This window comes from Eschrichtius robustus, chromosome 4, assembly GCF_028021215.1.
Source record: "Eschrichtius robustus isolate mEscRob2 chromosome 4, mEscRob2.pri, whole genome shotgun sequence".
NCBI classification, from domain to species: Eukaryota; Metazoa; Chordata; class Mammalia; order Artiodactyla; family Eschrichtiidae; genus Eschrichtius; species Eschrichtius robustus.
The window spans coordinates 100,165,076-100,302,934 of record NC_090827.1 but is presented as its reverse complement, the minus strand read 5'-3'; the positions used below and the strand labels follow the sequence as shown (position 1 = coordinate 100,302,934).

General features: G+C 43.6%; 1 protein-coding gene across 1 annotated transcript; it reads right to left on the bottom strand.

The window, feature by feature from the left end:
- Positions 1-28,244: 28,244 nt before the first annotated feature.
- Positions 28,245-127,239, bottom strand: SEL1L3 (SEL1L family member 3). Its single transcript, XM_068543137.1, has 24 exons — positions 126,970-127,239; positions 114,561-115,131; positions 104,211-104,337; positions 102,452-102,573; positions 101,983-102,098; positions 98,924-98,982; positions 91,629-91,761; positions 89,633-89,765; positions 87,987-88,127; positions 74,580-74,791; positions 73,161-73,340; positions 64,796-64,915; positions 62,363-62,503; positions 58,716-58,778; positions 55,533-55,709; positions 53,032-53,159; positions 51,416-51,499; positions 44,414-44,504; positions 44,197-44,281; positions 42,965-43,074; positions 38,363-38,490; positions 37,652-37,754; positions 37,497-37,569; positions 28,245-29,404 (listed from the first exon to the last, which is right to left on the bottom strand). Exons 1-24 carry the CDS (start codon positions 127,135-127,137, stop codon positions 29,265-29,267), a joined length of 3,405 nt encoding a protein of 1,134 aa, XP_068399238.1. The 5' UTR covers positions 127,138-127,239; the 3' UTR covers positions 28,245-29,264.
- Positions 127,240-137,859: the final 10,620 nt, after the last annotated feature.

Below are 137,859 nucleotides of genomic sequence, written 5' to 3'. Positions count from 1 at the left end.
AATATCCCAAGTGATTCTGATGCTGGTAATTCTCAAATCATACTTGGAGGCACTCTGCCCTCAGCAAAGGGCAAAAATTAAGACGCTTTTTCGTTTTTGGGTACGCGGCATGCGTGATCTTAGTTCCCAGACCAGGGATCAAACCCATGCCCCCTGCAGTGGAAGCATGGATTCTTAACCACTGGGCCGCCAGGGAAGTCCCAAGATGCTTTTTCATATAGTTTGTCAAGCTTTCTCTTTTTCTCTCCCTGTCTCCCTCCCTCCCTTCTTCCTCCCTTCCTTCTTTCCTTCCTTCCTTCCTTCCTTCTTTCCTTCCTTCCTTTCTCCTTCTCCTTTTTCCTACACTCACAGAAATGCTAACAGTCATTTCTGGGTTGTAAGAAACATTTATAAAGAAAATTATATATATTATATATTTATTTATAGTTATATATATTTGTTATATATGAATATATAAGAAAACAGAAATGCTTGTATTTATATTTTTTCCCCTTTTCCCAATTTTTTGAACTTATTTTGTCCCTAGGAAAAATATATAATAAAGAAAAGAAAAACCTGAATGACTTAGGAAGTGTGTCAACTGGGAAACTGGATTTGACCCTGGAGTCTCTCCTTGCTCAAGAACAAGTCTTCATCTCCTAATATCTAAGTAACCAGGGGGTTGTTCCTGGGACTCCAAAGAAACCGCCCAAGTGACTGTGTGTACTGCCAGGGCAGGAAGTTCCTGTGGCTTGGGCCTGCTGACCTCCGAGCCTGGAAAGGAACAATGTGCTGGGGGTTAAGTGTCACCTGCCTCAGGTCTGCAGGGTACCACCCCTCTCCACCTCCCACCCTCCCGCCACACGAGACTGTCCCCTGCGGCTCTGCGGCAGCTTGGTGAGTTTGATCCCAATCTGCCCCTCTCTTAGCTTGAAGGCAAGACTCTGATCATCAGCACTCTCACCTGTGAAGCCAGCAAAGGGAGCAATCACCTTTTCTCTGCGAGAGGGTTGGGAGAATTAAATGCAAATGCTTGTGAAAATGCTTGGCGCCTGGTGCCCAGCAGTCACTCCTGCAGCCCTCGGTGCTTTCCACAGAACCTTAGTAACTTCTGCTGTGCATCGGGATGCCCTGGGCATGGGCCGTATACACAGTGAAGGCACATTCCTGCTTTCAAGGCACTTCAGCTGTCCAGGGAGAGAAACTGACACTTAGACAAAGCCAGCGTGTGAGTTTTGCTAGGACAGGAGGAATCAAGCCAATCTCAGAGCAAATTCTAACCTTCCTTAAGACCTGTGACCTGAGGCAAGTTATTTGGCTTCTGTGGGCTGCTATCGCAGAAATTTGAAGACATCTGTTTCACAGGGTGGTTGTAAGGATTAAAATGAGATTGCTCCAAACCTCAGGAATTAGCATCGCTCCTTTAGAATGTTTGCTCCATCTCCCTGCAACTTCTACATTTATTTCATTAACGTTGGACCCACTTTTTCTTCCTAAGCATCAATATTTGTGAAATCATGGTTTTGATGTGTGAGTCCTATTTTTTCTTCTAATGAACATTAAAACAAATGCATAGCTGTAAAAATTCAAGTCCACCTAGCAAATTTTCATGTGCCTGCTGGGGCATAAATACCACACTTAGGTAGGGAAATACAGATATTCTTGGCTATTCTTAATTATATTGCTTCTCGAGAGGCTTAAATACACACAATTTTGTTGATTCGGAGAAGCATAGAGTAGGTGAGAGGACCCGATGACTTAGGGCTGGGGCGGGGGGGAGGCGGAAGGCTCCCCAGAGGGGTGACATCTGAACACTGCAAGGAAGCTGGAGCTATCTGTCATCAGAAAGGTGAAAGGGCTTGAGGAAGGGAGGAGGAGCTAAAGGAGGTGCTTTCTAAGAAAAGGGAGACAAAGGCTAGGAGCAGAACAGGACATTAGAGCATTTTTGAGGAATTGCCTGCAGGGTAGCAGGTTGGGCTATAAGTGGAAGCGTGTGAGAGATGAGCTTGGAAGTATAGATAAGCTTGCTCAGATACAGATAAAGAAGGGCATGCATGCTCTCTGAGGAATTTGGACTTGATCCTGGTGGATAGGGTGAAACCCTGAGGAGTCACATGTTTCCATTTACAGCCTAAGAAGATCTCAGAATTATTTAGAGTAGCTCAAGATGGAAGGTCCACAAGGCTGCCTGATAAATCTGTAGAAACACCTCTCACACCTCCCGGTTCTCATCCCTTCATTCGCTAACTGGGGCTTCCACATAAATCATATGGAACTATTTATTTCAGCAGAAATGAGCACTTTGTTTCTGATGTCAGCTTCTACTGTCCCCAAAAGCCGTGGCTGTTAGAACTGTCATGCACCCACCTAGTACTGAAAGCCACAAACCTGGGAGCTGTCTTCAGTTCCCTCCTCTGCTTCGCCTTCCACAACCAGGCTCAGCAGCCTGTCAATTTCCCCTTTGCGATACTGATCAAATTCTGTGCCCGCTCTGCCTCCCACTGCCCCTGAAGTTCATACCTTCTTTTTTTTTTTTTTTAAAATTCTATTTATTTATTTATTTATTTATTTATTTATTTATTTATTTTTTACTGTGTTGGGTCTTCGTTTCTGTACGAGGGCTTTCTCTGGTTGCGGCAAGCGGGGGCCACTCTTCATCGTGGTGCGCAGGCCTCTCACTATCGCGGCCTCTCTTGTTGCGGAGCACAGGCTCCAGACACGCAGGCTCAGTAGTTGTGGCTCACGGGCCCAGTTTCTCCGTGGCATGTGGGATCTTCCCAGACCAGGGCTTGAACCCGTGTCCCCTGCATTGGCAGGCAGATTCTCAACCACTGCGCCACCAGGGAAGCCCCATACCTTCCTCATCTCTCCCTTCAGTGTTTTGTAATGATCTCCAAAACATCTCACTGCTGGTTACATCTGGATTCCTCAACGTGGGTAGCGACAAGATCCTAAGCAAATTCCTTAATCTTATAGGTCTCTGTTTCTTCATCTGTCACATGGGGATGATGTATTCATATACCTATCTGTCTCACAGGGTTGCTGTGAGGACTATGTAAGCTACTGAGTGTCAAGCATTTCCTATACTGCATGGTACACAGAAGTTCAGTAAGGATTTGGCATTATTCTTATATCCCTCTCCCATTCTGTAATCTATAGCTGCCTTAAAAACCCAAACTCTATACGTGAATAAATTGGCCTTCTGGTGTTAGTCACCAGCCTCCTGGACAGGGTCCATGGAGTCCCTGAGACTCATAGCTGCTCTCTGTGTGCAGATGACCAAGCCCTGCAAGGATCAACTGGGACGAGGCTGGGGTGAGGCGAGAGAAGCACCTGGGGTGCAAAATGGAAGGAGGCGCTAACTCTCAGGGTCGTGCAAGTGCTCCCTTAAATTCTGTGCCCTAGTTCCAAAGATGGGTTTACAACTTGCTTTGTTTTCCTCTAGTTGAGAGATCCTCTACACAGAGAACCACACTCTCCAGCCGCGGGTAAAACGCAAGCAAGCTCCAGTGCAGCCTTCCAGGTACTCTGAGACCCGAGGGGGTAGAAGGAAGAGGGAGAGCCCAGGGGAGGCTTAGGGTTACAGTGACATCGGTGAGGGCAGTGCCAGGAGGAGATGAGTGTCTGTGTCCCAGGCACCCAGACTGCCCAGGGATGGGGATTTGCCGTCAACCCTGAGCAGCCACAGGCTGCCTAGCAGGCTGGTACGTTTCATTATTAAAGTGTGGATCTGTAGTTTCTCCCACCCCCAGCTCAGCGAGGGAGCAATGCCTGCCTCCCTCTTGGTTGGTCCTGGTCCTAAGCAACTAAAGCGAGTGCTGATTCGCTGAGGTCAGCTTTATATTGCTGATTATCCAGGCAATTCTGGATCCATTGGGGTGTTGGTGCGGAGGGGGGCGGGGGAGGCGGGGCTGAGGGCAGGGACCAGACATCATCCTATGAAGAGGTGATCCGGGCAGACACGTCTGTCTTGACTCTGCACACCCAGCGCGAGCAGAAGCCACCAGGTGATGCGGTGGGCGTGGGGCAGGGGCGAGGTGGAAGTAGAGGACAGGGAGAGGTCTCAGATTTCCCATGCATCTGTCCTGCCCAATATTTTAGAACTCCTTTCAAATCAGCAAGTGAACGTAGCGAGGTGAGACCACATCACGCTGGTCCCAGTCTGGTGCTTGCAATTAATGCATCGTGAAAGGAATCGAGGATGTTGCCAAGGCCAATTAGAAAGTCAGCGGTGCTGGGAATACCAGTCGGCAGGGTGTGCACCCCACTGCCCCTCCCCCCCACACACCCCAAGAGGGTTTTCCCTTTGCCCCGTAGTTCTTTCTTCCTCTTCCTCCTTCACCTCTCACCCGGGTACCCCTCCAACCGGCTTGGCCCAGAAGGAAGCTTATACGTTTGGATAAATGCCAGAGTGGGTTTGAATTCTGGATCTACCACTGACCATCGGTGAGGTATTGGTCAAGTTATTTAATCTCTTTGAGCCTCAGTTTCCCCAGCTGCTGTATACCCACCCAGAAGATGGAAGGATGAACGTGGTAGTGTTTGCAAAGTACCTGACAGTAGTTTCCACTGATGCTAGTTACACTCAGGTTAGTTCTGTCCCACCTTTTTTTCAAATGCAGAGCTGTTGATTTTTTATAATCTTAACAGGAATGAAGGAAGAAATTTTTGTGTTAGGACTTTTGAGGAAGCTTTCTAGTGGGTTCCTTAAGCAAGAATTATTAATAATGATGATAGACAACATGTATGGAGTATTCCCCATGCTCACGGCTCTGTTCTCAGTACTTTACAAGGACTAACTCATTAATTCCCCCACCAGCTCTGTGAAGCAGGAACTACTGTCATCCTTATTTTATAGACCAAGAGAAATACCCTCGTCCCCTAGAGAGTGGGCTCACCTATCTACTCCTGCTGGATTGTTTGTTGAAGAATGGCTTTGGACCTCTCATGATTTAAAAAAATAATAATTTATTGAGGCCAAATTCCTATAACACAAAATTAACCATTTTAAAATGAACAGATCAGTGGCATTTAGTACATTCAGGATGTTATGCAGCCATCACCTCTGTCTGGTTCCAAAACATTCCCATCACTCCAAAGTAAAACGCCTTATCCCTCCCCCAGGCCCTGGCTACCTGTGTCCTGTGTTCTGTCTCTGTAGATTTATCTATTCTGGATTATTTCATATAAATGGATCATATAATACGGGACTTTGTTGTTTCTGACTTTTTTTCACAAAGCATAATGCTTTCATAGTTCATCCTCACTGCAGCATGTATCAGTACCTTTTTATGGCTGAATAATTCTCCATTTTATATACCACAATTTATATGCCACATTTTATATACCACAATTTGCTTATCTACTCATTTCTTGATGGACATTTGGACTGGTTCCACCTACTGATTATTGTTAAGTCCTGCTGCTACGAACATGCTTGTACATTCACTCATTTGAGTCCCTGCTTTCAATTTTTCAGGATATATACTAATGGGTGGAATTGTGGGATCATACACTGATTCTATGTTTAAATTTTGAGGAACTATCAAACTGTTCTCTACAGCAGCTGAACTATTTTACATTCCCGCCAACAACGTGTGAGGGTTCCAGTTCTTCCACATCCTCATCTACATGTGTTATTTTCCATTTTTTAAAAATTCTAGTGGGTGTAAAGTGGTAACTCATTGTGGCTTCAGTTTGCATTTCCCTAACGACTAAGCACATCTTTTCATGTGCTTTGTGGGCTCTTTGTATATCTTCTTTGGAAAAATGTCTGTTCAAGTCCTTTGCCCATTTTTTAAATTGAGCTGTTTGTCTTTTTGTTGAGTTGTGAGGGTTCTTTATATAATCTGGATACAAAACCTTATCAGATGTATGATTTGCAAATATTTTCTCCCATTCATAGGCTGTCTTTTCACTTTCCTGATGATGGCCTTGGATGCACAAAAGTTTTTAATTTTGATAAAGTCCAATTTATCTATTTTCATTGTTGTTTTTGCTCTTGGCTTGGCATCACATCTAAAAATCTATTGCCAAATCTAAATTTATGAAGATTTACTCCAGATTTCTACTCAGAGTTTTACACTTTTAGCTGTTACATTTAGGTCATGTACCCATTTTGAGTTAGATTTTCCATATAATGTGAGGTAGGAGTTGAGCTTAATTCCTTTGCGTGTGGAAATTCAGTTGCTCCAGTACCAATTGTTGAAGAGACTATTCTTTCCCCATTGAATGGTTTTCCCCTTGTGATTTTAATCTCTGTGGAACAGGCATGAAGACAGTTAAAGAAGAGCAGGCATCTCAAGCCCTGGTCTGGGAACAAGGGGAGCTATTGGGACAGGTTGCTTGGCATGTCAAACAAAGGATTGGGAAGAACATTTCTAGAACTATAGCCCTGCATGTAAGTGGGGGGATTTCTCGCTGTTTATGATTTCATCAAACATGAGTTGACTGACTTTTCAAATTGATATGATTTATCCAATGCAATGGAAAGAAAAAATGATGCAAACCATTGAGGTTACATCCAAATCCCCAGTTCAGAACTCAGTGCAGCTGACATACCAACACGCCAGGCTAACCTTTGTACGGGGAGGCCATGTGATTTCCATCACTTGAGTAATTTACTCCCTCCACTTGCTTTTCTAATACTCCTGAATGTGAAGAGCATTATCCAAGCTGGTAATTACAGTACAGTATTTTACAGTTTTCAAAATGTATTCATATTCTATTGCAGTGAATTATTAACTAAAATAAGATCTCACCCTAATCTGAGAGAGTCAGTGAACTTGAAATTGTAAATAAAACACTTAGGAAGGACTCCACATTTATAATACAGAAACCACAACAGACTTGCTGTTGAACTAAGAGAACAGGAAAAGAGGATTAATGTCTTCTAAGTTTTTACTATATGTTAGACACTCAGACAGATGCACAGTTTTTGTTTTCTCATTTAATCCTTGCCACAGCCTGAGAAGCAGATATTCTGATTCTCATTTTACAGATGTGAAAACTGCGGCACAAAGAAGTTAAGTCTCTTGCCCCAGGCAGATCTCTAAGAAGCGTAAAAGCCAGGATTTTAGCTCAGATCACATGGTCCCAACGTCCACCCACTCTCTCTCTCTTTTTTTTTTTTAAATTAATTAATTAATTTATTTACTTATTTTTGGCTGTGTTGGGTCTTCGCTGCTGCGCGCAGGCTTTCTCTAGTTGTGGTGAGCGGGGGTTATGTTTTGTTGTAGTGCGCGGGCTTCTCATTGCAGTGGTTTCTCTTTGCTGCGGAGCACGGGCCCTGAAGCGGGCGGGCTTCCGTAGTTGTGGCACATGGGCTCAGTAGTTGTGGCTCGTGGGTTCTAGAGCACAGGCTCAGTAGTTGTGGTGCACTGGCTTAGTTGTTCCGCGGCATGTGGGATCTTCCCGGACCAGGGCTCAAACCCGTGTCCCCTGCATTGGCAGGCGGATTCTTAACCACTGCGCCACCAGGGAAGTCCACACCCACTCTCTTTTAAAGACTGAAAAATCATTGGGAGCAAAGTTTAGTCCAATTGTAATAAAAAAAATAAAAAATAAAAAGCCAAAAAAACACCCAAGTAATCCAACTGAAGCTTCTCTTGTTTATGTACATTTAAGATGATCGAACTGGGATATCACGTTGGCCTCCCATACACTTGACCAGAAGTTTCTAGGAAGCCAGCACCTGTTTGAGAATCATTTGACTCCTTTATTTAAAATCGACAATTTCAAGAGGCAGTTTCATCTTTCTCTTTCCCTCAAACAGTTCCCCAAGAGATCTTCTGAGCTGGTTCTAACCTGGACTTGCCAGTTCTTCCTGAAGGTTTTAGCAGTTCTAGATTTTAGTTAGTTCTGGGTTCTGAACATCTAGAGGTCACAGGGCAGGAGAAACATGTACAGGAGTGTCTGGTTACCTAGAGTTACAGAACCGCAGGCCAGCAGGGCAAGCCAGCTGCTGAGCCCTCAAATGCAGCTTCGCTCCTGGAGGCCACAGTTGCTGAGAATCCTGCTGGAAACCCAAGCACCTTAAGCTGAATGGTCAAGCCAGCCCCAACCTGAGGTGCCGAAAACAGCCAGCCACATACAACACGTCTTAAACTGTAATTCTTTTTGATCCATCAACTCCACTTCTGTTGATTTATCCCAAGGGAATTAATATGAAAACTACAGATCTGGCTACAAGGTTTTTATTTCTCCCCTCAGCATTTATTATAATAAATCAAATATAATATAAATATCTTGCATGTGGGGATTGGATAAACCAAACAAATATATCCATTTAATGAAATACAGTTCAGCTATTTAAAGTATGGCAAAGAAAGACTAATTTTTTGACATAGAACGTTGTTAAGTGAAAACAAGAGCTAAGTCAAAAAAATTACAAAGCAGTATTGTCTGTCAATCTATTATCTCTAGCTCCAAAACCTGATAATGTAAACCCTACTAGCAACAGGAGAACTCAGCTATAGGAATTATGGACATTTTTGTGCTTTTCCATATTCTCCAGATTTTTCTGTAATTTACTTGTTACTTTTGTAATTGGTAAAAAATATTATTTAGGCAAAAATTAAAACAGAGCCAGAATCCTGTAGCTCTGTTTAGAGAAGAACATTAAATTTCAGCACTTCAATAGAATTTGCTTTCCAGAGGATGAGATTTGCAATTTTAAACACGTATTTAGTCCATCTCACTGACCAACCTGGATAGCTGAGAGCAGACTATGTCATGGTTGTGATAGTCTGGGGATTCTCTTTCCCTTTTACCTAGGACCACTGACTCCTATGGGATCAGGCCCCTGTGATTGGCACGTCCCTGAGTAGCTACAGAGCAGGTACTAACCAGCCTAAGAAGTGTGGGAAGGACCTAGTGCCTTGCACACTATTCCTATTTGTTAGTTGATTGACAGAGCTCCTTGACTCCCTTCAGAGGTCCCTCCAAGAGCCAGAAGGGAGTTCTAACTATAATCTCTCCACTCTTTATTAACTTCCTCAATTAATGCATTGCAATAGATGCAGGAAAAGCATTTGACAAAATTTGGCATCCATTTATGATAAAAGAAAATCTCAACAAAGTTGGTATGGTGGGAACATACCTCAACATAATAAAGGCAGTATATGACAAGCCCAGAGCTAGCATTCATACTGAATGGTGAAAAGCTAAAAGCTTTTCCTCTAAGGTCAGAAACAAGACAAGGATGCCCACTCTTGCCATTTTTATTCAACATAGTATTGGAAAGCCTAGCCACAGCAGTCAGACAAGAAAAAAGAAATAAAAGGCATGCAAATTGGAAAGGAAGAAGTAAAACTGTCACTATTTGCAAGTGACATGATATTATATATAGAAAACCCTAATGACTTCATCAAAAAACTCTTAGAACTAATAAACATTCAGTAAAGTTTTAGAATACAAAGTCAATATACAAAAATCTGTTTTGTTTCTATACACTAATAATAAACTATTAGAAAGAACAATTAAGAAAATACCATTTACAATTGCATCAAAAAGAATAAAATACCTAGGAGTACATTTAAACGAGGAGGTGAAAGATCTGTACTCTGAAAACTATAAAACATTGGTAAAAGAAATTGAAGACAACACAAATAAATGGAAAGATATTCCATACTCATGTTAAAATGTTTATACTACCCAAAGCAATCTACAGATTCAGTGCAATCCCTATCAAAATACCCATGGCATTTCCACAGAAATAAAGTCTCTTCAATAAATGGTGCTGGAAAAACTGGACAGCCATATGTAAAAGAATGAAACCAGGCCACTTTCTTATACCATATACAAAAATAAACTCAAAATAGACTAAAGACTTAAATGTAAGACCTGAAACCAAGAAATGTTTAGTAGGAAACATAGGCAGTAAGCTCTTTGACATTGGTCTCAGCAATATGTTTTTGGATCTGTCTCCTCAGGCAAATACTTTTTCTTGTGAAAACTATAACACATTGATAAAAGAAATTGAAGATGACACAAAAATAAATGGAAAGATATTCCATGCTCAGCGATTGGAAGAATTAATATTGTTAAAATGTCTATACTACCCAAAGCAATCTACAGAGTCAAGGCAATTCCTATCAAAATTCCAATGGCATTTTTCACAGAAATAGAACAAATAGTCCTAAAATGCATATGGAACTACAGTAGACCCTGAATAGCCAAAGCAATCTTGAGAACAAAGAACAAAGAACAAAGCTGGAGACATCAAACTCCCTGATTTCAATTGATGAAGAGAAGAAATTGTGGTATATATTGATATATACAATGGAACGCTATTCATCCATAAAAAGGAATGAAATCTGGTCATTTACAACAACATGGCTCGATCTTGAGGGCATTGTGCTGAAATAAGTGAAATAAGTCAGGCAGAGAAAGACAAATACCATGTGATCTCACTTATTTGTGGACCCTAAGAAACAAACAAAAACCAAGCTCATAGATAAAGAGAACAGATTGATGGTTTCCAGAATCAGGAAATGGGAGTTATGTGAAATGGGTTAAGGAGGTCAAAAAGTACAAAATTACAATTGTAAAATAAATAAGTCAAAGGGATGTAACGTGCAGCGTGGTGACGATAGTTAATAAGACCGTACTGTATTTTTGAAAGTTGCTAAGAGAGTAGATCTTAAAAGTTCTTGTCACAAGAAAAAACATTTTGTTTAATTTAGTTTTAATTATGCATGGGGATGATTGTTAATTAGACTCATTGCGGTGATCCTTTTGCAATATACACCAATATCAAATCATGAAAAAAATTTAGAAGAGAATTAAGTACAACAGCAGTTAAAAAAAAATAAAGATGAGGCATTTTCTTTTTTATGCTATTTGTATTCATACTTGGCATTCTAGGGCTGGTGGTGTTGGTTTGGGGTTACTAAGCCTCATACTCCTGAAAAGTCATGCAAGAGAGTGACTCTACTAGCTCTGGAGTATGTGAGAGCAACGACACAACACGGGGTCTGGAGGTGGGCAGGCACACACTCACATCGCACTCCGCATCCAGCCTGCAAAGTAATCTTGGGCAAATTACTCATCTATCCGAGTCTTGGTTTTCTGCATTTTAAAAACAGGAATAATAATCCTCACTTGGCAGGATTGCTGTGAGCCCTAAGTGAGATTGAAAATACGTGACCCAATCTGTGTCACAAAGCATGTGTTCTGTAAGTGTCTCCTCCCCTCCTGGTCTTTATTAGAGTTTTCAGCATAAATAAGTGTGTGGTATTTTAGGATTTTAAAAATTCATTCTCCAAAGCTAGACTGATGGGGTGTGAATCCCAGCTCTGCCGTCTACCAACTGGATGACATTGGGCAAGTTAATTTCTCAGTGCCTCTGTTTCTTTACCTATAAAATGGGAATAGGGACTTCCCTGGCGGTCCAGTGGTTAAGACTTTGCCTTCCAATGCAGGGGCTGCAGGTTTGATCCCCGGTCAGGGAACTAAGATCCCACATGCCTCGCAGCCAAAAAACTAAAATACGAAACAGAAACAATATTGTAACAAATTCAATAAAGACTTTAAAAATAGTCCACATCAAAAAAAAAAAAAACTTTAGGAAAAAAATGGGAATAAACCAACCTAATAGGGTTTTTCTGACAATCAAATGAGTTAAAATATGTAACATCCTTAGAATAGAGCTTGGCTATATAAATGGTAACTATAAGGTTGGCCAAAAAGTTCGTTCGGGTTTTTCCTGTAAGATGGTACAGAAAAACTGGAACGAACTTTTTGGCCAACCCAATATTATTGCATTATCATTACTGTTATTATTATTATTATCATTTATGTTCTCCTCACTCTTTATGCAAGAGAAAAAAGGCACAGTTTACACACAATATCCACAAAACAATAATATGTCAACGAACAGATGTAACAAAAGATTTGTTAAACCTTTAGGATAAAAATGATAAAACTTCATTGAGAGCCTTAAAAGAAGATGATGATGAATAAATGATGTATACCACGTTCATGGATTGGAAGACTCAATATCATAAATACCTCAAGTCTCCAATAATTTATCTGTAAGTAAACCTGACTTTAAAATTCTTTTGGAAGAGCAAAGGGACAAAAAGGAGTTAAGGCAATTTTGAAGAAAAACAAAGAGGAGTGACTTGCCTTACCAGACAAACACCAAGATTTATTATTGAGTATAGAAATAAAGCAGTTTGGTATTAAGACAAATAGACGTGACTCTCTTCCACTGTGTTAAAAAAAAATGCACTGAGATATTTATCCTGTCAGTTCTTGGGGTGGTTAGGTGAGGCCTGGGGCAGCCTTTTCCAACTACTCCAATGTGCTGTATGAAGATGATCATTTTCTTTGTGTTCATAATGTGAAAAGGTTACAAAGCACTGGAATAGACCAGTGGACTAGAAAAGAGAACTCAAAGAGATTCTCATACACATGGAAATTTTATCATGTCCAAAAGTAGTGCCATTACTAATCTCTTAGGACTGAAAGGATTATTCAAGAAATGGTACAGCTAGTTTTATATATATATTTCATATATATGTATATATATGAAAAAATTTTTAATTGTTTTTCTACCTCACACCATAAGCAATAACCAATTTCACATGAACTGAAGATTAAAATATAAAAAAGAAAAATACTACAAAGTTTTAAAAGAAAATTTAGGAGAATATTTTGATACCATGAGATCAGAGAAGAACTTAGCAAAAGCAGAGAAAGCTCAAACTATAAAATAAAGTACTAATAAATTTGACTATAGACATGACCAAAACCACCAGGAGTATAGTCAGATGACCAATGAACCAACTGGAAAAAAATTTACAACTTACATCACAAAGAGCTAACATCACTAATAAATAAAAAACCCTCTTGCAAATTAATAAAGTAACAATAATTTCATATGAACAGACAGATCACAGAAAAGTATACGTAAGTGGTCTTTTAAAAACCTAAAAATATTTTATTTCTGTGCCAGAAGTTCAACTTCACTAACAGTAGCAGAAATGCAAATTAAATCCACATTGAGATACTACTTTTTACCTGTTAGGATGGTAAAAGTCCAGAAGTCTGATTTATGGTAACATCCATGGTGTAGGAAACACACCCTCTTACAACACTGTGGGGTATAAATTTTTACAACCCCTAAGGAGGGAATTTGGCAATATCTATTAATTACAGTCTCATATATCCTTTGATCATTCATTTCCATATCTAGGAATTTGTCCCTTAGACATTTGCACGTATGTGTGTAATGATAAAAGAAAAAGGTTACTCAGGGCAACATTGTTTGGAAGAGCAAAAGATGGGAAACAACCCAATATTAATCAGTAACTGGTTAAATGTTAATTACAGTACATTCATACTACTGAATATTATGGAGCTGTAGAATGAGAATAATCTTTAGTATAGTACTGATATGGAATAATCTCCAAGATATACAGTAAAGGAGAAAAACCCCTCAAGATGTGTAATAGTATATACAGTATGTTAATATTTGGGTTGGGGACTTCCCTGGTGGTCCAGTGGTTAAGACTCCAGGCTTCCACTGCAGGGGGCGTGGGTTCGATCCCCGGTTGGAGAACCAAGATCCCCACATGCCACATGGTGCAGCCGAAAAAACCCCAGAAAAACCATATCTGGGTTAAAAGGTAAAAGAGACAATTTATCTTTGCTTTTTTATGTGCATAAAATAATTTTGTAAGGATATTGAAGGAAATTGGGTGACTAAGGTAGGGCCAGAGAAGAGAGACATCACTATATGCTCTTCTGTACCTCTTGAATTTTGAGCAATGTGCATGAAATGAAAGGTTTATTTATTTATTTGTTTGTTTGCTTGTTTATTTACATACTTATTTAGGCCATACTGAACAACTTGCAGGATCTTAGTTCCCTGACCAGGGCTTGAACCCGGGCTATCTCAGTGAAAGCACTGAGTCCTAACCACTGGACCACCAGGGAATTCCCATATTTAAATTTAGCAAATTCACTATTAATACATTGAAATTAAAAAAAATTTATACAATTAAAGACATCATAAATATATGTAAAGATAAATCACATACTAGGAGACTGTATTTTCAACAGATGTTACTAACAAAAGATTAGTACCCAGAGTTCCAGTTCAATAAGAAAAAGACAAACCAGTCAATATTAAAATGGACAGAAAATAAGATGAAAACATTCACAGAAAAAGAAACATGACTGGTCAATTAACATCTTTAAAAGGCATGTATTCTAACAATTAGAAAATTGTAAATTAAAATAAATTGCCATTTACTGCCATGAGATTGGAAAATATTAAAAATTCCGACCATCCCAAATGTTGGTGAGGATACAGGATATGTAGAACTCTCAGGCCTGCTGGTGGGAGTGTAAATGGGTGTTAACACATTAGACAGCTACACAGCTATAAAGTAGAAAATATGCATACCGTTTGACACAGTAATTGCACTTTTTGGTACGTATCATAGAAAACTTCTAGCACTTGTGCATGAAGAGACACGTACAGAAAATAGTCATTGACATACTGTTGGTACTAAAAAAACAACAGGACAATGGATAACTAATGGTATAGTTACAAAATGAAATATTACATACCAATATTCCAGTTCTAATATTCCTATACATATGTATATATATACATATTTAGATATACATACATATATATCAACATGGATAAATCTCAAACACATGAGGTGGAATGAAAAGCAAATTTTAGAAGCATACTATTTAAATAAAATTTTAAAACATTCCAAATGATTCTATGTAATGTTTGTCCTTATTTACATATACAGCAAGTCTTAAAAATACACTGGAATTAGAAATTCTAAATTCAAATAGTGGTCCCCCCTGGGCATAGGGCGAGGGAGGGGTACCTGTGGGACGGTTTCCATGTCTGCCATATTTTGGTTTTTGTCTAAAGTCTATCATTGAAAGAAAAAAAAGAAAAAGGTAACATTTTATAAAACTGGTTGGTTGTACCTATTATTTTCTGTACTTTTTAATGTCTGAAATAGTTCATTAAAATAAAAAAAGAACACAGAGATTTAGCATAGAGCACTAAAGAGCACAGATTTTTCTGGTTAGGGTTGATCTCCCATCTCTATCATTTGTAAGCACTGTGACCCTGGAAAGTCTCATAATCTCTTTAAATCTCATTTTCTCCAGCTGCAAAACGGGGATAATGATAACAGTTATAAGGTGGGGTAAGATAAAGATTGAACAAGGTTATGAATGAATAATCCTGGTACATAGTAGGTGCTTAGTAAATATTAACCAGTATTACCATTGTCTCTGTTTGACTAGGGGAAGGGCATTCTTGAATCACTCTGACTCTTCATTTCTTAACTCTAGAAAGTGAGATTTTGTGCATTAGATCCCCAGAACTTATTCCTCTTCTAACTGCCAGTTTGTACCCTTTGACCCACATCTCCCCAATTCCCATACCTGCAGCCCCCGGTAACCACACCTCTACTCTCTGTTTCTATGAGTTTGGCTTTTTTAGATTCCACATGTAAGTGAGATCATACAGTATTTGTTTCTCTCTGTCCGACTTATTTAGCATAATGCCCTCAAGTTCCATCCAATAAAAATGGCCAGATTTCCTTCTTTCTCATGGCTGAATAATATTCCATTATATATTTATACCATGTCTTCTTTAATTCATCCGTTGATGGACACTTAGGTTGTTCCCATATCTTGGCTATTGTAAATAAAGTGACAATAAACATGAGAGTGCAGACATCTTTTTGAGATCTTGCTTTCATTTCCTTTGGATGAATACCCAGAAATGGGATTGCTGGATCACGTGGTAGTTCTATTTTAAATTTTTAACAATACTGTATTATACACTTGAAAGTGACTTAAATGTTTGCACACAAAAAGGAAATGGTAATTATGTGATGTGATGGAAGTGTTAGCTAAATCTATGGTAGTAATCATATAGCAACATATAACTGTATCAAATCAACATGCTGTACACCTTAAACTTCACAATGTTATATATGTCAATTATAGCTCAACTTAAAAGAAAAAAGGAAATGAGATTTTGGTCTCTTGTCTGGATGAAACGTAACTGAAAATAAGGAGATAAGCTTGGAACAAATTTTTTTTTAAGTCTGCTTTTAACAGAAAGCTTAAGTTTTGACAAAAGCTGCTAATTAGGTCTGCAAGGAGGATACAGTACTGATTAAATCAGCTGTACCTGCTAGTGGAAGATCCTCCAAAATAAATGAAGAGCTATCAAATTCTTCCAGCACTGTGGGGCTGCAGTTACATGCTCAGCTCTTTTGGGCTCGTTCTCATGTAATCTGCCAGGATACCCACAGTGGCACTTACTGCAGACTTCTTGGTAGGAAAATACGGAAAACATACCTGAGCAGTCCTTCCATGATTATTCACTGTGCTCCTTCTCAGTACCATCATTGTACAGGGGCTAGGAGTGACCCTGAAGTGCCCCTGCTTTAATAACTGAATCATCCCACTGCAGAAACAAAGGAAATACCAAAGCACAAATGCCTGAACAATGTGACAAAAGTATGTGATTAATTGCTTCACTGAGTGGTAAACACAACAAGCCTGGGGAATTCACAGAAGGGGGCAGTTGATGAAGGCTGCAAGAAACAGCTCCAGCTTTTCTGTCAGACAAATGGAAGTTGAAAGCAAGCCCCCTCCCACCTCCACAGGAGGTGTACTCTTCCTTACCTACATGGTTACCCATATGACTTGCATTAGCTAATGGGATGTTAGCGGAGGTGATGTGAATGAAGGCTTCAAAATGCTTGCCCAGTTGGGTTTTGAGCCTCTTGTCATGAGATTGTTGGGGAGGATAAGCTTCTCCTCTATCCTCTTCAGTTCAGTACATGGGGGCCTGCAGATTAAAGCAATAAAAGACAACAAGAGAAAAGGCACACACTTTTTTATTAATATTTTACACACTTGAGAGTTTACAGAAAAAGAGAAACACAAAGAAGTGGTTAGACTCAGAAGCTCATATACCATTTTAACAAAGGAAAGGGGGTTTGAGATTTGAGGGATGATGTTTTGTGGAAAGTAACTAAGAAATATATGGGGAAACTAATGGAGCATAAGGGTTATTTTAGAAAGATTTTTTAATGCAGACTCATCTCAGTGCTGACTCTCCATCTCCAGTGAAAAGAGTTGCTCTCCTCTTCCTGGTATGAGAGAGGAGAGGACACCTTCACAAAGGGAAATTTATGCCCTAATTTTGGGCAGAAAACAGAAGGGCAGAGAACTCTTCCTGCATCTTCTGATTCTCAATAACACTTATGCCAAAGTGGTATATTTTGGGGTTGCATATCCTGAGCTCATTCAACATGCCCAGTTACCTGCAGACCTCAGATGAATTCCCTTCCTGGAAGTGGGTCCATAAGTAGATCTGATGTTTCTCAATGTTGGGGTGTGCCCCTTCACTTACCAGCCCCTGGTCCCCAAAATTCCACCAGGGTACCACTCTAAGCTCGGGTTCTTCATTATTTATTGGTTCGGGCTGGTCATTTGGTGGAACTGCCGTGGAGACTCACCAACAGAGGATTTGAACTTCATGATGCAGGATGGCTTGGTTCATTTACTTACTTAACAAACGTCTCTAGAGTACTGAGCGACATATTTCAGCAGCACACTAGGCCAGATTCATGACTTAGGGTAGTGGTTCTGATGAGAAGAATGAGGATAGAAAATACTCTCTCCCTCATACTGGGATCGACATATATACACTATTGATACTATGCATAAAATAGATAACTCATGAGAACCTACGGTATAGCTCAGGGAAGTCTACCCAATGCTCTATGGTGACCTAAATGGGAAGGAAATCCAAAAAAGAGGGGATATATGTATATGTATAGCTGATTCCTCTTGCTGTACAGTAGAAACTAACACAACATTGTAAATCAACTATATTCCAAAAAAAAATTAATTAAACAAAAAAAAAAGAAAAGAAAATACTCTCTCCCTCACTTAGTATAAGTCCATTAGTGGACTCCACAGCCTGCTAGGGCCCCAGAGAGTCAGAACTGAAACAGCTCTTTCAAATGTGAAATGTTTCCAGAATGGCAGAGTTGAGAAGAGATTATTTGTAAACCCAATCTAGTTCCCCCCCAGTAGCCCTGAGGGCCTGTTGCCCAGTCTGGGTCCCTAGGGTCAATTTCCTCCCTGGCTTCTATAAGGACTTCCCAAGCCATGGCCCTCAAGTCTGTTAGGCATGTCTGAGCCCCAGGCATGAACCGCAAATCAAGACATGTTCCCAGAAGACATTCCAGGCTCCATGCAAATCTGAGTTTGCAAATGGTTTCTTGAGAGAGTGGGTATCCTTTGACTACTCCCAGTAGATAGATGGGATCCTCCTTGGACCTCTGCTTATAGAAATAATGTATGGAAAGTACTAGGTGAATGGTTGGTAGACAAGAAGTGTTGGTTCTCTTCTACTTCTTGGAAGAGAGGAAATTCGAGCTGGATTATGGAGCAGCTGGAATGAAAAAGAGAGGGGCCGGAAGTCTCCAGGCCCACTGTGAGGAAAAAAGCCCAATCATTGTACATCAGACCCTGAAGACAGCTCAGAGATGACAGCTAGACCAGTAAAGTGGGCCCAAATGGCCTGCTGTTTGCTCAGGGCTACATAGCAAGTAGTTCAGGCCAGGTGTCCCTGCTCTGGGAGATTGCAGACCTGTGGACCCAGAAGACATCCTTTTGGGGATGAAACTTTTTTTTTTTTGAACAATTTCTCTTGGCCATTGCTCTTTTTTTTTGTTTATAATTCTTTATTTTATTTATTTATTTTTGGCTGTGTTGGGTCTTCGTTTCTGTGTGAGGGCTTTCTCCAGTTGCAGCAAGCGGGGGCCACTCTTCATCGCGGTGCGCGGGCCTCTCACTATCGTGCCCTCTCTTGTTGCGGAGCACAGGCTCCAGACGCGCAGGCTCAGTAGTTGTGGCTCACGGGCCTAGTTGGTCCGCGGCACGTGGGATCTTCCCAGACCAGGGCTCGAACCTGTGTCCCCTGCATTGGCAGGCAGATTCTCAACCACTGCGCCACCAGGGAAGCCCTGGGGATGAAACTATTTTAAGGTCTCCCAGAATCCCCAAATTTCCTAAAGTCCTAATGAGTACTATTTTTCTTACATTTGTGACTCTTCTTCAAATGTTAACATTATTCATTTAAAACTGTTACTGATCTCTGTTAGCTTTAAGAAAATTATTGAGACTATTTTTTTAGATCAGTTTCAGGTTCACAGCAAAATTGTAAGGAAGATACAGAGATTTCCCATAACTCCCAGCACCCCACACATGCGTAGCTTTTCCTATCATCAACATCCCACACCAGAGTGGTACATTTGTTATAATTGACACACCTACATTGACACGTCATAATCACCCAAAGTCCAGAGTTTACATTACAGTTTAATCCTAGTGTTGTACATTTGATGAGTTTGGGCAAATGTATAATGACATGTGTCCATCATTATGGTATCATACAGAGGATTTTCACTGCCCTAAAAGCCTCTGTGCTCCCCTATTCATCCCTCCCCACCCCTCTCTGATCTTTTTTACTGTCTCCATAGTTTTGCCTTCTCCAGAATGCCATATAGTTGGAATCATACAATACGTAGCCTTTTCAGATTGGCTTCTTTCACTTAGTAATATGCATTTAAGTTTCTTCCACATATATTTATGGCTTTCTAGCTTGTTTATTTTTAGCTCTGAATAATATTCCATTATCTGGATGGACCACAGTTTATTTATACATTCACCTGCTGAAGGGCATCTTGGTTGTTTCCCAGTTTGGGCAGTTATGAAAAAAGTTGCTATAAATATCTGTACGCAAGTTTTTGTATGGACCGAAGTTTTCAGTTCATTTGGGTGAATACCATGGAGTGCCATTGCTGGATTATAGGTTAGGAGTATGTTCAGTTGTGTAAGAAACCGCCACACTGTCTTCCGAAGTGGTGAACCCTTTTGCATTCCCGCCAGCAATGAATGAGAGTGGCTTCTGCTCCCATGGAACCAGCACCCTTTCCTGTTCCGTGACCTCCCGGCAAGGAGCTCTGCCTGGCTGAGTGGCTCGGCCACAGGAGGTGGCACGTAAGGTGAGCCAGGCCAGTTCACACAGGTTGACCCAGGACATTTTCTTCCTGGAGTGAATAGAAACTAGAAAATAAGAGATCTCCTTACCGTGTACCAGCTAGCCTTTGTTCCGAGTCCCCGGTTTCTTTAAGATGACCTACTAGGAGAACGACCCTTGGTGTTTCTAGTGCCTTAGACATACCCTCTAAAGAATCATCTCAATCTGTCTCAGTGACATGTCGAAGATGTTTGCTACCCTGCAGCTTCTTGGCCTATTGAGGGGCCAACTAACATCCTCTGGCTTTCTTTTTGAAAAGTCTCCAGAAGGCATGTCCAGGTCTGTTCAGAGCCTGCCTTTTCTGAGCTTACTCATTGCTGAATTCCCAGGTTGCGCTAACCAACAGGGGCACCACAGCCCAGCAGGAGCTTTCTGTTCCATGTGCCCGCCCTCACTTCCAGGCCATTGCTCACGAGGTTCTTCTCATCTGACATGTCCCCTTCTATCTGCTTGGCCCCAATTCTGCCCATCCTGCAAGAGTCAACCCCACCTCTGAGACTATCTGGCATTTACTGGCCACCACTATTGCCCTTGAGCATCGAATGCCTTGAAACATCCCTTGTCTTATCTTGGTAATGATTTACAAATTTATTACGCTCATGTGTGTTGGAAATATATTTTTTAATTTTGTCTATAATCTAGCCTTCCTTCTGAGTGTGTGTCCTCTTTGTATTGGTGGGTGGCGGGGTAGAGGAGTAGAATCAGGAAACTATTTATTCCAATGTAATAAACTAATGTTGTGCCATTGGGTAGTTTAGTTTCTTTAGGTAAAATGCCTGCTCTCTCAGAATCCCCCTCCCCCTACACATAGACACACTATTCCTCTGTAAGATGGTATCAATGTTGGAATTTGTGGTGTCAAAAAAATAACTCAGGAGACTGCAAATAACAAGAGTTTATTTAGGGTCTTAAGAATTACAATTCAGGAGGCACAGATTTGGGTAACCTGAAACAGTGTTTTGAGGAAGAGAAAGAAGCACTTACAAAAACAAAAAGCCGCGAAGTTTTTAAAAGTTGCCTGGTAAGAATTGTGACTGACTCTGACCCTGAGTCAGAAAATATTTGTCCTTAAGGAATCACAAATTGTTTTAGGGTAGGGGTATGAAACATATATAGACTGTCACGAGTTATTTTAGGGTAAAGATTCAATAAGCATCTTGAGTTTCTGGCAGTTTTTCTGGGTCACTTCATCAGGTCAAAAGTTCAGATTCCATCCAGGCTGATGTGCATAAGTCACACTTCCTTAGTGACCTCCCAGCTCCATTTTCGAGAGCTCCTTAGCAATACCGACTCCGTTTTGATTTTCCTTTCACAGTGGGATGCTTGTGGTGATGTGTACAATGTCTTCATGCTGTCTAGTCATTGGGCTAGCCTCTGAAGCTAATACCTGCTTCAGGAAACTTGTGGTCGCTTCCCTCATCTTGAGCATTGCTTCCAGACATCGTCTCCAGCTTCCTCTTACTGATGGGCTCCACTTCTGGCTCTCACTGGTATTTAAAGATTCCCATAGCTGCAGTCCCTGCTAGAGTCCTGACAGCCAGCACCCTCAGCGACTTTCCACATCTTCCCCCTGGGGCACATAAAACTTTCTGGACACCTTTTTTTTTTTTTTTTTAATGTTACCTTTTATTTGACAATGCTTCCTGTGTAATATAATATACCAAATACGCATCATTAAGTATCTCTCTTTGAGATGCTTCAGGACAATATCACTTCATTTTCCCTTAATAAAATCCATTTCCTTTCTTCATAACTTTGTTTACTAGAAACACACATCTTAGTTTTCTTCTATACTGAAATGTTTCCCTTATTATTTCTAGTAGTTTAATTATATCCACATAATAATTTTTAACCCTTAGAAACTTTAATCTCTAGCAAAAACCAAGAAGGAAGTAACGGTGAACTGTTTGTCATATTAGCATTTCCTGATTGGTAAGCTTATAAACATATTCCACAACCTCTACAAATACACATTTTCTCATTGCATAATTTCTTTTCTCAATGTGATATAAGGTGTTTGTCTGGACACCTTCTAACCACACAGAAAACTGGCAAGCCAAACTCAGGCTCTTCCCCTTGGCTACAGCAAACAGAGGCACTGGTTGAGCCCCAGGTATGGTCAGGGGTCATGGCGCCTTCCAATGGAAGCAGGACAGATCTCTCTATGCCCCAGGATGCCCCTGTGTTTAAGTTTGGGGGTCAGTCCTCCTGGGGACTTGAGAGGATATAAAAAAGGAGAACTATGGCATCTGTCTTCTTCCTCTAGACTCTGTTTTTCTCTTCTTTCTTTTCCCCACCACCCTTCAGGCTGGAAGGAGTGGATCTTTCCCTTACTGCCTTTATTATATTCTTTTAACCATAGTATCTAGTTGTCACAAATGGAAGGGATACTGTCTCTACACTACTGATAGAAAAATCTATGAACTAGTCCTCCAAACCTATCCCTTGATATACTAAAGATTGTAGGAAACTCACCTCTAGCAGGCTTAGTTTGCTAGTCCGTTATCCTGTTAATCTGAAATCAAACATCTGCTTTCTTCTACCCTCTGGTTGTAAGCTTCAGGGCTCTCTCTGAGGGAGAAGGCTGCAAAGGAACACGAGTTGTAGGGGAAATTAAAATATACTGGTTCAATATTTGCAATTATTAACTCAAATTTCATCTTAACACTTGTGCTTTTATTTAACTTTTTATATTTGTTGGTCTTGTCTCTGTAAGTAAGTAAAATGCTTGTTTTATCCACCAGAGTTTCACACACTGTTATATACAGAGTAAAAAAATTAGAAATAAAATTTTACAGCTTCGGGGCTTCCCTGTTGGTGCAGTGGTTGAGAATCTGCCTGCTAATGCAGGGGACACGGGTTCGAGCCCTGGTCTGGGAAGATCCCACCTGCCGCGGAGCAACTAGGTCCGTGAGCCACAACTACTGAGCCTGCGCGTCTGGAGCCTGTGCTCCGCAACAAGAGAGGGCACGATAGTGAGAGGCCCGCGCACCGCGATGAAGAGTGGCCCCCGCTTGCCGCAACTAGAGAAAGCCCTAGCAAAGAAACGAAGACCCAACATAGCAATCAATCAATAAATAAATCTTTAAAAAAAAAAAAAAAAAGTTTACAGCTCCATTGAGATATACTTGACATATAATATACTGCACATATTTAAAGAATACAACTTGATGAGTTTTGAAATATATATACACAAGTGAAACCATCATCACAATCAAGATAAGGAATATATCTAACACTCTGAGAAGTTCAAAAAGCATCCTTCCCCCTACTTTCATTCCGATCCTTACATGCCCTAGGCAGTCAATGATCAGCTTTCCATCACTATAGATTAGTTGGCATTGTCTAGAATTTTATTTAAATGGATAATTTTTAAATAATTTGATATGTACTCTTTTTTTTTTTTTTTTTTGGTCTGGCTTCTTTCACTAAGCATAATTACTTTGGTATTCATCCATGTTTTTTATGTACCAATAGTTCATTCCTTTCTATTACTGGGTAGTAATCCATTTTATGGACATACCATAATTTGTTTATCTATTCTTTTGCTCATAGACATTTGGGTTGTTTCCAGTTTAGGGCTATTACAAAGAAAGCTATTATGAATATTGGTGTACAAGTGGACATGTATTTTCATTTTATCTTGGGTAAATACCTAGGAATGGAATGGTTGGGTTGTATGGGAAGTGGAGTTGCCATATTTAGTAAACAAAAATACACGACACTCAATTAAAATTGAATTTTAGATAAACAACAAGTGGGCTTCCCTGATGCAGTGATTAAGAATCCACCTGCCAATTCAGGGGACATGGGTTCGAGCCCTGGCCCAGGAAGATCCCACATGCCACGGAGCAACTAAGCCCATGTGTCACAACTACTGAGCTTGCGCACCACAACTACTGAAGCCCGCACACTTAGAGCCCATGCTCCACAACCAGAGAAGCCACCACAATGACAGGCCCACGCACTGCAATGAAGACTAGCCCCCACCCGCCGCAACTAGAGAAAGCCTGTGCGCAGCAACAAAGACATAATACTGTCAAAAATAAAATAAATAAAAAATTTTTTAAAAAACCATATAAGTATATAACTTAAAAAAAAGATAAACAACAAGTAATTTTTTTAGTATACATATGTCCCATGTGATATTTAGGACATACCTATATTAAAATTTTTTCACCGTTTATGTGAAATTCAAATTTAACTTGGTGTCTTTTATTTTATCTGGCAACACTAAATTAGGAAGTGTACTACTAACTTTTTAAGGAACTCCCAAATGGATATGAAGTTATACCTTTTGATTTTAATTCATATTTCTTTGACTTCAAGCCAGGTTGAGCAGCTCTTTATCTACTTGTAAGTCATTAAATTTTCTCCATTCATGGATTACCTGATCATAGGTTTCGAATATTTTTTCCACTGGGTTTTCTGTTTGTTGTCATGGTTGATTAGCATGCATTCCTAGTACATTCCGGATATTGAGCCTTTGTGGTGTTGGATGTTGCAAATGCCTTCTTCCAGTCTGTCACCAATCCACCAAAGTTGACTGTGGTAGCCTTTCTTTGAATGGAAATCCTTCGTTTTTGAAGAGGGGAAATCTATATATTGTTTTAAAAAATCTTTTCTCATTCAAAATGTGTAAAATATTCTCCTACTATTTCCTCTACTAGCCTTGCAGTTCTACTTTTCACAGTTAAATCTTTAATTTCTTTGGGATTTTAAAAATAAAGGACACGAGGTACAGTTTCAGTCTTATTTTTCTACATATGATTGGCTAATTTCCTAACTCTACTTATTTTTTTTTTAAATTTACTTATTTATTTTTGGCTGTGTTGGGTCTTTGTTGCTGCGTGCAGGCTTTCTCTAGTTGCGGCGAGTGGGGGCTAGTCTTCGTTGCAGTGCATGGGCTTCTCATTGTGGTGGCTTCTCTGGTTGTGGAGCATGGGCTCTAAGTGTGCGGGCTTCAGTAGTTGTGGCACGCAGGCTCAGTAGTTGTGGCTCACGGGCTCTAGAGTGCAGGCTCAGTAGTTGTGGTGCACGGGCTTAGTTGCTCCATGGCATGTGGAATCTTCCCAGACCAGGGCTCGAACCCATGTCCCCTGCATTGGCAGGCAGATTCTTAACCATTGCGCCACCAGGGAAGTCCTCTACATCCTTCAAATTAAAAAATTTTCTTGGTAAAGATCAAGTGAATTCATTGTTAGGTTAATTACCAGACTTTTTATAACTGTATTACTATTGTGAATGAAATAATTTAATTTACAATACTTACTATTTTATTAAATATTTGTTTTTAATAAATATAATTCTTTAATATTTTATCTTTTAGTTACTTGTTGGTGTAGGAAAATACTATTTTTTTCCCCCTTTTTTTTTTGGCTGTGCCACGTGGCTTGCAGGATCCTAGTTCCCTGAACAAGGATCAAACCTGCGCCCTTGGCAGTGAAAGCACGGAGTCCTAACCGCTGAACCACCAGGGAATTCCCGAAAATACTATTTTTTAATTAACATTTTATCCTGCAACATTTTTGGGCACTTTATTGGGACTTCAAATGACTAACAACTTGGCATTTCCCTCTATCAGAGAGTGGAAAGAAAGACTACCATTTCCCCAGTTCCCGGGGGCTTTACAGTGATTAAGCAGTAGATGAATTTGGGGGTCTCTCTCAAACTTGCCAAAATAAAGTCATTATGAATGAAGAGAAGCAAGTCCAAAGCATGGGTAATAAATTCAAATACCTACGTGGGCTAAGTTTAAACAGCAGGGAATAGTGGAGACTGGGGCAAAGCAGAAAGCACAAGCTCTGTCTAAAAGGAGCAGACCTACTCAGCTTCAGCTAATTCTTACCATGCAGCAATGAAAGCCCAGTTTTTTCACATCTGTAGATTTTTCTAGGAAAAGCCTCTAATCATTGATTTTAAGATAACAACTTAATCAAATTTTTAAAAATATTGGCTGGACCAAAGAGATCACATCTGTGTGCTAGCTCTGTTTCACATCTACAGGGCTGCACCCTCTGGTCTAAGAATGTCCCAAGGGGAGGGGACAATAGGGAAGTAACTGAATATCATCTCCGGACCCCACCCTCCCATTCATTTTTTCCTCCCCCACCCCTACCCCATTGTCTTCACTGTGCGGGGTTCTATTCCAGCTAGCTTGGACATCAGCCTTGTGGGAACTGAGTTTAGAACTTGAGGAGAGAAGATGGAGGTTGAGGCTGGACTCACATCATACTGCCTGAGAACTCCCAAGAGAACAGGAGCCTAAGCTGGGACAGGACTCGACAGGTGAGCTACCGGCTTCACCTGAAGTGGTTTGGCACTGGAACCACACAGATCTTTCCAGCGTCAGCTGGGGTGAGCATGTGTGGGCAATTGTCTTAGATCAAGATGGTTCCCACAAGTCCACATTCTGGACCTGAACCAACCTTCCACGGTGTTTTAGGTTGGTATTATGGGCTGAATTGTGTCCTCCCAAAATGCATAGATTTAAGTCCTAACCCCCAGGACCACAGAATGTAGAATGTGACTGTATTTGGAGACAGGGCCTTTAAAGAGATCATTAAGGTAAAATGAGGTCACTAGGATGGGCCCTGATCCAATAGGACTGGTGTCATAAGAGGAGGAGATTAGGACACAGACACACACACAAGGAAAGACTGTATAAAGATACTGGAAGAAGACAGCCATCTACAAGCCGAGGGAGAGGCCTCAGAAGAAACCAGCCCTGCTGACCCCTTGACCTTGGACTTCCATTCTCCGTACTGCGGGGAAATGAATTCTGTTGTTTAAGCCACCCAGTCTGTGCTATTTTGATATGGCAGCTCTAGCAGACTAATACAGTTGTGTTCTTGTAAACAGATTCTGAGTGCAGGGCTGTGTGTGAAGGTTTACAGGAGCAATGTCAGGAAATCCCACGTGAAAACAAGGAAGGCGGAATTGGGCAGAGGGAGAAATTGAGCTATAATGAGTGTGCCACCAAGGTGGTGTTCTGGAGCTGGGATGGCCCTTCAAGGACTGTTCCAAATCGAGGAAAGGGGCCTTTGTTTTCCTACATCAGTCATTGTCAAGGTGAAGGAGGGGTGGTTATTTTGCCCCCCAAAGAACATTGGGTAATGTCTGGAGACACTTTTGGCTATCACACCAGGGGACTGGGTGTGTGCACGTACACTGGGGCAGCGGGTGCATGCACTACTGGCATCTAGTGGGCAGAGACCAGAGATGCTGCTGCCATACATCCTAATGCCCAAGACAGTGCCCGCCCCCCGCCCCCCGCCCCCCCCCCCCCCCCCCCGCAACGAAGAGCCACCTGGCCCTGAATGTCAATAGCGCTGAGATTGAAAAAGCCTCCTGACGTCAACAATCGCTGAGCTGCTCTGGCCAGGATTTAACCTGGGGCAGACCCCTGCTGCTGATGGCAGCTCCCAGTGAGGGGTGCAGCTGTGAACTTTCAGCAGCCTCTGCTCCCAGCAGCTGGGGAATGGGTGTGTTTGCCATGAAGAGGATCTAGGCAGACCAAAGAGCACTTGATCTGGCCCCTCAGACTTCTCTTTCTAATAACGATAACAACCAACCACGTTCAGGGCACTGTGCTGTGAGTTTTACGTTATGTTATCCTCTTAAGGCTCACGAAAAGCCCAAGAGGTGGATTTTATGGCCCCTATTTTGTAAAGCAGTAATCCAAGACTCAGAGAGGTTAATCACTCACCCAAGATTACTGAGCTAGTAAGCTACCGAACCAGAATTTGAATCCGGGGCTGTCCGACTCCAAAGTCTGGCTCTTTCGCAAGCAGGAAGGACAACCTTTCCTAAAACAAGAGCAGTACACATAGCACACATAGGAGAAAGAGGATGGGGCGCAGACTTCACCCAGAACTGATAGAAATCCAGCCTTACAACAGTCAGAACCCTGAAACGATGGCTGACACTGTGCAAACATTTCAGGGGCCAGACCCTGAGCTCGGGCTTACTGGGGAGAGGCCTCCTGCCACCTCTCTATCCGGAAACGTTAATGGTTACCAGAATTAATCCCTCTGATGAGGGGACATTTTTTGCCTCCTTGAGGAGAATGCATGGACCTTAGGACTTTGTGTGATGACAACAGTAACTCTGAAAAAGGAAATAAAGACACTTCCCAGGAGACAATGGTATAAAAATAATTTTTATTTGCTACTGTAAATAAAGTAGTGCAAAGAGTAGTTTGGATCCACAGTATTGCAATTTATTTACTACCTTAGCAGCATACAGCATAGACAGTCTGCTCTTCCTCTTCCTCTCTACCCGTCCCCCTCGACACACACGCACACACACACACACACACACACACACACCACACACACACACACACACCCCTATGCAGACGCAGGCAGGCATAAAGGGTGGGGAATGAGTCTGTGAGCTAAAGGCTTGTTTCCTGCGCATTCCACTGCTGCCAGTCTATTCTAATGGGTAATTCATGGAAAAGACTAGACTTAAATACTAAGAATTTTCTAAATGTTACTTTATGGATTGCAATTGAAAGGTAAACGATATCCAACAGTGTCATTAAATGATTCGGAAGCACTACAGCCCTAGAAAATTCAAGGAGAAAAATGTAAACCCAATTTACAAAGCCATTGCCTTCCCTGTATTTCCAGACTTAACCCATTTATTTCAAGGTGCCTTAGACTTGCTGGGTCTTGGATGTCAAATGGAAATCTGTCCATGGGACTGCGAGGAGGAGGGCAGTGGCAAACACACATACCAAATATTATCTAACTGGTAGAGAAGTCACAATTTTCTGTTTTTTAATAAAAGGGAATGAACAAGGGGCTAAGATTCTTAAAATACAGCTCAGTGTATAAGGATTCGGATACGCCACAAGGCACACTCTGCCTCCCCCATACACACAGTCATTAGAAATAGACATCCTCAATGACCCACTTAACCTCCGCGACATGTCCCTGTGATCAGGATACTCCTTGTATTTGTTTGATAACCTTTGGTATAACCACTGTCTGCTCTGGGTATTTCTTTGATTTAAAAAAAAAAAAAAAGACACCAAGTGCAAAATTCACATCCAGTTGACAAGACATTTAAGGTGTATAATGCCCCAGCCCCAGCTATCCAATACCAGCTATTGAAAAGGATTCCCTCTCATCTGGAGAGACATGGAGTGCACAGTTCACCCACGTGGCTCCGGGTTGTTGGTGACGGTGGGCTGGTCCTGAGCAGAGGTGTCTGCAGCTGGAGTCACAGATGGACTTGCAGTGGGGGCAGTAGGGTCTCGGGGGGCCCGGGCTGGTGTCGCATGGGAACCGCTGGCTGCAGAGACACATGCACAACAAGTGCTGAATATTCAAAGAGTACGTGCAGGACACACAACCACACCTAGACCCTTGCAAGCCAGGAGAGATGTTTCTAGACTAGTGGTCCTGGCACTAACTGGATGAGCAACTTTGGACCCATTATCTAGGTTCTTTGGACTTTGGTGTCCCCTCCTATAAAATGGCAGGTTGAAATAGATGTGCAAAGATCTCTGGGACTCTAAGTCCTGCATTTATTCTGTGACTTTACAGGGGTGTGTAAAAGAAAGAAAGAAAGGAAAGAAAGAAAGAAAGAAAGAAAGAAAGAAAGAAAGAAAGAAAGAAAGAAAGAAAGAAAGAAAGAAAGAGAGAAAGAGAGAAAGGGAGAAAGAGAGAAAGAGAGAAAGAGAGAAAGAGAGAAAGAAAGAAAGAAAGAAAGAAAGAAAGAAAGAAAGAAAGAAAGAAAGAAAGAAAGGAAGGAAAGAAAGCGGGGAGAGGAAGGGAGGGAGGGAGGGAGGAAGGAAGGAACTCCTTGGTCTATGTTTCCTATGGTCCTATCTCTTGTTTTTCACCTAGTATTGATGCAATGCAAGCTATGGATTACACCAATCAATCAGAAAGAGTGTTGGTTTTATTCACATTCTGATTCCATTTGGATGATATGCCAAATTTGATTTAAATTGAATTATTTAAGTAAATGTGTATACATTATGGAAAACATAATTACTAGGTTTAATTGTTTATCAGTCTACCTTTAGTAAGGAGGTTGAACCACCATAAAGGTTAAGGAAGCTTATAAAGTTTTATACTTTATGTCAATAGTTTTCAAGTGCAGGTAATTTTGACTCCCAGGGGACAGTTGGCAATGTCGGTAGACATTTTTGGTTGTCACAACTGGAGGATGGGGTGCTGCTGGCATTTGGTGGGTAGAAGCCAGGGATGCTAAGCATCCTAAAATGCCTCGGCCAGCCCCGCTCCCGAACAAAGAATGATCCAGCTCCAAATATCACTAGTGCTGAGGCCCACACGCCTACTTTACGTACTAAGGCTGAGAAGTATCCTGTCTGTAAGACTGTGGGCTCTGGGACCCGGCTGCTCTGCCCCTTATCAGTTATGTGACCTTGGACAAGTTACCTACTCTCCTTCTGCCTCTAAAAAATGGAGAAAATAAGAATATCTGTACCTTATTTTGCTCTTATAAGGATTAGATAAGTTAACGTATATATGGTTCTTAGAACAGTGTCTGGCTCGCCTAGGTACTCAACAGATGTTAGCTCTTACTACTAGTGACCTGGTTTACCATGGAAATGTGCTGATTTATCAATTTCTGGGGCCTCACTTGCAGGTCTGATGAAAGAGTTGGGGCGTTTGTTTCTGGGATGTTTATAGTCCACTTTTAGACCCCAGTAGCCTAGGAAAATAGCCAAAACTTTGAAGCCAGAAAGCCCAGAGTCACATGGTCCTTACGGTTACCAGCTGAGTGATCTTGAGCAAGTTACTTAACCTCTCTGAGCTTCAGTTTCTCTATCTGTAAAATGGCGGTACCAGTTTGCAGAGGTGTGGGACATACAGCTAGCACAGTGGCCATGGTTTGTGCGAACAATTGCTAGTTTGCCTTTAAGCAGTGCTCTTAAGCTCAGCAGTCCTTGAGTCTTATACAATTTTCAGTAGGTGGGACCATTTTTAAAGGTTCCCAAATGTCCCTCCTGAAATGTATCGACTTATAGAAGATGCCATCACTTGTTGACCATCTGACTTCTAGATAAGCCCGTCAAGATTTCCACCTGCAAGAGGCTATACTAGGAAATTCTGGAATGGGCTCCAAAGCCTCTGACCTTTTTGAATACGTAAAGGAATTCTCCAAGGAACCCCTTCCAATAGCTACAGAAAACCTTGTGAATCCAGAGACTGTTCTGAAAGAACAGGATAGTGGTAGCGGTGGGGAGGGGACCCAGGTGTTGCATAATGATGTGACGCTTCTAGGTCAAAGCCATCACTCTGGCAGGTGATCTAACCACGGCAGGGACCATGAGACCCAGTGATGCGGTACAAAGACCATTTGCCGGAGTCAGGAGAGCTGTTCTGGGCAAGTCTCATTTATCTACCACTAATAGGTGACTTTGGGGTAGATACAGAATGGCAGACATTTCAGTCCTAAAATGCTTGACTCTCATAGGCTTTGGCTTCCTCATCTGTGAATTGAGGGGCTTGTATTAAATGGTGTCCAAGACTTCTTGGGCCCTAAGAGTTATCTTTCTGATGATTCTCTGAGGAAGTTAATGAAGTACTAAGGCATGTATTTTTCCTTTTCAAGCTCAGGGGAATGTTTAAATCACCATGGTAACAAGATAAATCAGCAATCAGTTTTCTGATTAAAACAAAAAAAGTGCCACTGTGTAAATGTAGAAGGAATGCATAATTAGCATCTCCACCACTGAAATCTTCTTGTCAGAGCATAACAAAAATGCTCCATGTTTCGGCAGTAAGTTTGTTATTATCCACATGATAACGCTCCCATTTCCAACAGCGGTTTGCAATCACTGGACAAACCCCCCAAACAGCCCGTCATAATTTTAAAGTGGCCTCTTCGTCTGCGATCACCTGGAATCTGTCCTAATTTGATTACCGGATTAGAATCAAGGTAATGAGGAAAATCAGTGTGCTGCTTAAAAAATTACATAGTCTATTCCTGAGTCAAATAAAAGTGATTTTTGGATTATTTGCTGCTTGGGGGACCATTTTCTGTATATTAGTGAGAATAATAAAGAGCTGGCCCTGAGCTGGCAGACTGCAGCCCATGGGCCTCATGTGGCTCGCTGCCTGTTTCTGTATGGCTTGCAATCTAAGCATGGTTTTTGCATTTTGAAATGGTTGATTAAAAATCAAGAGAAGAGTACTATTTCGTGACATGTGAGAAACATATGAGATTCAAATCTTTATGTCCACGGTAACGTTTTATTGGAGACCAGCCATATCATTTGTTTTCCTGTATTGTCAATGGCTGCTTTTGCACTATAATGAAAGTTGAGTAGTTGTGACAGAGATGGCCCTCAAAGCCCCAAATGTTTATTATCTGGCCCTTTACGGAAAAAATTCGTCAGCCTCTGTTGTGGACCATTGCAGGAGAAATATCTGCTTGCCAGTTGACCAGATGGGAGCATAAAGGTAAGACGAGTAGGAGAGAATATATTGGGTGAATCCAGAGATAATAGAATATTTACAAAGGTGAAGGGGGGGCGGTAAGGAGGTGAGGGAGGGAAGCTCTGGAAATCATATACTATGAATAAGATCTAATCTACTTCATTTGGGCCTCTGGATCCAGCAGGGACCCGTCCACGTGTAAGATCCATGTCATTTAAACATTTCTCATGAGTAAAGATACCGGGAGGGCACCAAGGGTAATGAGATAGGAGAAAAGTAAAATCTCACCATTAAATCACTCTGACTTTAAGGCTGCTGCTTTTTGCATGAATACCACTTTGTGACATTTCACTGTAATTTTAGTACCTCATTAACTGGAAATGTAGAGGACAGGAAAAGAGTAGGAAAAGGTTGAATTAATCTTGTTCATATCATCTTACTCTTTTTAAAAGACCACTTGGCTAACCACTTAGGCAAAAAGGATGAGTTGGCTTAAATTATGAATGTTTTGAATAGGCTGACATTGGTTTAAAAGGTGACCACGTCATGCCCAGAGCTGGTAGTTCTGCAGGTCTTGCTCTATACTGTGTATTCTGTTTAGACATAAAGTTTACACTAACAAGAGGAAGGCAGGACTCTCTCTCTGAAGCGGTCTTTTACATTTTCTCCCTCTATTCTTCCCTTTACCTTCCGCCAGGCAGCCAGCCAGCCTCCATGCCTTTTCAGTCTCAGGGGAGATTTGTGGCGGGGACAGAAATGGAGATGGTTCTAGACATACTTTACTTTGGGATTTTTTTGTTTTTCCAAAAGCCTGGGTCCATTAAAGCAATTATGCTTGGCATCCTTGACAGGGAGGGGGAGAGGGAAAGTGCTTTAGAGATGCAGTGAGGCAGGGAAAGGAGGTTTCTGGAGTGTGGGAAAGTGGCTGAGACTGGCTGTGGGTGTACCCCAGCGGAGCCCTCACCTTGCCCTTCAGCAATCTGAGAAAGGAAGACCTGGCAGAAAAAAAAGGCTAAGGTGCTCAGCTTTGGCAAAGACAATGGGACTTGTAGGTGACCCAGAAACCGCAAAGCCTACGGGCCTGTAAGGATGGCGTAGGCCCGGGGCAATGTGTACTCTGCTATCAGACTAGTGACCATCCGAGTGGTTAGCGCTACCAAAAACCCAGGGACCTTTGCACGTCCCTGGGAGGCATCAGCTTCAAGAAAGACTGAGCTGCCTGGTAGTGTGCAAGCTAGGAATCAAAAACAAGTTCCCTCAAAGGAAATAAAAGAGATTTTTTTGCATACGCAATATTTTTTGTGGACTTGTTTTGGTATGCTAGCTAGACTAGTCAGTATCTTTGTTTAGCTGTTTTTTAAAAAAGAGTTTTATGTTTTAGAAAGAGTCTAATAGCATAGAAAAGCATGCTAGGCTCTGGTAGTGGTGTCTGCTACTTACTGAGGTAAACCAAGCTCTTTAAGTGTAGGCGCTACCTGGTGTCAGCGTGCCTTAATTGCAAGTAAAATGCCCTAGAGGGCATTACTCCTTAGGAGCTACCGGGCTAACATTTCTTGAGTTCTAAATACTTTACTCAGTGTTATCTCATTGGGTTCTCTCAACTGCAATAGGACGTAGGTGTACTACTAATTCTGCTGTTTTAGAGAACAGGAAACTAAGGCACAGAGAAGGTCCCTCCCTTGCCCAAGGTCACACAGCTAGTGACAGGCCAGCAGCATCTTAGCGGTCTGTGCTGTTAGCTACTGTCCCACACCGCTAGCCTTCTGAACGCAGGACAGTTTCCTGTGGCAAGTGTGGTGAAGTGTTGACTATATATCACAAAGCGTATAAACTCAGGAGGAAAATGAAGGTAGTTGGAGCTGAACGCAAAATGGATGGACAGCTCAATTTAAAGGTTTGGCCGTAAATCATTAGTTTTTAAAAACACCTGACTGGAAAAAATGCAAATCACAAAATGACAAGAGATCCCTAACTTAGAGCACAATCCTCCTACCCAGCAGCTTAAGGGAGGCTCTTAACTCTCAAATCCTGTCCCTCCCTACTCTGGCAGTCAGCATCTAGGCTGCGTTCCTGTGCCGGCTTAACCATGGCCAGGGTTACCACCAGCATCTACTGCATCCGTCACCTTCCCACGGGGTGGCTCATGGACCTCAGGCACCAGCTCCTCGGAGAGATGCCCGCGGTAGAAACTCTGCCCGCCGAGGGGCCCCTGCAGTGCTTCTCTCCTGCTTTTCTATGCTTCCATCCCCCTTGCCCCATTGTCCAATCACTGATGGAGTGCCCTCTTATTTCAAAGTCATTGACAAATTTGCGCTTATATGGAGGACTTTAAAAATACGAAAATAATTTACTACATATTTTAATTCAACACTAGTCCTAACAGGGCTGGTATGTACCCCTGCAGGGGCACGTTTTGGAAATATGTGGAGACCCCTTTTTTTTTTTTTTAACTTCTATGTCTTTACGACTCTAAGTGTGTGGAACAGCATCGTGAATGTAACCCGAAACCTTGTGAGAAATGCAGGATCTCAGAGGCCACCCACAGCCCGACTGACTTAGAATCTGCCTTTAATCAGATCCCTGTGCACACTGAAATTAAGAAGCACGGGGCTAGAATTTACATATTGAAATACATATTATTTTATTATAATTACTTTCTTTTTATTTCTCCTTTATATTGCTGTTTAGGGCATTATTTTTAAAACTAAGTGTATAGGCAGATTACTTGTCATTCATTTCAAGGTACCAAAAAAATGTGTTAAAAAATACATCTTATGTAAGGGGACAGTGGGTCAGACGCAGACGGTAGCCACTGTTTTAGAGTATCATGAGTGTGAAAAAGTTCAGAAGTGTGATGCCCTACATCCTTTCACGGACTCTATTTTGTGATTTGGGGCAGACCACGGCATTCCTTTAGCCCCATTTCTTCATCTGTAAAATGAAGGGCATAGAATTAAATTATTTTTTAAGATCCTATCCGGACTTCTCCAATGCTCACTGAAGGGAAGAGGTATGTACAGGAAGAAGCAAGTGAAAGAGTTTGAAAAAAATGAAAAACAAATGAGTGAAAGAGCAAAGGATACATAGAACGGGGAAAGTATATCAAAAGGCAGGAGGGACAGGGAGATGGGAATGTGGAGGGACTGATAATGAAGCTATGGAAAAAGGAAAAAAAGACGACTTCTGATAAAAGCCATTCCGCCAGCCCATGAATTTTCATGGCTACCAGCTGGCATAAAATCATAAAGACAATTTTCAGCTCCTCTAACGGAATTGCATTTGTAATAATCATAACAATACTTCTACAGAGTAAAAAAGACAAAGATAATTTGAAATGGAAAACACCGACAAGATGCAAAATAAATGCGCTATACCTGGTAACAAATTTAGGGATGGGACAGAATTTGCGTGAGGAAAACTTATCAGCCGGCGTGTTCCAGGGCATCAAACCTGGAAGGGCTTTTGATGGTTCCTTGTTAACCTCCTCAGGTAAATGGGGGGAAATGACTCCGTATTAGCCTCTCGGAACAGTGGCTTCTGTCTCACCATCAAATCTGTGCTGAAATGCACTTCTTTTGCTTTTCATTATCTGCTACACAAATAACAGCTGTGCCGATGCTCAAATGCCATGTCCAGCCCTAATGTATCCATGTGTGAATGTCCCTGTTCGTCTTCGTGAGTGATTCTGTCCTTCTGTAGCTTCCAAGATGGTGGGGAATTGGAATTCTCCCCTGAGAGATGTTTGCAAATTTGAGTACCTACTAAGTGTGAGATCATAAATGATGGGACCAAGGCCTTCCTCTGACTCAGCTTATGGTCTCATAGGGAAGATAAACATGACAGTTAACATTATTGAAAGGGTTTTATAGGCCAAATAAATACAACAGCTAACATTGAACTACAGTAGTCATTTTGGTGTCATGTGTATTTTTTTCACTGAACCCTCCTAACATCCCTGAGAAGTAGCTACTATTATAACTTTATTTTATTGATGAGAAACTGGGGGATCAGGAAAGTGAAATAACTGGCCATAAGTCACACAGCTAAAGAAGAGCTAAGCCTGGACTCTAAACCTAGCTAGAAAGGACCGGGGTGCCTATCTCCTTAACTACTGCCTTACACTAGCTCAGAAAAGAGATGGTGACTAGTGGAACCCACACTAGACTGACTGCTGGCTCTACTGTCCCCCTCGGCCCCTCCCTCTGAATCTAAGTGGCTGGGTATTTTTACTCATCACAAGTGCTTGTTTATCATCTTACACATTTGATTCCTCGACTGGGATAAATAGGAAGACTTCGTGCTGGAGGGGGCCTCAGAACTGGGTTTTAAGACACACAAGGTATAGTTTTGATAGCAGGTGTATCTTGAATGGGAGAAGACATTTTTGTTCAATTTCTTAAGCATCTTATTTAAAAAAATCTTTGCTTACTTTGAAAAACGTAACGATAATTGGAGCCTTCCATCAGCCAGAGATTACGAGACAGCCCTAGGGGTAACCACCATGTGAATGATCCTCCTAACGAAAGGAAGTAGAATGGCTAAGGAGGGAGAGTGTCATTTTTCTAGTAAGGAAAAAGAATCCCTATTTTTTTTTTTTAAGATTTTTTAAAAATTAATTAATTAATTAATTAATTAATTTTTGGCTGCATTGGGTGTTCGTTGCTGCGTGAGGGCTTTCTCTAGTTATGAAGGGCAGGGGCTACTCTTTGTTGCGGTGTGTGGGCTTCTCATTGCGGTGGCTTCTCTTGCTGCAGAGCACGGGCTCTAGGCGCATGGGCTTCGGCAATTGCAGCACGCGGGCTCAGTAGTTGTGGTGCACGGGCTTAGTTGCTCCGCAGCATGCGGGATCTTCCCGGACCAGGGCTCGAACCCGTATCCCCTGCATTGGCAGGCGGATTCTTAACCACTGCACCACCAGGGAAGTCCCTCCTACATTTTTTATATTGCCCTGGCTTTTTATAAATCTTTACCTGAGACAGACTGGCAATACTGCACGGTCCAGGCGATCAATGCAGACAGCAGGAAGGTTCCCAGAAAGTAGATCTGCAAACATCCAAAGCACATGTCAGATGACTGACAAAGGGTAGGGACCATGAGGACAGGGCTGAGGGGAGACAGTTCCTACCAGGGCAGAGTGCAGGGTGGCACCCCAGATAAGCCGGAGGTTAAGGTAAAGCCAGGCCAGGGAACAGGGGCTGAAGGACTCCTCGCTGCTGTGGCTCCAGCACCTGCAGACAAAAAGCACAGTGTTGCCAAACTTTGGTAGCATTACTTTCGACCGATATTCGCAGATCCTCAAACCCACATCCTTCTGCTTTGGGTCAAATGAGCACATGTAAAATGAGAGAAAAAAGAAATAAAACCAGTTTTGAGGGGTGTGAGACTGCGCTGAAATTCTAGGATCCTGGCAAAAATCTCAGAAAAAGGTCAGTCTTGTCCTTCATAAAAAGACAGGTCAAGGAGGACCTTGCAGCATAGGAGCTGCCAAGTAGCACTTTTATCTGAGTGTCTGTGTCCAAAGTCCAGACACTGGGATGCCTCCCTATCTTGCAGAAAAGCATCATCTTATTGGACACTTTATTTTTTCCACTCTCATGGAAAAACTTAGTCAGCATTTTAACTTCAAATCAAGCACATTCTATATCTTAATCCTCAGATACTAGAAAAGGGAATTAAGTTTGGGTCCAGCTGAGTGTTCTCTAATCAGAACAAATCCTGAGCCCTTTATAACCACTGACATTAGAAAATAAGACCAAGGCTAACTTTAACCAAGAAGCAAACACTACCCACTTGGGTTCCTCCAGCTGCTACAGTATTAAAGAGGCTCTGAACTCACCTTTCGTACAGTTCTTGGACGATGGAGATGTTATTAGAATGGATAGTCGGGTCAATTTCCAAGAAATCCAAAATATGATGTGGGATTATAGCACCTTCCTCAATTAGCAGGGCCAGGTTAAAAAATCCCTGAAAACAAGCCACAAACCAAACTCATTCACTCCCTATAATAAAACCTAGACGGACACCCTTCATCAGAACGTAAACTTTTACAACCTCTAGATTTTTTTTTTTTCAGTCCCTAGAGCCAGATGGTTTTGTCATCTTCACTGATGAATTGTTTCCCTAAATATATGCATCTGAGAAACTTATTTGCAGGAGAACCAGGAGGCTTTCAGAGGATGCTGTGTCCCATCTGCTCAGAAGCCAGTCAACCGGGGGAATCTGTCCTTTCCTGCTCATTCTCTCAAAACAGAACTCGCTGGAAAACGTGCCCTTGTATCATCAACAAACCCAGAATATCGACTCAAAGGCAGTGTCCGTCACTTACAGACTATACCCTGGGTCACCATCGGTATGTCAGAATTCTCACAAATGTGGCTGTGGGTGTGCTCGGGGCTGACATTCTAAGCAGAGAGGGTCTCCGATGTGCACAGTAACATGCAGGTGTTCGTCCGATCTTTCCTAGGGCAGCGAGGAAAACCTCCTCACCTGATTCCTCTTGGTACAGACCCTCCACTCTGGTACGCTTCCCCACCTCCCGCTCATTATATATCTTGTTCTTGACCCACAGAGGTAGGACCTGCCTTACTGGGCTGCGCAGGTCCAGTAAAATAACACAGTTAAGAGCCTGATGGTTGAAGTGCTTCATAGAGGATGGAAACTATTACAGGACCTGGAGGAGATGCACTGTCCATCATCATGAGCTGAGCATGTGGCCAGACCAAGAAATAAACAAAAAAATGATGCGTCACTTACTATTACGGCTTTACAAATTCCACTGAATTGTTGCCCTTCAAAGAATTCATAGTCATGCTTTAATGACTTATATCCTCCCTTTCCTTTCATTTAGTTGATTCTAAATAAAAATCACCATCCCCCAGGTTGTAAAATTGCAGGAGTCTCACGAGCAGGCTATGTGATGATCATGATAAAAATAACAGCAGCTGGCATTTCCTGAGTGATGTTATATATGAGGGCTTGTTCTGTTTTATATATATATCCACTTAATCCTCACAACAACAAATTGAGATAGGTTCTGTTATCCTCTATACTATTATTACTAGGAAGCTGAGGCACAGAGAAGTTAAGGAATTTGCCCTAGGTCACACAGTTGGAAAGGGGATTCAAACGCAAGCAGACAGGATTCAGAGCCTCAAATCTTAAGTTCCACCTTGCTGCTAAGTAACCTCTAAATAGATACAAGTATTAGGTGTCTTAAAATTTCACACACACACAAGCAGAAAATAGACTGTTTCTCCACTTTTTGAAAGAAAGGTTCTCTTAAAACTCGAGGTATTAGAAGAAAAGAAGAAAATGACTTTATAAAATTTTAAAGTCTCTGAACAATGGAAAAATAACAAGATTAAAATAAATGGGAAAATGGACTAGGGGAATATTTGTATGCAATGTAATAGCTTAAGGTATACTATCTACTGGACAAATATATAAAGAACTAATTATAATTTAAATGAAAAAATATCAAAACTCCAATAGATAAGCAGACAAAGAGTAAGAATAGAGAATTCACGTAAGAAAATATAAAGGGTAAATTATCATAGACGAGTATATGTAAAAGTGTCCATCCCCAGTAGTTGTCAAATACATACAATTTGAAGCAATAAGGAAGGATCAACTTATAATCATTCAATTAGCAGAATTAAGTCACGAAAACATCCAGTGCTGACAAGATTTCAGTGATCCTTTTATACTAAGCACTGCTTGGTGATATATTAATTGGGAAACAGTTTCAGAAAGCAAATCAGCAATACACTATTATTATGTAACCATGAAACCGTTTTGACTGTTTGACTTAGCAATGCCATCCCTCAGATTATAAAGAAATTATTCAAATGGAGGTAAAAGATGGAAATATGAGAATGTTCATTGTAGCACTTGCTATAATTGCAACACAATAGGAAATGACCTTCACGTCTTCCTTAACGGACTATAAATCCCATGAAGGCAAAAATATTGTCTATCTTTTCATCTTGTGTCCCTACCACTAAGCAGTGTCTAAGACATGGCAGGACTACATAAACATGTGTCAAATCAATCAATAAATTAGCAAACAAGACAATAAATGTCCATCAAAAGATAAAACAATAAATTACAGTCTATCAGCTCAGCAGGATATGGGGCAGCAGTTAAGAGTAATAATTACAGAGACCATGCAATAGAATGCATCCATTCCTACAATATGTGAGAAGAAGCAGATTTTTCAAGTGGCCCGTGTGCTCTAGTTACCATTAAAGAGACCCACTGGCCTGTGGCTGGGACTAGAAAGGGACATGAAGACTGAAGGAATTAAAAAAAAAAAAAAGAAAACCCAAAGGAATAAAGCCCCTGACATGGAATTGTGGGTGCATTCTTTGATTTGTTTTCTCTTTAAAAATTATTCTTGGGCTTTCCTGGTGGCGCAGTGGTTAAGAATCCGCCTGCCAATGCAGGGGACATGGGTTCGAGCCCTGGTCCCGGAAGATCCCACATGCCGCGGAGCAACTAAGCCCGTGCGCCACAGCTACTGAGCCTGCGCTCTAGAGCCCACGAGCCACAATTACTGAGCCCGCGTACTGCAACTATTGAAGCCCGCGTGCCTAGAGTCCGTGCTCCGCAACGAGAGAAGCCACAACAGTGAGAAGCCCACACACCACAACGAAGAGTAGCCCCCGCTGGCCGCAATTAGAGAAAGCCTGTGCGCAGCAACAAAGACCCAACGCAGACAAAAATAAATAAATTAAATAAATAAATTTATTTTAAAAAAATTATTCTTTAACGTTTTTATAACATCGTCTTGCGAAAAAATAAAAAATCAGAACTGAAAAAAAAAAAATTAGGTCCAGGCCTAATTTTGAGTAACAACATGTATCATCTAGGAGAGTTTGGCTCACCAGCAAATCCTTTTAGTACCAACTCCTATTCCATTCCAGAAGAAATAATAATAAAAGGATAGATCATATCCACTAAGCATACTCAGTGCTGGGCTTGGTGCTTTACGTCCAACATCTCATTTAATCCTTGTAACCTATGAGGTGGATGTTATTATCATCCCCAGTTCACAAATGAGAAAACAAAGAGTCAGTGATTGAGTGACTTGCCATATACAAATAGCTGTGAAGGCACAAAGATGTGGGGTAAAAGTAGTACCTCCTTTAAAAAAACAGACTAAGATGGGGATGAGTTTCCAACTTTTGCTTTGTGATCAGATCACAAATCACACAAGAAACCTGTGGCATAAGAGGGTAACAACTATTCCAGCTTCCATCATGAAACAGCCCTGAGATCCTCACAAGAGAAGTCCAATTAGCAAATGTAGAAGGAAGGAGAGAAACAGAAAATCATCATTGGCACACTACAGTTAGTTGTTGCAGGCAAGATTTACTGAAGGATACTGAAATCAGTAGGCAGAAGTTGGAGGAGAAATCAAATATTTGCATCGTTGCAAATTATCTCCCCAAGATATCTATGAATTAGGAAGAGAAAAATATTAACTTTACATGGAAGAAACCTAGTAGAAACCACCTTCACCGAGTGATTGAGATCAGCCTCACCAATAATAAGACATACTGACACTATGTATGCCACATATGATACACTGAGGAGGACATATAACATCTGGGCTATCCTTGCTCCAAATGCATAACCTCAGTCTATTCACGAGAAAACAGAAGACAGACCCAAATCGAGGGACATTCTACAAAATATCTGACCAGTATTCTTCAAAGGCATCAACGTCATGAAAGACAAGCAAAGACAGAAACTGTCCCAGATTGAAGAGGACTAAAGAAATATGACAACTAAATGCAATGTGGGATCCTGGAACAGAAAAATAATGTTAGTGGAAAAACTAGTGAAATCCAAATAAAGTCTGAAATGTAGTTAATGGTACTGAACCAACACTGATTCTTAGTTTGATAATGGTATTGTGACTATGCAACTTTTCTATAACTCTACAAATATTCCAAAATAAGAAGTCTCCCCCACCCAAAAAAAAAAGGTCACTGAGAGCGAAGTCCTATCACTAAAGTATTGGCTCAGCTGTGCAAGCAAACTACTTCCCATTTTGACCACTTCCAATTTCTTGAGTTCCTACCTGGTGAGCTAGTTTGATGGAATCTGGTAGAAAGACTCCTGGGTTTGGAGCCAGGAGACCTGGGTTTAGGCTCTGGCTGCTTCACCTACTACCTGCTTGTTTGGCCTTGAGCAACTTATCACCTTGTCACAATCTTGATATTCTTTACTATAAAATAGGTCTAATTATCCCCACTCCCACGAGATTGCTGTGAGAATGGCAGGGGAAACATAGTAAGTGCTCAGTAAACGTTCGCCATTCAGGTTAGTGTCCTCAGAGAGGTTTTGTGAGGGGCTCATGAACACGGATGAGAAGTGACTTTGCAACCTCACAAAGAAGCATCACCAGGGGCTCATTTCTGTTGCCGTTTACCTGTGAGTCTCCATCCAGCGCTGCTTGGGCATACATCTGCACAGACAACTCAAGGTCTTGTGATTGGTTTTGGTGGCCATAGTAGTAAAGGTCTCCCATTTTCAAATACGCTGCAGGACAAAAAGGACAAGTAGTTTTATTTCAGACCGACCTTTTAAATGATTGGCCCATTTGCATGACTGCGAGTTTTTCCCACCAGAATCTGGATACGGATACATCTTTAGGCTTCCTTGACGTGGGGAGGGAAAAAAAGATTTTTGCACTGAGCACTCCCATTTCTAGACACATTTTCTTGCTTCGCTGGGTAGCTCTCCTAAATGGGTCTGTTTGTGAGAATCATAGTCTGCAACAACACAGCCCCAACAGCCAAGGTTGTTTGGGGCACCGAGATTTTGCTGCCCGGGTTTGATGACTGATGTGTATTTCTTTACTCTGTTTAAGCCATATATGTTATCTTTCCTCTGAGGAAAAAGTTTTGTTTGAGTGTATGTATCACTCAATGTCCAATCAGAAAAATAGAATCCTCTTCAGGTAGTTCAAAAAAGGGATTTTAACACTGGGAACTGGTTACCAGGGTGTTGGAAGAGTTGAAAGGGCAAATGGGGAACAGAAGGCAACCCAGAGATTAGCAATGCAGGAAGCCACTACCTTCCTAGGCCTGGGGGGCCAGCTGAGACCACAGAGGATGGACTGCCAGGCAGGAGCTGGAACCATGGAAATGCAGCCATTGCCAGAGACACAGCCCAAAGCAGAGAGACAAGGGGAGAAATACTTGTGCTTCTCACCTCCTCCCACCCTGCAATTTCCTGCCAGTGCCTTCCATTGGCTGAAAATAATCAGATGCCACTGGGCAAAGGAGTCTGGGAACTGTAGTTACTGAGGGTCAGCCCTCTAGCCCACAGGGCAGAGCCAGGAAGACAGGGAATCCATCTGAGGGCAAAAAGGCAAAAGGCTGGCCCAGAGAATGTCTCCTGAATAGCTTTTTCTTTTGAATTCTCGCTGATTCCTTAGAAATGGTGGGTCCAAGCATTCGATAGACAATGGATGAAGAGAAATGTATTGCTTGAGATTGAGGGCAGAGTTTAGGGAAGGTCTTAATAGCCGAGATTTTTCACTCTGTTTCTTAATTGTTTAGAAATATTACACTTCACACAAAGCTGTTAGATGTTCCCTGTTACTAAAGATTAAAAGCCTCCAATGCTTCAAGTTAGCACCCATTTCTCTATACATACCAAACGAAGGAGCATCGATTTGAAAAACAGAGAAATTATAGTATCTCCAAACACAATTAACATCCAAGTACCTCTTGGCCAGGTCCTAAGGGGATGAAGGGGGAGAAAAAGTTAACTCATTAATATTTCCACCAAGTGATTAATTTTGCCTCCATAAAACCCAATTCATTATCCTTAACCTTAGAGCTTCTAGTCTGAGGAGAATACATTTACTTACTGGCCTCTCCTCACAGATGTGTGCTAAATTTGTCTGTGACACTTCAATTCCAGTTTCTGCTGCTAAAACATAATACAGCAAAGCTTCGTGCCTAAAAATAGATGATTAATCATAAATTTCATAGAGTGGCTCTTACTAATACTCACAGAGAGCTTTATATTCACACGTAAGAGGGCACAAAATAAGCAGTTTTTTTAAAACCACAAAATCATGAGTTTTTTTTTTTTTTTTTAAATAAATACTGTTGTTAAAAATACTGCATGCACTGATTTATTTTCTCTCTTAAAAGGCTGAACTCACAGATAAGGTTGGGGAGCTAGTTGATACAACAGCTACCTCTACTGGCCGAATGGTACGTCGAGTGCTGGCTGGGGAGCTGTCTATTAGCTTTGGGTCCTTGAAATCCTTCCATCCTCCATCCTCGCTTAGAGGAGATAAATGGTATTAAGCAAAAGCTCTGCACTTTTGGGTCCTGTTTTGTGAAGGGCTTTATGGGGCTTACGACTCTGAACAAGCTTAATTAAAGCTGAGCTTCTGTGGTACATTAGAAGTTTGGCAAAGGAGAGGCAGTTTACAAGGGGCTTCATACCAATGGCCAAAAACACTCTGAAAAAAGTAAATATTCAACACCACTGGTAATTGAATAATTGCGAAACAATGAGACCACTTTTCATTTGTTGAGACTGGCACCTGATTCATAATACAGATAATGGCAAGAGCTTGGGGAAAAATGGACCTATTCCTACAACCACTGTTAGTGGGAAGCCAATTAATGCGATAGTTAAATGTGAGGACTCTTACGAAGGTACATACCACCTGGCCCAACAGTTCTGCCTCATGAGGGTTTATTCTAAGAAATAATCAGAAACATGTGCAAAGATTCTGTGGCAACAGAGGTCATGGCAGAGCTGTTTCTATGAGTGGGGGAAAAAAAAGAAACAAATATCTGAAAATCAGTGACTAGTTCAATTAACCCATGGTACAGCCACTTTCAGACGAGGCCATTAAAAATGATGTTGAAGAAGAGTATTCAAAAATGTAGAAAAATGTCTATGCCAAAGTTTCCACTGTGTAAAAAAAAAAAAAAAAAAAAAAGATAAAAAACAGTGCAATTTCATTTTTGTAAAACAAAAATAAAACTGAATCCACACATGTACACACACACACGAATACATATATGCAGGAAAAAAAAAAAAAAAGATCTACCATAATGCTAACGGTACTTATCTCTAGGTGGTGAGAATGCAAGTGATTTTTATTTTCTTTTTACTTATCTGATTTCCTCCATTTTAACCATAAATTGTTGTTTCTAAAGCTTATTTTCATTTTCAGTAGCTGATATTAAGAGCTATTTCTTAATTTTAGCTCCATCTAGGAAATGGTTTAAGAAAGGGTGGGGGGAGGTTGGGTCGGGGGAATAAGTAAGCAGATCCAGAAGTCATCTTTTCTACATGGCTAAAGCATCTCCTGGCAGGCCATCCCGTGGGGACAGAGGGAGGTGACTGGGGGGTCAAATTAGGACAAGCAGACCTTCAATCAGACATACTGCAGGTCACGGCCACGTGGCTGCAGAGTGTGCTGCTTCCGGGCCTCCGAGACACCCAAGGCAGCCAACCAATTAGGCATGACTCATGCTAAAGAGACAAGGCTGGCTAAGCAGCTTCCCCTGCGAGGACAAGCCACATAAGAGAACCACAACTGCAAATGCAACAACGCAAAAGACCCCCAGACGTTTTCTTACATAGCTTGCAAGAATCGTGTTTGGTGACAAGAATCCTCGGAGCGGACCCCAAATGGGGGAACTAAATTCGAGGGAAGTTCAGCAGAAAGACTCCATCATTCTACAACTAGGTCCCGTTCCAAAGGTCTTATAATCTCACACACTCAGGTTTGCCCCAGTGCCTCAGTTTCCCCCACTGGATGGATGAGGGAAGGAGATGGTGTAGACTTGCCGGCCCAAGGTCAAATATCAGGTCGGCTCCCTCTGCTGCCATAACTGGATGAAATGGGGTTCATATAACTGCAATGTAATAAAATGAGGTTTTCTTAGCAGTTGGGCAGACTGTTAGAATTTGGGAGTGGAGGACACAAGGTTGATACTTCCTGTAAGAACAGTCACTATGATAAATTTTATAAAGACAATACCTTGCCTCTAAAGTTACTTGGAAGATGGGGGAGGGAAGGGAGGAACACATTTTATAGGAAGACTTCAATTGACCAATTATTGTATAAGCCGGGAGGAAATTTCACAGAATTCTCAAGTATTTCCTTTGAGGAAGCACTAAAATCATCAAAGAGATGTCTAAAAATATTGATGTCAATAGAAGCACTGAACAGAAATCCACCTCTGTCTTCCATCTCGCAGAAGCCATCAGCAGAGGCCGTAGACTCCAAAACCACCACCATCTGTTTTCATATATTTAAGTGTGAACTCTAGGCCAGGGTCAGAACACTGAAGAACAGACTGTCTCACCTTAAGACTTCGGAGACATGACACTTCTGCAGAAACCCTATCCGCACTTAGCCTCCTAGCACTTTGCTCTTACTTGTGTCTCAGCTGAGTCTGCCTGAAAATATTAATTACAGATATTTCTATCCTTATATTCATGGGATAAACATTTGCTCAGTATGTGCTCTGCGCAGGAGGCCCAAAGCCACAAAACTGTACTGTCCTTCTGTGAATGTCCTCAAGGTTTAGGAAGCGACCAGAGGTCAGCTTTACTTCCGATGCATTGAAGTGAAATAGTCCCCAGGCAGTCATTCTGATGGGGGGTTGGGGGCTGGGCAGGGATGCAGAGAGGAGGGGATTTAGAGTAAAGGATGTGTGTAGGGGCACACTTGCTACCCTCCCACTTCAGACTCGGCACATCCATTTATAGAACTTTTATAATGACACATCTTAATGATCAATACTTTGGCTGCTTTCTGTGAATTGTGAATTTGAGTATCTCTGAGCAGTTTCTCAAACAATCTATTGTTTTCTCTGGGTTCTTTTCTGCCAATGTCTAAAGCAGCCCAAACTGGAAGGATAAAAAAAGAATCCTGGGGTCTCAGTGGAATTTAGGACCCTGCTCTAAGGCAAAAAGATGAATCTCTTTCAAGTGGAATCTTGCATGCCTGCCTGTCTTGTCTCAAGCTTACTAGAATCTGGCTAACCTCCTGGGTTAATTAAGTATTTGGGGTATATTTAAGACAAAGGACAGTAAAACACTTAGCTCACAGATGAAACACACAGAGGGGTAAGACAGAGAGAAATGAAACACGACAGGCGACCTCTCCTTAGCAGACTGCTCCTGGTGTCCGAGGATAGCCTCGGGCATGACAACATTATCTTCAGTATTTTGCCTAAACAGCAAAATGCCCTTTTTTTCCATCACGCTCCTCTTTCAAACTATCCCATATAAATCTTGGAACAACACAGAAAAGCACAAGCTCATCAAACTGACACATGTAATTTGAAAATAACGTCCAGAATAAATTCACTCACAGAAAATGAAACAAGGGGATGGACTTGGGACATTGATGGATGACTTAGTTCTATTACAACAAAATAGATGGGACCCAAAAAATTCCACGTTGCGGTGTGGGGAAGCCAACGCTCATGTATTTCCAGTTTAACCCCTGAGGCATTTGGAGGCACCGAGAGAAGGAAGAGAGAAAAGCACTTTGTCTCAAATATATTTTGACAAAGATAGTCCCACTATAATGGATACTAAGTGTTTCTTCCTGTTGATAGGAAATGGTCTCAAGTCCAGATTAAGACATATCTTTAACAATACTTAGCATCAGCGTCAAAATTGGCAAGGATATGAAGAAACAGATATTTATATGTGGTTGATAGGACCATAAATTGGTAAAATATTTTGGAAAACAGTTGGCATTATCTTGTAAAGTTGAACATATGGTTAGCCTGTGACCCCACTCCTAAGTTCATATTTTAGAGAAACTTTTCCTATTTGTGGCAGGATATGCATAAAAAATATTCATGGCCACATTGTTCTTAAAAAAAGATGGGAAACAACCCAAATGCAAGTTAATATGAGAATTGGTAAATAAATTGTGGTATATGACAGCAGTGAATGACCTATGAATCTCAGAAACATCAGGTGAAGTAAACAATAACAAAAAAAAGCAGTGAAGAATTATATATAATATGATTCTAATGATATGAAGCTCAGAAACAAGTCAAATCTATTGCTTAGGAATATATCCATATATAGCAAAACTATAAAGCAAGCAAGGGGCAGAGCAACAATAATATTCAGGACAATGGTTAGTTCTGGATATTGGGGCCACGGGTGGGTTTAATCTAGGAGGAACACGCAGGGGGCTTAGACAGTTCATTTTCTTAAGTAGGGTGGTAGGGTTATAGGTGTTCATTTTATTGTTCATTTATACTCTGGAACTTACCTACACATCACCTACTATTTGGTATGCATCAATTACTGTGTGATAAAAGAAGGGAAAACTACTTACCTGGCTGAGGTCACAGCTCCAGCTCAAAAGCTCAGCTCCTTTAACCTGGATTCTGAACTAGTTCCCCCTTTCAGGTTCTCCCTTCTCTTCACCATCATTCGCAGATGTTTGGTTAGGAATCTCAGAACCCAGCTCTGTCATGTCACTACCCTCTCCCGAAACCATCAAGGGCTCCCCACTGCTCCACAGGCTAAGTAAAAAGTATATGACCCGCTATTTAAATTTCCATAATGCAGCACCTCTTTGGTCTTGTCATATAACACTCCCTTTTACAAATTTTACCCTCAAGGTAAACTGGTGGCTTAAAAATTTCTAGACATACCCTGAAATTTCCTATTTCTTTGTTTTTGTTCCTGCGATTCCCTTCACTAGAAGTGTTGTTCTCTGCCTGACTAAGTGGAAATTCCACCCATCCCCCAAGGCCATATCATCTGTTACCTCCATCATAAAAGCTGACCTAAGTCCCCCAAACCAGGTAGCGTCTTTTCTTCCTCCAAATCCCTGATGCACTTTATATACTGCTCATGGCTCTTGAGTTACAGTTGTTCCATCTATTTGCCTTAATTCATTCTCTCAGTAGTTTTTGAGTACTCCCCAGTTGCCATTAAGTGCTGGGCACTGGGATACACATCACAGGGCAATCAACAAGTAAACAGCCATCATGACCCATCCAAGGACAAAAGGGAGAAAGGAGTTAAGCAGGATTTCTGGGCAGAGGGAACAGCAAGTGCAAAGGCCCAGAGGTCAGAGAGAATATGAGCCATCTGAGAAACTGCAGGTAGTTTAGCACCAGGAAGAGATGAGGCAGCAGACTTCCCCCAGCCCTACTTGTGGCATCCCCCGCAGCTATGGCAAGGCACCCTGCATTTAAGTATACCCAGTAAAATCTGCTGAACTCAACCCAAACTCACCAACAGTGTAGAACACACGTAATCCCTAGCTCCCCCTCCCCCAAAATCAATCATGTGGTGTGGCTAAATATTCTAAGAAAGACAGCAGGCCACGAAATCTTAATCCCTCTTGACCTTCATAGCAAATTTTTAAATGCACTCCCTGAAGTGATTTGTGATGTTAAATTCAAAAGTCGGCAAGAAGGATAAGCTATTAGCAGATACTCTCTTTGTGGGAAAGTGTCAGACATCTTGGGGTGTGTGTGTGTGTGTGTGTGTGTGTGTGTGTGTGTGTGTGTGTGTGTGTGTGTGTTGGGGGTTGTTTACAGATGTGCTCTCCCTTTGGGAAAACCCCACATATAAACATTTTGATATTTGAATGCCTAGTTTCCCCTAAGAAGTTGTGGGGAGTAAAGGGTGGGAAATTTGAAGGGTGAGAAGTAGAAATGGGCAAAAGTCAAATTTGGGAGTTTGGGAGTTTCATGAACTTGGGAAACAAATAAAACAGCCCACAAATTGTAAGGTGTATCAATTGGAAAATGATCATTTCATTAAAAAATTTCTTTCTGATTATGCAAAGTAAGGCCACAGATGATAAACTTTTAAAGGATGATAATAATAAACATTGTTATTCAGTGCTGTTTTCCCTGGGCTCATTTTCCCTGAATTCCCTAATTTGAGATTCTCATTCACTGAGGTGCTATCTGTTGATTACGTGGGCACCCATGGACCAAAGAAGAAAATGGCGCTCTCTGGGACTTATATTTTAATTTTTAATTAAGCTTTGGATCCGAATATGATCAGTGATAGGTCTGCTCTAATGTCTTTGAGGCAGTGGACGGACGGGATATGTGCTGATTTGCATATCCTTTTTAGTTATTATGGAAATACCCAGATCATTTAGGCAATAAACGAGCCAAGAAAATATGGCCCAAGGAAAAGTAAGACAGAATTCGAGGGCTGACAGAAGAAAACAGAAAGACGGACTCAGGTAGAGCTTGGAGAAGTGTGCCCTTATTTGTAAAATCAAGTAACTGCAAATGGGGGGCATTTACAAGTGCTCATGTGCGGGGTCTCATCCCATTCAGCACAGGATGAAATTTGCTAACTCCGTCAGAAGAAGCTTAGAAAGAGTCTGTTTGGCTGTGACACTGGAGGTCTGGTGAGTGACTTGCAGCAATCCTAGGGAAGATGCGATAAAATATCTACCAGAAGATGTAGCCTGAGCCCTAAACACACTGCTTTCGCTCCTTCCCACAAACAAGGTGGAAATCCTGGACTTTGTGTGGCCTGCCAGTGAGAGGCAGAGGGTCAGCTAGGATCCCCTGTGCTGTCTCCAGGCTCTGAAACCAAGAAGAGCAAGCTTGAAGGGAAGAGAAGTCAACGTATTCATGTGTCTCTCAATTTGATGAATGCGGACGCTCCCTCTAGAGAACTAATTTTTGTGTATAATTAAACATGGAAATGCTGTGTTTTCTAATCAACAGCCAATCAGTCGGTGATACTCTGAATATCATTACCGGGAGGCTGTGATTTCCCTGCAAATTGCTTTTTCGGCTTCATTTTAAGACTCCATCTCATAAGACTACACTGACAGATTGAAAGGTAAGGACTGAGAAAGTTCAATCTAACTTACCACGAGCCCTCCAGGTAGGCATTGAGGCCTTTGCGAATGACGTGGCCCAAGTAGCCATTTTTCTCGGCTACATGCTTTGTCCATCTGAAAAGGAAACAGAAGAGAAAATATCCAAACTATGGCAAATTAAATAATTGCTTTTTACTTCGTTTGATTTCAATAAATCCCACTTGGGGAATATTTTGCTTCTTAGAATTTTTATGGAGCAACAAACCAGAACTGAATGTTAAGAAGATAAAGAAAGATACATTTTGAGAGCCTTGCATTCAGTGCCCTTTCTAATGAATGCTTAGGAGTTGTCATTTTGGGGAAAAAAAGATGTGAAAAGTACCTAATGAAAAAAGTCTACTAACATGGAAAAAGATAATCTTTATTAAGAGTTCTAGCAAGTTGATTTCAGAAGGACAGCTCTTCCTAAACAAAGACTCCAAGAGAGACATTGCCAAGAAGATTAAATCAATAGAGTACCTGATGGGTGTAGACATACTGAGAAGAGATTTAGACGATGGAAGGAGAATGTGGAGATCGAGTACATAGAAATGATAAATACACAGACAGAGCTAAGCAGATAAATAACAATAAAAAATAATTATTATTCCATAGAAAACAAAAAGTTATGCAAGGAAGAAAGAGTAGTCACAGTACACTACATGGCTCAGCTGTGGATAGCGTTAAATTGTCATAATAATGTAAACCCTGTCATAATAATGTAAACTCATTATTACTCATAATAATGTAAACCCAATCCAACCAAACCACTGATATATTTATGGGGAAGATGGGAGAGGGCAGGAAGCATGAGCATGCAGGGTAGCAAGAGGTGGCAGAGTGAAAAAACTATATCTCTTTATCTTTCCCAGTGAGACATCATTAGACAATGCCTATAATGAGTATAACAAGAAATAGTGGTTTAAGCATGTTATTTAGACATAGAGGCAAATAAAAAAGAAATAATTAAAAGATGAAAAGTGATTTATTCCAGGGAGCAGGAAATGGAGTGTGTGGGAGGGAGGCAGAGATTTCCTGTTTTTTCTTGTCAAATTATTACTTTTTTTAATTAAATTTTTGTTTTTAATTTTTGTCTTTTCAAATGACTTGGCTTTTTATGTGCATGTGTAACTGATAAAAATAAAGATGAATTTTTAAAAATGCAAGAAAGGGCTTCCTTGGTGGCGCAGTGGTTTAGAATCCGCCTGCCAATGCAGGGGACACGGGTTCGAGCCCTGGTCAAGGAAGATCCCACATGCCGCGGAGCAACTAAGCCCGTGGGCCACAACTGCTGAGCCCACGTGCCACAACTACTGAAGCCCACCCGCTCTAGGGCCTGCGTGCTGCAACTACTGAGCCCACATGCCGCAACTACTGAGCCCGCGCACCTAGAGCCCGTGCTCCGCAACAAGAGAAGCCCGCGCACCGCAAGGAAGAGTAGCCCCTGCCTGCCGCAAATAGAGAAAGCCCACGCGCAGCAATGAAAACACAGCGCAGCCTAAAATAAAAAAAATTTTTTTTTAAATGCGGAAAAAAAAGAATAAAAGAAAACTATTTTCTCAGGCATGGTGAATATGGTATTGAATATATGGCTTTCCCTTCATATGCAATATCTGGCAGGTTCTTACACAACAGCCTTCTCGGGATCTCGAGGGAATGTCTCCAGGTTGCCTGTGATATAGTAGAGAGAACACCACAAGGTTCCTTCTATGTGTCCGCCTTGTGCAGCCTTATGGAAATATTCACCAGCTAACGTCTGTAAAGAGATGAGCAAACATCAGTCTCATTAGTGAGAAGTCCTCCTGGGCTGGTTTCATCAGAACTAAGGTCCTGAGGCACTTAACGCCTGATATCATCACAGGTATATCTTCTAACATCTTTAAGAAAACCAAGTCAAGTTCCAGGAAGACAGCCAATCACAGAAGCTGGCCTCGCTACATGATAACCTTGACCGCAGCTATTCTGTTAAGTTTACCCAGTAAATAAGATAACAAGACCCTACGAATATCATTATCACCTTATCAGATCCTCATGTAACCCCTGTCAGCCAGACAGAAGACAGCATCAAAAGTCACACCAGGTGAAACTTCAGGCATTTACTTCCCTAACCTTGCTTAATACCTTTTTTCAAACTCAGACACAAAAACTGCATTTCCAGTAGGAAGGTGAGAATTAGAATATGACAATAAAAAATCCATTCTGGCAGATGTGTGGGAGGGGTAAAAGACATTTGCAATGCATAAAAATATACAGCTTCCTAGTAGTCAGAGAGAGGTGGAGGGAAAAAAGAAAACAAACACTTAGACTGGTATACATTCCACTGATTACTATTATTTTTCCCAGGCAGTTAACTGCCATTTTTAAGTATGGGCTTTGGAGTCAGACAGGCCTGGGTTCAAATCCAAGCTCTGCTCCTTAGTAGCTGTGTGACCTTGGGCATGTTAGTTAATCTCTCCAACTAAGAGAATAACTCAATTTCTGCAACCGAAAAATGTGGCTTCCGATAGTAGCTAGCACGAAAGTATGGTGTGAGGATTAAATGAGATAACGTGTATTCGAGGCTTGGTATGGCGCTTTACAAAAAATAATTTTTTTCTGATTCTCGAACCCCAACTCTGCTGCTAGAGCTTGCCCATCCCATTATATGCTACCTTTTCTTCCAATCTCAATAAATGCCAAACACTCAGGAGTCATCCTGACTCCTCTCCTGGCCTCACACCTCACATCCAATCATCATCAAATCCTGATGCCTTGACCTTCAAAATATACCCAGAATCTAGTCACATCTCAGCGCCTCTTCTGATACTGCCCATCCTTTCTCACTTGGACTCAATGCATTAACCCCCTGGCTCTTGCTCTTGTCTCCTTCAAGCCCAGTCTCCACCAGGATCCAGGAGGAACCTGTTGAAACACAGCGTCTCCCGCCCTGTTCAGAGCTGTCCCATCTCGCTCAGCGTAGCTGCCTCCTTGACCTGATTTGCCACCTCCTCGCACCTTCCTTGCTCTCTGCTCCTGCCAGCTCAGCCTCCCTGCTATTCCTCAAGCACACCAAACCTGCTTTCTTCTCTGGGCTTTTGCCTTGGCTGTTCCCTCTTTCTGGAGTGTTCTCCCAGACATTCACAAGACTCCTTTAGGAGTTTGTACAATGTCACATTATCAGAGAGACCTTCTCTGAGCTCCCTTATAAAATAGCATCCCCCAATCTCTACCCTCTCGGTCCTCCCTATCCTGCTTTATTTCTCCCCATAACACTTATCCCACCTGCCCTCATACTATATATTTGTTTGTTTATTATCTTTCTGCTCCACTGGAATGTAAACTTCCCCAAAGCAGGGACTGTTTTGTCTGCTGCTGTATCCCCACTGCCTGGAAGAGTGCCTGGCATAGGGTGGGCATTCAATTAATTTGTTGAATGTAATGGTGCTCAGATTATTATTACCATCATCAATATTATTATTAATAACAAGGGGTTTCCATTTCACATGGGGACCAGGTCTTGACTCCACTTAAGTGTATGACTCTAAGTTATGAAAACTTTCAGAGCCTTGGTTGCTTACTCTGCTAAATGGATATAATAACAGTAACTATCCCAGAGGGTAGTTAGGATGACATGGAAAGTCGGAACAGAAAGTGTCTGTGAGTGTCTGGCCTAGAGGAAGTGTTCGGCAAACACTGAAGATTGTTATTGTTATTTACATTATTATTAAATCTGGTCTCATACCAGGCAACCCTATTTGGACCCAGCTTTCTTTGCTTCCAGTAAGATCAGTCATCAATCTCCGCACCATCTCTCTCTCATTGTCACCTTGCATCATCTCCCTCTCCTCTCCCCAGCTTAGGCTTCCTCCTCCACGAAGCCTTCCTGACTGCTTTGGCCTTCACTATTTCCCCTTTCCATAACTGTTTGGGTCACAGCAATTAGCATACACTTGGCATTTGGCTAATGCCAGCCTTTGCTCTTCACCATCTTGTCTTCCTAACTGGGCACTTGAGTTCCTCAAGATCACGGTCTGTGTCTTGGGTGGTGTCTGCACCACCCATGGGGCCTTGTCTGGGTTGGGCATACAGTACACCTGCTTCATGACTAAGTGACTGACCAGCTGCACAGCTGGTCTCAAGTCTTACTCACTTGATTCCTTCCAGGAACTCCTGGGAAAATGCCATCCAAGTACAGGACTCCAAGATTGTATGATGCATCTGGGTTCCCCATTTCTTCTGCTTTTAACCAGTACTTAGCCGCTTTGGCATAATTTTTCTTGAATTTGTGGTAATACCATCCCAGGCCATTGACTGCCTGATGCAATCCCTGGATTTTAGAACAACAAGAAAGGAATTCCTTTATTTAAAAAAAAACAAAAAATAAAAAAAAACCCAAACCCAGAGAGAATCAACTGTTGTGAAAGCATTCTGCCTGAGTCTGAGAAAAACCTTTCCTGTCTCTTTTTTGGGGGCAGATGGCATTAAAGAAAAGCTAAGTGCTGGAAAACATGAGGCTGCCTCAGCGTCTTCCCAGGAGGATTTCACCCGGCTGCTGCTGGGATTTCTGCCTTCCAGCTCAGCAGTGATGCTGGCCCCCAAATCATCTCTCAGCCCCTATGGGCTCTTACGCAATGCCCTCATCTACAGAAGACCTCTTACTGCCCTGCAGTATCAACAATGCCCTTGAAATTCATGACCGCTCAAGTGTGACAGGAGGCCGGAAACCTGCCTTGGCTGGGATGATTTCTAGGTGACCTGCCTGCCCATCTTTTGATTACTCTGCCCTGAACACCAACAAACCCTCTGTGGGAAGCAGCCGCAATGGCCTACTTGTAAAGCACAGGTGCTGTGGGACCGCTTGGGGCTGAGGCAGAGGGGAGGGGGGTGGTTTCAGAACTGTGTCTAAATTGGGACCGTACCACAGAAGGCCTGGTTCATGTGCATCTAGTCTTAAGCCTCCTTGTTCTTGCTGATTCGTGCTCTCAGGGGCCTGCCTGGGCTCTCCCCAGATGCCCCCACCTGCTCCAGCCTGGTTGTTGAAGGCTCAGGAGCCCTGCAGGGGTGTAAGTGCGCAAACCCGGGCATTCGGTGCTCTGATTCCTCCTTTCCTGCCAGATCCACAAGACCATGGACAAGCAGGGGAGAAAAGGGCTGGAGAAGCAAACAGTGAGTGCCCTCGCATCTGTGAGACAGGTTAAGTTAGGGTCCAAGTGTGGAACCAAACCTCTTTTGCCTCCCCTTTCAGAAGTGAAGGACAGGTATCCCTCAATAATGGATGCCAAGATACCAGCCTGCAGCCTTTTCAGTCTGCAACGACTCCTAAAATGCTCTACCTCCTACTTTTCACGTTGGACTCCAGGTGCCAGGAAGACCAGGAGAAAGAAACAGACAAGGCCCATTAGAACAGATGCTCCATGAGGGCAGGGATCTTTGCTTTGTATTCCAAGCACCTATGTTAGTACTTGGCGTAGAGTAGGTGCTCAATAAATACTCGACAAACGAACGAAAGCCATCCTTTGAACGCTGATGACACACAAAACAGAATCCAAATCCTACACCCTGAGGATCAAGAGTAGGGTTCAGATTCGTAGGCCCTCAAGATAGTCAACACTTGGGATGGTGTCAGTGCCGAGGATCAGTCATAGAGGCATTCGTCTTGAGCCTTGCACGGTACCAGATGCAAGGCAGCCTCCTGAGAATTTGCAGGATGAATGCATTTCCGTGAAGTAATAGACCACGTGATATATAGTGGCAAGAACCAGCTTTGGAATAAGCTTACGGAATACATATCAAAATGGCTTGCGCAATGCTCACCTCCAGACACACAGGTTTATTCAAAGGTACCGGTCATCACTCAAAACATTCCCAGAATGTCCTTTAGAAATTGTATTTGGACCCAGATCAGGAGCCCCACAAGAAATCTTGTTTTATTTCTTAACGCTCACACCTTATTCCGGACATTTCCAGCTGTATCCAAGTGACTTTTAGCTAATTCCAAAAATCAACCTCTGTGCTTCACCACAGTGCCTGACAAAGAGGAAGGGCTTAATAACTCCCTGCAGAATGAATGGGTGAGAATCATGTAACACTTTTAAGAATGCGAGTACTCCAGGCCATAAAACTGCATTTCCTCCAATATTCCTCTCAGCTCTGCCAAAACTACATTCAGAATAAAGCACCTTAGACAACAATTCACCACTAGCATGCTAAAGAGATGCAAATTTCACACCTGCCAGGAAGCCCCATTACTTCCCCATTTTAGGATGCTCTGCAACCATGCCCTCAGTGACCACCATTAAGCTGCTTTTCTGTTTCTGCCCTATAGTCTGTGTCAGGGTCAGGAGCTGGCGTGCGCTTCAGCGGTTCCCTTCTCCTGGGTCACGTGTCCTCTAGAAACCACACAGGTGGAGAAAAAGCCTCTTGGCATTCTTACTCCATGCTCCAACTTCCTGTTCTACAGAAAAAAAGACACTCTGAGCTCCCTAAAGAAAGGGAATTGAGGAAGAAAAATGGGCATGGTTACTTTAGGAGCCTTTGTTGATAGGGCAAATATTATCCGCCTTGGGGAGGGAGGCACATTCAAGAGCCTGAAGGGCTATAAAGGGCCCTGTCAAGGTTGTAAAATTACGGTTTCTACCAATCCATTTACTTGCAAATCTGCATGCATGCACATGTGAGTGTGCACGTGTGGATGTTCATGCATTGGGGGTTTGCACGCAGGGATACGTATGCATGCATGCCTGTGTGCATGCGCGTGCGTGTGTGTGTGTGTGTGTCCCCTCACAGGTGATATCATAACCTCCATTCTGTAGTGCAATATTTAAACTAGTTGGCTTGAAGGTAACTTTGAAGAGTAAATAGTGACAAAAGGAAAATAATTCCTAAACTCGGCAATAAACTTGATAAACAGCCCCTTTGTTAAAGCACGGAGAAGCAAATGAGCATTGGACACAACAGGGTTAACCTTAGAGGATTCAGGCTTTTGGTTTTCCTAATTCAATGGCATTTATACCCATTCAATTTCAAAGAGCCCCCCTGCTGCTGCTTGTTACTAGGGCAGCCCTTGGTTATAATTTTAGCCTTCAAACAAAATCGGTCTGAATTCTATCGACTGGAAAGTGAGTTTGGCTTTCGAATTTTGCCGTCCTCATTGTGCAGGTTTCTGTATATGCTGTAGCTCAAAAATGACTAATCACTTCAATGCCAGCGACCCCTCCCTCCCCACTGCATTTCTACCTTCTTCAGAAGGCTGGCCATTCACTCTCCTCGACTTGTAAGAGCGTGGGTGTGTGTGGTGGAAATGTTTCCCTCTGACAATATGCACAAGTGTTACCTTGGAAGCTGCTTTCTTCATCAGCTCTAAGGCAAGCCGTCTGTTCTTTTTTACTCCTTGACCCTAAACAATGATAAACAGCAATGATCACGAAGAAAATAAACGCAGAGTTGCATGCAAAACCATCCCACCAATCTGTCAGTGTTCAATAGAAGATACTAAAGCCCAAGCCTTCTCAATTAAAAATCTAATCTTGAAAATTTCTATATACAGAGCTGTTACATCATCATCATCATCATCATCATCAGTATTTTGCATATATTTGTAGAAGAGAGGCAATAAACCTCACCCTCCCAGTTTAGCATCCATAAAAATTCCCCATTGATGGTCCAGTGAAATCATATTCCCGTCAATCCGCAGGTGCTGTTGGGAGAAGCCATGAATAAGGTTAAATGCGTCTGGTCATCCTGGCTGTGTTTCTCTGGGGATTGCCTAATATGTGAGCAGACAAAGCACTTTATCTGTGTCGGACAGTCAAGAGTTATCAGGCTGTCATTTGCAACCTTCCAGCGTCCTCGTGGGAGTCCCCAAGGTGGAGCACTGTGGCTTCAGAACCAGCTCGAGAGCCAGTGGTGAAGGAGACAGGACCCCTTAGAATCTGTTCCCTCAGACGCTGCCAAACTGACAAGCTTCCTCCAGCAAAATCAAGTTTTTTCCAGCAGAGGTGGTTTGTGCATCACAGAGAGAGATGTGGCTTTCAAGTTCTTGTTAAAAGAGCAGGACTCCGTGGGACCACGCGGGGGTGTCTGCAGGACCACGTGGGAAAATGGGGGAGCAGGAGGGGTCCCTGAGGGCTCTCTCAACAGAGCTCTGACCATGCAGATGGCAAGTAAGAGGAGCCGGATGAAAACCCCGATGCTTCCAAGCTCACTTAGAGTCTGTTATTGACCTACACAGCCCATGGAGTCCTCCTGGTCTCAGACTCAGCGCTTGACAGGGTCACGTGTGATACAATGTTAGAGGGCTTTGCAATGAATACAGCTATTAACTCTATTTAAATTCTTAGCTCTACAGTAAATGAAGAGAGCACTAGCAAACATTCCTGTGTTAATTAACGTGGGCCAAGAACTCTCCTGCCATATCTAATCCTCCCAACCCCAGCCGGGGTGCTGCTATCATTCTCATCAGAGAAACTTGCCCAGAATCACACAGTGAGCAAGGAGTAGAGGCAGGATTTGAACGCAGTCTCCAGAGTCCAAGTTTATAACTGCCATGCTGTATTTTCTCCTATATATTTTAATTCCCATGCTGAGAAAGTATAATGATCCGTAACCTCCTTACAGGATACAGAAAACATGCTGCAGAATCTGTCTTTGTAGTTTTCCAGGACCCAAAATAAAACTGAATCCAAATAAAGGTTAAATTACATACAATGAGTTTCTACTCGATTTTAACTTACCTATTTCATAAAACCGATGAGCTGAAGCAAAGTGGAAGATGAAAATATTTTTCAGAAGTGCACCATTACTTTGTTTAATTAGAGAGGGAGAGGAAAGACAAAAGGACATGAAGGCTATTTGTAGTAAGTGGATGGAGCAATGAGACAACCTTTTTGGATTTCGGGGAAAGCAACAGAACGACCAGGATGACAAAATGTCAGAACCTGGTTGCGCTCAAAGCTTTTCTCCAACTTCTTTGTTTTCAAGGAATAAAACTGGGGCCCAGAGGGGTTGACTTACCCAAAACCACGCAGTTAGATCTGCAACCAGAACTCAGATACTCTGAGTTCTAGGCCAGGGATTTTCCAGTGTAATTATATAATCAGAAGTGGGGTGAGTTCTTGCACAAAGACTACACACTATGCACAAGTCTGAGTAGTACTGGAAGTTGTAAAGTGAGAGAAGTGTAAAGTCCTGATGCATAGCAAGTGCTCAATAACTTCATCCACTGAATGAATCCATGGAGGACAGTTCCTGCAGTAAAAGCCCAAGCTCCGTCCTCATGTGGATGTGAAATGGGATGTATCTGACCGTCTTGGACAAACTATAGCCGTCATCATGGCGCCATCTTTGAATACAATAAGCCGAATATCCACACAAGACAACAAGCCGAGAGCACATTGCCATTCTCCATGTTTGGAAAGTTCATTTTTTGTATGGGTTTTTTTTACATTGAAAATACTTAAAGACACCTTTGGCCAGAGGTAAAAATCTACCTTGAGATGTAGATAAAGGGCTTCCATCCTCCCACTCAGAGATAACTTAGAATGCAGGAAAACCAAAAAAGCTTTAAGGTTTGGGAAATCAGACCCTGAAGAAACATCCTGTCACCTCCTGTATCATTTATGTCTTTCGCTTTCCCTCTAGATTTCAAGCTCCTGGTGGGCAGAAGTAATGTCTGAGTCATGCCTTTATCTTCTCTGCACTTTGGGCAGTGGCCAGCCCCAACTCTGGTGGACTGGTGCCTCTCCTCTGTGCCTGTCTCAGTCCTCTGTCTTCCCCACGAGTATCTGAGACCCCTGAGGTCAGGGAAGAGGCTCATGCATCCATATGTCCCTCCATCTAGCACAGAGTCTGGCATTTTGTCAGCCTAGAATGGGTGTTTATTATATAAATATACAAATGCATTGGCATATGGCTAAGAGTCAAACCATTTCTATGTTGATTTAACGACTACAAAGAAAATGTCTGGGCTCTTGGTTGTTAATCAGTGAGCGGCCACAGCTGTGGTTCTGGAGATAAGCTCAGCCACGTGCATCCACGTCCTTGTTTGAAGACACTCGCTCTCTGTGGGCAGCTGCCTCCTTTGGGTCTGGACATAGGGACCAAGGGTTTCCTTACTAGAGCCAACAGCTTTTCCAAGATTGGTGAATTGATGTCTCTGCATTCAGGGGTGAAGAGCACTCCAGTCCCAGGTCTGAAACACACCAGCTGTTCAACCTTGGGCAAGTTACAAACCCTTTCTGAGCCTCTGTCACCACACATATAAACAGCTATCATAATACACCATGATACCTACCTCGCAAAGTTGTCTCAAGGATTGAATGTGTTAATACATGTACATCAGGTAATGTGCATCAATCAATGTGAAATATTATTATTCTGTAAAGCATTTTACAGTTCTTGGAGCCCCTTCCTTAGGTTATTTCACTCCATCTGTGGTCATTACCAGTGTCTCATGAGATCGGATAAGTCCAAGGATGCAGCTAATCGTTTCAGAGGAGAGATTTGAACTCCATCCTCTATCTCCTGGGCTAATGGTCTTCCCATCCGTCCCACTGCTCTCCTGTTGGCTTAAAACCAAGATCTTTGTATCGATCCACGGGACTGTTGGGATCCAGGCCAAACATGCACTTGGTCTTAGCTGTAATTCAATGATAACTCTGCCTGATAGAGAACTTGCCGCACCTTTGGGGCTGCTGGCCGTGTACCAATCTGTAAAATATGGGTGTCTTCTCCAGAATGCCAGTCCTTGCAAAAGCAGAGAGAATCCAGGTGTCAAACCTAAGACAAATGATTAAAAACGAGAGCAGGGAACTGCTTCTGACTCTGCCTTTTCAGCAAATACCCCTTTCCATCCAGACTGACAGAAGCATGTCCTAAGGTTCTTCAGTTACAGGCTCCCTGATTGCCTGCATGCCTACAGGAAACCACTTGGGAAGTCTGATAGAAATTGTGCAATTTCAGCACAAATTGAGTGATTCTTACCTTAAATAACACGATGGCGTAGTCGTATATTAACGCGGGGTCCTCAGTCTCCAGGGCACCCTTGGCGTACCACTCGATAGCTGCTTCCGGGTTCTTGGCTACGCCTTGCTGGCCCCAGAACAGCATCTGGGCCAGCCGTTGCTTCAAGACAATAGCAATTTAGAATAATGACTTTCCTGTGTTAGGCTTAATAAACAAGACTTTAAAAAGGGGGGAAGGCAAACCTAGTTTAAAATGTTTTTATATTGAGAACCAAGATTTAAGTAGACACATGTTATCTTCCTCCTGGGGACAAGAGCCCTGAAGATGAACTGGTGTCAATACAAGTCATTAACACAAGTTGGAAATTGTGTGTGTGCATGTGGACGGGGTGTGTGTGTGTGTGTGTATGTGTGTGGGGTGTGTGTGTGTGAGTGAGTGGGTGTGTGTGTGTGTGTATGTGAGTGGGGTGTGTGTGTGTATGTGGGGTGTGTGTATGTGGGGTGTGGTGTGTGTGTGTATGTGTGTGTGTGGGTGGGTGGGTGGTGTGTGTATGTGTGTGTAGGTGGTGTGTGTATGTGTGTGTGGTGTGTGTGTATGTGTGTGTGGTGTGTGTGTATGTGTGTGTGTGGTGTGTGTATGTGTGTGTTGGTGGTGTGTGTGTGGTGTGTGTGTGTGGGTGGTGTGTGCATGTGTGTGTGTGTATGTGTGTGGGGTGTGTGGGGGGTGTGTGTGTGGGGGGGTGTGTGTATGTATGTGTGTGGGGTGTGTGGGGGGGTGGTGTGTGTGTGTATGTGTGTGGGGTGTGTGTGTGTGTGTGTTGGTGGTGTGTGTGGGGGGGGGGGTGTGTGTGTATGTGTGTGTGTGTGTGTGTGTGTATGTGAAGTAATCTATTGCGCCCAGGCCAGAGCTGATGGATCAACAACCACACTGTCTGCTCTCGTGAAGTGCCCTCTCCTTGGGCGGTACTGTCCGTCCTCTTGGCCCAGTGAACAGCATGGAGGCCTGTGCACATCCACATCAGGGTATCTCCCTACAGCACTTTCCCAGCATCTGTCTACATGGCTGGCTCCACCATGAGACTCGATCGAGGCTGGGGGTCTTTGGTGGTAGGGATCTCAAGACGTTATTTGTCTGCCCTTGTGCCCCCAGGTCCCACCCAGCAGAACTCAACAGAAACTCATAGAAGCAACGCAACAAAGATTTGCTGAATGAAGGAGGGAAGAAGTGTCTTTGTTAGGAATGTTCACGCAAGCTCTGGAGCACCCATGAAATCTGGCAGCAACATTTCCCGAACTATGCACTGGAATTCCTTCCTGAACTAGAAAGACTGCAGGCTGGGACAGAGCCCAAGACAGAAGCACAGGCAACATTTGTTATCATTCTGGCCCCTTGTGGGCCTTGATTTTCTTTCCTTCTTTCTACTTCTCCTCTCATCTCCTTCTCTTCTCTTCCATCCTCCACCCCCCAAAAGAAAACCTTGTAACTTCCAGGAAAGCATCTTCTGAGACGCTAGGAAGACCTCTAAGGAGGGGTGGGAGACCCGTTACTACCGGGTCTCTGAAGTGTTTGTTTGCCAATGCGTTCTTTGGTTTTCTTTCTCTTTCCCACCTCTGGTCTTCTGCCTGCTTAGCAGACCCAGAGCAGAGGCTCTTCCTGACACTGTGCTCACTGGGAACTCAAAGCAAAAGCTAAATCCATCCTTAGGGAAGGAGTTTTCCTTCCTCCAGTGCAATCAGCCTTAGCTGGCTCCCATAAGGACTTTTCTTCATAGTGAAATCAGGGCAAGAAGTCAGATGGGGTGGGGGGGGTCCTCCCATCCCTCTGCCCTTTCTTGTACCTCTTACAGGTCTATCCAAAAGACAAAACATGTTCAAGAGACAAGGTCGATCCTTTTGGTCTTACATGCAACACAGATTTTCTATTATTCTCCTAGCTGATTTTGTGGCCTTCTTCTCGATGACCGCCTAATCTCTCCTGCACCCCAGGATGCTTCTTTATATTTCTATCTGATGCACTAAAATGTCTGATGGTAGTCTTAGGACTGATCATAAATATCGTGGCTCTCTCTCCTCTGGGCCCTGTTGGACTACATTTCCGGCTCACTCAGGTCAAGAGTGACCAGCTGACTTCCTTTGGCCAATGAAATGTGAGAAATGACTCGTGCCCCTTCTGAGCAGAAGCGTTAAGACTCAGCCTGTGATGTGTCGCGGCGTCGTCCTGCGGCAATGGCTTTGGAAGCATGTTTTGGTGAAGCCTCTGTTAGCTTGGGCTCCTAGGGGACTATGAGAGCACAGCCCATGCCACCCCCATTGGACGTGTAGTGACAACAACAGAGAACAACAATACACTGGTGTTGTGTTAAGCCACTAGGTTTGGGATACTTTATTATCACGGCGTAACCTGGTCTATCGTGGCTGAGAGACTTTCCAAAACTGTGGAACGCATTTTTACCTGAGCTGCTGCATTGCCTCGAGTAGCTTCATGCTTCAGCCACATGAAGACGTCTCCATCTTCTTTGGTTTGTACCTTGAGAATTTCATCATCTTTTAGTCTAATTGTCTCAACGTATGCCTAAAAGGGAAGGAAGGAAGAAAAGAAGGAGGGAAGGAAGGGAGGGAGGGAGGAAAGGAGGGGAGAAGAAGGGAGAATGAAAATATCCAAATGATGTGGGCATGCAAAAGACATGACATTATTCTTAAAGCAGCAACTGCTCAAGTAAAAACTATATGAATAATTGAAATATGAGGTGTGTCCACAGAGCCATGAGATCAAATTCTTTTTTAAATGAATGGATCACATGTCCTATATCTAAATGGGTATTTTTGTTCCTATCAAAGTGTTTTCCTTGGGAGGACAAAATTTATTCCACTTCCTCTTCCATCGCTCAGGCTAATTCAGAAGTCCACCTCTGTGCTGCTGATCGCAGAGCCAGATTACACGGCATCAAAAAAGGTAAATCAAGATTTTCTAAGTATAACCTTATTTTTTTTATTCCAAAGTGTCATTATCCTGCATGACTAAACCCTTTTTATTTAGCAGGCTCAGCCTCCGATATCTTTCGGCTATTTCAAAATGAAATCTACACTGAAAAGAAGAGGGCATTTTAACTCTGAGGATGTGAGCAAGAATGTGCCAGAGGTTCTAAAGAGGAACCCAAGGGAAAGTTCACAAAATGTTTTGAATTTGCACACAGCCTCCCAGGTATCTGCCTCCTTTGAAGAAAATAAGACTCATTTTTATGTATAAATTTTGGCTGCTTATCCAAAAAATGGTCTTGTTGTTTGACAGTCTCCTCTTATACATGATGAACGCTATCTAACAGTACCAGGAGCGCCTGGGAAGGGCTTCAGGGCCACAAACAGATGGTGAAAAAATTGGATCTGGATGCGTTTGGGAACAAGCCTTAGAGAACAAGGAGCCAGGCCTGATTTTCCTTCTGACCCTTTCTGTTTGTCAGTGAAGAAAATGACTTAGAATCACAAGCACTAGCCTGTAGCCCATTCCTGAGAGGGTCACTCAGCTGTGGCCATGTGGAGCCAAAGGTCCCTCTCAGGGGCAATAGGGGGCAAACTTGGGGACAGAGCTAGGAACCCAGTGGTATCAATTCCTGCTGGATGTCTAACCTTGACACGCCTCCCAGCAAACAGCAACAATTGGAATAATGATGCCCACCACCTTTGACTGAAACCAAGTATGTGTGGGGTGTTTAACAAATGTTTTTCTCATTTAATCCTCACAGCAGGGCTGTGGCCCAAATATCAGTGTCCTCAATTTATATGTAAAGAAACTGAAGCTCAGAAGGTGAAACCATGAACTCAAGGTCACACTGTAGAGCTAGCCCTGGAAGCCAGGTTGGTCTGACTCCAAAGACAGGCTCTGATGGGCTCCCCCATGATGTCGCCCTCTAGCGGGAAGGCCCTGAAATCCTGGGCTGAAGCTCAGGCTGCTAGAACAATAGAATTCTCAGCTAGAAGGTTTTCATTCAACTGGAGAGCTTGGGTGTTTTGATTTGGGGTTAATTTTCTTCTTTTCCTTATTTTGTTTCTTCCTCCTTAACTTTGTCATGGGACTTGAATGAAACACAGAACACATGAAGCCAGAGTTTCTACCCTGCAAGGATCTATACTCTTAGGTGTTTCTGCTACTCTCTGGCAGTGGTAACATATCATAATCACCAGCAAGAACTGTGTGCGGCGACCAATTGCTTGGCCCAGAATGACTCACTGAATCTTTGCAACCTTACAAGACAGTCACCATCAATATCCCCATTTCACAGATGTGGAAACTGAGGCCCAGAAAGGTTAAGTAACTTACCTACGTTCTTCAAACTTTGGAATCAAACCCAGGCTGGCTGGCTGTGGGGCCCATAGTCCTCACCTAGCCGCACCATCCTGTGAATGACTCATGCATCTGGGAGAAGCAGATGGGGGCTGTTTCATCGTCTCCCCTTATACACAGTGAACTCCATCTAACAGTGTCGTGAGAGGGGTCTTGGCAAAGGCCACGTTTGCAGGGGACCTGGGCAACCATGCATCACTCTGAAGAAGGAATTCTTTCGTCTTTTATATCACTGTCTCCTGACCTAGCCCCTTCCTGCTTCCCTGGGTAGTACCGTTGAGCTTTGCAGTAGGGCAGGGCCATTAAGAGCACAACTTTTCGCATCAGACCCAGTGGACATGAATTCTAACTCACCACTAACTACCTGTGGGCCTTGGGCCACTGACTTTATTTATTTGAGCCTTAGTTTCTATATCCATAAAAATGAAGCTTAGAGTGGTATCTGCTACATCAAAAGCACTCCACCTATTAGCCATTATTTTTTATAGTGTAAAGAGTTAGTAACATCCAGGTTCAAATCTAGGCTCCACTACTCATTTGCTGTGTGACTTTGGGCAAGTTCTTTGGCTTGCCTGAGTCTCAGTTGCCCCATCTGTATAATGGGAACAATACTTGTACTGACCTCATAGAGTTGCATGAGGATTAAATGAGATTGTTTGTAAAGATCTTAGTAGAGCATCTGGCACATGGGAAGCTCTCAGGAATGGTAACTCGTCATTTTTTAGGTCCTTTGTTCATTCTATCATGTAAAGGGCTGATAGCAGTTTAGAACGTTAGCCTTCCTGTTGGTATTTGCAGTTTTGTACAGCTCAAAGCCTTACGTTGGGGGGATGAAGATCTATCTAAGAGAATTCAGTGCTTTTGAAGATAGGGACAAATTTGAGGAGGGAGTGCTGGAGCTGGAAACATTTGAGAGAATCCACATTGTGTGCTGAGGTCCACTCAACACACATCATATGATTAATTTATACATGCTATAAACTCTGTGAGGTACAGACAGTCATGGCAGTGTTTACAGGTGAAAAAGCTGTGCAGAGACAGAAAAGTGAGTGGGATTATCCAAGATTTTACACCCGGTGAATGCAGACCTGGGTCCTGAACCAGGCAAACTGGCTCTGGAACCACACCACAGTTGCCTGCCACACCTGGGCCAGTGGTTGTGTCTTCACAGCTCTGGGGTCCCCAGAGTGGCAACTAGCACCAGTCAGAGCCACACGTCCAAGGCCTTCTGTGAAAGCCAACCATCTACAAAGACATCTGATGAAGGAACAACCCCTAAAAGGGAGCAGTGTTGGGTTGTTCATCATCAAACATTTTGAGACCAGGGAATGATGCCTCAGATGGGAAAGTGACCAATCCCAGAAGAAGCTTTGGTGTGGAGAAGGAACGGTGGAGGCCACAGTGGGGGGCAGAGCTGGGGAGAAGCTGACAGGGACTCAGAGTCCCAGACTGACCAGTTCTGGAACCTTCTGTGCCTTCCCGGGGAGGTGGATTGCTTTTGTTGCTGTGTTATAAAATCAACGTTTCTAGAATGAGCAGTTCATAGACTATACTGTAGGGTTAAAACCAGCTGACCAGGTTAGGGGAGGTCCAATGTCCAGAGACTCTACAGTCCTCAGATGCCCCTGGACCCAGTGTCAGAGAAGGCATCACACTGTCCTACAGACACTGACTCTTCATACGCTTTACCTCCTTTCTCTCCGCTCAGCCTATAGGCTGCAAGGGCAGTGTTCACATCATATCAGCTGTCTGCAATCAATCACAGGAAAGGCAGGACAGAGCGCAGAGCCGGGAGGGAGTAGGGAGGGCGAAGGATGTGGTGGAATTTGGACCTGGAGAGAAAAGGCTCTCGGCAGCCCCCCATTTTCTGGAGCGTCTGCATTCTCTGAAGTCGTGAAATATAACACTCCGGCCAGTGCTCCTGGGAACTCAGGAGCAGGGCAATTTCAGAGGCTACACTTAAACCACTACTTCCGTCAGGGCCTGTAGACACCACCATGAGGAACCTGCCTCTTAGCGTGTTTAAAATCAGCTATAATGTTTGGCTCCCAATGGGGGGGTGTAAGTTTTCTTTGTTGAAATTTAACATTTTAGGGATTTTAAAGTAAGAATGGAGGAATATCAGGTGTAATGATGGAGAGAGACAGGGAAGCAAGTACCCAAGTTTCCCCAAACGGGGGGTTCCTCATACAAAGGCGGTGCTGAATGCAAGAGGGGCAGAGTTGAAAGCCAAGTGGCTGGGTGCTTGCCATCAACAACGAACACTGGTTGCATCAAAAAGCACCAGAGAATCAACGAGACGTGATCGCTTTGTGTCCATCACCGGATACTCGGCACTCTCATGCTGCCCACCATCCCATCAGTAAACAGTCAGTGCCAACTACATGTCAAGCACAGGGCTGGGCACTGGGGTCACCGACGTGAACAGACAAGGTGCCTGTCTCGGGGAGCTCACAGTCTACTGGGAGAGCCGGCTCCGAGACCCGCACACAGCACCCATCATAGAGCAATGGCGGCGGTGTGCCCGGGTGCCATGGCGGCACAGCAAAGGGAAGATCCAAGGAGGTGGTGGTGTCTGAGCCCAGCATCCTAGCAGGAGGGGGTGGTCAGGAGGCAGGAAAAGGGGGGTGGGAGTGGAGAAAGCAAACCAGGCAGAGGAGATTGAGCAGGGCCAGGAATTGTGGACAGCATGGTGTGACCAAAAGCTTGGCATTGCCAGGGTGGGCAGGCCAAACATGGAATCGCTGAGAGCTGAGGTTGGGGAAGCAGAGAGAAACCAGATCAAGGAACGTCTCCTATGCCAGGTGATGAGCTGGACTTAGTGCTTCCGGGTCAGTACTTCTCGACGCTGACTGCACGTTACGCCCATCTGAGGAGCTATTTAAAGCTACACATGCACATAGACATATACACACCTATTATATGCCTGGACCCTCCCTCTGTCACTTCAATAAGACTGTGGGGCGGAGCCTGCACAGAGGTATTCTCTGAGTCCCCACGTGATTCTGATGTGCAGTCAGGTTGAGAACCTCCACTGTCAACAGCCCGCTGTGGCCTCCGTGGGAAGAAAATGGGGAGGGACAAGACTGGCAACAGAAAGGCCAGTTAGGAGGTGAATTCATTTGCCAGGACTGCCGTAACAAAACGCCACAGACTGCGTGGCTTAAGCCACAGAAATTAATTTTCTCCCACTTCTGGAGGCTGGAAGTCCAAGATCAAGATGCTGGCAGGTTTAGTTTCTTCTGAGGCCCCTCTCCTTAGCTTGTGTCCTCACATGGCTGTCCCCCTGTTTCATCTACGTCCCAATCTCCTCTCCTTGTAAGAACACCAGTCATACTGGAGTAGGGCCACTAATGACTCCATTTAACTTAATCCTCTCTTCAAAGGTCTTAGCTCCAAATGCAGTGTCCCATTCTGAGGTACTGGGGGTGAGGGCTTCAACATATGAATTTAGGGGTCAATTCATTCCATAACTCAGAGTAGAACAGGAGGCTGTCAGAGTCACTCAGGGGAGAGATGATGAAGGAGAGCTGCATGTAACGCTGTTGGGGATTAGAACTGGTAGGGTGATGCGGGGATCAAAGGTGACTCCCCCGTTGCTGGCACGGACAGTGGGGCCATTGGTTGAGGTGTCTGTGAGGAATGGAGAGGAGGAGGTGGTGTGTTCCCTTTGTGGTATGTTACGATGGCAGGTGGGGGTTTTAAGAAAGACCTCAGCCTGAGAATAAGATGTGCATGTCATCGGTATGTGGAGGGCAGTTGAAAGCAGGGATGTTGATGAGACCCCCTGCCCTCTAGAAGGTGTAGACAGAGAAGGCTGAGGACCAAATCTTTCAGAAGAGCAAATTCTGAGGTGTGAAGAGAATGAAAGGAATCCATTTGGGATTAAGCCACAGAAACAAACCAAAAATCAAAAAAAACCCCTACCATCTTCTTTCTCTTTAACCTGAAGCAGAGTCCCCCTAAATCATAAAGAAGTGACATGAAGCAAGATTATGAATAAAGAAGATGAAGTTGATGGGAACCACGAGTTACATAAAAGAGAAAATGAAACAAGAATCAAGAAAGAAGTTACTGACGGATCCTTGGTTTGTTAATGAGGGGTCTGGCTTTCCATATCTCCTCATTTGTCATGTGCTGCTGGTGAATTAATAGATCTCTCAACAGAAGGACATTTAAATCAATGTGTGACACCTGCTTAAATTCTCAAGAAACCATTAATTACACATTCTTAAAATGAGCTATGATACAACTCTTCTAACTGTATAATTCCTATCCATGATTCTTAATCACACAACTTTCCAGCTGCAAGATGGATCTTCTCTATTCATCTTCTCTGGTTCTGACCAATTAAACATTTTCTTTCCTAATCATAACACTTCATGGGCCAAATCTTCAAAAGAAAAGGAGCTTGTTAGCAACATACCATCTCCCCTTGCTGAATTATGCTGAATTAGAATTCCTAAAAGTATAACATATACATACAGGGCTTTATTAACACGTTCAGGCTTAGCAGAACAATGGCAATATTATTTTGTGGCTTGATTTTGTATGAATGTGTTTTCAGAAGAATTCTTTAAAAAAAAAACTTTATCAATTAATAAATAAATTCCTGTCAAACTGAGGTCAGATTTTGCACATAGCCTATATACGCCGAGAGAATACAGATGACGATGATAAGAGTGTGTAAGTTTACTCAGAAGAAATCATTATTTTCTAAAAGAATTAGAATGGCTATACAGACAGCCTTTGGGCATTTTATAGCTTGATTCATGGTTCATGTTCACTGACAACATGTACCTTTGAGTCATTTATTTCATAACTGTACAGTGGTCACTGTAGATTTCTTTTCCAGAAACGATTCGTTCCCAATGATCAAAGCACAAGTTTCCTCCACTGGCGGTTTCTGAGTGCGACACAGGAGCAGCACGGGGAAGAGTGAACGGTCTGGTTCCCAGTTAGCTGCTCTGCCTCAGATTCCACAATCCTGCTATCAGTCCAGACTCACCAAGCATAAGGGGGAAAATTAAGGGTTTATGGCCTAAACCAGGGCCAAATCTGACCATGCAGTAACCTCCTGTCTATGGCTGCACAAACCCAGGCACCCCATTGGTTTATATATTGTCTTCGGCAGAGTTGAGTAGTTGCAATAGTGACTGTAAAAGCAGAGCCTGAAATATTTACTATCTGGTCTTTTGCAGAAAAAAATTGCCATCTCCTGGTACAGACTACTTGCACTTAACTACCTCAAGTGCTGTGACCATGAAAACATCTTAAAACCATTCTGGAGAAAGAGATACAGAAAAATACATGCCAAGAAGCCAACCACGTCATAATCTACTCCTGCTGGATGCAAATCTACATCCTCTAAAGGCAGCTTTCTTTTTATTCTTACACTATCACCTTTATGCACCCTTTTATTCATGGTCCCCCAAACAAACCATCAGTTGGTCCAACGTAACATGTTGTTTTTTGGGCAGATGTGAACCGCTGATTTCTTTGCCTAATGAGTCAATATGACGTGGGAACCTGCAAAATTAGGGGCTGGGGTTAGTGCCCTTCAGCCAGTCCTTAACCCAGGACGGGGCAGGGTCTTCAAACATCGCCTGCTGTCCATCACTTGTGAGCACTGAGGCTCATGTGATGGGCAGACGCTTCTGCCCAAGGCGTCCGGCAGCGGGAACACAGCTAGGGGTGGAGCTTCTTCGTTATGTAGACCTCACTTGCTTGTGACGTATTGAGGAGCCCTTGGCTTACTGCCCTCACTTAATTTGACTAACATCTCCAGACCCCACCACTTTCACATGGTTTTGGAACAAAGACAAAATGCCTATGTTTCTGGTACACATTTTTTTCAAAATCAAAATCTGTCCAGGGCCGTTATCTACCCTCCCCATACCGGCCCTCTCACTCATGAAAAGCTTTCCACACTTTTCACGCATAGATGTAGGATGGTCCTTGCATTCAGCCTGAGAACACACTGAGGAAATATGAATTGGAGAATGCAAGAAAGCTCTTCTCTTCATTGGATTATGCCTGTACTCTAAAGGCCAGCGAATAAACCAGCCACAGGTGCAGACGCTTAATAAAACTGTTCAGGGCTTCCCTGGTGGCACAGTGGTTGAGAGAATCTGCCTGCCAGTGCAGGGGACACGGGTTCGAGCCCTGGTCTGGGAAGATCCCACATGCCGCGGAGCGACTAGGCCCGTGAGCCACAGCTACTGAGCCTGCGCGTCTGGAGCCTGTGCTCGCAAAGGGAGAGGCCACGACAGTGAGAGGCCCGCGCACCGCGATGAAGAGTGGCCCCCACTCGCCGCAACTAGAGAAAGCCCTCGCACAGAAACGAAGACCCAACACAGCCATAAATAAATAAATAAAGCAAATAATTTTTAAAAATAAAATAAAATAAAATAAAAAACTGTTCAGGAAGCTCTAGTCAGCAGGGCCATAACCGTTTCCACCCACTTCTGTCTCGTACCTGATCTCCTTGGAGCGTGTGCTGGTCAAGGGGTGTCTTGGTGGCAATGTTGCTGTAGTAGGCGTAGGACAACTCCCAGTCCAGGGCGTAGTGATCAATACCCTGGTAGTGTTTGTACCCAAGGTTCATCGAAGACAGCCTCTCACTGCCCTGGCCTCCAACCAAACTATACAACATGCCCTGTTAAGAAGAAATGGACAGTGTTCACAAGATCATAGAAAAGGGTCACAAAATCCTAAACATAGAAAGGTCATCTGGCCTCACCTCTACATATGAGCTTAGACATTCCAGAAACAAGTTAACATGCCTTTTTAAAAAACGTTAGAAAAGAAGCCACGAGAGCTTTCTAATGGTTATCTGTCCTTCTCAATGTCTAACAGCTGTAAAGTCCTTTGTCCTTTTCTCAGTGAAGATTGGGAGTCCTCCCCTGACTTATCTCACAGCATCTCTTTGTGTATCTGACAACTGTTCTAAGGATCTTGGTCCACTTCAGCTACATCACCTAGGGTCAGATGATCTGAATGGTGGGCCATATCCCAACTTCACACTCTCAGAACGTTAGTGTTGGGAAGGGTCTTTAGAGATCGACTGGTCCAACCATCTCATTTCAGAGTTGAGGAAATAGAGGCTCAGAAAGTTGAAGTCATATGTCCTTGGGCAACCAGCCATTTTGTGACAGAGACGGGGCTAGAATCTTCTACCCTATTCCACCTTGGTGGGGACTGCCTCAGGGACTTGGGAAAGCATGCCATCAATCATGAGCTTCTACAGCCAGAGACACACACAAAGAAGTCAAGTGAAAGGAACACAGAGCCACCTGGGAAGGTCTAAACAGTCTGAGTCTCTTCAAATCCAGGATGCACGATCCCATGTGCACAAACAAAAACTAAAAGTGATCAGGGACCATTTAGCAGCACTTATAAAAATGCGATTCCAAATGTTAGGCAAGTTGCATAATAAATTTGGATTCAATACCACAAAACCGTCTAGTATGACATTTATTTTAATGACAGGAGGCTGGATGTGACAATACTTTGCTTAGAGGTCCAGATGATTTCACTTAGCTAAAAAGTCATATGGGATGCTGGACCCACAGCCAGAATAGTTACAAGAATTGGGTAAGAGGCAACTGTGCTTGAATGACTGGGTTTCTGGTAAGCCTTGCTCAAACTATTCCTCAGTCAGTATACCAATCATATCCCCATGCTGTGCCTAGAAATGGATAAAGTGCCCTTTTTCACTCACTGACAGCGGGAGATCCTGTATTTAACACAGCCTTAGGCTGTTTTTCTTGAGTGTAAAGTTTTTAAAGGACTCCAGGGAAAATGAACATGTCCAGTTCCACCCGGGGCATGAGAGCCTTACTCTGCAAATATAAGGCAGGTAACTGATGTTCCTGGAGCCCGCGAAATACTCTACCTGCAGCTGATCCCGAGGTACATTTAATCCAGTTTCATAAAAGACTGCGAGGTAGTAGGATGCTTTATGGTATCCACAGCAGCTGGCATCCATCAGAAAGGGGACGACAGAGCTAATTTGGTGAAGACCATCAACAGTGGAAAGTCTCTTTACAGCCTTCTCGAACATCCGCCCACCAATTTCTAATACGGATTCACTTTGGTTCCTCGGCACTGTAAATAACACAATTCACAGAACACACAATTAACTACCATGGGGTCGACAAAATAAGTGGGACAGCCAACTAAATCACCTGAGTTATTAATACGGTTGGTCCTGCAGTGACTTGATATATACCAGCTTCTGGGGAGGTAAATCAAACCCGTTGGGGATGCCAGGGTGTCATTCTATAAACAGCTTTTCCTTTGGCACTAAATGACAGCCTAGTATCCTGGAGAAAAGGATGTGCCTTCTATAGCTGAGAGAGCGCCTCAAGAGAGTAATTTACTCAGTGTAACCCACCACCAAGTCAGGACCACCGAAACTGCCAGAGAGATTTTTTTTTTCCCTCTAAGACTCAGAAGGGGGGTGTGTTTTATCTCAGAAATAGTTCCTAGGTGCTGCTGTAAAAAGTTGAGCACAAGAACCTTATTTTGAGATGCTTTCTTATCATCTTTTGCTTCCGGTTTTCCTTGTGGGTTTCTAAATACAATAAAAAGAATGAGTCAACTTTTATTGAGGGCCTATAAAATGCCAAATACTGGGTTGAGTGTCTTATGCAAATTATGTCATGTAATCCAAACAAATTTTAAGAGGTAAGTATTATTATTAACGTCCTCATTTTTCAGATGAGGAGACTGAAGCCTGGAGAAGTTGACTAACTTGTCCAAAGTCACCAAAGCTGGCAAATGGCTGAGCCAAGCTTAGAATCCAGCTTGGCAGGTCACAGAAGCAAGACTCCTACTCACCCTGCTCCCCCTACCTCCTGATTAATGGGCAACCAGTTGTCTTTATAGGTACCTTGCCACCATGGTAGAGACCTCTTTACGCGACTGCTTTAAGCTATGATATTTCCTTTTACCTAATCCCCCCATGAATTGTTAAACTCTTAAGTCCAGATGGGCAAGTTATATGGCCCTATAATCTGTTACAGTCTTTCAAAGTCCGTCTACATTATTCATCTCTCGTTTTATTAATTCAGCCAATGAACGTTTACAATTCTATTCTGTGCATCTACTAGATGCTATGTTACAAACGGCTATATAGGATTGCATAGGTACAATTTCCATTTAAAGAGATGTGGTCAATTTATTTAAAATGAAAATTTTCTCCCCCTAAGAATTATACCCAACATTTTTCTTTGATTTTCTTCATTCCATCCCAAATTAAAATGTCACTAACAACTTCCAGGAGGCAACAAGAGACTCACTCTATCAGCGCTCCATCAAGGAATGAACAGAGATGAGTTTCCAATGTGGGAAAACTCTCAATGAGAGGATTTGAGATTGGATTTAAGGGCAATTCCTTAGCAGAGGTTGATGCCTCTTCCAAGACATCAACACAGAAGCCAGTGGGATCCACGGATGAAACTGTGAAACCCAAACCATTGATTATGAGCTAATGCCTATCCCTTTGGGCACACAGGCTGGCTGGCTGCCCCTGGTAGGGGGGCACATGCCTTCACTTGCTGAGCTGTGGAAAAGGAGCCCACCTACCCCCTCACCCAGCGCTAAGGCAGTCCCATCTCCTGGCTCCTGGAACCCCTCACCTCCGCCCTCTCCAGGTTTCTGACAGGCAGCAGCTTGGATTTGCTTTTACTTACTCTCCATCCCAAGAGGTAGGTGCTAAAAACAACACCTTAACTAAACACATGGAGTTTGCTCCTCTTTCTGTTTTGTTTTTAATCCCTAAAGAAATCGCTGCTTGTTGTAAAAAAAAAAAAATCAAATAATATAGATTTGTATAAAACAAAAACAGAAGTCCTCTCTCTCCCAAACCTTCTTTAATAGTGGAGATAAACTGTTGAAAGCTTGGTGTATATACTTCCAGACTTTTCCTTGGTATAGACAATAATTCATTACACCTCTATCTGCCTATATACATATACATTTTCTTTCCAAAAAGCTCCTATAGGTTTGGACTCTCAACTTTTTTTCCCTTATGAGTGTAATTTTTTATCAAACTATATTTGATTTACAATATTGTGTTAGTTTCAGGTGTAGAGCAAAATGACTCATATATACATATTCTTTTTCAGATTCTTTTCCTTTATAGGTTTTTGCAAGATATTGAGTATAGTTCCCTATGCTAGACAGTAAATCATTGTTGTTTATCTGTCAACTTTCTTTTTTAAATTAACCACATACCACGAATACCTGTCCACGGCAGTCAGAGGCAGTCAGAAGCTCATTCTTCCTAAAGTTTCAATAGTATTGCATTCTATAGCAGTGCCGTTTTTCCAACCGGTTCTCTATTTTTAGACTCTTGGGTTGCTTCCATTGGTTTTGCTATAACCAGCAACACAGCAATGAACATCCTTGAGCATTTCCCTCTGCTCATCTGTTGGGATGTATCTGATTAATAACCCTCTTTTCCACCAGGAGTCCGGGGATCTCCTTTTGGATTCTCCCTTTGCATAGTTGAGGGAAAAATTCCATCCTACCCAACCATTAGACAGGATAAGAACCTTCTCTGCTAGATTTGGTGTGTACTGCAGTACTCAGATGGAGTTGCAGAGTAAATCCTACTCCTACTTATTCATATATTTACTTTTAAATACTTATTCATCTCCGATGCCCCTCTGTGCACACTCTGAGCAAAGCAACATTAACAATTTGTTAACGATTCATTCCAGCCTTACCTGCTCTGCCAGATTCATCTTGCTATCAGTAGAAGCTAACACAACATTGCATAGCAACTATACTCCAATAAAAATTAATTTTAAAAAAGCCATTTCACACAAAAAATAAAATAAAATAGGCATTTAAAAAAATAACTAATATGATGAGTTTTGCCTGAGTACCCACAGACATGGGCTTTGGGGGCTCAGAGGAGAAAAGAGACTCCAAGCCAAATGGAGGTCCAAATGAAACACTTGCCCTGCTGACCTCTGGCACAGAATCCCAGAAATCATTACTGGGATTGCCCAGGTAACTGGGATTGCAGGAGAATAAGGATCAGGAGGGGGATCCTTCACAAAGTTCAAATCCTTAGCAAACACACAAAAAACTTTGCAGACTGAAACGGAGGCAGGTTGAAAAACCTTCATTATTTCTTTTACCTATTAAAATTCTTAACTCCCCCCCCCAGACATTACCAATCAGTATTTTCTCTGCAAAAGAATCTAGACAATTTTCTGCACTAGCGAGTATAATAATAAAATCATAATACTTCTAAAGGAAAACCACTCGTTTTGCACATTCTTTAAAGTTTGTATTCCAAATGTGGCACAAAATCAAAGCTCTGATGTCACTGGTGATATAAAACTGGCAATTTAAAAATCCATTTAATGAAACTGTTAATTTCACCCAACTGGTTTAGCATATGCATTTTTTCTAGTAGATCTATAACTAAAAAACATGCCTTATTTATGGAGATTAATGGAGTAATGAAAAACAAACAAACAAAATAGAAGTAGGAGCCATTTTCCCATTCTTCTTTCTTCCTACACCAGAAGCTAAGGAAACAAAGGCACCACCAGCATTAATTAACTCTTAATCTCCCCGAGTAGCACAGCGTTGTTTATTTTGCTCTTTTTTCCTTTTTCCAGCAATACCACAAGGTCACCATTTGTGCGCTCATCATTGGGTTTGTTTTTTGTTTTTTGGTTTTTTAAATTTTTGGCTGCATTGGGCTTTCGTTGCTGAGCGTGGGCTTTCTCTAGTCGCAGCGAGCGGTGGCTACTCTTTGTTGTGGTGTGCGAGCTTCTCATTGCGGTGGCTTCTTTTGTTGCGGAGGACAGGCTCTAGGCGCACAGGCTTCAGTAGTTGTGGCACGCAGGCTCAGTAATTGTGGCGCACAGGCTTAGTTGCTCCGCCGCATGTGGAATCTTCCCGGAACAGGGCTCGAACCTGTGTCCCCTGCATTGGCAGGCGGATTCTTAACCACTGCGCCACCAGGGAAGCCCACACTCAACATTAAAAGAGGCAAAAAGCAGAAAATGAGAAGGTAGTCACCTACTGAAGGAACCAGAGCTGCCTCTGATGGAGAATTTGGGAGAAGAAAGGCAGACTTATTCCTTATGAGGGGAACGAGACAACAACAGGAAAGTCATTTTTAGTTTCAAGCTTCCAAAAGGTGTAATGCCTCCAGGGAAGAAGTTTGAAAAGGGAAAAAAATGTGAAAGGAGAAGATACCATATACCCAGAAAAGGAAAGATCTTCACCAAGTTTACTGATGTAGAAAAACATAGCACATCCTTCATTTGCATTCTCATTTGATGAGCTCCACTGGGTTCCCGAGACTCAAAGAAGTGGCTTATTTCTCTCTCAAAAGTAAACTACTTGTACTTTTCTGTCCTGTGCGGATTGCCTGGTTTCATCCATGTAACTTATCTCCCTCCCTCCTCCTCGCCCCCTCCATCCTTCCCTTTCCCTCTTTCTCTCTCTCTGTGGATTTTTTTTTTAAAACTATAAAGATGCTTTCTAAATTAAAAAAAAATAAGATAAAGGTCCTTTAATGAACAACAGTGAACATAGCTCTTAAAGGACACAGGATCCTGGCATTACTAAATAACCCCATTGTGTTTCTACCATTTCCATGCTCTGCGTTTTAGTCTCCAAATAAACATTGCAATTGTTGGCAAAAATCAGAAGAGTTAGAAACAAGCTAGAGGGATGATAGTGCAGCCAGCACCTGTCTGCATATTGTGTAGAGGAACCTCGTCCCCTGCGCTCTGCTCTCTGAAGCCTGGGGCAGGAGTCAGGCTGTGGCCCTGAAGGAACAATGCAGATGGTGTCAGCCCTGGGAGGGGAGCCCAGCCTCAGACCTGGCTTCCTCCCGAGAACCATCTGCTGGCAGACCTTGGACTTTCTATAGCCACAGTCATCAGCTACCATGGGCTCAGAGGTGCCCAGTCCAGCATGAAAGGAAGAAAGGAAGTAAACAGTTCTGGCCTCAGGGCAAATGTCTGGAGGGCGTGCTGGTCCACTCACCTGTCACGCTTACCTGGCCTCCCTGCCTTCGAGTCCCCCCTGCACTTGGGCCATCGTGTCCTTCCTTTCTCCTTCCTACTATACCAGCTCTCTGGCCTGGAGCCCCACCTAGCTCTGCCATTCCTGCCGCCTCTTACCAGCCGGTCCTCACCACTTCTCTTCCCTGACGCCAGAGCCCCATTCAGAGGGTTTTTGAATTCAAAGGGTTCCACTTTGTCAAGAAAAGTGTGAGAGGAGAGTAAAAAGAAACAGCCAGCATACCTCTTAAAGGATGAAAAGGCGTGCATACTAAAATACTACCAGCCTAGCATTAGAAAAAGCCCCAATGCAAATAGGGCAATTTCTATGCTCTGACAAGAGCCATTTTCCTAAAGAATTGGAGTTTCCCCAGGAAACAACACAGAGGTTGACCAAGCAGAATGGTCCCCCTGAAGTCTTGAACATGGGGTCTTGCGTCGGATGCCCCCCAGAGCCTGGACAGCAGTGAACTTCAGGACAGAGCACCACAGGAGCATTCCTGGGCCACTCGAGGAAATCAGGAGGCAGAGCCATGGCTCCGGAATGCCAGAAGCAGGAAGGGTTGGCTGCCACATCTGTGTGCGCTGCAGCTGGGTGCCCCAAGAGCACTGCTGTCTTTACTTATTTACTTATTTATTTTTATAAATTTATTTATCTTATTTATTTATTTTTGGCTGCGTTTGGGTCTTCGTTGTTGTGCGTGGGCTTTCTCTAGTTGCGGCGAGCAGGGGCTACTCTTCGTTGAGGTGCGTAGGCTTCTCACTGCAGTGGCTTCTCTTGTTGTGGAGCAGGGACTCTAGGTGCATGGGCTTCTGTAGTTGTGGCATGTGGGCTCAGTAGTTGTGGCGCACGGGCTTAGTTGCTCCGTGGCATGTGGGATCTTCCCAGACCGGGGCTCGAACCCGTGTCCCCTGCATTGGCAGGTGGATTCTTAACCACTGCACCACCAGGGAAGCCCAGCACTGCTCTCTTTAATTCAAAGGCATGCTGACTCTGGAAATTGAAGAACAAGTCCTGTGATGCTTCAGAGTGAGAACCACCAGTGGGGACAGCTGCATTTTATACCAGGTTAGCACATCAGCTGTCACCGTGTAAGAAGCCTCCTTCCTCCACACCCCCTGGCACATGGCAAAGACTCGTGTGTGGGCCAGTCTACGCTTTCCATTACGGTCGTCCCAGAGCCCAGCACCATGCTTGGAGATTCTCAATACAGGGGTGCCAAGTTGGGTTTGCATGCACCTTAGGGCTGTTTTATATCTGGGCACCTGAATACCTCAGCAACGAGGTTACAGATATATGAAAGCAAGAACCCTGGGGGCTGTGTTTCGGGAATTCTTTTGTAATGGGCGTGCATAGACGAAGAAGGATTCTGGCCTACTTTTGCTGTCAGGGGAGAGTTGAGAGACAGCATCCTGGCTGACCTGGCAAACAGGACTATATTTGCAAAGGTGTTTTCAGAGCCAGGACAGCAGCTTCTGAGGGAGAAGCAGGCTAAGGAAGCGTGAGAGAAGTGAGAAAAATGTGGAGAAAAGGCAAATAAGCCCACAGACTCCATCGGTCTGGATTGGTGTTATGGCTTAGCTAGCATAGACCTTGAATTTGTATCTCCTGGAAGTTAAACTCCTTGTTCCTTCACTGATTCACAGACCCAAAAAGATGTTTTTAGTATTTACAATGAGATCACTTATTCATCTGGAGTGCGTTCAGTGGCTCAACAAATACTTACTGAGGGTCTTCAAAGAAAACCTAGATTCTGTTGCTGTCTTTGAAGACGTCTGAGCTCCACTGTGGAATCAGACAGGCAAATCAATATTGTAATGTGGTAAGATAGGTACTGATAAGGGGACACCTACAAAATGGCAAGGAGGGCAGGGGAGATGGAGCTGACTGCCTGGGGGGACAGGAAAGACGATGTGAGCAGGCAGTGTTTGAGTTGGGACTTGAAGGCTGCTTGCAAGGCAGGCAAGTTGAAGAGCATGGGTGGCTGAGATGTGTTCTTTGAGGGGAGTGGGGCATAAATGCACTGTATAGGGTCATATGGAAAAAGGATTGATAACTAAGCACCTAACGTATGCCCAGCACCGTTGCAGACACTGTGAAGGAATAGGAAGCATAGTGGGATACTTAACACCTCTCGCATTACCCTCAACAAGCTTGCAATCAAGCGAGTAATGGAGACGCCCATAGGATCAAAGCGCTGTAAGTCAAGGCAGATGAGACGAGCCCTATCCGGGCGACTCTATCTCTCATATCCATAGGGTACCTTTCTGTCTGTGAAGCTCTTTCGTAGACACTGTCACTTTATGAGAGCATTACATTCTTCATTCCTATGAAACCAGACTTTCCCCAGTATATAACTTACAAACATAAATTACCCTTCATACCCATAAGGATGGCTATTATCAAAAACCCAGAAAATCACAAGTGTTGGTGAGAATGTGGAGAAATTGGAACACTTGCACGCTGTTGACGGGAATGTAAGACGGTGCAGCCCCTATGGAAAACAGGATAATGGTTCCTCAAAAGATTAAACATAGAATTACTGTATGATCCAGCAAGCCCACCTCTGAGTATACAGCCAAAAGAACTGAAAGCCGAGTCCTGAAGAGATACTTGTACACCACATTCAAAGCAGCACTATTCACAATAGCCAAGAGGGGGAAGCAACCCAAGTGTCCATCAACAGATGAATGAATAAACAAAATGTGGTATAGACACACAATGGAATATTATTCAGCCTTAAAGAGGAAGGAGATTCTGACAGATGCTGTAACATGGATGAACCTTGAGGACCTTATGCTAAACGAGATAAGCTGGTCATGCAAGACAAATACTGTATGATTGCACTCATATCAGGTATCTAGAAGGGTCAAGTTCATAGACGCAGAAAGTAGAATGGTGGTCACTAGGGACTGGGGGCGGGGGCAGGGTGGGGAGTTGTGGTTTAATGAGTACAGAGTTTCAGTTTTGCAAGATAAGAAAGTTCTAGAATCTGTTGTGCAACAATGTGAACGTACTTAACGCTACTGAAGGGTACACTTAAAAATGGTGATGATGGAGAGTCTTAAATTATGTGCATGTTACCACACAATGTTTTAAAAATTACAGTCCTTAAAGAGGGAGGGTGTAAATATTTGGGGATTCTCTTGTGCAGTAGAAAAATAGAGCTCAGTCTTTTGGGAACAGCTAGAAGGTGGTGACCGCTCCTGACCTCACTGGGCAGAACGCAGAGGACGCTCCTACTGGTTGTGAGCTCCCGACTCTGCGCTCCCTGCACCGTTCTCATGGCTCCTTTGAAGTACGTCATTGGCTCAGCGGGAGAGCAGAGATCCATCTAAAATCACACAGCGTCGGGGGAAAACGCTGCCGCCTGAAGCGTGCACGTGCGGCAGCCTGGCAGTAGAGTTGGCTGTATATGTGAGGAGAGGCTGCCAAGAAAAGGGTGAGTGTTGCAAAGAACCAGAAATGACAGGCCATCGTCTCATGCTGTCATATATGTATTTTTTAATGCCAGGAAAAAAGTGATTCCACCAACTGATTCCCTTTGTGGGAGCTATGGGAGCTGACGTTTTTCTTTGCATTTAACCTAAGTCACTCTCATTCAAAACATGGCCCCATCTTTGTCCTATCCTGGGCCACTTGGTCAATACTTGTCTAGTGAATGAATGAATGGAAGGTTGTGATACGAGTGACTTAAGTTACTCACACGGTTTCATTCCTCATCTCTGTGACTGCATCTACTCGGTCCCTACAGTAAGAATTCTAAGCAGCCAACATCTGATCCTTGAGTCTGTTCTTGTAGCTTATCTCAGATACAAGAAATGTAACATGATGACGATATTCTAGTAAAGTCTACTGGTCAACAGGACCAAACAGCTCAGGCCAGCAGCAGAAAACATGATGCAACCATAGTTCCTATTGACTAGAGTTGTCCAAAGCACTCCGAAGCCAGCTAGACACTCACAGCAGGATAAACTTGGATCAAAAGTTATGTGAGGAACCAGGAATAGATACATAGTCACACCAGTCTGACTACTCTTCTTTTTATAGGAGACCAGAGTAAAGATATGTAAGTAATGTAATTTTTTTTTTTCCCTCAATTTACAAAATCAAATCTTCTGCACTTCTCTCAGGATTGTTAGAAACTGGGCACAATGTCTGACACCAATCTCTCTCCAGGGGTTAACCACAGAGATTATCTAGTTAACTATGGTGGCCCCAAGCAAGGGCAGTGTGCCGGGTACAGATGAATTTTAATGAGTGTAAGCCCTGCCCTGCAGGAGGCTCCCAGTCCCTATGGATGGGACAACGTAAACTAGAAAAACTGGGGGTGAAGCCAGAATGGGAGCCTGAGGTTGGTTCTGGAGATTTGCCTACCCTGCCCACCCTCCCTCCCCACCTGCTTCTGGGCACCAGGAAACGGCAGGGAGAGGCGGGATGCAGGTTGCTACATGCCCAGGGAGATAGGGGCCCCTCCGGGTATGCTCCCTGGCGCTGATCTAAGCAGACTTGGCACCAGAAGGACCTGACTGGCTGCTTGGGCACCAGCAGTGGGCCCTAAAGTGGCAAATACGGCTTTGTGCCCCCTCTCCCCCCAGGCATGGGGCCCCGGAAGCCTGACCGAGGGCAGCTGGACGCGTGCCTATGCTGCAGTGTGACAACTCCCCAGCACTGCGGCCCATCAAGTCTCAAGGTTTGGGGGTTCATGATCTGGGTTAATTAGCTCCACAGAGAATAAAATCATTCTGCATTCTTTAAAAGAAACTTCTGAGCAGTAAAAATGACACAAAAACATTCTTTATTGAGAGTATTTGCTTGAAAAAGAATGTTTTGTGAAAATGATTCACTCCTGTTCCTAATCAGTAAAACTATACTTAAATATATCTGGAACCTCATAAAGCCAGTTTTGAGGTGATGTGGTCTTCTCCCGTTTAGCCTACACTTTCCAACACGCATCGCCCTCTTCCGTTCACCTGTCTCAGGGGGCAGTTCCACCACTTCCCAGAAGACCCATGAAAACCCAACAATTGTCTCTGCCTGGTAGTAATAGTGTAACACTTACACAGCAGTGATTCTCCACCGGGGGCGATGTGACCTCCCTGGGGACACTTGGCAGTATCTGGAGACATTTTTAGTTGTCACCCTTGGGTTTATGGGAGGGGATGGAGTGCTGCTGGTATCTAGTGGGTAGAGACCAGAAATGCAGCTAAACATCCTACAATACACAGGACAGACCCTTCACAACAACGAATTATCCAAAATGTCAGTAAGTGCCAAGATTGAGAAATGCTGTTTACATAGAGTTTACTAAGTGCCCATACTCTTCTAAGTGTCAATTCCTTAACCCAACACTAGAAGAGAGGGACTACTGTCATCCCCGTTTTGCAGATGAGGAAACTGAGGCTCAGCGAAATGAAGTGGCTTGCCCAAGATCACACAGCTAGTAAGTGCTAAGTTAATATCAGAATCAGGTCACTTGGCTGCAGAGGCTATGCTGACACCTGACTCCACATGGCCTCCCTTTCCCGGATCCAGGCAGTGACGAAGTCCCTCAGAGCCAACCCCTTATATCCTTTGGCTCCGTCTACATCACTCTGTCCCATTCAGGCCCCCATCCTCTCCGCCCTGGGCCATGCAGTGGCCCCCCTGCTTCCAGCTCCACAGCACTCTAGTTTACCTCCCTCAGTCTCCCACTGCTGACAAGAGTGACCTCAAAAACCCAGATCTGATCACGCCTCTAGCCCCTGCTTGAAACCCTTCAACAGGTCCCCCTCACCTACAAGGTAAAGCCCAAACTTGTCAGGATGGAGTCTGAGCTCTAGTAAGGAGCCCTCCCATGTTGTTGGTGGGAATGTAAATTGGTGCAGCCACTACGAGAACAGTATGGAGGGTCCTTAAAAACTAAAAATAGAACTACCATATGGTCCTGCAACCCCACTCCTGGGCATATATCTGGAGAAAACCATAATTCAAAAAGATACATGCACCCCAATGTTCACTGCAGCACTATTTACAATAGCCAAGACATGAAAGCAACCTAAATGTCCATCGACAGATGAATGGATAAAGAAGATGTGGTATCTATACACACTGGAATACTACTCAGCCATAAAAAAAGAACAAAATAATGCCATTTGCAGCAACATGGATGGACCTAGAGATTATCATACTAAGTGAAGTAAGCCAGACAGAGAAAGACAAATATATGGTATCACTTATATGTGGAATTTTTTTAAAAAGATACAAATGAACTTATTTACAAAACAGAAATAGACCCACAGACATAGAAAATAAACTTATGGTTACCAAAGGGGAAAGGAAGGGGGGTGGGATAAATTAGGAGTTTGGGATTAACATATACACACTACTATAAATAAAACAGATAACCAACAAGGACCTACTATATAGCACAGGGAACTATATTCAATATCTTGTAATAACCTATAACAGAAAAGAATCTGAAAAAAAAAAAATATATATATATAACTGAATCACTGTGCTGTATACCTGAAACTAACACAACATTGTAGATCAATTTTACTTCAATAAACAAATAATTTTAAAAAAAGAATAATAACTCTCCAGGCCTTCTCCTGCTTCCCAAATTCCTTGCACGTCATTAAAAATGGCATGCTGTTCCCATGTCTCTGCCTGTATTCTGCCTGCAATACCTACTCCCACCTTGCTTATCTGGCAAACATCAATTGACCCTTCAAGAATCAATCCCAGTGTCACCTCCTCCAGGAAGCCTTCCTGGAGCACTCTAGACTTCCAAGTAGAACTGACCACTCCCTTCTTTGTGCCTTTGCCAATTACTCCCATAGCTTTTATTTTTAAAAATACATTACCATTTTTCTTTGCTTTCAAGTCGGTCCCTCAAGGGCAGAGACCTTGTACTATTTTACTTACCTCTGAAGTCTAGCCAAGTAACTGAGCAGTCACTCAGCAAATATCAAATGAACCAAAGATGAAATATCTTGTATGGTTTGAATTCTTTCAAGATGGGGTGAGGGTGAATCACTATCTGCAAAGAGAGTCTATTCCACTGGACACTGCCATTTTTAGGAAGTTCTTATATGCAGCAGCAGTCAGTTTCTGCATTGCCTTGACCCAAGGGTTTGGTCATATGCCCAGGAATACCATGGGCTGCTGCTGACCGCTAAGATAGTTCTCATTACCCTCCTTCCCCAGGCTGAACACCTCCAGCTTCTCTCCTCTTCCTAACAGACATCGTTTCAAGATTCCTTGTAGTCTTACAGTATGTACTTAATTACTATGCAAACCTAAATCACAATGGACTTAAGCTGGACACATTTGCAAAACATACACAGATTCCTGAGATGCTGCTTAAAATGTACTTCAGGGCTTCCCTGGTGGCGCAGTGGTTGAGAGTCTGCCTGCCAATGCAGGGGACACGGGTTTGAGCCCTGGTCTGGGAAGATCCCACATGCCGCGGAGCAACTGGGCCCGTGAGCCACAATTGCTGAGCCTGCGCGTCTGGAGCCTGTGCTCCGCAACAAGAGAGGCCCGCGCACCGCGATGTAGAGTGGCCCCCACTTGCCGCAATTAGAGAAAGCCCTCGCACAGAAACGAAGACCCAACACAGCCAAAAATAAATAAATAAATAAACCCAAAGTTTAAAAAAAAAAAAACCTCTAAAAAAAAAAAAATGTACTTCAAATCAAAGGTCTCAAGTTCAAGGGCCCGAGGGCCCGGGCAGGTAAGATCCATGACTGAAGTCGGCAGGAGGTGCTCAACCAGAGGCAGGAAGGGCTGTGGATGGACAGAGACTGCCTGTCCCATCCACACACCTCTGGGATTGCTGCCACTCAGGAACGGAGGCCCGGCGTCGCCAGATCTTTGGATCTTCTGAGAAAAGCTAGAAATTTGCATTTTCATAGAAGTTTTTAGATCCCTGTAACTAATTTTTTTTAAATTGACAACAATGTGTATGCCAAAGCAACCACATTTGGGGGCCAGCTCTGGCTGTCAGCTGCTTGTTTGTGGCCTTGGCTTTAAATAAAGAATTGCTCAAGTGATTCCTAAATTTAAGTTTTTGTATTTAGGGTTGAAAATGTGCACAGATACATTGAGTGGTGGACACATTAAGGGCAGAATTTAAATTTGAAATTAAGCTAGAACACTAGGGTTAAAAATAACTTCAAGGCATAAATCACTAAAGAGGGGGAGGGAAAGCAGAAAAACAGGGACCTTCCTAACCAGCGTCCAAAGGCGAGCGAGGCACAGACTCAATTACCTGTCACCAAACCCATCTCCAGCAAGGCCTGGAACAAGCTTCGGTGCTTGGCTTTCAGCTCCTTCTCCCAGAGGAGGGCTCTGCACATCGAGGGCCGCCCGTACCTGAGCTTCAGGTCCAGGTAGGAATTCCGGAGGTCGCCTACAGGAAAGGGAAGCACAGGATACCATTAGAGGGAAGCCTTGCCTCTCTAACTCCCTTCCTCTACGGGGAACTAGAAATAAGAGGTCAGACTTAGCGTTACTGGATGTTGGTTTGGGTGCATCAGGGATTTGAAATTGGCTACGATGCCTCTGCCTCGAGCTCACAAATTCAAAGCCAAGTCCAAGGGAAATGTGCCAAAGTTGCTGATAGCTGTTGAATAATTCTACAGAATGAGCAGCTGGCCTCCGACTGGTCCCCAGGAGGACAATATCTAGGCCATTTTGTTGGCAGTGTGAGTCGAGGAGCAAAGCACAGGAACCCCCAGGGAGGCAAGGCAGTAGAAGATGTTAGGAGAATCTTCCCAACGCCACCAAACAGATCAGCATGCAAGACCGGCCTTCTGACTCTGGGTATCTCTCCTGAAATTACATCAGCTATCAAAATCAGTTTCTTTCCTGTTTGGGGTATTACTATTCCTATATATCTTCCCTTCTTCTGACCGCATCATATTTTCTGGATGATTCAGCGGTGAGGGCAGCAGCTGGGAGACTAGTATAGCCTATTCTTAAATTAAATTGCAGAAGTGCTGCCTTTCTACACTTACCTATCACCGTCTCTAATCACTTCCTATGACCATTTTATGTGAACCCTATCAGAATGGGGTATGTTCAACATGTATCCATTCCTCCATGGCCTGAAATGGGAAGCTCGGCTCTGGAGATGTTGAGATTATTTAGGCAGGACTGAAATATTCAATTTACTTTTGCTGATGGCAAAGGCCCCACAGGAATTTCTCTTCCAGAAAGAACATATGTGACTAACTCTAGTGCCACCGTATCATGCAAGAAGAGCTATAGCCAGAGAAATTTATAAGTGCTGGGACATTGGAAGACAAGACGGGATGAGTTTTATAACAGATACACACTCTGTATGAATGAAAGGATGTCTGCAAATACGGGCAGGCACGGAAGCAGTCTATTTGAAATTCATTCCTTCTGTTGAAAAGTTACCAATGTCTTGCAGAATGAGTCAATTTCAAAGATTTAAAAAATAAAACCCAGCCCCAAACAACAAAGCCATTGTTCAACATTTCTGAAGGCTAATATTCAGACATTAATGGTCCAAGACAAAAGTGCACCGACTGGGAAACATTTCTAATGATTAATTTATTTTCCAATTCATTTTTATTTTCTTAGACTGGCCTAAGATCCCATTATGGATGGGAATAATGCAATTTGAGGCTCAAAACACTCTCATTTATATTCTTAAACTAAATTACAGCTAGTTGAAGCCACGAGGCAGGTTTGGGTTCTTGCTGGCTGTTGGTCTTGGTGGGATCTAGGTGGAAGGCACACTATCATTTGCATCCATCTCGGGAGGTCATACTTGCCCCCATTGGTCAAGTCACATATGTTCTATTTCAACGCCCTTATGAAAGAAGCCAAACGTGTTGCTACAAATGCCTGGAGCTAAAAATCGCTCTCTTGAAGTTCAATACTTACATGCTTCTTGTTTCCTGTCCCCCTGCTGTACCGTGGATGTGTACACAGATACTATTTCTTGAACCTCTGCACACCTTTCATAATATAACTTGATATGTTCAGCAAGTTGCTTCTCAAGTAGGGGATTGAAAATCTACAAGAGGGCAAGAAAACAGAATGAACAACAATTGTCATCAAACACCCATGGGTACCCATGAGGCTACGTTCAGGTGGATTTCCTTCTCCCATTGATAGCACCAGGTGGCTTGCTTGTACACAGATCATCTGCTTTGGATTCTCAAAGGAAGGGTGTTACTAGTAATTCAAGGACACGCCAGCTCTGACTGCTTCCCTCTAGCTTCTTTTTGTGGCATCTTCTCCTCTGCAGAGCTTCTTAAGTGTCAGGATTTCCCAGAGACCAGGCCTTCATCCTCTTCCCTTCCCCGCCGCTATGTGCTATCCCCAGAAAATGACATTCATCTCCCCTGAGTTCCCAAAGGACCCCAAGTCTACCTGTGCTGAACCTGCTGCCTGGAAGCCTCCTCTCCTTTTCTTCTGTTTAGAAGGCTCCTACTCAACCTCCAAGAGCCAGATCCAAGGTCACCCCTTCAGGGCAGCCTCCCTAACAGCCTACCGCACCCTCATACGTGTACCGATGCAGAGGACCGCACCTCGGCACTGCCAGACACAGTGCTCACATCTTCATTAAAGCACGTACCCCATTCTTTCATGACTTATCTGTTTAAGACCCAGGCCAGGAGCTCCTCAAGATCAGAGACCTTATCTCAACTCAGTGGTTTTCAAAATACGGGTTATGACCCATTGGAGGGTTGTGAAACTATTTCAGTGGTTTGTAACCAGCAGTGATTTTGTTTTTTATAGAGCAGAACACAAAATATCAGAGCACACTGAACATAGCAAGAATCTGTATCGTTAGTAAAATTCTTATTTCAGTTTTGTGTTTTATATATATATATGTATATATTATGTGTGTATGTATGTATATGTGTATTATATATGCTTATGTATGTACTGCTCATGCTATTAAATAGAGTTCTTATTGTGGACCACCTTCAAAAAAAAGTTTGAAAGCCACCACCTTAATTCATCTTGGACGCCTCAGCATCTTGCACAGAGCCTGGCACATAGTAGGTGCTTAATAAGTATTGGCTGCACACATGAATAAAAGAATTTCATTTTTTTCCTCTTATAGAGGTATCTCAACAGGGGCTCTAAGATGACCTATGGGTGATAAGGTGCCCCATTTTTCCGAATTGACTTTGCCTAGTGACTCCTGCTTTTCCCAGAACAAATCCCACAAGGTCACAGGAATGAAAGAATGTTCCTTTTTTAGGTATCCGGTGATCTCCTTACCAAGGCACAAAACGCAACCAGGGTGAAGGTTCCCTCGTGGGGCAGCCCCCCCTCTAATACCCACCAGCCCTACTGGAGCTGGCCTGGAGACTCCGACAATTCCATTCCATTTGTGGGTGGGTTTTGGACTTGAGAATTCAATGCTGATTACAAAGTCCTCTATGATCTCCACCACCGCAGCCCACCCACCCAGTGTGAGCCAAAGGCCCATGTTTCTGGAGAGAGCAGTAAGCAGAACCAAGAGTCCTATATGCTGGACTGTCTCCTCTTTGATACTTTAAATAATAGCATATAAAAGAAGCTTTACCAAATAACTAAGACTATCTCCTTTCATTAGCTTAATCGCTGGATAGGCAAGAGCCTGATAAAAATCGACTCTATAATTAAGCTACTAGTTATTAAAACAGAGGAAGTAAATGGTTTCCATTTTATGAGTACTAAATGAACCAAACGTTAACAAAAATCTATTATCACGTTTGCAGGGTGGAGGGGGAAGCCTCAATCTTAATTATGTTTGGTGACAGAGCCGATGTGAGGTCCGGCTCAGATAAATCTTTTGTTTACACTGGACTGGTTCCACAGCCCTGAGCCACACGCCCATTACCCATAAGCATTCGAAAACTCCTTGGTCCCCTGGGCTCACCTGTGCAGGGTGCAGAGCATGGAGGCGATAGTACTTCAGGGGTCCAAAAAACCCTTCAATGCCAGCCACATACCTGCTCCCTCCAATAATGAAGTACCCAGCAGTGTCATTATAATGGAAATCCTCTCGGAAGCTAGAGAAGAACAAAGGATTAAGAGAGTTCTGGGTTTGAACAGATTTTTTTTTTTTTAAAGACTCTTTCTCCTTGATTTAAAACTCCAAATTTCTGCAAACCCTTCACTCTAGTTCTAGAAGATGAGACCATGGTGGGGCCAGGCAGACTTGGGCTAGGATCCCAACCCTGCTATTTACCAGCTGTGTGACTTTGGACCAGTTGCTTAACCTCTCTGAGACTGAGTCTTCTCATTAGTAAAATGATAATTCCTCTCTTACTGGATTAATAAGAGGATTAAGTAAAGACGTACAGCATCTAGCAGCACCTGGCCCACCATAAGTACCTTTTTTTCCTTTTTATTTATTTTTTATTTGACTTTTTATCTTATATTGGAGTATAGTTGATTAACAGTGTTGTGTTAGTTTCAGGTATACAACAAAGTGATTCAGTTATACATATACATGTATCTATTCTTTTTCAAATTCTTTTCCCAGTTATCACAGAATATTGAGCAGAGGTCCCTGTGCTATATAGTAGGTCCTTGTTGGTTATCCATTTTAAAGATAGCAGTGTGTACATGTCAATCCCAAACTCCCTAACTACCTCCCTACCCTTCCCCTCTGGTAATCCTAAGTTCCACCATAAGTACTTAATACATGCTGCCTATTGATATTGGTGAAATTGTTTAGCATCATTGGAATTATTTGGAATTGCTGATCTTAATTGGAAGTATTTTGCTCTAAAAGGAAAAAAAGAAAACTTGAGTAGATAGAAGGTGGATGTGGAGGAAAATAAAAACATACCCTATTAGATAAGAACTGAGGTCAAATTCAGAGTTAGGAGAAGGAGGCCACAGCAAGGTCAAAGGGCTTGGCCAAAGATAAGCGGTCAGCACAGGTGATTTGTTGGAAGTCCACTTTGTCCTGAAAGACTTAAAGGATCAGGAAGGAAAATGGAGGGAAAAAATGGGTCAGCATGAATAAAATGCACAAAGTTGTTCCTGGCAGCATTATTTACATCCACCAAAGACTGAAAAAGTTTAGGTGTCTGTCAGTGAGGACTGGTACCCACATCCATCCAATGGGCCCTGGACATCTACACAGCTTAAAAAGGGACAAAGGGATCTGTGTACTGACCTGGAATAATCTCTAAAATACATTGTTCAGTGAAAAAATAAAAATGAAAGAGCAGAATAATAAATATATTTTTATCCAAGAAAGAGGAGAATGGATTTTTTTTTTTGTATTTGCATTAAAAAAAACTCTGGAGGTATATATAAGAAACTAATAAAAGTCCTTCCACATGGCATGGGGGTTAGGGGATGGAGTGGATGGAGACAGAGCTGGAAGCAAGACATCTAACTGTAGACCTTTTCACATTGTTTTGATTTTTATACGATGTGAATTTATTACCTATTTAGAAAGTAAAATAAGAATGGGTGGACAAAGTGCCATCAGAGCATATGTGAACAGCAAGGAGGGATCAAGATCAGCATCAAGTGAGAAGCCAGGCAAAGACAAAAAGAGCCAGGGAGCACCGAGGGCAGATGGCAGCAGAAGGGAAGAACACAGCATGTCAGGCAGGCCGCCAGGAGCCCGGCAGCCTCAAGAGCGATGGGCCAGGGTGACGCGGACGGGACAGAGCAGCCCCCAGTGGTCGGGTCGGAGAAGCCAGGCAAGTGGGGGTCATCCCAGGAGAGAGGACGGGCTGATTGTTAGGCAGAAACCCAACCCTGGGCAGGTGCTCCCGGCTGGAAGGAAGACAAAAAGGTGAAGAAATGGGCACTCTGACAACATCAACCGATGGCGGCAAGAGGGAACACTTAGAAATCAGCTTTCTACAAAGGCAACTAACATGGAAAAGAAATGCTTTATTTCCTGCTATTTCTTTTTCTGGAATCTCAGGCTTGAAGGGCACTAAGAAGATGACGGTCTCTTCTCCTTTTTTTTTTACGTGGGACCGCAAAGTTATTATCTCTGAGAGCTGCGAATTGATTAAATTTTTCAAGACCTTCGAAAGATTTGAACATTCCGACTACCCTCATGAGGTATTACCCAGCACTCAGGGGACACAAAGCAACGTTTCTGCAGTAGAAGCTCTCGTAATAGAACTCTGCTTAATCAACTCACCAGCTCACCTCACGGCTCATCCCTGCAACACACTGGATGCTTGCCAGCTGGAGGTTCCTCTCTGGAGGCTTCTTCTCATTTTATTTTTTATTTGAAAAAAAATGTTTTTTTATTTTTTGGCTGCGCCGTATGGCTTGTGGGATCTTAGTTCCTCGACCAGGGATCGAACCTGGGCCCCTTGCAGTGGCAGCACGGAGTCTTAACCACTGGACCGACAGGGAATTCCCTGTCTTCTCATTTTTTAATGGAGATAAAAATAGTACCTATCTACACGGTTGTTGGGAAAATTTATTTAATATTTAAACAAAGCATTTAGAACAGTGCCTGGCACATCATAGGCACCATAGCAGGCACCATAGCTGTTAACTACAGTTATTATTATTAACCTACTCCAACTTGGACTTCTGCTGTCATTTTTTAAAATTAAGTTTATTTATTTATCTTTGGCTGCGTTGGGTATTTGTTGCAGCATGCGGGCTTCTCATCGTGGTGGCTTCTCTTGTTGCTGAGCATGGGCTCTAGGCACATGGGCTTCAGTAGTTGTGGCGCACGGGCTCAGTAGTTGTGGCGCACGGGCTCAGTAGTTGTGGCGCACGGGCTTAGTTGCTGTGCGGCATGTGGGATCTTCCTGGACCAGGGCTCGAACCCGTGTCCCCTGTATTGGCAGGCGGATTCTTAACCACTGCGCCACCAGAGAAGTCCCTGCTGCCATTTTTTGAGTTGCATGCTTACGTAAGATGTGTTTGTTCCCAAACCTGTCAATTGCCAACTGTATGGTCATTGTAACCATACAATGTAATTCAATCTTATGTGATCCAATAAAATAGGGATGGAGAAGAAAGAGATGTTCATTCTTTAAAAATTAAGTTGAATATTTTCGGTAGACTCAGTAAAGAATGGTTACTAAAAAAATTGTTGTGGAATTAGGACAGCTGGAAAAGGCTGGAAAAAGAAACTGAAGAAATCTAGATGGATTTTGGGCTCTGATAGTTTCACAAGTGTCTTTGTTTTCTTTTCATTTGGGAGAAACAGAAATTGGGTACCGTTTATGCAAGAAAGATCGCAGGGAACTCCAATCAGTAGACCCATACTCAAAGGCAAGGCTCTAGCTAGAAAGATTGGCAAATTAATGCACATTTCCATATTTTAAATTAAAATAAAATATTTACCCACTTTTTTTTATGGATCTTTGCTTTAACTGAATTCTCAACTAATCAATAAATTACTTGGTCCCTATGGTACTAGATTGCAATTTTTTATCGTCATTATAATACAACTAACAGATCTCTCCAGCTCCGTCTCCCTCCACAGTGGTGCCTCCACATTTTTCTCCTCTAAAATTCTCAGTGGCTGCACCAAGACTGCAAGAGATTCCTTGCACTGTGCATTTTTTGATGGTCATCAATTTTGCTGACATAAGAGCTGAGCTAGACAGTTCAAAAGCCCAAGCCAGTCCCTTCCGCAAGCCTCAGACAAGCTGGCAAACTATCTTTACTCTTATCTGGATGTGGGAGAGTGCCCTGGTTTATTACTGTGGAGGACCCAGCAGTGGGGAAAGATTGCCTGCCTCTGTCTTTAACTAGGCCTCACTCAGAATTAGGGAACAGTTTTGGCTCATGGGTTCTTTTTTTGGCCACACCACATGGCAGGGACATGTGGGATCTTAGTTCCCCAACCAGGGACCAAACCCGGGCCCCCTGCAGTGGAAGCGCGGAGTCTTAACCACTGGACCACCAGGGAATTCCCTGCTCATGGGTTCTTTAGCAGGGGAATTTAAAGCCTCAAAATAGCTGTCCCTCTCACCCCTTAAAGTAATTCTCATCTTAAGTGTCACTTCCTCAGGGCCTGGCCTAAATTCTGGCCCCTTTGAGATCCTCTCAAGCCAACCTATTTATTTCCTTCCCTGCATTCATCACAATCTGTAATTTTAAATTTATTTGTGAATGTATTTGTTTAAGATCTGTCTTCCCCCCACTAGATGTTTTAGTTCCATGAAGGCAGGGATGGACTGTATTCTTGATTTTCATCGTTTTATTCCCAGAGTCCAGCACTGTGTCAGGCATGTGGTAAATGTGTTGGGTGAATGAATGTATACTGGATGGATGGATGGATGGACAGATGAATGAATTCAACACTAGACAAGTCTGCAGTTGTTACTGCAGCACTGAACTTCTGAGCACTTAATTCCTGATCTTCCTACACCACTTTTGCGGGATAACAGCTATCATTATGTTTACTTTACAAGAACAAATAAAAAGGATTAAGAGGCTTTCCTTGGAACACCTATAACCATCTACAATATTTGATGTTTAGTTTACTACCTTGGCCCATTCTGAAATCTCTCTAGTGAATGAGATTCCAAATAGCTAACCACAGGAATCCCAGGTGGGCCCAACATTAATTCTTTAGTTGTTCTATTGATGGAGGGGGTCCCAGGGGAAGGGCAGCTGAGACAGTGGTAAGGGGAAGTCTTGGGCCTGGGGACTGCGCGTATTACCAGGTAAGGAATCATTTCAAAGCTTTCACCAGGATGTTGAATTGGTATGTACCTGAAAATCAGTCCTGAATTCAGGAATCTTACATGATCATACTGATTCCATCTTGACTTAAAATTCTGTAATTTTGTTCGTCATGGATTCTTTACATTAATCTTGATTTTTAAAAATACTGTATTAAATGTTATTTATCATGACTATCGTTATGAGCTGAATTGTGTTCCCCCCAAAATTCATATGTTTAAGTCTGAACCCCCAGTTCCTCAGAATGTGACCTTATTTGGATATAGGGTCATTGCAGATATAATTAGTTAAGATGAGATCATACTGGAATAGGGTGGGCCCTTAATCCAATATGACTGGTATCCTTATAAAAAGGGGAAATTTGGACAAAGACAGACACTCACACAGGGAAAATGCCACGTGAAGTTTGGCTTTATGCTGCCACAAGCCAAGGAACTATTAGAAGCTGGAGAGAAGCTTAGAACAGATCTTTCCCTAGAGCCTTCAGAGGGAGCATAGCTCTGCTGACACCTTGATCTCGGACCTCTAGCCTCTAGAGCTGCAAGGCGATACATTTCTGTGGTTTAAGTCACTCAGTTTGTGGTACTGTGTTCCAGCAGCCTTGGCAAACTAATATAATGACTAAGTTTTGTTGGTGTCTCCTTACATTTTATGCGGAAGGTGCCTCCCTTGCCTCACCCTAGTCCCAGCCCTGGATCTTACTGTGATTCACTCCGCTCGTGTCAGCAGCTACGCTTCTGGGATTTAAGAGGAAAGGAAGCCCTTACATCGAAAATGAAAAAAAGCTTTTGAAATTCATCGGTTGTCAAAAGTGTCTGAGGTTGCATGTGGGTGTCAGGGGAGAGAGGGCAGGTATTATTTTAGACCTCACATCCTGAAATGCAAACCCTTAATTTCTGGGGCAGAACAAGGCACTTGAAGAGATTTCTAAAGGGGCCACACATCAGCTATTTCTCCAAAGCAAACTCCCAGGCCTTTCCTATTCTCAAACTCTTCATAGAAGAGCCCATGGCCGCTGGTTATATAACAAAACGCGTATCTGTTGAATTCTTCCTCACTGGTCTAAATCCACCTGGTGCACTTAAGACTTCTGCTCTGTTCTAAGGCCTCAGCCTCTATGCTTCAATATAGCTATCAAGTCACCCCCCGACTTTCTCTTTGCAGGCTAAGGAATAACACTGCTTTAGCCTTTCGCTATAACTCTAATCCTTTAATCCAGTCATGAAAATAAGAATTGTTCTAAAAAAAAAAAAAAAAAAGAATTGTTCTATGTGCCCAGAGCCTAAAAGAAATTGTTTGACTTAAATGTAAACAGAAATGGTGGGGGAAAAAAGAAGAAGTAGAATGTACGTCCCCTACTCTGCTGTATTCACCCCTCTTTGCTTTCCTTTCTCTAATAATTGGTTTCCAAGAAAATTTGGATTGTGTGGAGACTCTGAGTGAATGGAGCCTGTTTGGAGAGATGGTTTTTGGCTGAGCATAGTGAAATGACTAAAGGATGAAGGAATGAACCACCCCCCATCCCCCAGCCAAAGTGCCCAACAGTCCTGATACATTTTTTTTTATACATTTTTGTTTTTGGCCGCACTGTGCAGCATGCGGGGTCTTAGTTCCCCGACCAGGAATTGATCCTGTGCCCCCTGCACTGGATGTGTGGAGTCCTAACCACTGGACGGCCAGGGAATTCCCCTGATAAATTTTTTAAAATTATACATATGAAGCTGCTAATTTTATTTTATTTTTTTAAGCTGCTAATTTTTGTTTCTGTCCTTTACTTATTCTTAAGCATTTGAATTTATATCTATATATCTATATATCCATATATATATATACACATTATATATATATATATATACACATTATATATATTGATATATATATAAAATCTAGCTATGATGAGATATCCCGAGTTCCTAAAGAAGAGCTCATGCCCCATTTTTCTGACACTGTAAGACCCACTCTTAAACAGGGATGTAGAAGCAAATTAAAAATATATGACAAATGAGGAAAAAGACCCAATTCTCAGTTTCTGTAACTCTTGTAGAGAATCGTTATATAAGATTGAAAAGTTACCCCAATATCAATAGTTGCATACGTTTCAAATTTACATTATAAACATAAATATGAAGGCTGTCTGCTTTTATGTTCTATACTAGGCCAAACTTACCAACCCTTCTCAATAAGCAACATTAATACTTTTATTTTTCCGAATCCTTTGTAGAAGATAATTTTCAAAGAAAACAAATTATAAAGTGTCATGAAAGGAATAATTTACAGTGAGATCTGGAGAGAGAACAAGTTTCTCTTGCTTGGAAAAAAAAAGGTTGTGGGGAAAACACGGAGAGTTTTTGTACATTTAAAAAAGAAAAAAAATAGTACAAAGATTAGCTACAGGGCAGATTAGCCACAGTCCATGCTTGAAAAACCTGAATCAGACAGGGTGGGAATAACTTCAGGGTTGAGGGCTAACGTATGAAGGTTCCTTAACCCTCATCCAGCAAATTTTGAATCAAAAGAAAAAATCACACTTACCTAATGGTCTGATTATGGTAGTCTTTCAAATCCTGTCCAGTGCTGGTGGTTACTACTATCTATGTTGGGAGAGATACACAAGGATCAGTTATGCCTCAAGACCCCACATCATAAATACAGTCCTGGATATCAGTTACTCGTAAAATAGGCTTCATAGTCTTTCACCTGATCAGTTTCTGCAAAAAATAAAAGGAGCAGTTTACTAGCCCTGTGTATATTTTGAGACTTAAGACACAATTTCTCCAAATGACTCTTTTTTTTTTTTTAATTAATTAATTAATTTATTTATTTTGGGCTGAATTGGGTCTTCATTGCTGAGTGGGCTTTCTCTAGTTGCGGCGAGCAGTGCTTTCTCTTGTTGTAGAGCACGGGCTCTAGGCATGTGGGCTTCAGTAGTTGTGGCACACGGGCTCAGCAGTTGTGGCTCGTGGGCTCTAGAGAGCAGGCTCAGTAGTTGTGGCGCACGGGTTTAGTTGCTGTGCGGCACGTGGGATCTTCCCGGACCAGGGCTCGAACCCGCGTCCCCAGCATTGGCAGGAGGATTCTTAACCACTGCATCACGAGGGAAGTCCTGACTTTTTTTTAAAGAAGTATTTTGGTCGTTTTATTTTTATTTATTTATTGAAAAAAATTTTTTTGGCCACACTGTGCGGCATGTGGAATCTTAGTTCCCGACCAGGGATCAAACCCATGCCCCCTGCAGTGGAAGCTCCGAGTCTTAGCCACTGGACCACCAGGAAAGTCCCTCCAAATGACTTAATGTGATAAAAGTATCTATAATGCAGTTTCCCCCAGTGGGTTGTGGACACTTCCACACCACCAGCCAAAGGTTCATTTGGTGTATTCGTGCCTGAAAGCTTGTTGCATAAAAAGACAAGGAAATGTGTAAGATACAACAAGGAGTTCTTGGAATTTGACTGTGATTCCAGGAGAGCCTTAGGGGGAAAAACAAGGCAGGGGATGAATGTTCTTCATGCACTGTGGCTTCCCAACCTCTCTCCCTCAGCGCTGAGAATTGTCACTGTCATTTCAATGGTGACAATGTTTTCATCGCGAATGTTGTTAGCTGTCATGTATTCTTCTCGTGTCTGGGACTACAACATAAGGCCCTGGGGTTAAGGGGCTTAATTTATTCCCCCCAGTGCTAGCGCAGAGCAAGTGTTCAGGAAACACATTCTGGCTTAATTAGATTGTCAAAGATATGGCTCCAACACCATGTCTATGAAAGAAAAGCTAACCCATAAAATCCAACCCAATTCAGCCATAGAGAGCATGTTGGTTCAGAGAAGAAAATGAGCCAGACCAGTTGTTTCTCTAAACCAACCATTTACTTTAAGCCAATGTGTCCATTTAGTCAAAGCAATGAATATAGTAGTCTCACCACAGAGCTGGATTTTGTGTAGAAAAACAATAAGTACTATTTTGGAACCTATGTGATCAGAGAGACCAGATGGGATGGAAAGACGAAAGGGCAAATGGCAAAAGTTTACTAAAAAAAATCTACTTCTTTTTTCTTTCCACTGCATCTGGTCTTCCTAATTCTTCTCTCCTGTTTTACCCGATCATGTACTCTGCCGTTAAATTCATCTCTTTAATTAAAGAACTACTTTGATTTACTCTTCTGCTCCGAAAGCTTCGATGACGCTGTGCTGCCTTGCAACTAGAAATTTAAATTCCATGATATTCAAGATTCTCCACATTCTACCCTAAAGACATTTTTTTCTTCTATTAGCGTTCTATAGGCAGCGAATTTCTACTCCAAACTGGATTATCTGCCAACCTCCAATGATGTGCTAAAGTACCCCCTCCTTGCTTCTCCATTTAAACTCTGCCCATCCGTAGGAACCTTCTTTATGAAACCTCCCCTGAGCACCCCAGGGTGAAGTGCTGTCTCTCTTCTGTGAATCAATACGAATCATTTGGCAATTAAGCTCGCCTTATGACACCCCTTCACCTGCTTAATGTGACTTCCATAAATAGTCTGTAAGCTCCTTGAGCAGAGTGCCTTGCATACAGCTGGTGCAAAATAATATCTGTGATTTGCTCTGATGATTTGATACCTAAGTGACACATGGTACTGAGCTGACCTTAAGAGAATGCAGCAACCAAGCTATGCCGCCATAATCCTCATGCAAATGAGAAGCTAAAACATGGACCACAGCAATGTCACCTAACAGCATTAAGGAAACAAACATACAAAAACTGCCAGCTAACATCTTACAGACTCTCCTCAGGAAAGCTACAAGGACTGACTTGATTTCTTTTCTCTTCAGAAAAAGGAAATGTGATAGACCTAAGCGCCAAGGGAAGTCTGTGTATTATCTAATACACAAGACAAACAAAATGTCTTTTCCAGTTTTGTTATCGGAAAATTACAAATGAACAAGAAAAGCTGATGAGAAAATAAAGTAACCAGAAAAAAGTAGCATACTGACATCGTATATATGAAGAAATGGAATTATCTTCAATTATAGCAAGAGGTTTGTCATAATCCATAAAATCTGTGTTATGAAAGCTTGAAACTATTATGTGCAGTGTTTTATAGTACAAAGTAGTTAAAGAACCTCCATCTCACCAGAATTATCACTTAGGTTTGTCGGTTTAATGCCAAGCATAAGCAATTGTTTTAACTGCCCAAAACAGTCATACCATTTCTTGGCTGAACTAACCAATAAATTTCCTGTAAAAAAAGTTGTAGATTTGATAACACTATATAAATATGGCCAAAGCTGTCTTAACATTTATCTCCCCAAAGCCTATCTCGCTAGGAGAAAAGGCTTCAATTGCTCAGATAATTGTGGTTATGTAGCTGGCTATATTATTTACTCATTCACAATATAGTCGAAAGTAGCACTTTAAAAGTTAATTAAATGGGATAGAATTCTTATGATTTAAATTTCCAACTATAAAAATTTGATTAAAAAAGTGTTATGGTTGTAAAAGTTTATCAGATACCACAAATTTGTTTTTGCAGATTTCCTAGCTCCCTGACTTTACAGCAATGCTTAAAGTTAAGTGACGATGTTGATATGAATCACGGTGGAGCGAGCTTTCAGTACCTGGCCGCCATTAAAAGACATATCCAGGCGTAACCACTCCTTCAAGGGTATGGTGAATTTCGTTTTTACAGCAAGGTCTTCTCCTTTGACAAGATGCATTTGAATATGCAAGTGGCCTAAAAGGAAAATGAAAGCTTGTGAAAATGACAGAAAATACTTAGGAGTGAATGAAGGGGCTATATCTTTTCGACGACTGTCCTAAAAAGCTATAAGACTAGATCACATTCCTTCTTCCTTTAAATAAAAGCAAAGCAAAGCAAAACAAACAAAACACATATGTGCATTCATCTGTATATGTTTGTTTTAAGCTTCCAGAAAAATAGTTTAACTTGAATCCCATATTTGGAAACCATCATTCTCATTGAATTGCCACGTTGACAACATTCCTTATTCTAGACAGACGTATCTGCCAGTAGACAGAGCATAAGAAAACTACACTATCGTTCTAAAGGTTCTGTTTCATACTTACCCTCTTCAGTAAGAAATACAGAAGGCGTGCCGTACATCTCATTAGAATCAACAAAATACAGAATCCCACAGAGATTGGCCTTGCAATAATGGAGTAAATAAAGCCACAGTGAAACAGTAAACCTGTAAGAGTGAGGAGAAAAAAAATTCTGCAGATTGATATCATCCAAGAGCAGGTAATTACAGTCAACAATGACGGAGCAAATTGCTTTCTTTCCAATGAAGGGATGAATTTGCCTTCGTGTTCATCATGGGAGATCAGCTTGCAAAGCTTGATTTTTGAGACAAAGGAGGTAGTTATAGTAACTGCAAAAGACAGGAGTTAAGCGTCGCTGTACAAAACTAGCAGACATGGTACCTTGCACCAAAATCTCTTCCTGTGCCTTTCTGAGCTTCGCACAGGCCCACCATTTGAATCCTTGATTAAGGCTTATAAAGCCAGACACAGAATAAAAATCTGGATTTTAATAAGAGGTGACTTGATAAGAAGCTGTTCTAATTTCAATGATTTAAAAAAAAACATAATTAGGGCTTTCTGAGCAATTTTGTTTCTTTCAAAGATAAAAGCCCTAAGGCAGAAAAATGCCATAATTTGCAAATGGCACCACTATATGCTAATCAGGACACACAGATACAATTTTAATGCCCATATTAGGTTATTCAGTATCACAGTTCTGGCTGACCAATGTGGAACAACTACTCTAATTGTTCCATTTCTGGACTAGGGCTATTTTAGTTGAAAAAATATTGTCCATCTGTGATTTGTGGAGTGAGGATAAAATAACAGTGGTCAACTTAACTAGGACACATTTAGCCAAGCTATGTGATCCACCAATCATTCAGCAAATATTTGCTGTTAGAACACTTGCTTGATGCCACACATTGTGCTAGTGACCAGCAGTTTAAAGATAAGCTGGGAGTAATGCATTCTGCATGTGAAACATGAATCAAGGTCAAAACCCGTACAGAGAATGCTCTCCATTACCCCAGTAACCAATTCACAGTTTGGGTTAAAGGGGCAGCAGCCCCAGGTTCTTTGGGGACTCATCCCAACAAGACCTTTAGAATATTCTGGGCTTTATCATCTGGCCTTCGAATCGGTGGTAAGATATGCAAACAGATGGTACCACACAGCTCCCTCCTGACCCACCCAGCTGAGCAAGCTCATGAAGATAAGTTATTACAAAGGAAGCTTAGCAAGAACATACGCTTAGTAAAGTGACTCAAGATCTTTCTACAGCCAGCAGCATGGGAAGAATTAAATCACCCTGCTAAATCCATCCAGTCTGAGGTGAACCACGAACAATTTTCAGCATCTTCAATTCAGCAGAAGGAAAAAAATATATCTGGGTTTTGCTGAAATCAGTGGAGGAGATCAGAAGTTGTGAGATTTCAAGCAGTTCATCCAATCTTCCAAGACAGAAAAGGCAAAGTGAAGGTTGCAATCTGGCAGGGCTGTGGCTGGCTGCACCTGACACCTTGCAAAGCCTCAGGATCCAACACCTGACTCACCTACTTGGGTCATTCCCAGCACCAACATACAAGGTCAAGCGAGGATTGATTGCTAAGTGCAAGAATAATTTCAGAATGCTTTGAGGTTCCCAGGTCCACAAATTCTGCCTAAGCTATGTAGATCTCATCATTTTTCCAAAGCGTATTACAAAGGTAGGTCTTCCTAACTGGCTCCACTAGCCTGCTCTGGTCCTCAGATAAAAAGAGCACTACCGCCCCACCGGCCCCCATCACCGGCCTCTTCTTACACTGGGTAATCTATCCGCTGGCGTCGGGTGGCCTCTAGCTCTCGATTCCGAAATCTCGGGAACTTCTTCACAATGCCTGTGTTTTCTCCACTGGAGGCAAAGAGAAAGCCCAGGAGGGTGACCACATCTGTAAACAGCAAGACGGCTGCCTTTTAATTATTTCCAGAAAAACACTGCTTCCAACATCACATTCTTCCTGGAACCCACTGCCTAGCTCCCATCAAACATTTAAATGAAGAGTCTGAAAATATTAGCAAACTTTTATTGCACACCGAATATATGCCAGGCACCTGAGAAGCACTTTACAGAGCTATCTCAATTTGTGTTCATAGCAACCCTATAAAGGAGATTCTTTTTTAGTCCCATTCTACAAATGAAAAGCCCAAGGTATAGAGAGGTAAAATAACTTGCCTAAGGTAACAGAGCTAATAAGTAGTAGAGCGAAATTTCAAGTTTCCAGCTCAGGGTCTATGTGCTTAACCATTTTACATCCTGCCCTTCTAATGCTAAGAATAGCATTTTGAATTTATGTAATAATAATAATAGTTAACATTTCAGTAGCACTCACTATGGTCCACACTACTGTATAAAAATATATGTATATATATTTATATATAAATTCATTTAATCCTCATTATTATCCCCAGTCTATAGATGAGGAAATAGATGCACAGCTGCCAAAATGCTAACATTTATTTAACACTTAGAATATGCCAGGCAACATGCTAAGCACATTTCAGGAATAATCTTGCTTAATTTCACAATTTATGAGATAGATTCTATTACTGTCCCCCTTTAAACTGAGCCTTAGAGAAGGCTGAATAATAAGAGGTGGAGCTGGGATTCAAACTCGAGCAGTCTGGTTTCAGAATCTATGCACTTAAAATTGCACAGTTTTTTTTTTTCATCTGTGCAGACTTTCCACATAACCTCAACATGTTACCCTATGCAAATATTACTAACCATACTCCTTAAAACTAGGGAGGCTTCCACTTTATTTTGCAAATGTGTGAGAATTCTGTGGTTCTAAAAAAGAGGAGCATCCATAACAAATCTGAAAGGGAAAACTGAGTTATTTCATCTATATTTAATACCTACAAGGCTGATATGGATTTTTTTATTTCCAATACCCCACCCCCTTCAAAGAAAAAAAATTCACCGAATATAACCTAGAAATAAAGATCACTTTTCTCTTTCTTAAAATGTTCCTTGGCTTAAATATCCATAATTAAATGGTGGAAATAATCTATTTTCCTGGGCTTCTTAGAGTTGGCTTCTGCGCAAGTTACCGAATGCCACTATTGGAAGAAATTACAGGAGCCTCAACCCGGGATATTGGACACCCCAGCTCTCATTCCTCAAGGGGGAAAAATGTTTTATTATATAAAGAGGTACCTCTGGTTCATTACAACTTGGAAATCATAAGAGCAATGTTTTCATAGTCTCAGAAATGCATTTGGAAATCCAAAAGCATGGAGTTATCAATTCCAACAAAAATACTTCAAACCTTATTTCTTTGCAATTTGAGCTCAATTTGCGCACACCGGACTTGCTGGTTAGTTACGGGAGTGGAGGGAGGGGATTAGAAGTGGAAATACTGCAAGGGTGTCTTCAGAATCCAAGGAAAAAATTCACCAAGAGGTGGATATCAGCCAACCTTGGTTGGCTTCCACCATGTTGAGTGGAACATAAGAGACCAGACGGTCATGTTTGCCCCCTGGGAAGCCTTCTGCTAGTGATTGATGTTGAGTTATCCAGTGTAGAGTAGAAACATTTATCAAAATGAACAGGATTTGATTCTGCCCAACCTGACTCCAGTAAAAGGAGGCTTCATAAAGGAGGTTTCCAAAGTGAAGGGAGTTAAAAGTGAATGTTGATGAGCCATTCCTTTATCCAGTGATCAAAGAAAAGCTGGCTGAATAGGAGAACTTGCAGCAAAAGACTGTGGAGGGAAAATCTAAGATGCAAAGATCTAAAATAATTTTTATAAACACATATCTTTTGTACCCAACCAAACCAAAGTGATGGTGGTTCTCTTGTAAAATCAGTAGCTCTAATGGTTCTTTGATTTGGAGTTCTATTACAATTTTCCCTCAATATAATATTGTCTTTCCATTTCATTAGAAATAACTAATATGAATGAAATTTGGGGGCAGGGAAGGACTTTAGAATTCATCTAGCCCAGGATAACATTTTCTAGTAACTGATTGGCTGCTTGGAGTGCTACAAATGATGAGTGATGGCTGTCATAGGCACTAGAATGGGGAGTAACAGTACCAGTGCCATGCATTAAGAATTTAAAGAATTTACAGGTAGGAACGCTTAAGTCCAGAACTTGGGCCCAAACAGGTTAAATGGCTCGCTTACATAGAATGTAAGCTCCAAGAGAGCATGCACTTTACTTCATTCATTATTCCATCCTCAGAGCCAGAAGAGTGGCCAACACTTGATAGAGGCTCCATAAATATTTAGGGAGTGAATGAATGAATGGATGAATGATCAAATGAACATAGTTGTGGCCAAGTCAGAATTTGCACCTGTCTTTCACCCAACACGTTCCATAATTTTATAACGTGCCCCATGCTGTCCAAGCCAAAAATTAAGTCTCTCTTTTTTCAGGTCCTTCCCCCAGATCCATTTCTTTGGCTAATCTTGAACGAGGAAGTTAGGTAGGGAAAAGGCATCATTATGACGTAAACACAAAATGCCAGGAAAAGAGTTCAGGTTTGGAACCTACCCCCTTGGTCATTTTGCTTGTTTTATTTCCTCAGATTCTAGAGCGAAAAGAGGCATTAGATATAACATGGTGCAAACGCCTTCATTTGGCGACAAGAAAAGGGTTAGTGTCTTGTTGAAGGTGGTATAACTAATAAGAGACCCAGGTATGACTCAAACCTGGTCTGCCACTGCAAAACAATGAGCTTTTTATTAAACCACATCACATCTCACAAGTCCTCACAGAGAGAGCTAGGACTGGTGTTCAGCTGGCATGTCCCTCAGCAGCTGTACTGGTTGTTAAAGTAGTGAAACATGTCAGTGTATTGGTTAGATGATTGGTGTTGCCTTGAACCTCCAAAGCCCCCACCCACTACCCATCCACCCCGGCTTCTCCTTCAGAGTAGAACCCGGCTCAGCAAGGATCTCCATCACCATCCTGTTTCAGCACCAGTGCCAGCGCCCGGGGGAGCCTGACTGGGGCCCCCAGCTCATACTATTTGTTAAGTATTTTGAGTATCATCCTGAGTGGAGTGGCTGGGGGGGGTTACATAGCCCATTCTCCAGTTCAGCCTAGTGATCAGAGCCCTGAGAGGACACCTGCTCTGGGGAAGGGCCCGTTTCTACATAACAAAGCCCTATTCAGGACGAGCTTCAAATACATCACAATGATGCAGCTGAGACCCCCAGTCCCTTTGTGGGGAAGTTAGAGATAGTCTTGAGGCAAGGAATAACTGTGGCCAAAAGTTTGTAAAGGGAACCTGGAGGAAAAGAAGCTAAGAGTTTCCCACCCAGAGAAGTAAAATTAGAATGTCAATAACTCAATCTGCTTTCCAAATGCAGGACACTAAACAGACAGCGGCGATCTGGAGTTTTATTTTCCTTAAAGCCAAAGCCTGAGAACAAAAACTCTACCTTCTAGCAAGTATGATTTAGGTCAGAACTTCCACCCCAAAGGATACTAGGCAGTGAAGTGAGTGACTAAGGAAGTCTGTAACATACTCAATACTAGGAGTCTTAAGAATAAATAAATTCCACTCCCAGTAATTTATCCCCCCAAAATATTTATTTGTGTGTACAAAGATACATGTACAAGGATGCTTGGAGAAACCTTGCTGTTGATGGTAAAAGACTAGAAATGACCTGCATGACCATCAGCAGGGGACAAGGTAAATAAATTATGGAGTGTCAGGCAATGCAATGCTAAGGAGCTATTGAAAAGAATGGGGTTGTGTAGCAAGTACTGACATAGAAAAATCTCTGCCATATTGTTAATGAGCGCAGGGCCGAGTCTATAGTATCCTCCAACGTGTGTATGAAGAGAAGGGGCTATCAACCTAATGCTTATATGGGCAGAGAACATTTCTGGAAGGAGACACAGAAACTAGTGTTATTAAGTTTGCTTCTAGAAATAGGACCAAAAGAGTAGGGTGGGTGGGAATTTACTCTTCCCCCAAACCCTTTTATGCTCTCTGAACTTTCCACCAGGTACATGTATTACTTTTTTGGCTACAAGGGAAGAGAACAACATCTCCGAGCATTTCCGTGCAGGCGGGGAGAAGGAGCCAGCCGCATGCAGAGGTCTCCCCGCGCTGGGCGCTGTGGTGGTTCAATCCGCTTCAAAGAGGCAAAGTCCAGTGGGTGAGGAAAACAGGGTGATCCAGGTCAGTGAAAATTCAACTTATAAAAAAGTGTATTCCTTCTAACTTAGAACCTGGGTTAGGACTGAATTAGCATATTTCAGAGAGGTGGCTTAGCAAAGTTGAAAGAATCAAGAACTGGGACTCCATTAACGAGTTCCCTGGGCCTCAGTGTTCCCCTCTGTAAGGAGAGAATGAGAATACTGTCCTTCCCTGGGGCTACTAAGGGTTAAATGAGACATTCTGCATAGGAAAAGTAGTTCAAAAATCATAAAGGGCAATGCAGATGCTAGGTACTCATTAGCAGTATTACTGAAAAATCCAGTCTACAGTGATTAACCGGGGGAAAGAAAGAACTGTGTCTTTTTTTTCCAGAAGTATCAAATGTGTAGTTCTTATAGTTACAAAAAGTATTATCATGTCATTAACCTGAATTGTCTCACTGAATAAACTGATATTTTCACAGAGACACGTAAAGTCTGTCTCCAAAATTTGACTTAGTCTTCTATGATTTTGTTGTAAAGGAATTTTGTTATAAGAGATTCCACTTCCAATCTATTGGACCTGAAAATGAGAATGAATTGTTAGTGAAAAGAGAGTGGAGAAGAAGGGAACTTCCAGGTTCCCCAGTTTCTGACTTAAGAGGGAAGGTCAGAAAAATGTTCATATAGGTAGAAGTAGGACAGAATGCTTACTGCACCTGACCCTGGCATTTAAGAACCTCCAAAGTGCGGCCCCAACCTGCCTTCCCAGTCTTATTTCCTGAACTGCCTATCTCACACTTGAGACTCTACCTGAACAAATAATAGTTCACGTGCTGCTACTCCACACTTCACCTGTGGCAGACGTCGGTAAGCAATCCACATGGCACTCTTTCTCACTAAGCACAGACTCGGCCTCAGAATCCCTCTCAGCACTGTGCTCTAGGTAGCCACCCCCATTGCTCTGGGCTGGCGTGCAAGACGAAACTCATTTGCCATCCCTCACACCAAGGGATGTAGGCTAGTCCCCACTCCCCCATCAGTCTGCATTGCCTCCTCTTTTTTTCCCCTTCTGCCTGGATGCCTTTCCTTTATTCCTTTTCTGACAGTGGAAACTCTACTCATCCTTCAAGTTTCTGTTCAAATGGCACTTCCTCTGTGAAGAGCCCTAGCAAAGTGCCTAACACGTCGACTGCTCAGTAACTTTTTTCAATGAATAAGTGACTTAAATAAGTAAATAGCTTCATGATGTCATCTGGCAGTAGAGCTTAATGGTTAGGCATGGTGTTTGGGAACCAAACGACCTGGGTTCAAGTCCTAGCTCCATTATTAGCTGTGTGACCTTAGACAAATTACTCTACCTCTCTGAGTCAGTTTCCTCCTCTGTAAATAACGACAGTAGAGCACGGGGTGGATTAAATTAGATACTCGCACAAAGCAATTAGCCCAGTTCCCGGCACATAGTGAGTGCTCAGTAAGGGAAAGTAGCTGTTATGATTGGTAGCTGTGTTTACTTCCTGTAAAACCACCTTAAAGAGAGGGACCATGTCTGCATCTTTGAGCCTCCAGACTTAGTAAAGAAATTGGTACGTGATAGGTGTTCAATCAATCTTTATTGAATTGAACATGATACACATCATAAGGGGGTGGTGGGTACCAACAGAGAACTAGGGGAGGCTGGAGGGTAGAAAGTTAATTTCTGATGTGAGAATCAAAAGAAAAGAAAAGTGCTTTGGGGGAAGGAGGGGAAATTTGAGCTGGCTACTGAAATATGAGTATGATTTTGCCAGGAAGACATGAAAGATGGCACTGGGGGTGGGGGAGTGTTGGGGGGCAGCCAGGGACAGCAGCTGCCTGTAAAAGAAGCTTCTTTAGCCGAGGCGTAGGGGTGGGAGATCACGGACTCAAACTAGAGGGCATGTGCAGGGTGCAGGTGAGCTCATGTGTGGTTGCAAAGGAGAATCACTGCAGCTTTATCCAGCTCAGCCCAAACGGGCTCCACCCGGGAAGCCTCAGAGTGTGCTGGCCCTAGGGAAGGCTCGTGGGTGCCGCCCATCCCCACATGCTCCCTACGATAGCCGTGTGAGGGTGCTGTCACAGTGTGATGGTCACACATCAGCTAAGAGAGAAAGGGTCCTTGCCCCTTGGCCCACAGCATTCATCACTCAATCAACAAACAGTCACCGCGAGCCTGCTGCGTGCAGGGCGTCGCGCTGGGCACTGGCACCAGACAAAGCGGGACTTATGGAGCCTGTGTTCTAGTATGGAGACACTCAACAGGCAAATAAGCCGTTACATATATTTAATTACAAGGTCCAGCCGTGCCAAGGCTGTGAAGGAAATAAAAGGTGGATATCGATGGGACGGGAGTAGCAGGGGTGGGGCTGCCGCCTTAGATAAGGTGGTCAAGGAAGCTGTCCCGGATGAGACGCCATTTATGCAGAGGTAGGAATGAGATAAGAGAGCAAGCCACCTAGTGATCTGGGGGAGGAGCATCTTAGGCGGAGGGGACAGTAATGCAGATGTCCGAAAATGGGAGCGAACTTGGTACATCAAGGGAGAAGCAAGCAGGTCTGCGTGGCTGGGACAGGTGGGCAAGGGTGAGCGTGGCAGGAGATGAGGCCAGCAAGGGGACAGGGACAGATTCCACAGGCCGTGCTAAGGGACATGGCTGACCCTTCCTGATGTGATGGGAGGAGCCGCCTGCAGGGGGTGCGGTGAGCTGCTTGCACCGGCTGCCGTGTGAGGAACGAGGGCAAGTGGGGAGGCCATTTGCAGCTTATGGCCAGAGTCCAGACAGGACTTAGACTAAGATGACAGCAAACACTGGTGAGAAGCAACTGAATATGCAGTGACGGGCCGAAGATAGAGGCAGCAGGGCTAGCTGACCTGTCAAAATAGGACGTCAAGTCCAGGTGCGCCCCTAGAGCTACCGGCCTGTGTGGTTGATTTCTTCCTCTGGGTGAGTCAGGCACACGTGTGGCTGGTGAGGGGCAGCAGCTAATGGCCGGTGCCCTCCCCCAAGGGAAAGGACAATAAGTGGCCTCAGGCAGGGGGGACCCAGCCGCCGATGGCCCACACACCCAGGATGCAGGAGGAACAGGTGCATCCGAAGGGCACGTGGCCGAGCCTTGGCACACACGTGTCCTGAAAGGCTGCCGGCTTCTGATCTGGGGTAGGTTTACTCAGCGGGGCGGGACAGAAGCCGGCTGCACCTCCACCGACAATCAGCCCACCGGCCCGGCCTGGCAGAGTCCCAGCCCAGGAGGTAAGCTGCAGAGCGTCTGGGCGCACACAGCTCGGGGCCTGGGAGCCGAAGCTAAGGCTCTGATGGAGGGGGACTGCAGCCACACTCACAGAACATTGGTGCGTGGGGGCTGGGCTCTCTCTTTGCAAAGAAAAAAAGAAAAGGCAAGCGAGTCAGGGGGTGCTTAGTTCAGACGCAGACCTCTTGTATGACATCAGGCACTTGACACAGAAAATGTCTTCCCCCCCCCCCCCCCCACTCCACACCAGGGCTGGCTGCAGACTGTGACGAGGCCAGGCCTGAGAGCTCCCCCGTGGCGCCCTGATGCCACCTTGTTGTTCCCACTTGACTCTTGTTCTTCAAGAGCCGAATAAAGTAGCCCCTGCTGGGAACAAGCCAGAGGCCTGGCCCCCTTCCATCGCGCAGACAATATCAAGAACAGAGGTCGTGGACACTCTGACAGGACTGCTGCAGGCACTCTTTTGATTTGTCTTTTTAAGGGAGGGAGAGGAAGTGCTCCCCTTTTCTTAGCCATACAAACAGTTGGTTTTGAGGGTGGATGAAGCTCCCCGCACCTATTTCCAGTGACTCTGACTCTTAGAAAAGGTTTTCCTCTGCATTATTAGACTGGTTCTCACCCCAAAAGTAATGGTCTGAAGGAGGCAGGGAGAAAAAAAATCCCTCTGTGCTGTTCCTGAGCCCTGTGAATAGGGGAAGGAACAACAAAAGAAAAGAAAAAAAGTTTCACAGTTTAAGGGTATGTTCAGGAGCCCTAAGTACTCAACCGGTTCGTAAATGACTCCATTTGAAAACTTCCAGCTTGCAATTCAGTCATTCTTCAATGAGAAATATGTGATTTGCCAAACATGAAATGGAATCATTAAGCCCTGACAAAATCAATCGGAGGCAAAGCAAAACTGTGGCTGCGTGTGCCCCATGCTTCCTTCTCCTTAACAAATTAGATATCCCTGCGGAAGGCATTCCAGATGGATACTAGCATGGGGTTCTGCCTGGAAGAGGGACGCACACTGATCATCAAAACGCATGCAGCTCAACGATTTCAGAGGCTTAATTGCCCACCCCACCCTACCCCCAATGTGCGCACACACAGGAAGGGAATTTGTCTTCTTCTTCTAGTTATTTCTGTATTTAAAGCACTGCACAAACATAAGCCAGACACAGAAGAGGGCTATTAAAATAAAATGTAGGATGAAATTGTCTAGAACTACGCACACTCAAAAGTGCATGTAAAAACCAGTGTAAGCTGAATAAGGTCTGCAGTCTAGTTAAGAGTATTAGATCAACGTCAGTTTCCTGGTTTTGACATTGTACTATAGTTATGGAAGATGTCACAGTTAGGGGAAGCTGGGGGAAGGATACAGGGGACTCTCTCCCATTTTTACAACTTCTTACAAATCTCTAATTATTTCAAAATAAAGAGTTTTTTTTTTTTTTTTTTTTTTACTGCCAAATGTGTTGGCTCTACAGCAAGTGGGCTCTGGCCCTTTAAGTTTTCATTATATGCAGGGATGTTCGGGGGTAGCCCCAGGAAATACTCACTGCCAGCGTTCTCACTGTGTCCTGAAGTCACCTTGCTCCAAACCAGTCCTCTTGGAGACTAAGAGGTGTCAGGCACGTCCCTGGGTCTGCTGTCACAGGCCTGTGGACTTCCTCCACCCACCAAGCCCGCCTGGGGGTCCAGCCACTGCAACTCAAAGTCCCACCAGCTCTATCCCTGCTCTAGAGGTTCTCAAGCTTTAAGGTGCATCAGAGTCATGGGAATGTATTTAAAATGTGGATTCTAGGGCCCTGCGCCCCACAGATCCTGGCTGAGCAGGAAATAGATGAGGACTGGAAATCTGCATTTGCAACAAGAGCCCTGGTGGTTCTGTTGCAGGTGGTCTTAGGCTCCTACTTTAGGAAACAGTGCCCGACTCCGGGCGGGTGCCTGGGAGCATGCCTGGATAGGCTTTCCGTTGCAGGATATGGAGAGGAGCTGGCAGGCGCTCAGCATCCATACAGCAAGGTGCCCGCGCAACAATGGAGAGAACTTCAGCCCCCCTTCTTCTAAATGCACGTAGCCAGAGAGCTCCAAACCCAGTGCTTCAAAGAGGCTGAGAAAGGGCACAGGAACCTCCTCTATTGATCCTTCAGTGGCTGTGACCCTGTGACGTTTAGGATACAATACAGAGTTTGCATTCTATCATCACTGTGGCTACTACTTTTTACTGAGTGATGATTATTGTGCTGAGCACATTTCATTTAATTCTCACAATACTGCCCTGAGGGAATTGTTATTTATTACCCCCATTTTACAGATGAGAAAACTGAGACTCTGCAAGTTACACTGGCAGAAAGTGGCAGAGCCAGGAGTTGAACCCAGGTAGGCTTGGCTGAAAAGCCAATGCTGCACGAAAACTGACACATGTGGGATTTTTGAGGGAGACGGGGAGGAAGATTCTCCTGATCCTCATTTCAGTGGCACTAAAGCTCCTTTCCAATGCAAAGCAGATCCAAGCCTCTCAAGGTACCCCTTCCATGGCTCTTTGTCCCTCTCTCACCTCCCTGTTCAATCCTATTCTCTGCTACTCTGTCTCTTCTCAACACCTTTTCACTTTTCCTCTTTCGTCCCCAAAGTCCAAAATTACAGATTCCATTTGCTTTGTCCCCCACCACTAATACAAGAATTTTCCCCTGCCCTCCTCTTATGATCAAAGCTGTCTGAAAAAAAATGAGAATTAGGTTCCTAGCAAGGCAAACGACCTACCATTCTCGAGAGGACACTGGGGAATCTTGTTTGCTCGAAGGTTCCAAATATAACCCATGTTCCACTCAAAGCACACCTGATGATCTTTGAAAGGGCGTTCAAAAGGTGGGATGGTCTTCAGCAGGGTATAATTCTTCGCTACAGCATGTAGCAAGTTTTCCTCCCATTTAACATTCAAGTCTCCACCGCTATATTGGTGAGTAATCCAGGCGCGTAGTATCACCACAGATACCGAAATGGAGTGTCTGATGAAATAATCATCTCTATAAACCATGATGCTTGGAAATTTCACATGTACTATTTGTGTCCTGCTGGTGTGAAGATGTTTCTCATTCTTCCACCTTTTTTTGTACACGGGAATGCTACTTCTGAACTCAGATGAAACCACTGCTTCCAAATTGACAACACAAGGCTGAGAGCATAAATACTCCACCGAGACTTCAGAAACGTTGCGAACATTTCCTTCAAAGACAGTGAAATAAATAAAGTCTTTGTAAGCCACGCTCTGCTCAGCTCTGGGTATCACCGACGTCGTCAGGGAAGTCTGCCTACCCAAAGATGGTACAAAATTCTGAAAAGAAAAAAAAAAATAGAGAAACCTTAAAAATGATCATATTAACAGATACGTGAATCATTATTTTCCTGGAAGAAAAAAATATCCATTTACATAATGTAATGAAAGTGGAAGATAAAAGATGTCGAAAGCACTACCGAATAATTGGAGAAAAACCAACATACACACAAATGAAGATTAGGCCACATTAAACTCCCTCTCCAGACTCAGTAGCATCTGCTCATCAAGATGGGACTTTCAAATCTACGTGGCAAACATTCCAGAGTTGGTTTCCAAATGATGGAGCTAGTTCACGACAAAGCCAGGAGCAGTGAACGTGCCTTAAAGTGAAAAAGAGGCAATCCAGCTCCAGACATTTCCAAACTATTGTCCTGACTTCAAATGGTGGTCAAATGCAGCCAAATCAAAGGATGCGAGAAGAGTTCAAAGTGCACCGGAGAGAACACATATCAGGGATGCCAGCTGGGGCGCTTTTTCTCCATAAGTTCTGAGCTAGGACAGGCATGCATGATGAATGGGCCAGCAAGAGGTTTCTATTGCTCCAAATCACACACAGGCAGGCGTGGACCACAAGCTGTGTTGTCTGATTCTTTCATCACGCATGGCGCCACAGGTGCCAAGAAAGATTTTAGCTGCAGGTTTATTTATCTAGTTCTTCATTTTTTCATTTTTATTTTATATTGAAGTATAGTTGATTTACAATGTTGTGTTAGTTATCTAGTTCTTTAGATGATGAAGCCCTCTCAGTGTGGACTTTCCTTCCAGAAGAAATCTGGAAAGTTTGGTCCTGAAATTAAGGCAATGTTTTGATCATGAGGCACGGATGGATGGATGCTAAGAGCTCTTCTTCTAAATGTGACTTTGAGATTTAGACATCCGTAACACAATAGCAAAAAGGTTACTTTGGACCAATTTACACCCATTAGAATGGCTACTATTTTTTTTAAAAAAAGAAAACCACAAGTGTTCGAGAGGATGCAGAGAAATTTGGAACCTTTGTGTATTGCTGGTGGGAATGTAAAATGGTGCAGCCACTGTGGAAGGCGGTACTGTAGTTCCTAAAAAATTAAGCACAGAATTGTCATATGATCCAGCAATTCCACTTCTGGGTCTATATCTAAGTTGAAAGCAGGGCTTGGAAGAGATATGTTCATAGACTTACACCAGGTTCACAGCAGCATTATTCATAATAGTTAAAAGGTGGAAACAACACAACTGTCCACTGATGGATGAACAGATAAACAAAATGTGGTATATACACACATGGAATATTATTCAGCCTTAAAAAGGAAGGAAATTCTGACACATGCTATAATATGAATGAACTTTGAAGACATTATGCTAAGTGAAATAAAAGTCACAAAAGAAAGAATACTGTCTGATTCCACTTATATGAGGTACCAAGAGTAGTCAGATTCATAGACAGAAAGTAGAATGCTGGTTACCAGGGCTTGGGGGGAGGGAAAATGGGGAGCTGTGGTTTAATGAGTACAGAGTTTCAGTTCTACAAGGTGAAAAGAGTTCTGGTGATGGTTGCACAACCATGTGAAAGTACTTACTGGCACCGAACTATAAATTTAAAAATGGCTAAAGTGGTAAATGTTAGGCTATAAATATTTTAACCACAAGCTTAAAGAAAAAGGTCACTGTGGTCTTCTCCAAAGAAGGAAGAAATAGGGACCTCTTTCTTCAATTCTGGTTTAAGGCTGTAGGAGGGCCAAAGGTGAGTAACACGCGAAGTCTGGAATCAGAGAATCACGTTTACAAATAGCAGACACATGGCAGAACATGGCCTGCACTCCAGTCAAACTAAATGCAAATCCTAAGGGAACACAGCACCAAATGACAGTAATTCTGACTGGGGGCTCTGGGAAAGGCTTTATGGAGGAAATGGCATTTCAGTTGGGCTTCGATGGATGAACAGAAGTTCTTTAGGTAGAGTGGCAAAGGGAGGACACTGCGAGTGGTGTGAACAGTTTAAATAGAGACATGAAAGGAAGGACAGGCGGCTGTCCTGGGGATCTAGCAAGCAGCCGGGTTTGGCCAGAGGACAGAAGGGGGGTAAATAAAGACACAAAAGGACACGGGAATATGAGGGTCACAAGCCCTTGGTGATAAGCCAGCCCACCCCAGTTTTCAGACGAGGACATGGCAACCCCGAGGGGATGTTCTCCGACATCCCGCAGCTGCAGGCTTAGCAGAGGCCAGCCCGGAAGCCTGGCTCCTTTTCCTCATGCCCACTCTGACATTCTCCACCCCACAGCACACACCATGAAACCAAAGATTTGCCGTTCCACAGCTGCCTAAGAACTCCAGGCTGATTCTGCTTTCATATGAAGACAGATACAGCCAGCATTTGTCCACAAGCGATGGTTTATTCATTTGGCCAGATGTGCTGAGACGTGGCACCCTTCTCAAGATTCAAATCGAGCTATTAAGCCCATAGCAGTGTTTAGCCGAAGCCAGAGACTGCTGGTGCTGATGGGAGCTGGACCAGAGTGGTGCCCATGGGTGACCTGCGCTCCTCAGTCCAAATGCCCCCAAGGCTTCCCTTTCTCAGCTCCCCAGAAGGAGACATTTGCTTATTTAGTGAGACAATAGGGAGCAGAGTCCAGGATATGCTGTGGTATATTAAATATCACATTGTGTCCCTTCTCAAAGAATGACTTAAAACCTCTTCCTCGTTCTTTTCACGTATACCTTAATACCTCACCCAGGCCCCGTTCTCCCACCTCAGTTTTTTTAAATCACATTTTTATTGCTGATGCTAGGAACTCCAGTGAAAACCTCTTTTAAACAGAGCTGTCTGATTTCCTTAAATTTCATTGGAAAGTGCAGTTAATTCATTTACATCTTATTGCTAAAAATGCCCCAGCCCACTTTTCCACATTAATAAGCACAGCATCATGCTAAATATAGTTTCACTTTTGCTTGGTGACCCACAAATTTCCAGACCCCAGGCTCATCATTGTGGAGGTGGGTGGTGACAGATGAGAATGATAAAGGTATGGGACACCTGACTGTGTATTCTCTCCAGGACTTTTTCTTGAAATTCTGTTTTTAAGGAAATCTCCATATACGCATATGAAGATCATTTTGTTTTCACTGGCTTCAGAGTCTCAAGTGAAGTAAAAGTAAATTCCAGGTTGATGGGTCCTAGATGTATGCTATCCGATATGGTGGCCACAAGTCATACTAAGCACTTAAACTGAGATGTGCTGTAAGTGTAAAAGATACAATGGATTTCAAAGACTGAACACAAAAAAGGATAAAAAAAAATCTCATTAATAATTTTTATACTGATTACATGTTGAAATGATAAGATTAAGATACAGTGAGTTCAATAAAATGCATTACTAAAATTAATTTTACCTGTTTCTGTTTACTTGTTTAGTGTGGCTACTAGAAAATGTGAAATTACATATGTGTCTCAAATTTGTGGCTCACATATTTCTACCCAGTGGTGCTATGCTAGATCTGAGGTCAGAGACTTTTCCTGTAAAAAAGGGCCATATGGTAATTATTTTGGGTTTTTCAGCTGCTTGATGTCCATCTAGTGTGGTATCAAGAAAGCAGACACTGACAACACACAAGCCAGTGAGCATGGCTGTGGTCCAGTGCAACCTTGTTTACAGAAAAATGTAGCTGGCCGGATTGGCCCGGGGGCCATAGTTTGCAGATCTCTGTTATAGACTATCAAGCTTTTATTCTAGATAGAGTTTTTGTATTATTAGGTATTATTTATTTTGTCATTTTTATGAAAATGTGTTCTCATTATTTTAGATTACAGCCATTTTCAAAGATGACAAGATCATATAATAATCAGCTGAATTAGAAGACCACTTAAAGTGCTATAGAGTTTTAAAGAACACAGAGTGACAGAAGATAGACTTTTTAAAGGAACAATCACATAGGGGAAATAAGATGAATAACCCAGTCAGGCATCATTTCCTATACACGTGGTTGATGGGGCTTGATTTGCTATTTTGCCAAGGGTCCCTCATAGGTATGTTGACACCTTGCTAACGTTTCTTTCAATAAAGATCTAAGTAGGATGAGAAGTTGGAGCTAGGCTAGGAAAAGAGGTAGAATTTCATGGTCTGATGGGTCTTCCCTGGCGGTCCAGTGGTTAAGACTCCACGCTTCCACTGCAGGGGGCACAGATTCCATCCCTGGTTGGGGAACTAAGATTCTGCAAGCCACTTGGCGCAGCCAAAAAACAACAACAACAACAACGAGAATTTCATGGACTGAGATAGATGTTTAAAGAAGTGAGAGAAACATTAGTGACAGCTGGGGAACAAGAGAAGAGCAACTTCAGGGATAGGGTGATGTCCCTAATATGATGGGGGTATGCCAGCCCCAAAGAGGACCTCAGAGTTACTGTATGTGATTTGAGGAGCATGGTCTAAGTCCCTCAGGAAGGTTTTGCAATCTTCCTTCTCGTGGGCACCTGTGTAACATAGGAAGCTGGCATCTTGTGGGTTGGAGCAGACCCAGCGGGCAGCTGCTACGCCATGAGTCGTGGCTACCTCTGTTATGTACAAAACCAACACCGATTAGCGACACATCACATTCTAAATATTGATTAAGCTGCAGCTGATTTCCTGGCTCAAGTTATGTGTGTGTTATGAGCTATTTCCTGCCAGGAAAATAAGGCAATTAACTTGAAGAGTTTCAGCTACGGGCATGACACGTGTCCAACCTTCATAGGTATTTTCACATGCCAGGTTGCATTAACATAAGCTAAAAATTACCCAAACGTTCCTTTGTTTAGAAATTATGAAGCCAGAGTCCACGTCTTGTTCATTGTTACGTCCCCGGCTTATAAGATAGAGCTCGGCACATTGTAGAGTTTGGCTAAGGGTTTTTTGCTGAAATAAGTACCAGGCGTGGGCATTTCTGCCAGGTGCCTCGGTGGTCCAACTCAGATCAACTGCCCCACAGCCCTGGGGGCACCTGCATATAAACCAAAGCACTCGATCCAATCTTGAATCCCCACGAAACTTTCCTGACATTCACAAGTTCTTTGGGGCAGGTGGGGGGATGGGGGTTGGCACTTCTCTGTTTTTCATCCAGCCTCATTAATCTCCTTCCAAAGAACATTTCACTGGGCCCCTGGGGGTCAGAGTTGACCCGGGGGGACTGTGAGGTCAGAGAAGGTGGCACTCGCACCCACCTTGTCCCGTTAGGGTGGACTTCTCCCTTTCAGACAACTGCCCTACATTCTAGAACTTTTCCATTTCCCCACACCAAAAAATATAAATTAAAAATTTTAAATTTCCTGCCCCTCCACCCCCTGTTGGACTCGTGCTCATCTGGCGAGTTCACCCATGTTAATGTGATAATGAAGAAACACTGCGGTAATGTCACATCTCTGCATTTCTAGGCCAGCCTGGTGGAGATAATGCCTTAAAAACAAAGGCCAAATGCACTGCAGCTGTAAGCAAGATAGTTGCGGTGTAAAGGGCACCTCTGTGCCCCTCAAATTATGCCATTTAGGCAACCACATAGATGTTTCACCTCGGAAGCTGCTGATCTGCTCCGCACACAATGGAGCTGGGCCCTGAAAGATGCCTGAGCCCTCAAACATCTGTTTATACCAGAATGAAGCCCTAATCAAAGTCAAATTTGACAACATCCCACACAGTCACAAAACATAGATTCCTTTGTCTTTGTGTAATTGTGTATGTTTTGTAAGTTTTTTTTAAAAAAGACAGAAATGGGTCATTTCGTGTGTGTTCCTGATAAAAGACCCAAAATTGGAACTCTAAATGCATTCCGTTCAGCCTGGGAATCAAGAAACAGATGAACTTAATGTATCTTCTGGATGGAAAAAATAATCTATCAAAACCACATGAACTTTTTTTAGGATGAGTCCATCTCATTCCTTTAAAAATCAGTAAGAGGAAACTCTATTCAAATAACCTTCCCTTGTTCCAAAGATGTGAGAAAACTTGGCTCTTTTCTCTATATGATCCACTTATTATTTAAGGAAACAGAGAGATTAGAAAATCTTAACTCACGTCACTTGTGTCTCTCTATGGGAAGTCCATTTACACTTACATGTGCATGTGGGTATGTCTGATTGCAAACAACAATTGACTATTTTTCTTATCCTTGTCCATTCCGCCCCAGTCACCTAAGAAAACCTTGGCTCCTGAGCGCCCTCTCTCCAAACTGGCTGGATCAAACTTTCCAGAGGTCAAAAGGTAATTGTATTGGCTTAAGAGGCTTACGTTTCCGATATCCGCCAACTAGAAATAAGCAAAAATTCTGTTTATGTCAACAAAGCATGCAATTAAGCAGAATGAGCGATGACATCAATATGGACTTCGAGATCAAGATGAGCCTTGGGAAACATTTCCCAGCCGACCCGTGTGCCTTCCCAAACCTGAGAGCTGGCTAGAGAAACGCCATTGCAATAACGATCAACACTCCTTGCTGTGTTGGATCCTCTCCCCCTTTTAATACTGTTTGATATGCTATTTCTTGCTAACACAAATTATGAGAGGGTAACCAAGTTTGGTGCAGTTTAATTTCATTGAGTACCTACTACGTGCTAGGCACGGGGACAAACGCAGTAAGTCTTCTCATTCACTTCTAACCTCATCCTCTCACACTGAATTTCATAGAATTCTCCCCTCTAACCTCACAACAGCTCTCTGAGGGACACAACATTCCAGTTAACAGCTGAGGAAATGAAATGGATTCAGAGAGGGTGAGTAACTTGCACAAGAACAACCAGCTACTAAAAAGCAGAACCAAAATTCAAATCCATAGCTGCTGACTCCAAAGCTGGTGATGGTGTGCCTGCTGCCCTCCAGAAACACCCAAAATGATGCCCTCACCTCATCCACTTCTACACCTGTCACCACCTTCTGGTTACAGGTGGGGGAATCTTGGGACTTGGCTCACTCCCGTCTTGAAAGTGTGGGGTGAGGGGCTAAAATCACATCAGATCACCATGCATTATGTCTGGGGAGGGTAGATGTTATCTTACTCACAAACACACACGCTGCACTGAGCCGACTCCCCCGCTTGGTTCAGCCCTTCTTCGGGTGAGGCTGGGAGGCAAATGACAAGCCACCAAAGCAGAACCTCCTCAGCAATTCCTCACATCCCGCATGCCCTCGTGCCCCTCCGTTCCTTTCTCCGGGGAATGGGATGAGCCAATAAACAGGGTAACTGAATTCACTTCAGGCTATTTACGGTCTACTCCAGTCTATCCAACTTCTCCGTGAATTGCCTGGCTTCTTTACGCCTTCTCTGCTACCTTCCCTCCAGCTGCTCCGTTCAGCCAATTGGTGGCTCCCACACTTTTGCCAACGGGCAGCCAGAAGGAAGAGAAGGCGAGAGGCAAACACGGCCAGTTGGGAGATTTTAGGGACTCTGGTTGGAATGAATGTGGCAGCTATTGGCTGATGTGAAGTTAGAGGATGGGTCTCTGTATTTCAAATATCCATAATCACTCTTGCACAAACTGGATAATTGAAGGTCTCTATACCTTGTTTTGAAGTCCCTAGGTCCTGAGTTACACAAAGCAAGGAGTTAATGAACACTTCTGGAGGGATAACTGATGGTCTGTGGTCGCTTACAGAGAATTCTGTACAAGACTCTCACAGTCACTGTCTGCTAATGAGCCTCACATACATCTGCATCTGTGCCGCTAATGCCCTCTTGTTTCTTTGTCTTCTGGTTGTCTCACAAGTGCAAATGTCCACTCGTATATTTCAGCTCTACAGCTGACACCAATACCAGCCATTGTGAGATTTGTTTTCTCATTTTAGAAAAAAATTATACTTCGAGACCAGGGTTCGGAAGAGACAGAATTGCCTTCTCCAAGTGCCATTGTCACAAATGGGGCTGGGCAGTCTCAGGCTGTTCTAGCCAAGTCTGGTGGAAGGTAAGAGTTAACGATGGACGAGAATGGCTAGGGGGTCTCTGAGGCAGAGAAAGACCAGCATGGACCCCACCACTCAGCACCCATAACCTCAGTGGAAGCGGTTTCCGTGACCTTTTGCTTTCAAGGCCCCACCCTCTCTGGGGAGGCTCTCTGCATCTTGACCTTTGGTGACCTCAGAATTTGGGGGGCAGCTGCTGGAACCAGGGATCATCTTTTCAGAAATCTGCTTGGCATCGTCCCGTGACTTATCTTTCAGGCCTCATCACAATTATTCATGCTTTGGCAGTACGCTAGCTACAGTCACAGTACTGTTCTTGGGCTGCAACTGAAGGTTATTCTGTCCCAGCCGACCGAGAAGGAATGTGCCCATCACCTCAGGACCCTGTTCTCCATGAGGGTGGCAGGGGCTTAAAGGCATCTGACTAGAAGGCCTCTCTCAACCTCTTGAGAACCAGCAAATAGGTAAGGATAACACAAAACAGGAGTCAGTCCCCAAATCACGGACAATTTGTCTTTGGAATACATTCCAAGGCACACTTGGCTATACTCTTGGACACATGTTCATACAAACTCAAGTGCTAAACTCTGCCAGCTGCCTCTGGATTATACAAGGACCCCATCCTTTACCTCTCTATTGTGATGGCAAATATCTTCTGGCTTTACTTTTTTTTTTTTTTTCCCCCTCTTTAACATCCTGCTTCTACTCTGTGGCCTGGGCTTCCAGCTTTGCATATTTTAGGCTACTTTAGACATGACCTCACATCCTGGCCAATTTCACAGAAGCTGCTAATTTTGAGAACTTTGCTAATGGCCCATACATCTATGAATAACGGGAATGGGTTACAAGCAGCAAAATCCAGAAGGCAATAAGCTAGAAGGCAATGAACGGCTAGAACTGGGGCTCTGGAAGGAGATAGACTTGGGTTTCAAACCTGGACTACCTGTGTGGCCTAGTGCAACTAACTTAACCTCTCTGAGCCTCAGTTAACTCATCTGAATGGGGATCATACTAGCTCCTACCTCACAAGGTTATTGTTAAGATTAATATTGGATAATGCATATAAATAACCTAGCACAATGCAAACTACTATTATTACCACTACTACTACTATTATTATTTAGGTTTCCAAATTATGGGATAGCTTTCTTCCTCTAGTGTCTACCTATTCCTGAGGTCCTGCTTAGCTACTCTGCTCGACTTCTACCCTCTATCTGTCCACCCCCCTGCCCTGACCAATCACTTTCTCTAGGAAGTATTCCTTGATGTACAAGACACACACTTATGCATTTTTCTCAGTAGTTTATGCTTTTCATGTGTTCATGCAGCTGCTTTACATTTTCCCCAATTTGCAACTGAATTTCTCCAAGGTCAAGAAGGCTTACCTTTCAGCAGTTTCTCTGGTAGCACATACCTCTCGAGCAAAATCCCTACCAATGGCTAGACCTTTAGAAAGAAAGGTGAAGCCCACTTTCCAAGTCACACTTTTGCTTCCCCGGGTTTTGCAAAACTTTCTCATTCAGTTGAAAAATGGTTTTCTTGTTTATTCAAGTTTTTTTTTTTTTTTTTTTTTAACAGTAGCATATCCGAAGCCCATCTGAAGGAAACACACATACTCAGGAAGCACTGACATTTCCCTCTCCATGGTAGTTCCAAAATCCATCCCCTCCTTGTCTGCCAAGACATTCATCCATGCTCTAGTTATTTTCCACATTACAGTATTTTCTGTAATCTCTCTTTTTGGAGCCCTATCTCACCACTTCACTAACTCACCATAGTCTGTCCATAGCATCATTTTTCTCCTCTCTGTGATCTGCTGTCTCAAATCCCCCTTGGTCCACACAGAAATTTTATAAATTTATTTTTTTTAATTTTATTTATTTTACTTTTGAGTTCGTCGGGTCCTCATTGCTGCGCGCAGGCTCTCTCCAGTTGCGGTGAGCGGGAGCTACTTTTCGCCGCGGTGCGCGGTCTTCTCACTGCGGTGGCTTCTCTTGTTGCGGAGCACGGGCTCGGGCTTCAGTAGTTGTGGCACGTGGGCTCTAGAGCGCAGGCTCAGCAGCTGTGGCTCACCGGCCCAGTTGCTCCACGGCATGTGGGATCCTCCCAGACTAGGGCTCTAGTCCGCGTTCCCTGCATTGGCAGGCGGATTCTTAACCACTGCACCACCAGGGAAGCCCCCATACAGCACTTTTATACTTGCTCCATCATCTGTCTTTGCTCCTGTGGACCACTTAGGCCTTTATTGCTCTTGTTTCTCTGATTTCTTGTAACTGTCAAGAAGCAGTCTCTGCTTGCCAGGTCTTGGTATTTCCACATGGAACTTTCTTGACCACTTGTACATTAATGTTTCACACACTGCTCTACTACATCATTTCTGCCTCTGTGGGTAACCAGTGCACTGTGGACAGGAATCATCTGTTTAAACTGCAACCCTGTCATCTGTTATGGCAGTTTTATTTATGAGCCTGTGTGCTGTAACCCTGTGGCATAAATATTAAATAATAATATCTCCTGGGTGAAAAAAATCATTCCTGTTAACTGACAACTTCTTACAAAAATATGAACTAGAGCCAACCACAAAATCTGGTACTGGCTTACTTTACAATATGAGGAAAAGCATGGATTGCTCAACAGGTAGATGAAGAGGCAGAATTACAATTTGCATTTTTACATCCTCTTGCTTCAAGAAATGAAACATTCAACAAGTAAAGGGTGTCAAAAGAAACTTGGGCTGAGTGGCAAATTTCTTTGGAATCAAATTCTAATTCCTGCCAGTGTCTCCTAAGCCGTTTTTTGCCTCCAAGAAGAAAGTCTCCAAATAATGGCAATGCCACATAAATGAAAAGAATTCTGGACAATGACACTACTCAATTTTTTTTCTTTTCTTTTTTTTTTTTCAGCATTCTGTGAATTTCCTATTACATCAGTTTCATGATTCAGCATTTTCCATTTCATTTATTTACAGTAATATATGGCGAGATAACCCAAGGTTTCTGCAGGATCCTGGAACATAAGGTAGGCTGGACAGAAAGGACGTCACCTCCTGTAAATTTACTGTTGTTTAGGAGAATTCAAAGCAGAAGAGAGCAAGCCAGCAAAGGAATTGGGGAATATTCCCCCACCTTGTTCCGAGGGTCTAAATTACTCTGGTATTTTAAATGAGTTGGTTTTGAAAAACAGGTTACTGCCATTTAGTTGATGACTAAAACAAAAGCCAGGAAGTGTGCAAATTGTAAACGGACACGCATGAGCCAAACGTGTTCTCTGAAATGACAATGTTCAAGACGCAGCTAAAGTCCCCACTCTGGCGGTAAGCGTGCTACAAAGAACTAGATTTCTTTCTGGCAGCCGCAACTTGGCTGGAGTGACCATGGAGGAGTTGAAGAGCGCTGGAAATACGAGGTTCATCGCCGGGTGCGTCCGCACAAAAAGGTCCGGGCCATGAGGACCGGGTGGAAACTAAAAGGAGGGGCGAGGCGGGTGGCATTCACAGAGAGAAAGAGGCGAAGTTGGGCTCGGGAAGGAAAGGAACCTCGAGAAGATTGTGAGGGACGCCCAGGGCCGGCAGGGAGGGAGCTGGAGAGCCGTGCGCAGCGGGGAGGGAGGAAACGCGGGGTGGCGAGGCTCCCAGGTGGAGTGGGGGACAGCACTGGGTGTCGAGGGGAACCTGACCCAGGTCTGGAGCGGGTCTCGGAGGGAGAGGAAGGGACCCCGGCGAGAGCGCAGCGCCGCAACTCCGGTCCACGCACCGCTCTCCGCGCCCCGGGTACCCGTCCCAGGTGCCGGGAGCGCCCAGGGTGCGGCGGCGAGGAAGAGACAAAACTAGCCGTGCCGCACCCGCCCGCGAGGTGGAGGTCCCCGACCGCCCCCACCCGCGTCCCCGGGGCCCCGCGCGGAGGGGAGGACCCGGGCAGGGTCCGGCGCTCACCAGGTAGCAGAGCAGGAGCAGCGCGCAGGCAGGGCGCCCGCCGAGGCCCGGGGGGACGCCGCCGCTCGGGGGGGCCATAGCTGCGGCCCGGGGGCCGGCCGCGAGCGGCAGGGGTTGTTGCTGCTGCTGCCGCCGTGGCCACCCGAGCCCCGCGCCGCGCCGCTGCATGGCGAGGCCGCCCGGATCCGGGCCGGAACAGGTCACCTGGTGCAGGGACCGGCCCCCGCCCGAGGCACCACCTTCCCGCCCGCCCCCGGCCGGGCCGGCCGCTGCGCGCGGGGCCACCTGCCGCCGCCGCCGCCGCCGCCGCCGCCGGACCCGCCGCCGCCTCCACTGCCGCTCCCGCCGTCGCCGCCCCCGCAGCCCCAGCCGAGCGCCAGCTCCTCCCAGCCTCCCAGTCCCCGTCCCCTCCCTCCCCTCCCCTCCGCTCCCGGCCCAGCCCGCCTCCCGGCCGCTCCCTCCTGCCCGGCGGGCAGCAGGCGCCCACGCAGGTGGGGACTGACCCGGGCCCCGCCCCCTGGCCGCCGCCCCCCCGCTCCCGGCCAGACCCCCTTTCCCTTTCTTTCCTTTCCTCCTCCTTCCCCACCCCGCCTTCCGCGCTCTTTCTCTCCGCGATCCCTCTCCCCGCCCTCCGCTTCCCTTTTTTCCTTCTCTACAATTCTCTCACTCTCACCTCTCTCTTCCTAACCCCCTCTTTTTTCTTTTTTTCACTTGCTTCCTTCTCTCTCAATCCGTTTCCTCTCTCCACTCCCTCCTCTTCTCATTCTATTCCTCTCTTGCGCATCCTCTCTCTCCCACCCACTCCTTTGGCGGGTCCTGCAGCCTAGTTCCCGCCCGTGCAATGGGTTTTTGTTTGGTTGCTTTTTTGGCGAGGGCGCCATTCCCGTCGGGCGCAGTGCGAGTGTGCCCCCGTGGAGTCGCGCCGCGCTGTGGCCCAGCTTCCAGTCTTTAAGGCTGGATTTTGACCCTTACCAACCTCCACCTGTCCACCTGCAGGCGCGGGGCCTCCTCCCTCCGGGCACAGTTTTAGCCCGGGGTGCGCCGCACCCTGCCGGCTGGTTCGCGGCACGTTCTGGGTGTTTCCCGAGGGTTTTGTGCCGGGCCGGCGCCGCTGCCGCCGAGCTCTTTGTTTTAATTGTCCAGAGTGCCGGCGCCCAAATCGCGTTTGTATTTGATTTGCATCCCTGTGCCCCGGCTTCCACTTTGGACCGAAAAGAAAATGAATTAATTAGGCCAAGTCAGTTGTGCTCAAGCCCCAAGTGAAAGGCGTGAGGCTCTTGAAGTGCACAGCTTTAAAAAAAAAAAAAAATTCAGGCACATCCTCGGCCTTGGGGACACAGGTTGGGACTGGCTGCTCGGCGACCCGGATTCTGCCGCCAGGCCGAGGGGCCCGGCTGGACAGAGGGATCCCCAGCTCGCGCCAGCCCTGGCGCTCTGGGAAGAGAGTGGCTGTGTCTAGCGACTCAGATAATTGCTTGGGCCCGCGGCTGCTCTGAAACAGTTAACCCACCTTCGAAAGTTCTCAGAAGCTTCCCTTTGGCACTGGTGGATTTGTGCGGATTGGAACTAATAAAAGAATGGGAGTCTGAGAGGATACAGCCCTTTCCCAGTGGAGGTGCCACCATAGCAGGTCAAGTCCCGACAGGCGTCAGAAGAGGCTGGTGGTGAAGACAGGATGCCCAGGGTGGGGTTAGAACAGCTTTGGAATCGCCCGTGCCTGGATATGCCCTCAGCCATCTCAGTACAGCCCTGGCCACACTCAGCACCTCAGCTGAGTCATCCCTTACCTTTTTTAGGTCACCTAAGGGCTGTGGCCCTGGGTCAGGCTCCTGGCTCCAAGTCACTTACTGCAAAGTCATGACTTACGTCAACTGTTCTCAAACTTCAGCGTGCATCCCAATCACCAGGAGGGCTTGTTAAAACACACACTGCTGGGCTAGAATTGCAGCTTCAGCTGGTCCTGGGTGGGGCTTGAGAAGCCGCCTTGCTAACAAGCTGGGAGGTGACGCTGCCGCCAATCCAGAGACCCCATTTCCAGAACCACCGGCTGATAAGAAAGGGTCACTCTGCTCCTCTCTCATCCGCAGGTCACCACATTAAAGCATCTGAGGGTTTCTTTGACAATGCCTTGTCCCACTTCCACAGACCCAAAGCTCTCAAAATTCTCCTGTGTGATGTAGAAAACCATTCCATTTATTCTACTGAGTGTCCAAGGGGATAAAAGATTTGGTGGCTTTGTCCTAGATCATGTCCATGTTTTTTCTATCAGTATGGTAGACTATACTTTTTAATGTGTGTGGAAGGAAAACTGTTCCAGTTCAAGAGAACAGGACTTCACAGTGCTTCTGGGGTTTCCACCTGTCTTCCTGGCCCTTCCTCTGGATTTTCTCTCCTCCTTCACTGCACCCGGTTTGGGCTGGTCTTCAGAGAACTGAGTCCCTCAGGCATTCAGGATTTATGGAATTGGAGTTTTCAAGCCTGTGAGCTTTAAAGGTTTGAATTTACCTAACTATAGTCAATGTGGAGGCACCCCCTAGGGGCCTGGGCTATTTTTAACCTGGTATAGCCAATGTCTCACTTATTCATCTTCTACTGTGTTCCTACTGTGCGTCTGGCACCACCCCAGGCCCTGGGAATCCTGAGGAGCATCAGTCATGCAGAAAACTCACCAAAACACAATTCCGTCCTTTAAAAGTGACTTTCACATTGCTCTGTGGCCCAGGGCAGGGGGTGATGGGATTGACTAATTCTGTATTGCAGAGGGGTAGAGGAAGAGAAGGTCAGAATTTCTACTCACAGTGGAGTGTGAAATTTTGATCCAGAAGACAGAATCCATTATTGCCCTTGCCTTCTCTCTAGACGTTTGTGTCGGTAATTTGAAGGGTGTGGTCTGATTTCAGAGGGCCTTTATTTAAAAATAGCCCTCTTTTCCATTGTCCTGTGGAAGGACTTAAAATTCCACTATTACAATTCATTGGTTTGAATTAAGTTTTAATACTCCACTGAAATGTGAAGGCCCCTGGGGAGAGTATATTAATCTGGTATTGCTCATTACTGCTGAAGTATAAGTCAGTTCATCACGTCCCCTCTAAAGAGACAGTGAAAGGTAAATGACGCCACACCTGAACACGGGAAAGGACAAAGGCAACGGAGTCTGGAAGGAGGATGGCAGCCTCGCTTATCCAAGCTCCGTGGAGGAGCACCCAGGGACCTGGATGGAAAGGGGCTAGGGAGAATCTGCTTGCTGGGTGGGCACTGAATAACATCCGAGGCCGGTAGTTCTCAGACTCTGAAATGGTTGGAGATCAGAAAAATCTCAGGGACCAATGCAGTTGGCCAGCTATCAACTTGCCAAGTAAAAATATTTAAGCCAAACCAACCAACAAAAAAATAACCCCCCAATACACAATCTTCTATCAACATTATTTCATTAAAAAGACAGGGCATTTTAACCAGCAAAAAGTTAGAAGACCTAATATTATAATAAAAGACAGTCCTTTAAATTGAATATCATTTGCTTGTGAAATACTCCTAACTTGTCTTGGTCTTATTTTGCTGTGGATGAGTAGCAACTTACCTTCAGATCAGTGCTGTCCGTTGCTGGGCACGTGGAAGCCACATTTCTAAATATTAAGGATGTGTAGGGTCAAGAGATCTGCTCTTACAGAGAGAGCTTACCTAGGGGTTACAGAGGTGGCAGAGAGGCCCTGCAGGAGGCCCTGGACAAACCTAGGGCCCCAGCTCCAGGGAGCTCCCCTCATGACCTCAATTACAAACTTCAATATCTTGTAATAATCTTTAATGAAAAATGATCTGAAAAAAAAAAATATATATATATAACTGACTCACTTTGCTGTATACCTGAAACGAACACAATACTGTAAATCAACTATACTTCAATTTTAAAAAGCCACTAAATAAAATTGTAAACATATGAAAAAAACTCAATTGGTCGTTTCTCTCTGCCCCACCAAGCATTGCCTGTTTAATCCTGCTTTATTTATTTTGTAGCTGGTTTGCTGGCCAGTTCTCCTCCTCAGATAGACTATAAGCTCCTTGCAAACAGGGGTTGTTTCTTAATCAGCTCTGTGTAAACCCTTCATGCCTTGTATAGAAAGTTCCTAGACAAATTCGCTAAATAAAATTGAACCCCTCATCTTCCTTTTTCAATTTTTCTTCCATCCTCCCTTTCCTATCCCTTTTTATCTTCCTTCCTCCTTTTCCTTTCTTATTCATTACTCTTCCCCCGATCTTCTTCCAATAGAACACAGCTTTTCCCCACAGTCAGGGGTCTCTGGAATCCTGCAGCCTCTTCCATCCCCAACTTCCTTCCTGCAATTTCTGATATTCAGAACATAGACTGAACTGTGACATTTGCCTTTTACATCAAAATAGAAGAGAAGAAAACAAAAATAGAAGGCAACATACTCCCATTCTGATTGGAAGACCATGGCTTTTTTTTCTGCCAAGGGTGACCTTCAGGATTCAGCTAAATCTTGCACACCGTTTTGGGTTTTTTTGTTGTTGTTTTTTAAATTTTTGGCCGCACCGTGAGACACGTGGGATCTTAATTCCTCGACCAGGGGTTGAACCCGCGCCGCCTGCATTGGAAGGTGGAGTCTTAACCACTGGACCGCCGGGGAAGTCCACTGCACACTGTTCTTAATGTTCAGTACTTCTGTTTTTCTCATAACACCTATTCTTTACCTTCCCTACATCCCTTTTCTATCCCTGTTCTTCCTGTTTTGCAATCTCCATATTGATCAATTACTTCCTACTTCCTCCTTCCTTAGAACATTCCACCGGATAGCATCCTCATGTCTTGATCCCCAGACCTTGTCTTTCGAGCCTCAGGTCTTTGACTCTGCAGACTCTCTTCCTATGGGCCCCAGAGCCCTCACTCTGAGAAGCTGTAGTGAAGAGGGGATGGTAGTTCATGTGTCACCTCAGAATTTTCCTGTGGGAATTTGAAGGTGTATTTCTATGGGGATGGTGAAGGTCTTGGAATCACTCGGTCTGTAGCTCTGAAATGAGCTCTATTTCTGGGCCTGTCAGATGAAATGCTGTTGCTCCTAGTTATTTTTGGCTCTTTGCCCTTCTGAATAGGTGCATATTCAGCTCAATGTTCCCCCAACCCTGAGCTGGGAAAAACAGGCAGCTTCCCTTAGCCTGGGCCGGGAACACTTGTCCCCTTAAGCAGCAGCTGTCGTCTGCTCTCTGGACTGTGCCCAGGATGTCTGTGCAGTGTCCAGGTGGGCAGTAGGGCAATCCACTCTCTGGCCACTGATGAAGAGCTGTGTGAACCGAACATCCCTGGGCAGGTGCAGCCAAGGGTCTAGAGCCTCCTCACTCATACACAGGTCTGCATTCTGCCCTGTGTGGCGTGGCTGCAAATCTTCTCCAGCATATCCCCAGGGGAACCTGGGATGGAGGGCACATTTCAGGCTCAGTGAGCACAGAAATATTTGTACACTGGGGGTCTGAGGAAGGAAGGTGCCCTGGGATGCAGAAGGTCCATAGGTGCAAGGATGTCTTTGGCTGAGTGTGTTGAGAAGAACATGTGTGTGGAAAGCAGCAGAGTGGAGAGAAGCTGGGTGTGAATGTGAAGATCTGCTTGGGATGGAGAGTGAGAGGAGAGAGCCACTGGGCACCAAAGGAGAGAATGTCAGTGTAAATAACTGCAGAGGGAAAGTGAGTGCACACTAAAGCTTGGGGAAAACAGCTTGTGTCGACAAGTCCTGACAATATTTTATAACTACATCTTGCAGCTGAAATCGTGATACTCAGTCAGGCAATAACATTGACTTAGGGCTTTTAGTCTATCCGATAATATGCAATATCCAGCAAAGTAAAATGTCAGTATCAGCTGGGGCGCTTAGTATGGTCCATATAAAATCAAGAAAAGCATAAAGAAGAGAAGACTAGACCAGAGTCCTCTTAATAGCTACTTATCTCTACAGCTTTTCACTGAGAGATTTCTTTTTAAAGTTCTTATCAAGTATGACTTTGATGCATTAATTCATTTAATCCTCATGACAACCCTGAGAGGGAATAAGCACCAGCGTCATCAACAACCTCATTTTACAGATGCAGAAGCTGAGTCGTCTGAAAGATCCCAGCTCCACAGCTAGGAAGCAGCAGAGCCAGTTTGGATTCAGTTTTGCTCAAGGACTCATGCTTGCACCACTGCACTAAACTCCTGCTGGGAATGAGTGACGGAGAGGCAAGCAGGTGTTGTGCAGCGTGTTGGGGAGTCACACCTGAGTTTTAGGCTTAGGGCTCTGTCTGGGCTTCACCCAGTGCTTGAGGACATAGATTGCCATCTCAGACACCACTGTCCAGCTGTGCTGTCCCACCACTTCCAGCTGTGTGATGTTGGGCAAATCACTAATCCTTTTTGAAACCATCTCCACGTCTGTAAAAATAAGGATAAAGTCACTGGATCTGCCCATTTACATGGTGTCATGAAGGCCAGGTAATGTAGCACAGGTGGGTGCATTGTCAATTATCAAGCCCTAGACCAGAGTAAAGCATCATATAGATATTATTCATGCTCGCCTACTTCAAAAAAAAAAAAAAAAGGCTCACAACGAAAGATACATCCCTGATGAGACCATGAAAAATAATAAAAGGTTAATAAATAGCTGTGGTAGCATGTCTCCAAAGATGACCCCACCCAGGGACCACATCTCCCATTATAACCTTGCAGGGGAGGAATAAATCCCCCCAGTATGACCTCTGGGGGAAGCCAGTGGCCATGTGTGAACTGCGACCACTGGCATGATGTGAGAAAACCCAAGCTAGCCATCTGGAGGGAGAGAGACAGCCAGCCTCCAGCCATTCCGGCCCTCTCAACCCAAGGACACACCTGTGAATGAGCAAACCATCTTGCATGCTTACCCCAGTTGAGCTTTTAGATGACTCCAGCTCCAGCCACCATCAGGCTGAAACTGCATAAGCATCTCCAAGCAAGAGCTGCCCAGCTGAGTCCTGTCAACTCACTGAACCATGAAAGATAAAAATAGTTTTGAGTCACTAAGTTTGGGGGTTGTTTGTTCACAGCAATAGATAACTAAAACAGTGCCCTAGGCTAATTTTAATGTTTTAACTGAACAGTATAGTTGGCTTTGAGCTTCCTGGCATTCAAAGCAAAAAGGGAGCAGGGTGGATTATACGCACTTCTTATTGTCTTGAGGTACTATGATTTACTTGAATGGATAGTTCCTCTGACCCATCTCCTTGCAGTCAAATCAGAATGAAAATTAAACTATCTTCCTTACGTGAGAATCTCTCCTACCTGTACCAAAATTACAGTTGCGCAAATTCTATGATCTGCCTTGCTAGACAGAAGAATTGCAATTGTCATTAACGAAAAAATGTCCCTTGCATCTGGCCCAAATCTTTCAGAATGGAACTCAAGCCCATTTTCTCCTGTTTGGTTCTCAGTGCATCTTCTGCCTCCTGCCTCATTCCCATCCCAAATTAAGTCACAAACGGGCTCGGTGACTCCGGGGTCCTAAGCAGCCAAAATTAATGATTAAAATAGAAATGCTGAAAATAGTTGAAACTGAAGAAGATTAGTTGATTTATTCAGACCTTCAGGAAAAATTACTATTCAGCCCAGAATTGAAATTTAGACTTGTGGTTCCTAATCAGCTAGAATGCAGTGCTTCCCTGGTGCTAACCCTCCAAAAAGGGAAGGAAAAAAAAAAAAAAAACGTAAAATATATACATGTGCCTGTGCCTTGTATACTTCAGAACCTGTGCTCTGGAAGGTCAGGAACCATATCTATCTTCTGAATAGTGCAATGTTTAATGCCTTACTGGTGTTTATTAAAGCTTTTCTTCATTAAGTGACCTTCCAAGTCTATGATAATAAAAGACCTGAGATGAGTGTGAATCAGTGATTTCCATTCTCTCCAGTGTGGCCTTGACAAATGGGACCAGCAGGCAATCAATGCCTGGAACATTCTGGGAAGTCTGGGTTAGCAGGTGGGGTATTTGAAGTGACCTCACTCACTTGGGACCTGAACTAGGCCCAGGCAGCCCTGTAAGGTAGCGAATCTTGTCTTTTGGGCCTTTGACCTCGTTTTCTATACTCTTCCCCTTCATTTGTCTTCACAGTTGGATTTCAGAGTCCTTATGTTGAAACTCTTTGTGGATAGCCTAATGGTTGGGAGAAGCGGCCAGACTCAAATCACAGCTGAGTTCCTTATCCTACATTTGCATAAACACTTTCTAATCATTAAGACATTTCATATATGTGTTTCAGTTCATTGTGTCAACAATCCTGTGGAGTAAGTGGTTATGGGTTGAACTGTGTCCTCTGAAAAGATAGGCTGGAGTCCTAATCCCTGGTACTTGCCGATATGACTTTATTTGAAAATAAGGTCTTTGCAGATATAATCAAGTTAAGGTGAGATCATAGGATGGGCCCTAATCCAACATGACAGCTGTCCATACAAGAAGATGGAAATTTGGACATAGGCATGCGCAGAGGGAAGACAACGTGAAGACGCAGAGGGAAGATGGCCATGCGAAGACAGAGGCAGAGATTGGAGTTTTTCTGCCATGAGCCAAGGAAGGACTGGGGCTACCAGAACCTGGAAGAGGCAAGGAAAGACCCTCGTCTAGAGGCTTCAGGGGGAGCATGGCTTTGCCAGTACCCTGATTTTGGACTTCTACCTTCCGGAACAGTAAGACAATAAATGTCTGTTGTTTCAAGCCACCCAGTTTGTGACACGTTCCAGCAGCCCTAGAAAACTAACATACAGGTGTTATCATTTTTCTTATTTTTTTAATCCAGTGTCATTGGGATCCTACTGTGTACCAGGCTCTGTGCTGAGCTCTGGAACCCAGACACAAGGCTATAGGTTAATACAGAGCAAATCAGAGCCCCCGAGACATCTGGTGAATTCCCATGCGCATTCCCTTGTGTCTCAGGCTCTCTCAGCCACCCCCCTCCCATCTGGTGTGTGCCTGTTCCCACAGCTGGCTGAGAGGTAGACAGTGCTGGCACTGGAAGTGACTTGGGAGGTCTCCTGATCCATCTTCTTGGTTTTCCAGGTGTGCCCACTGAGGTTCAGAGGGGTCTTGCCACCGGCAGAAAGGCAGCCTTGGACTCCACCACATCTTTGCACTCCCCGACTCTGATGAATTCATGTTATGAATAAATTCAACAAACAACAAACGTTTGTCGAATGAACACTAAATTATTAATGACTGGTAAAGAGAATGAGTTATACTTCCCAGAGGTATTTGAATGTGGAACAATGCCTTCACCCAGAGAAGGGAATTTCTGAGCGTGAAATGTGGGATGGGGTTGGGGGGGTGTAGGCCAAGCAGGGCGGGGAGATTTGAGGGCAAGGGCAGAGTCCAAGGACAGAGTCTTTTGCCGATCCTTTATCTTATATCCCTAAAGCAACTTCTGTGTCTGCTCAGGCTGCCTTGGAGAGTTCTGGAAGTGGGCTGAGGAAGAGCTGAGTCTCCTCCGTACTTTGAGAGGCCGTGCAGGGCTGTGACCGGTGCCCTCCTGGATGCAGAAGGAAGCACCGGCCTCATTACACGCATGTACCACGACTGCTGTTTTAAACTCCACTACTGCTGAACAATTCAGAAATAGATCCATTATAGGTCTGCTTTAGCCCCAGGGCTTTAACACAGGTCGCTAGAAAATCCAAGATTACACAGTAATTCAAACTGTCGAGAGAGAGAGAAAAAAATTCTCTTCAGCACTTCCTCTCCCACCTCCCCCCAGCATAACGGAGAGCACCTCTTCATTTCTGTAGTGCTTTGGAATAAATAGCTCTTACATTGAACTTGAAATCTAAATTTTTCTTCAGCTATTAATTGATAAGAGAGCTCATTTTACCTCTCGTGCTCTGAAGTAAGATTACAGTGTAAATAAACTGGGTCAGGTTTAGCAGGATGGACGTGAACTGTTCCCTAATTCCTTTTAATCTCTGGTAAAGGAATAACTAGGATTTGGACGTCCACATTCAATAAGCAATTATGTCGCCCCTTCAGACTCCATCTAAATTAGTCCATTGTTCCCTCAAAGAGAATCCAACGAACCGCCAAACCGTGCTCTTAAATTGCAATCTCCTTGTTTTGTTCTAGTCCCTGAGAGGAGCCAAGGCTGTAGGAGGGGTTGGATTTGATTTATATTAATTTTTAGAGTATCAGGGATCTCTTGTTTTACTTGAAACGGATCAGGGAAAGGGGGTCAGTAAACAAGGTTTTCTCGACTACCGATCGCCACGCCGTGCACAGCATCTCAGGAGGCTGGTTTCTCGTTTTCACAGTGCCTTAGAATCATTATCTAATTATTAATCTCACCCTAGAGTTCTGAGGAGCTTATGACTCCTGTTGAAGTTAATGAAGGCTTTTACCTATAGATCAGGCGCTAAATCATTGTGATTGACTGAGTGCCCGCAAAATCTGGTAGGCACTGATAGAACTGGCAGAAGGGAAAAAGAATTAAACAGAAGCAAATTAAGAAGAGGAGAAAGAGAAGGTGCCGGGAAGGGGGAGGGTCAAGAAGCCAAACCCAGACTGGAAATTCAAAATACCTCATTAGAAAAATGGGGCAGTTACGGAAGAACTCACCAAGTAATCTGCTTAAACTTTAGTTAATTATTCATTTATATATATTTATGTGGCACACTTTCTCTAGGGGACCCAATGTGCTTTGCAAACACATTAAATAATTAACTCTCTCAAATCTGAGTGAAGTGGAGAGACAGCAAAATTACTCCAGGAAAGGCCAAGCGGGTTGGTGAGTGATGGCCAGATGTCTCGCTTTGAAAAGGCAAATCCACGTGGTACTCAGCAGAGGCCACAGAGCACAAGACTTCTGGGGGCTGATACTCTGGTGGTCTGTCCTAGCAC

Coding starts and splice junctions, on each gene's coding strand:
- SEL1L3 (XM_068543137.1), bottom strand. CDS start 127,137: ATGCAGCGGCGCGGCGCGGGGCTCGGGTGGCCACGGCGGCAGCAGCAG. Junction 104,338..114,560: donor CCAGTGTCCTCTCGAGAATG/GTAGGTCGTTTG, acceptor TGCTGTTTACAG/ATGTGGTCACCCTCCTGGGC. Junction 88,128..89,632: donor GGACAGGAAACAAGAAGCAT/GTAAGTATTGAA, acceptor CCTTTCCTGTAG/GCGACCTCCGGAATTCCTAC.